This window comes from Pseudoliparis swirei, chromosome 5 (assembly GCF_029220125.1).
Source record: "Pseudoliparis swirei isolate HS2019 ecotype Mariana Trench chromosome 5, NWPU_hadal_v1, whole genome shotgun sequence".
NCBI classification, from domain to species: Eukaryota; Metazoa; Chordata; class Actinopteri; order Perciformes; family Liparidae; genus Pseudoliparis; species Pseudoliparis swirei.
The window spans coordinates 17,995,680-18,139,858 of NC_079392.1; the positions used below are offsets into that span (position 1 = coordinate 17,995,680).

Genomic DNA, 144,179 nt, shown 5'->3' on the forward strand with positions numbered 1-144,179 from the left:
ATAGATAGATATATACTTTATTAATCCCCAAGGGGAAATTAGTTCTCTGCATTTAACCCATCCTTAGTTATTAAGGAGCAGTGGGCTGCAGTGATGCGCCCGGGAAGCAACTGGGGGTTCAGTGCCTTGCTCAAGGACACTTCGACTTGCAACAACTAATGGGGAGAGCCGGGATCGAACCGACAACCTTGGGGTTGCAGGACGACCCCCTTACCCCACTGAGCTACAGCCGCCCCACCTCAGTGGAGCCCCCTGCCTGTGAGGAGAGAATTACCCACAATGCACCGCGTCTGTGTCCTCTTCCTCTATCTCAATCTATACTACTCTGCCTCTTCCACTGCCTTTCCCTGTCTGCTTCTCTCACTCCTGTCTTTTATACTTACGTCTCCTTCTTTGTCCTTGTTACCATGGTTACTTCTTCAAATGAAGTGTGCAGGCAAGAGGACTGATGGAAGATACAGGGACCTATGATACTCCTGCCATTCATCATTGTCATTCTCTCTCTCCTATGAAATCTTTATCTCTTTTAAGTTTTCAATTAATTGCCGCCAGAGGAAAGTCATGCTGAACAAGTGTCAGATCCATGCTTTCTTGCTGCTCTGTTTGTCCAGTAATGGTTTACTTCAAAGATGAGAAAGAGTAATCAATTTGAGACTGGCTTTTAATGAACATTTGAGGGACTATTTCTAAATATATTTTGGGTGAAAGAATATAATAAGCATGATGATACCAGGCGATCTTGGTTGGCTAACGTGGGTATCAGAGATTGTGTTGGTATAGTATGAAGAAACGGAAGGAAGGAAGGAAGCAATGGAAGCAACCCAAAGGAACCGAGGTATACTCACAGGATGGATGAGGAAAGGTGGAGCAAAGGGAGAACAATAAATGTGAACAGGATGTGCAAGTCTGTGATGCAGATCAAAGTCTAGTTGATAGTCAGGTTGGGAGGAAAAGAACCTGGGAAAGAAGGAAAAAACACAGACACGGACAGTGTTTATGTGTGTGTACAGCCACAGAAAGAGTGAGGCTTGTGAAAAGAAAGGGCAGTGATCAAACAAGAGATGAATTGATGGACGAGGCAGGGGGAGACACAGGGAAGAGTGGGAAGTACAGTCGGAGCCACAAGGCCTGTGTTCACAAACTTTATTGTTTTATGGGAATGTTTCTCTCTCATAATCTCTTCCCTCTTTTATCCTGGCAGATGCGTGCACCCACCCACCCACACATAAACAAACTGTCACCACCTTGCATACCAGCTTATCTGCCAGGCAGGGGAAGCTCCACGGCCATAAAAGATGTGGCCACACTTCGCATCACAGCTTTGCCGTGTTATCCTGACTATAGAATAGCCCCAATCAAAGAAATGTCAACTGATGTTGCAGATGTCCATACCACCTTCCTGCATGATCTCATTGGTGGGGCTTGACTAACTAATGAACAGGCACCAGCAGAGACAGAAATAAAGGAACAGCAGGAAAGTGTAAATAGAATACACATGGCAAGGAAGTTATTTACATAATGCCTCCCTGATCACACATCACCCTGCATGCTTTTACTTCTATTTGTTGGTCTAATGGATGAGGTGCGAAAGAAGGAAAAAAGTAACATGGGCTCGATGGCTAGTGATATATTTGTTTAAAACCTTGACTTTTATGGTCTTGATGTGCACAGATCAAAGGGAGAGGATTTCTTATCTTCATGGAAAAGGTTGTACTTTTTGGTGCAAATTTGTTTGCCGAATTGAGGTCCTGGGATGCAGTAGTCAAAGCAAGAGTACGACGAGAAGTAAAGGATTATAATGTATGGTCGTATCTGAGTTAAGCTGTTAACTTTGATATTGTCCAATTATATTTCCATACTTCAATGAAATAACCAGTTTTAAAAACGGGCCCTGTCTACATGCAGTGTCCTGTCACAAGACTAAACTAGTGTGAAAAAGATGAAATATTTCCTACCCCGTTTGACTAAAACGTCTACGCTACTCCTCCTAACTGCTTATCCATATGACAACACACTTCTAATGGTATTTGTACTTTTTCCCCCCCCAACATAAAAACTTAGAGCATTTCCCTGAAGAAGAGGCTGTCAAAGCTTTGCTCAAAATAAAAAGCATGTTGTATTTTGCATCCATGTTACAAGTGCACTTTATATTTGTGAAATGTCTTCAAAACGTACTGTGCTAGCATTGGTGAGTATGTGTCTTGTATCCAAATGTATACAAAAGACTGAGATAATGACCTGAGGCTATACAGGAGTGTTGAAGCAATTAATAATGTATTCATATTTTCAAAGATATATGCATTATACATTTTCACAATAAACATAAAAAAATATAAGCTATAATAGGTCAGTAGCATATTGTGCCACTCAAAGCTGCAAAATGTCACTTTATTAAAGCTTAGCAGATGCAATGTTAAGTTTGAACCAAACAGGCCTTGTTGTTCATGGTGTTTCATGTCAAAGTACTTTCTGCAGAGGTTCCCTCACCAACCTTTATTTTTTGAATATGTGTATGTCCAGTAGCTAAGCACTACTGCTACAGTACCACTGCATCACATGTATACAATGTTTAAAACCATTGATATGTTGACACACCACCCTTTTTGTCCATGAGATCTATTTTCTCCTGCATGTATTAATTTAGTTGGCGTGTGTAGTGTAACTGTATTTTGTTTGACCTGACCCTTTAACCCTTTAACCATGTACCTGATGATTACACCACAGACGTAAGTAATAGGTTGAACATAACCCTCTAGATTACGGATTTAACTGAGTTAAGAAGATAAATTTAATTGGATCTAGATAGAGAAACCGTTAAAATAGACACAATAATTCACATTATCTTCGTCATATGAGCGATCCCATGCCTTAAACCCCGGTTGAACCTGAGTCACTCGATACTTGTCTTAAGACGGCCAAATCCTGTTCACCCAGATGACAGTTCTTCCCCGCAACTGAACACCTTGTCACGTCTACAGACAGGCGGGAGAGAACATTACTCACAAAGGGCACTGGGGGGCTAGCCTTGGCCTGGAGGTTGGATGGCCCCAGAGCTGCTTAGCTTCTCTTTAAACTCCTCATGAATGATGCATGACTGGCTGCAGTTTGGTACAGTGTGAGGAAAGAGAGGGAATGAGAGACAGCAGCCATAGAAGTAAATGAGCATTAATCAATGGTGCTACAATTACACTGACCTCAGCTAGTTTCTTCCAGTAGGTGCCCTAAAGTGTGGAGGAAATGGCATTGATGTGTGTGTGTGTGTGTGTGTGTGTTTGTGCTTGAGTATGTTAAGCAGGGGGAATATTGTAACTAACTTTAGAATTGACTTTTCTATTCTTGTAATTTGTCATTGAATTTGAAGTGCAGAAAAAGATTCAGACCGAGGCAAAAAGGAAAGGGTCATGTCAGGCTTGATGAACTAATTTAGTGCACATGCATGTATTTTGTCCAACAGCCGCAAATTGGTCTGATAATGCTGAAAATGGGACAGTGAGTAGGTGACAGGGATAGAGTAGGATAAGGGAGCGGGTTCTGGGGGTTGGGCTGGGGTGTAGGTGTGAGATAAAAGGGAAAGATTGGAGGAATGCAAGAGTGAGGAGGAAAGGTGATATGGTGGGCTGGGGAGTCGACAGATTGATGGATGGCTTTGCTGCAGATGGATACTGAGCAAAAACAGAGCTGCAAAAACAGACATTAGCACACACACAGACACACACACCCCTACACACCCACACACCCACGCACACAAATACAGATACACCAAAATGCATTAATACACACACACACATTAATTTAACAATATGAAAAAACTCACAAATTGGTGCATACATACACATCTAAAAACAATCAAACTGGCACATCAACAGTCAGACACACTAATCCAAAGGTGCATTCAGGTGCGGACATTTAACCCAGAACACTTCATCTCTTCTTCTCAAACACAAACATTATTAATGTGCATCATGCATCACTGGGTAGTGCGCTGACTAATAACTGTAAACAAGTATCACCATGGGGCCTATCACGCAGCCCCAGTAATGGTTATTACCATCATCCCTCTTCCTATGATTATCTAAGGCCGTCGTTAGCTAGAACATCGTTCCTAGCCAAATGTACCGTAGCATTGCAGAAATTTAGGAGATCTCTTCCCATTTCACTCATTTACATCCTGAGCACATCTGTTCGCAAGGTGTTAGCGCCGCTGCATTTCAGGTTTCAAGCTGATCTTCCATCTAAAAAAAATGATGCTTGGTTTGATGTATCTGTAACAAGCAGCAACTTACTCGACAAGGATGTTATGGTCCCATCTGTTGATGTGTTGTCGCGCACCGTGGTGGCAAACTGTGGAAGCTATGTGTACAATAACCACATGGGGAGCAAGGGCTTGTGGGTTGTAAATGCCAGAGAAGTGTGTATACTAACACAACTAAAGGCAAGTGACAACTCTGCCTGATGTACCTGATTTTAAGACTGAACAAATACCGAAATGTATCCAAATCATTGTGTAACAAATATATGGTTGGTGTTTTTATTTATTTATTTGGATCTGGGTACACATTTGGGATTCAAGCTCTTTTAATTGTTACATGTCTTTATCTGTCTTATACAAAAATAGTCTTTTTTTTTACATCTTCAAAGTATGTGTCACCAGTTGTAGGTCAGAGGGAGGAATAAAACATGATTCATACTTTTTGTTCTTACTTTTTTGTTCTCTAAATATGCCATCCTGGCAATAAGAACATTTTATCAGAGCTTCTTTTTAGTTTATGTCCATGGAATGTATCCCCTTAATAACTCAGTGTAGTAATGTTCCTCCACAACGTGGTCTAATCAATACTCAAGCTGTTTGACGATGTGCTTAGCAGAAGGTGTTTGAGTGCACACGTACAGTATCAAGTTTCTTACCAATTGCATTATGCTATCAAACATGTTCGGCAATTCAAAATGTATCATTAATACACAGTTATATAGCCAAACCAAGATGCTTGTGATGTGCAGGATGTGCTGTAATTATATTAGATATGTATTTGATGACTACCATTACACTCTCTACATGGGTGCAAAAGAGAAGTAAACAGATAAGGTGTCCAGTTTCAATATTCAATTATATTGTCTCTTGTGTTGGTTAAAAACTGTGATGTTGTATTCAAGCTACAGTTTTCAAGTGAAGTTCTTGATATAGCTTATTAAGGGGGTAACATTATATATATGAAATAAATCAAGGTGACTCCGAGAATACCTCTGCCAAGGGGATCCTTGTATATCTTTAATAATTACAAAGCTTCAATCACATATTACCAATAATGTCTTTTGTTGTGCATGCTTGAGGTATAATGTTTGTGAAATATGTGTAATGCACCAAGTCCAGAATGTATGTCTTTGAATGTTGGTTACCTCACTGTTTGTGTATGTGTATCATAAAGGCAGAGAGGTATTCAACCAACTTTTTGTTGTATGGATGAATGCCTTAAGAGATATGTTTTCAATAAAAATAAAATAAAACAGCTAAAAGAAGAGCACACGCAGTGGGCTTAAATGGGAGACAAGTGAAAAGCCTCATCTGGGCACTTTGATATTGGCTCCTCGTGGAATGAAAAGAGGCAACGTTTGCACCTATAGGTCAGGTTTAATGGAACCACAAGTAGTCAGAATTTGTTTTCCTTTAACATTCAATACGAAGCCTGAAGCTGTCGTCATATTTTTCCCTATGGCAGGCGCATTCAAGACTGACCCCGTTTCAAGCTTGCTGAAACACATCCTTTTTTGTAGCAGCTTGGGACCACATTTTCCTGCTTTAATCAGGACATTAATGGCCCTTAGTCAGAGAGGCCCTGGTAATAAACTCATTCACTGTAAATTAATTAACACACCCAACAGTAGACAGTTAGAGGGAATTATGGAAATTGCTGCATGCATACATAATGGTAAGTATATAGAATGCTAATGCTGCATGTATTTAATGTTATCCAATGAGACTAACAACTCTTCAAAACAAAGCAATGCCTTTATGTAATCTGTAAGCATTTGTTTTCTTATAATTTGGTGAACTACAGAAATGTTATTGTGCATGGGAGGATTCTTGTTTATGGACACTCCAATGTCTGGAAACTTTGGGCTTTAATGTGATTCTTCTTCTTCTTAGTGACAAGCAACAATAAATGGTGACAGAGCGATGGGTATAAGCTGACATGATACCACAACAATACAAACCTACGCTAATAACTTCTACTCACTGAACCACTCTCCCCTTCTAAGTCACAAAATTATTACCATGAAATCGCAAGTCATTTATATTTCCCATGGACACGGATGCCTTTTTCGCTCTCTTTCCTAAAGAATAGTGTACAAAGAACCGCCAGTAGTTGATTGTGCTTCAGAAATGTTCCTACCACTGAGTAAACAAGATGAAGGCAAGGGCTTATTTGATATTAAATAATCACTGCACGGAAACCGCCTTCAATTTCTTATATACATTACAGACCCTGCACCACTCACCATCCAGGCAATGGTTACTGTACCTAGAGACATCGTTTAGTAATATCTAAGCTCGAAATATCTGTTGAAATGTTTTTCCCTTCCTCCCTTTTTGCTACTCCTGTGTGTACACAGGCTTTCCCTTGTCTTTGCTTTCATCCTCTCTACAGTCATAGCAGGTTCACTTTTCAATGGATTAAAATGGCAAGGAAACCAGAAGCTACACTTCCTCAAGATGATGAATAACAATACTTTCTACTCGACATAAATACACAAGACAAAACTAATTGCTTAAATGAACAAGCCCCCAAGAGGCAGAGAAACACCAAAAACCCATTACTGGACTACCATGGCAACATGAAACACATGGTTGGTTTGTTTCTGCTTAGTGTACCGAGAGATGTATACGCAGACAGATGCTTATGATTTACATGCATACATAATTGCTGAAGTTACATGCACTAAGCTATGCAAAAGGATACTTAAAGTTTAAATGTGTTAATGTTGGGCTGATTTTGCTAGATGTACCTTTAACCAAAGATCCACACTGTTTATGCACTAATTCTGGGCTGCAACAAGGATTCTGTTACAACAACTAATTTCTTGCCCAACTCATTCATAAACATGAGGGAGGCACGAGAAGAAGGCCACAATCTATAAACTCCAACAGCTGCTGCTGGAGGGATGGGGATCAAACCTGGGCCTATCTTAATGTAAGGCTATGTTGCTAGCCTCTACACAACCCTGCAGCCCAGCATCAGGTATATCTGAACTATTTATTCATTCAAGGAAGAACAAAGAAAGCTTTTATTTGGAAAATATGTTTGTGCTCTCCTCCCAACTGGCTTTGGCATATGTTTGATTGACAGGTGGCTCAGCAAATCACCTTAAATCACTTTAAAAGACCTTCCCTTTTACAAATAGTTTCCAATGACGGCTTCTCAGATGGTTCTGTGTAACAAACTATGTTCTATATTCCAAAGAAATGACTAAACACTTGAATTCAAGACCATAACCATCTGTGGGACTAACCAACACCCTCTCTGGATGCTAAGTAAGAACCGCCAGTCCCTTTAGGTCAACTTAAAGGACACTTCACCTTCTGCCAACTCAAGTTGTACAACCCAGACAGGCAAACCCAAACTACTTCCACCAAAGTATCAATATCTGTTACGTTTGGGACAAACATGAAAGCAAATACATACGATATTTTGCTGCTCTGGTTTCTGCGTTTTCTTCAAACCAAAGCATTCGACCGTTTTGACATACCTAGGCCTACTCTTAATAAAACAGAAGTGTGATAACCCGGGCACCTCTACTATCCACCGCACACAGTTATGTCTTTCCATCATAATCTGCCAACGGGCCTTTGAATGCTCTTTTTAAATACATGATATAATTCTCACTTCTTTTTGCAGCAGAATATATAAACAATCTGCATGGCTTTGGTCACTTCTCAAATTATGTGTACAGATCAGTATATAAATAACTAAATATACTTGCATTTCTCTCACTGTGCAAGTCTTTTGCTATCTTTGAAATTCCCTGTAACTGAAGACCAGAAGTTACCAATATATACCTCGGAGTAGATTTCCATCCTGTTTTCTTCAGTGCTTTATCAGTGATCAAACATAGAGGTGATTTTTTCTAGAAATGTTAGCTTATCAAAACAATTTAACAGGCAATACCTGGCCAAGTTGTATTTGCAGACTTCTACATAACTCAGTTCATTTTCACATCACGTGGAACCATTCAAAAAAAGAAACAAATGAAGCATTTTATCATGGCTGCATAAAGGAAAGGATCACTGGCTGCTTATATGAAAAAGGTGATAGTGAATCTTTGTGGATGTACATTCCATTGTGTGCTATTGGTTTGTGAACACATACGTATGTTCACATTTATGTATCTGTTTGTTTAATTGACTATACAGTAGTCATTTATACTTTCCCTCCTATTAATAATTGTTTTCTTTACACACATACACATGTGGGTAACTAGCCATAGTAGCAGTATAGGAAGCCCAGCTACTGGCCTATTAGCCACCTTTGGGCTAGCCAAGAGCTGTGTTAATACACAGGGGACAGAGGGGATGAGCTGCGGTGCTCTGTTAGCACTAATCTAGGAAGACACCTCATCTCCACAATCCCTTGTGAAGCCTTCTCCGTCACTCCCAGATGCAAGGGAATCATTCCTAAAGAAACAACCTGACAGTAGCACTGCAGATAATCCCAGAAAATAATCTGAGCCTCAAAGGCCAGATCTACAGATTAATATATCATTTGTTTATATTCTTTGGTTAGATGAGGTGTGATGATACTTTTTGAATCACACAACATGTTATTCTGTTCAGGGTGTCATAAGCACTCTGAGACAAATTTGTAATTTGTGAAATTGGGCTATACAAATGAACTGAATTTAATTTAATAAGTGCCAAATAGTTATGTATATTATATGGTGTGTAAAATACAAATGGAAAGTATTCCATTTAGCACTGTTCTCATTTGTAAATATTTTAATTGTAGAGGAGTGAGCATGTATCCCCAAAGATAAAAAATTACATCCTTGGCTCATATCCATTTACTTTAGTATGTAACACCCGGTTCCGTGTCTCCTATGTTCTGTGTCTCCTATGTTCCATGTCTCCTGTGTCTTCTCTCTTAATTGTTTAATTCCCTGCACCTGCCCTCAGCCACTCTTGTCTCGTTACTGTCTGATGTCGTACACCTGTTCCCCCCCCTATATATTGTGTCAGTCTTTCCCTTGTCTGGTGTTGGATTGTCGTCTCTTGTTCCGTGTCCTTTTCCCATCGTCCTGTCTATGTTCCTGATCCTGCCTGCTTCGATTCTGCCTGTTTGCCTGCCCCTTTTGGACCTTGTTTATTTTACAACTGTTTTGCCTCATTAAAGAGTGCTTTTTGTTATATATATTGAATCCAGCCTGTCTTTCTGCGCCTGAGCCTCACCACGTTACACTCTGCGTGACAGAACAATCCAACCATGATTGGCTCAGCAGAGGACAGTGTGCGCTCAGCTCTCCAGACGCAAGAGGAGCGTCTTTTAAGAATTGAGCGGTTAATCTCTGGAAAGTACAAGGAGCTCCACGACCAACAGAGTTGCTTGACCGTACAGCTGAGGGATCTGCAACTCTCAAGCGAGCCGGGTCGGGCCGGCTGCGGTTCCCGGTCGCCTGATGGGTCGGCGCCGCCAGCCCTGTCTGGCTACCAGCCCAAGCCCCAGCAGCCCTCGCCGTGCCAGTCGGAGCCGCGGCCGTTCTCCACTGCCCCCTGGCAGCCGCTGGCGTTCCTGTCCGGCATTCCCCCTGACCAGTCGGAGCCGCGGCCGTTCTCCACTGCCCCCTGGCAGCCGCCGGCGTTCCTGTCCGGCATTCCCCGTAACCAGTCGGAGCCCCGGCCGTTCTCCACTGCCCCTTGGCAGCCGCCGGCATTCCCTGTGTCCCGCCGGCTCCCGCTGTCGCCTCGGTGCCGCAGTCGCCGCCGGCTCCCGCTGCAGCCTCGGTGCCGCAGGCCCTGCCGGTTCCCGCTGCCGCCTCGGTGCCGCAGTCGCCGCCGGCTCCCGCTGCCGCCTCGGTGCCGCAGCCCCCGCCGGTTCCCGCTGCCGCCTCGGTGCCGCAGTCGCCGCCGGCTCCCGCTGCCGCCTCGGTGCCGCAGCCCCCGCCGGTTCCCGCTGCCGCCTCGGTGCCGCAGTCGCCACCGGTTCCCACTGCCGCCTCCGCCGTGCTGCAGTCCCGGCCGATCCGACCTCCCCATGCTCAGTCCCGGTCGGCGCTAGTTCCCCCTCTCCCGTCTCCGTCCCGGCCGGTCCCAGTTCCTCCTGCCCCGTCTCCGTCCCGGCCGGTCCCAGTTCCTCCTGCCCCGTCTCCGTCCCGGCCGGTCCCAGTTCCTCCTGCCCCGTCCCAGCCGGCCCCAGTTCTCCGTGCTCTATCTCTGTCCTGGCCGGCCCCAGTTCCCTGTGCCCCGTCTTTGCCCCGGACGGCCCTGGTCCCTCCTGTTCCTATTCCGTCCCCTTCCCGCCCGGTGGTAGTTCCCCGTGTTCCACTGTCGTCCCAGCCGTTTCCCCTGTCCCACTCTCGTCTGTCCCATCGCCGTCTCCCCCTTGCCCGCTTCCGGTTCCCAGTGTCCCGTCGCCATTTCGTCCGGCTCCAGTTCCCAGTGTCCCGTCGCAGTCATCCCCTTTCCCGATTCTGGTTCTCAGTCTCCCGTCGCCATCTCATCCTGCTCCAGTTCCCAGTGTCCCGTCACCATCCCAGCTACCCATCCCCGCCTTTCGCCTGGTGGTCGCCCGCCGGCCCACCCCCCGGACTGCTTCTGCCATGCCCTTGGTCCCTCCGCCGGCTCCCCTCCACCCACCCTTGTTGATCCTTTGGGATGTCTGGTATCCGTCCCTTAAGAAGGGGGTACTGTAACACCCGGTTCTGTGTCTCCTATGTTCTGTGTCTCCTATGTTCCATGTCTCCTGTGTCTAATCTCTTAATTGTTTAATTCCCTGCACCAGCCCTCAGCCACTCTTGTCTCGTTACTGTCTGATGTTGTACACCTGTTCCCCCCCTATATATTGTGTCAGTCTTTCCCTTGTCTGGTGTTGGATTGTCGTCTCTTGTTCTGTGTCCTTTTCCCGTCGTCCTGTCTATGTTCCTGATCCTGCCTGCTTCGATTCTGCCTGTCTGCCTGCCCCTTTTGGACCTTGTTTATTTTACAACTGTTTTGCCTCATTAAAGTGTGCTTTTTGTTATATATATTGAATCCAGCCTGTCTTTCTGCGCCTGAGCCTCACCACGTTACACTCTGCGTGACACAGTAAGGGTTTGGGTTGGACAACGAGATGGAGTTGGTCCTAGAGAGAATACATTATAAAGTCCTCTAAATCTGATCCTTGTAAACTCACACCTCCAACACTTAGAATCAGATATAGGCCACAAGGACGGGCATTGAATAATTCAATTGGCTGCTCCTAAAGGACTTTTAAACACATCCATCTGGTTTGAGCATTCCGTTGAATTTACTGGCTAAGAACAAGCAAAGGAGCGCTGCTCTTTTACTGGAACAATCGCTTACTGTGAAAGTAGATCTGAGCTGAACCTCAACCCTAATTTGGTTACTCACACCTACATATTACTATTATAGTGCCTGCAATTCAAATATCACTTGAAATGTGATTGGGAGGGAGGAGAAACAACAGGCAATTTCTAATTTTTAAGCAACGTTCTGGCAGGTGGAGTGCTAATGAACAGTTCTTTGATCCATTAATCGGGATCTCGTTTGTACATGGCCGTCATAACAAAGTGGCACTTTAGGCTGCATGATTCAATTAGAAAGGTTAATGGAGACAATTGTACTAATCAGTCCAAGGCAAACAATTCTCCTGTTTAATTTCACCAGTAGCCAATCAATCAGAAAGGAAAGAGCTTATTGGGACGCCTTATGTGCAATAATTAGCATGCACTAAGTATACGTGTATGATGGTCTGCTATACATAACAAATGTTAATAACTTACGAAAAGTAGGGGATAATGTATAGGCTGAGTTTAAAGGAAGTTTTATAACATAGATGTATAATGCAGTTGGGATTAAGTGTGCTTTCTCAGGGATGAATTCCAGATCACCTGAGACCACCATAGAGAAAAAAGTTAACATTTTAGGTTATTTTGGTCTATGTTATCAAAGCAAATCTGTATGTTTACATGGTCACACCCCTGTTAGATCTCAGACCATTTTACATCTCCTGTCCCCATCCATCATAATTTACATAATCTACATGTTAATTGTTTCATAGACATTGCCCTTCTTCTCTCCACATTGACATTTAAACCAAATAATGTTTATTCTCTGCCTCATGTGTAGGGCACATTTTTACCAGTATTGTGAATTAAAATGTCATGAAGGATTACACGAGTTGACATTGGCACCAACAAAGCAGGAGATACAATACCGATGTTAGTGTCTTGTTGCTGAACATAAAAGGAGAGTGTAGAGACATACTGGCCTAGCCTTGACCTTCTGAGTTCACCAATAATCAAGAGCTGTATGACGAGAGGTGAACAAGAAGGTGACTGGTGGAAAGGAGGGTAACCATTGGTGTCTGACAAAAGAAACCGTTGAGAGCTTTTCTGTCTGTGGCAAATCAAATGGGTGAGTGGAGACAGACAAACATTCACGCTCACATTCAGACTATACGGACAATGTAGAGTCTCCAATTAAACTGAGCTGCACGTCTTTGGACTGAGAGAGGAAGCCGAAGAACCTGGAAGGAAACAACGCTGCCGTGGGGAGAATAAACCGTACAAACTCACAGCATCTCCACACATAACGATCAACCGGGATTGAAGATAAAACCCTTTCCATTCTTTCTTGCTGTGAGGTGCAAGTCCCAACCACTGCACCGTGCACCCCCCATGCAGGTTCATATGTTCATATTTTAGGGAAATAAACAATGTCAGGCTGCACGGTGGTGTAGTGGCTAGCACTGTCGCCTCACAGCAAGAGGGTCGTGGGTTCAATTCCCGGTCGAGGCGGTCCTTCTGTGTGGAGTTTGCATGTTCTCCCCGTGGCAGCGTGGGTTCCCTCCGGGTTCTCCGGCTTCCTCCCACTGTCCAAAGACATGCCGTCAGGTTAATTGATCTCTAAATTGCCCATAGGTGTGTGAATGTGAGAGTGAATGGTTGTATGTCTCTATATGTGCCCTGAGATGGACTGGCGGCCTGTCCAGGGTGTCCCCTGCCTTCGCCCTGTGTCAGCTGGGATCGGCTCCAGCGCCCCCGCGACCCTAATGAGGATAAGCGGTATTGATAATGGATGGATGTTTTGAAATGGAAAAGTCAATAGAGATCAATGTTGAAAACCACAAGATAATGAAAACAAAATGACACAAAAAGCCATCAAGCTTCACAATTTAGTTGACAGTGCCAGGTTATTACAGTAATTGCAACTGTCATTGTTCACCGCATGCATTTCCACCTCCTACAGTGCATGCATTTATGTTGGGGCCATAATATAAACACTTGACAGGGGGTAAGCCTTAATGAGTCAACATGGAGAGCTGTTAACTGCAGTACTGAATGATTTATACTCATGGTGAAGACTGTGGCCAGTTAAGTTGAAATATTACTCAATACATTACTCATTATGTTGGTTTGTCCTTTCATGTCTTTTTATCTCATCTGTGACTCAACCGAAATGTATTCTCTTCATGTTTTAATTCCCATAACATACACAGGCAGCGCATCATTACAGTAAACCTATAAACTATACAGAAGTGCAAATATTGAAAAATTCAATGCAATTAGTCAGAAAAAGATCATTGTAAAAGAGAAAATGCAAAGTATAGACAAAGGGGAAATGGCAGGCAATGGGCCCTAATCAAAATTCCCCATTTGGGAATTAAAACAGCACCAATGCCCATTGTAAAGAGACTAGATGTTCTGCTTCACTCCCCCTCTCCCCTCGCTGGTGAATACTTGAATAATGTCCCACTGTTAGGCATGTGTCATCTCCAACCAATGCTTAGTGATATGCAAAATGGCACCGATCTACTCAGGAGACAAAAAAGGAAACAAAGCAAATGTCAAACTGTGTGAGACTGGAGGTGCAGGGGTGGGGGCATGTTGGTGTCATGGGAAGGTTATGCTAAATCTCTCTGTGCATGTGTGTCTGCTCCCTAGCAAGGGCTTAAATGTGCAAGCAGATGTGCTCAAACATGCGTTCTTTACTTATGCTTGTGTGCATGTGCGTATGTGTGTTTGTGTATGCAATTATCAGATTCATCATGAGACATTACCTATCTCCCAACAATCCCAGCACAAAAAAAGCACACACATACACACACACACACACACACAAGTCTCACAAGGCTTGATACTTAATGCATGGGGGAAGGAGGGTGTCTGATGTTACTGTGGGGCCCTAAGCCGGTTAATGACGCCAGGCACCAGAAGCCCCACAGATGGCTAATCTAACCATTGTCTTTCCTACCCGGCCCTTTTGAGCAGAGTCCCATCCCGTTGGCCCCCCATGCAGCATGCTACTGTTTACCCCTATTCTAACCAATTCTAATCCTGTTTAGCAACATTCACAGAACTCTGAATGGCCTTTCCTCCCAACCTTCTCCCCCATCTCCTTTCTCTCGCCCCTCTTCTCTTGTTTTTTCAAATGATAAAACGGGATGGCTCGGTGAAGAAGGGACACGGTTATCCTTACTTGTGTGAAAGGAAAGATAGGGCCACTGGGGAAGGAGGTGGAAGACTGAAAGCATGAGAGAGGGTGGGAAGACCTTGGAATGTTCAGTGTTTCTTTCAAGGCAAGTTCATGCCCCAGCTAATTAACGATTATACTTCATAGTTCTTGCATTCACTAATATGCGGAGATGATGGATTCGGTGCTGACATCTCCAGCTCCCTGATGCTGCTCCCAGAGCCTCCCTCTCTCTCTTTTGCTGGCATAGCCTGTCTGTCTAAATTCACTGTGTCAATCGGAGGCCCCATTCTGGTTGACTGATATTCCCAAAATTCCTTTCTCTCTATCTAGAGGGAAGTGTCTGTGTGTGAGGACAGCATTGTATGTGACATATAAAAAGGCCCCAGCTTTTAATCATATTGCTCCTCAGCACACATGTGCATAACTAAGCAACTACACATACATGTACACACATGTAATTGTCTGTGTTGTCAGTGTCGGCTGTCTGTAACCTCTACCAAAGCAGGAATGTCACAAAGCAGCCTAGAGAGGATCAGTGGATTGGGCCTGTTTGTTCACTTTGCCCTTTCTCCTAGTCTTTTGACTTTTGTTTCCATACATATCAAAGCATTTTTTTACTTATTTTGCTTAGCCAGCTAATATGACACATTGGCATTTATACTGATTTGAATAAGTGGATAAGAGGCACAAAGGCCCACACAGAATAGGGAATGACTTAAAACTCTTTCATCGCCCGCTGAAAAGGACATTGTTACTGTCCGACCTCACCGCCGAGTTCCAGAGGTATTTCAGCAGCGCAGGAAGATTACAGACGATGAAAGAATCCACTTAACACGTTTTGTTTTGTATTTCTATCTTTTCCTCTCCTCCTATTTGTTCAGCGGTGGACTTATGAAAAGGAGGAATTATTCTCAAATGGGATTGCTGTCTATCTGTTGCCGCCAGGTATTGGCACACGAAGACTTCAAAGGCCATCACAGTGCTTTGAAGTGTAGCTTGAAGAGAGACACCTGTTTTTTCCTTGTTTTAATAATTGTTCAACAAACTGATATTCAACACCCACGTCGAATGACAAGCTTGGATTCTGTGAACATGACAATCATTCTGGATCGGAAAATCCTCAGACAATGACGTGGCAGAAGGAAGAGCACCAGGAACTCTAAAGGATACCTTACAGTTTGTAAAGCAAACCCTAAGTACTGGCCAATGTAGATTGTAAAATACTGTAACGGACTGAGGGAAATGTTATGTTATAAATGTTATGTTCAGGATGTAAGTGAACGTCTCACGAGCTGGTAGCTGTGAGGCGTGTCTGTGATTGGAGAGCGAGTGATGTTGTTGTGTTGTGTTACGACTCGTTCGGAGCAGAGCTATGACCCGGAGCAGACGTGAAGCTGGTTGGGAGGCTTTCACTGCGTTTTGCTGTCGTTTTGGCGTAGGCTCCGGCCAACAGTAGCCTGTTCTATGTTCCCTGAATAAACACCCTATAAACCATCTACGCCTCGTAGCGTTCCTGACCCAGGGTCGCTACAATACAAACTGTATTTTTTCTTATATATTAATTGATTTGGTACACTTGCACATAGTTGTTCCAGCTATTTAATGTGTGTATACAGTGTTAGCAGCTGTTACGTCCCGTGACTTAGACAGCCCTCTTTCAGGAAGAGGGTGGAGCAATCTCTTTCAGGCTGGTAAGCCTGGAGCAACGCCACCTGAGAGGGATCAGCTAATCAGTGGGCGGGACATATGTATACCCAGAGTAAGTGTTTCTCTCTCTCTTTCTCGACCTCTGATTTCTTTGGTATGGTGCCGAAGTGTGGGCCACCATTTGTTGCTCTGCGGGTGAAGCTGGGTAGGGGTTCTCTGCCATTTTTGTTGTGTCCATTTTCTCCTGTTTTGTAGTCAGACAGGGAGCTCAGTATTGTCATTTCTTTCAGTCATGGTAGGTCAGTGGGATCTTTTTCTTTCTAGTTAGCATGGCGGTTCTGTTTGTTGTTTTGGCCTTGGAGACCCTGACGCCTTTTTCTTTTTGCTTCTGTATAATTCTACCCGTTGTTAAGCCCTAGCTCTGTCAAATAAATATCCCTTATTGGCTTATGTATTTAACGTTATTGTTTGCCTCCTTTGTTTTCCCTCGTAGCTGTATCCCTTCTTTGTATGTTGCGACCGGTGCACCCTTAGACAACCAAGAGGCCGTAACAGCAGCCAAGAGCTATCAATTTCCCTTTAAAAGCAGTTCATGTAATTTAAAAAATCAGTCCACCAGGATGCTGACTCTGCATTGTATTTTTATTTTGCACTCTTCAATATTCAAGATGTCCTCAGGCAACTTTGTCAGAAAAGGGGGTTTCTATGTGCGGATGACAGGGAAGGTCCAGACTATGGGGAGGACCCAGTCGAGTGGGTCTGCCTCAGTTAATCTAGTCATGCCTGTGACTTCTCAGCCTCGCCTGTGAAGATGAAAATAAAAAGGTATTATTTTCTGACCGAAAGCCAAGCCTCCCTCCATTCTCCCATTCTATCACCTTGTCTCATCTTCTTTTCATATGGTGTATGCTTTTATCCAAAACCTTACAGTACTAAGAGTGCTAAGTGGGACATGTTCAATTTGAAACCTGGAATAAAATCTCTTCTCTTCTTTCCATCTCTCTTCTTTGTGGTTAATGTCAGGGTTATGTTAAACCTTATGTGTCAGTACATTGTGTTAAAAATGTTTAGAAATTTGTCATGGCAACAGTTTTTTTGCTTTTACATCCATCACTCAAAGCAACATTTTAGCATTTAATTGATGTCATGGTCATCTGATGCATTCATTCTGCTACTGAGACTTAAGTAATATGCTGACTTATCATTTAATCAAATGTTATACAAAATCTAATGATTTATGGACACTTAATTTGGACTGATTATTACAAAATTGGCAATATTGGACTGCAATTTAACTGAAATTAAATTGCTGTTGCTCTCAGAAAAAATTATATTATTACAGAACACAATAGTCAACTTCTTTTCTCAATACTATTTCATCATGTTACACAGTGCATGCACAACATTTGTATATTTCCCTATCATGCATTTTTTAAATATTAGCATAATATTATTTTACGACAGTTCATGAGAAGAGGAGCAGTGCTCTGTGCAGGCTTGCATAATATGGAAGAATGTGTGTCAGTGAAAAAATATGCTAATTGTTTTATCTTTGGGTATTTCCCATCTAATTGAAACATTGACTTGGATTCATATTTTATTTACAAAAGATTAAATAATAATGTTATGTGTATTTTATTTTTCTAATGGAAACTGTGCTGTGCATAATCTTAAATGTGTGTAGTTGAGTTGTGGATGAATTTGCACAACCTCACTTCGAATGTTCACATTTTTCTTCACGTCTGATGGTAGTTTTTGTTATGTAGATGTCAAATAAATTTTTCTAAGCCCATGGCACACTATTTACATAAAAAGACATTCTGATATTCAATAAGATAAATTGCACAGGTATCCCATCCTCAGTCTTTAATGGGGAATGGCAAGCCAGCAGCATGCATCTGCAATGTGATTTCCAAGCTGAGCAATAGGAAGGCTCCAGCACAAAGAGAGGCTCTGTTCCTCCACTGATGAGCCAGCACAAACTGCCAGTGCCCTCACTGAATCATTCCCCTAGTAAATGTCCTTCACCATCGGCTTTTATGCAGCACAGCTCCCTCACCCAGACTTCAGGCACTGTAAACGGCAAGCAGGGTCAGAGTAATTTAAATCATTAATCGTGTTTTATTCCACTTTGGGGCAAAGTAAGCTTGAATTGGAAAGAGGTAGGTAATGGCTTTGGATAATTTACCAGTCTTTGAGGGAAGCGAATGAAACAATATTGAGTTGCAGAGAATACTAAGTTTCAAAAGTGAAATGGTTGCAGATCTTCTACTATAATGCTGTCATAATAAAATCATTAATTTATCTTTTAGATGTATCGCTTATTGTATTAATATATTTTATTTTATTTAAACCAAAAAGAACACAAACTACCTCTGGCCTTATCACTTATCGTCAAAGTAAAACTGTAGAGCAAAACTATGTATTGATACGTACGATGAGATGGAAAATAAATGCCAACACGTTTAGAATGTCTTCCCCTTTTAAAATATCAATAGTACATACACCCCAATCAACATTTCAAATAATTAGTAACATAATTACCATGAAAGGTAAAGTGAAATACAGAAGCCATCTTTCTCTGACATTGCAAAAAATAAAAAAAGGATTGTTGTTGGAATGTAACCCTGTCACAGTAACTACTATCATACGTGTCTGAATCAGACAAAGCTTATGTTCAAAGGAGACTGTCTCGTTAATCTCCTTAGAACACAGCACCCTGGGGTGCAAGGGCATGCTGACCTCTGGCGCCATGCTCCCAGTTTGGCTATGACCTTGTCATGTCCCCCCACTGGTTCTGACAGGCCAACACTCTCTGACTGGTTCCACCTTTGCCCTGCTCGAGTTTCTACATTGATAGACACATGGGATGAGGACTCCAAATATGGTGGGATCGTCGTTCTTTCAGAAGCTGCTCACCATGCATAGACAAAGTTTGCTCCATCCCTAACCATAGCAGATGCTCATTATCATCTTTCTCTGCCCTTGCCTGACCTTTTCTACAACAAAAAACAAAGTTCACAGTTTTTTTTAAATTAAAATAAATATATAAACAAAAATCAAAAAGTACTCCCCTTCTGTAGTCCAACAAACATGTCACTGTCTGGGACTATAAAGCCCATTTTATGTGCTCACTTCCTGTTGGTCAGTTTGGACCCATGACCAGAAGGTAATTTTCTCATTTAAACAAAGATTTGGGGGATTGATATTAAATACAAACAAGAAATTAGGTTGCCTTGAATATAGTATTGCTTGAAATGCATATGTTTGTGTGTGTGTGTGTGTGTGTGAGTGAGTGAGTGTCTGGGGGAGGGGGGGGGGGTCTCTGTGTGTGGGTGTTTTACAAACTAATGTTTATACATATTGTTTGCAGGTTAGCATGCTTAACTCCATGTTTCACATGCTACCTTAGCTTCAGGCGGTGCAATTATGGTTGGCCTAACTATACACCTAAAAGACCATATTGTCTGTTGGAAGATACATTTACATAGTTACGCAATTGCAGGTAAGAGTGTTTGTCTAGGGTTAGGGTACAACCCACTCTGAGAGGGCAAGTTAGCACATTAATGGCTCCCACCTCTGGCTCTGCTGCTTCAGTTCTGGTTGGCTTCCCTCCCCAGTGACCTGGAAGAAGTCATCAGCCTCCTTTGCTGCAGCTGTGCACTCTGCTACACTGACTGGCTGTTGCTCGTCAACCTCTTACTGAGCAGGTGTTGGACTCAATTGGTGGGAAATCTGAGTAACCAGAACTAAACAAGTTCATCCACCTTTGTAGAGTTGGTTTAGCTGACTTATTGTACAGCTACAGGTAAACTTCATAGGCCATCCTGATTTGCTCACGTTGAATCAGCACTGACATGAGCAGATGTTTAGATTGTTAAACCTTCAGGCACCAACTCAGAAGTCATTTAAATGGGATGATATTTCTCTTTTCCACTTGTATTTTCCAACCTTTCACCCTTCAGAGTTTTTTCAAAGGCAAAGTCTGTGTGAAATGTGGAGACAGTTATATTGTGTAACCTTCCTTTATGTGATGCCAAGTTACACATGAGACTATATGTCCATACTTGCAGTGCCTCTAACTTTGATTTCAACAGAAATATTACATGATGCTTGATTCTTTAATAGCTTTTTGGCAAGGTTTGGTGTACTTTGAATATTGTTCGGAGGCGCAGATGGGTTTTCTGGCTCTATCTTCCTGTTTCAGGTTGCAGGTGCAGGTTGATTGCCTCGGGACAGGGCCAGGCATACCTGCGCTTCTACGATGTGGCATGCAAAGGCGCGCTTTAAGCGTTCACTGGAGATGGAGAGGGATTGCTTTCCCTCCCATCATGCAAGCTTGCAGACCTGTCCTTATCAGGTTGACTGGCTTGGGACAGGTTAACCTGTGCTCACTCAGTGGCACACAAGGGAGACTAACAGCAAAGGCCAGAAAGAGAGTGACAGCTGCTTCTGGAATGTAGTTTATTTTTGCCAAATAGCCTTGTTAAAATAACAGTAGCTTTGGCATTTTTCCACAAATGTATTGACAATTAATTTTGCCAAATGTACAGTATCTAATACACATGACAATAGCAATCACCAGGGAAACACAAAGCATTCTTGCATATCCAGTTCATGTGACGCCGATTACTATTCCTAGACAGACATTTTCACTTTTCTGTTGATGAGGTTTGTGTTAATGTCGTCCTCAGGCGTTTAAAGGTGCAACCCTCTGATGATGAAAAATGCACAAGGCTGGCATCCTTGCTAAGTAACCTGAATCAGCTATGTCTCTTTAAAAAGAATTACGTATTGACACTTTTCTCACAATTTTCAGCATATTTTTAAAAAATCTACAGTTAGCAGGTTAACAAAGTATAATCTTTGTCTATGACTTCACCCTGAGACATCAAACACATTAAGTTAAACTTTACCTGATCTTTTTCTGAATATAATTATCTTAAACATGTGTTTAAAAAGTAACTCCCTCTTTCACAAGGTTAAATGCTTTTTTTAATGCAAACCACTGATGAGCCTCTTCAGATTGTAATGATTTCTTTCAAAGTAATCCGAATAGCCTTTCTTCGCAACAGCAATTATACGACAAGAGGTGTGTGAACCCATTTTGTGGCCTGATTGAAAGCTATTCATCACAGTTGGCAGCCTCCTCACTTCCACATTGCTTGCGTACGTGTGCTACTTTTCAAGCCTTCTTACGATTCTATTTAGAGCATAATAGCCAATGCTTACAGTTACTGCATGCTCGCGACATGTTAACCCTCCTGTTACCTTTATATTTACTGACATATTTTACCCGTAGGGTCAATTTGACCCAAGCAATTAAAACCTCCAGAAAATTATTAGAATTAATATTGTTTTCCAAGTTTAGGTGTGAGGTACTTTATGTTTGTTTGTTGACTCCCTAAATAGTCCTTTAAAGATATAAAAAAGTTGATATTTCTTGTATGTTTGACACAGTGAAAAACAGCCTGGGGTCAAATTGACCCTAAAGGTAACAGGAGGGTTAAAGGTCTTTTAGCTTTTATATGGTGAATCAGCACTCAGAGAATAAATACTAACTATTTTAATTTGTTTTGAATATGTCAATAGTGACACTTGGCATATTCTTGAGTCCCTCTCTCTTTGGTCAAAGCCTCCCAATGATGATTAATTAACCATTATTAATCTTATGGTCTTGCGGTGGTGTGGTTGAAGTAGTTCCGGAATGTTCAAATAAAAACCCTAGAAAGTTATCTTGTCCTATTTTCAACAAGCCTGCTGAAAAGAAAAACAAGAACATTTTCATATGCACATATAAATAAGCAAAAATGTGACAGAAAATCGAAGTGGCTTTCAGATGAGCATGCTTTCACATTGAATGGAAATGGTGCGTGGGAGAAGAAGAGACAGTATTAGAGAGATGCAGCGTGTGCTTTTTGTTTCCTATCGGCGACATTGAGCACGTACACTTAATTTCCCAAGTCATGAATATGGGTCTACAGGGGAGGACAGCAGAGGAGAAAATAAGAGGAGGCACAAAAACATCATCCAGGGAACCTACACGTCATCATTTTTCACCAGAGCTGATCTCCATTTGGTAAACATGACCACTCATTGACCCTCAGAGCAGGGGGCAGATGGTGTTGATGATTAAAACGAAGGCGAGAGGCAAGGGAGGGGGGCAAAAGCATGGGGGATCAAAGAGAAGGCAACACAAGAGAGAAATAAATGTACGTCCCTTTAAGAGCTAACAAAGATATATCACCATAATCACCGTTAACCACGCACATTAAATCAATTCAACTCCCCTCCCCACTGTTCTTAAAGTCCTCTGGTAGAAACATCAGTACCTTTGTATTCAAGGTGAAACGTGTGCAGGAATGCTTGTTTTGTGCGTGTATGTGAAGGTTACACTTCCGTGAGCCCTGTTTGTGTGTGCATTTAAAGAATGCTACCTGGCAATACAATCTGGCAACAATCACCAGTCAAGTGAGAGGGTGTTTGTCCCGAGGTAAAAATTGTCTCAGCCAGCAACCACGGTCACATTATCTCAACTACACACAGCGGCACGTTAACAGTGAGAGAACTACACCTTTGACCAGAGGGTCGGCAGTTCAAACCCATTTGGAATGTCTAAACAGGAAGGTGAACGAAATGTCTGTTTGCCTCTCAAACGCACCCTGTCATTACTATTGTTCTGCCCTTGAGCAAGGAGACGTGACCCTCTAAGTGCTTTAAGTGGAGCGATTTAGCAAAGGTTTTTTTGTTGCCAGTGGTACAAAAATAATGCAGGTGGGTTAGCTCTTAGTGGTTGGTTGAAGTTTTCTTATAATAACCGAATGTCATAAAAAACTAAAAATTTATGTTTGCAATTCTGGAATCTATGTGCCTTGTTATTTGGTGGTGGGCTTGCAGGGAACTAAAATAATAAATAGTCGAGAGGCTTTTGTGGTAACGTGTGCAACACATACTAAATCGCAAAATGACTTGGACTGAATCAATACCCGAGGCAGAAAGTTGAGGATGGGGGTAACCAATGAAGTAAAATCCATTTAAATTAAACATTAACTTGATCAGTTGCTGCAATAAACACGTTGTGAGAGAGCCCAAAGGTGGATGTTACCTTTAATTGCTATGCAGCTACTGCAAAGTAAAATCCGTATAAATGTTATGGTTGGAACACTGCAGAACATTAAGTCAAAGTAAAATATTAAATGTTGCCACACATTTGTGGTAGGTAATGAAGTGAATTGAATAATGTGCCATTTTAAATTAAACAACCTTTTATGTTGCAGGTGCTTCTTCTTTTGAATCTTGGTAGAACACAGTGTGCCAGGAGAAGCGATAGCTATTGGAATGAGCTGAGACGCTGCATGTTACTGCCTGGCGTGCCTCTCAGCCTCTCGTGTGATGGTTTTTATCACATCACACGGGACCACTGGAACATGTGTGGTGAGAGGTGTGCTTGGATTGTTGTTGTCAAGCATGTCTAGATTTTCTTTTTTTCTTAACCTGCTGCTAATCCTTTTTTTCTGCTACTGTCAGGGAGGGATGGTGTTTATATGTCAACACAGCAAAACCGTCTCCCTCTGAAGACAAGCACAGATTTGCAGCTGAGTATAAAGACATGAACAGCCAAAGGTATGACCACACACAGTCACATACACACACAGCGGTCAGCTGTCCGATGCAGGTGCAACCGTCTGTAAGATGCAAAAATCACAACCGTCAACAAAGATACTTCAGTTGAGAGTATGGCCAAATTCTAAATTACTGAAAGAACTAAAATGATAGTCATTTGGACAATCATAGCATTTTGTCAATCACCGGCTTTGTAATTAAAGTTTACTCTATGAACTCACATATACAGTAGCTTTTAGGTGCAGGATTAAGGGGAGAAGGATTAAGGGTAGACAAGAAGAGCAGAGCAAACAGGACATAACTGCTGTTAAAATGCTCTTACAACCAATTTCCTTGAAAGTCTCCTCTTCTATTACTACTTCCAACATACTACAATACTAATAGACTAATACTGCCTCACAAATTAACACATTCTAATTATATAATAGAAACTGAATTTATGCACTGCTTTAAATGTGTGTGAAGCATCGCTTTTATTTCACATTTTCCATGTGTTTACAATGACGTGGCTCTAACGATGTAGAATGTAATGAGAGGCAATTGCCTGTGCTAACTATGCCTCCATTGAAAAGCCTTTATTGTTCTTCATTGGACACCATTTACACCCTGATAGCGCACTCTGCTAAATTAGGCTTGATGCAAATCTTTGTTAATGAGCGATGTGTGAGCACCGTGTGTTTAGGCTTGTCTCAACACGGCTATTAAACACAACACCCACTGGTGTAGCATGAGAACAACAACTATCCTTAAAGCGGGAGTGTATGATTAGTGTATTTAAATCTGTGTCTAGTTTAACAGAATGATGGCTTCTCTATTTACCAGCTGTCCTACATTTCTGCTTCCACAATCGCCCTCCTCGGAAAAAGAGGACACATTTTACCCAAGATGCAACTCGATCTGGCCTTTGTTTGACCCCATCTGCAGAGATGGGAGTGTCTGGCCGCGGGCGGGGTACCATATCGGTGAATGTTGCCCAATCAGAATCCTCCACTTTGCGTGAGTGACTGTGATTGGTGCTGAGCCAAGTGATGCGATTAGTGTAGCGTCGCAGAGCAAATGTGACACAAATAACAACAAAAGGAGAAAAAAAAGGAAAAAAAGAAGAGAAGCGACACGGCCAGTTTCTTAATCTGGGAAAGCATGCAGATGATGTCCCACTTTTCACGATTCATCTTATTTGATCTGAACGAGAGCGCTTTGGCATTCCCGCTGTGGTCGCCTCACATTCAAGCTGCATTGTGTTTTACCCTGCGCCTTTGTTCCGTGACAACTCTGGGCGACTCGTACTGTTTACAGGTCATTGGCAGTGCAGAGAGGTGAAGCCGAGTTTGTAATGAGTTGACACTCGGTTCCCCATAAAAACACCTCCCTGGTCTGCGAACCCTCACAGCTGCACAGCCCACGAGAATGTTAGCACATTAGCCAACTCGCCCCATTGTGTCACCTTTGTCTGCCTGCCACCTGACATTAGGCTGCTTCACTTTGGCCTTGTCAGAGGTCCTTAGTGAGGTCAAGGGGCAAGACTGGACACCTGATGGGAGATGTAAAAGATTATAGTTTGTGTGTGAACACAAAATGTATGTACCCCCTTGGTCAACCCTGTATCACAAAAATTACGTTCCCCCAGACCTAAAATGCAATTTGCAGTTACGTTTGACTGAAACGTATTTCTCTCCAAATTACGTTTGACTGAAACGTATTTCTCTCCAGATTACGTTTGTATTTGACGTATTATAATAACAAATACGTCTCTGATCAACGTATCTTTGCCGTTTGTTATCTCTCTTTTCTACAATGCTGTTATGAATTGTAAAAAGCGTCCTCTAGTCTTATTTATTATTATGTTATATATGTTGTTTCGCCTCGTATTCTGACACCACTAAGCGTTGTCGGATCATATGAATTGGCGTGAAGACTTGCTGCTGGTGACTCTCCTTTATTTTCTTTTTTAGGTGACAATACATTAATTAAAACTCGTAAACTATCACCACCTCATCACCACCTTAACAGAGTCAGTCCCATACGGGTCAAATCAACTATTAAACTTGTTATAAAATGCGCATCTGTCCGTAATCTATACCATAAAGTTCGCATTTTAACCTAAAAAAAAGTGCGCTTCCTTGTTACCTTTCAAAATAAAAGTCAGATTTGTCTGTTAAGCGGAAGTAGTATAAAACGTCTATATTTATTCAAACAATACAATATACAAGGCATACATCAAAATCAATAAGGAAAATGCTGAACAGTCAAACAACTCAAAACAATAAACCCTTCATGGGGTTATTTACAGGGCGTGTTTACTTCTCATCAAACAAAAGAGCAGGTATCTGGAAAAATCTGGGAAATAATTTGGGAATTGTTAATAAAACATGATTTACCCTTCAACTTCCACTGATATGCATGCAAACTAATACATCGCTTCACACACACACACACACACTGACAGAAACACATAGACACTCACATACGTACACACACACACACAGGCAGAGACACACACATACTCACACACACAGACACACACTCTCATACGCACACACTCTTACACACACACACACACAGACAGACACACACACACACACACACAGAATGACAGACACACACAGACACACACACACACACACACAGAATGACAGACACACACACACACACACAGACACACACTCAGACACACACATACAGACACTCACATACATACAAACACAGGCAGAATCACACACACCCACACACACACAAATACACACGCACACACACACATACTCTGCAGACTGACCTTTGACCTCCCAATTGTCTCTCAGATATAACCCTTCTGCTATATATTAAATATATTATATTTACCTAAATATAAGACTTTGAGGTCGTGGGGAATCCTCAAAAGATTCACAAGAGAAAATTGTCACCGTGCCAATAACCCTTGTACGATCCTTAAAACCAGTCTTTTAGTTAATTTTGCACACTTTCAATCAACTTAAAGATCTGGATTCTTTTCAGATTCAAAGAAGGGCATCTGAATATGATATACCCTACAGTTTTGGACCGATAGCACTGAGCTAAGGGCCCCAAAACAGGTCTAAAGGGTCAAATTGGGCCTTATTCTCTTAAATTTGCATATTTTTGACAAGTGCAAAAATGGCCATAATCTCCTAAATATTAGTCCTGGAAATCCCAAATTGAACACAGACACTCAGGACAGAGCCTACAATGAGGTGATGGGGTGAAATTTCCTCCGAAACACCCACAAGAGTTAATTGGCTGTCTGAAATCCAGGACTTGAAGAGGGTGTGTGGTTTAACAAATCTGAGACCCTGTTGTGAGTTTGGGCTGATTTTAGCTTTTTTTTCTAAACATGTCAGAGCTTAGCTTTCTTTTGCAGGTTGTAGCCCTCCCAAATGGGTCCCAACCATGTAGGCTGGCCACATATAGCACTTAGCATCCCTGCTTGGGAAGGGTTTAAAAACCCGAAAAAAAACAAAATTCCTTCCTTCAAAGGTTAACAACTCCTCAAATGTTTGTACTATATGAACAATTTCAATTGTATTCTACCCCATTTGGGAGTGGCTACAACCTGGAAAAGAAAGCTAAGCTCTGACATGTTTACCCAATTTGACCCTTTGGACCTGTTTTTGGGGCCCTTAGCTCAGAGCTATCGGTCCAAAACTGTAGGGTATTCATATTCAGAGGCCCCTCTTTGAATCTGAAAAGAGTCCAGATCTTTAAGTTGATTGAAAGTGTGCAAAATTAACTAAAAGACTGGTTTTAAGGATCGTACAAGGGTTATTGGCACGGTGACAATTTTCTCTTGTGAATCTTTTGGAGGGGATTCCCCCCACGACCTCAAAGTCTTATATTTAGGTAAATATAATATATTTAATATATAGCAGAAGGGTTATATCTGAGAGACAATTGGGAGGTCAAAGGTCAGTCTGCAGAGTATGTGTGTGTGCGTGTATTTGTGTGTGTGGTGTGTGTGTGTGTGTGTGATTCTGCCTGTGTTTGTATGTATGTGAGTGTCTGTATGTGTGTGTCTGAGTGTGTGTCTGTGTGTGAGTGTGTGTGTGTGTGTCTGTCATTCTGTGTGTGTGTGTGTGTGTGTCTGTGTGTGTCTGTCATTCTGTGTGTGTGTGTGTGAGTGTGTGTCTGTCTGTGTGTGTGTGTGTGTAAGAGTGTGTGCGTATGAGTGTGTGTCTGTGTGTGTGAGTATGTGTGTCTCTGCCTGTGTGTGTGTGTGTACGTATGTGAGTGTCTATGTGTTTCTGTCAGTGTGTGTGTGTGTGTGTGAAGCGATGTATTAGTTTGCATGCATATCAGTGGAAGTTGAAGGGTAAATCATGTTTTATTAACAATTCCCAAATTATTTCCCAGATTTTTCCAGATACCTGCTCTTTTGTTTGATGAGAAGTAAACACGCCTGTAAATAACCCCATGAAGGGTTTATTGTTTTGAGTTGTTTGACTGTTCAGCATTTTCCTTATTGATTTTGATGTATGCCTTTTATATTGTATTGTTTGAATAAATATAGACGTTTTATACTACTTCCGCTTAACAGACAAATCTGACTTTTATTTTGAAAGGTAACAAGGAAGCGCACTTTTTTTTAGGTTAAAATGCGAACTTTATGGTATAGATTACGGACAGATGCGCATTTTATAACAAGTTTAATAGTTGATTTGACCCGTATGGGACTGACTCTGTTAAGGTGGTGATGAGGTGGTGATAGTTTACGAGTTTTAATTAATGTATTGTCACCTAAAAAGAAAATAAAGGAGAGTCACCAGCAGTAAGTCTTCACGCCAATTCATATGATCCGACAACGCTTATTGCTGTCAGAATACGCAGGCGAAACAACATATATAACATAATAATAAATAAGACTAGAGGACGCTTTTTACAATTCATAACAGCATTGTAGAAAAGAGAGATAACAAACGGCAAAGATACGTTGATCAGAGACGTATTTGTTATTATAATACGTCAAATACAAACGTAATCTGGAGAGAAATACGTTTCAGTCAAACGTAATTTGGAGAGAAATACGTTTCAGTCAAACGTAACTGCAAATTGCATTTTAGGTCTGGGGGAACGTAATTTTTGTGATACAGGGTTGCCTTGGTGTGATTTGTCAAAGTAATTTTTTTGTGTTATTAAAAAATATTAAATGTTAATTTTATTGTTTAAATAAAACTATTGTACACATATGAAACAGGTTTTCCAGCTGCTGGAAACTGATTATCATGATATTATCAAACATAATAGTTTATATTATTTTCATTCACGTCTTCTTTGTTGATTCTATGGTTATAAGATGATTTTTTTCCCCTTTCATCCATTTCTAAACCTTCTCGTTTGTTGTGGACGCATAAAAATACCACTCTAGACTGAATTTTGAAGAGAGAAAACAAATAGTCTGTCATTATTGCCAAGCTTGAATGCTAATGGGTTTTTATCTTTTACAGTATGTGTTCAATATGGAGAGATAAGGAATAATCTGGGAATGTGCGCCTTTCAATTCCATAATCTTTTTTTTCCCATCCCTCTCAAACTTTCTCAAACATGCCAAACTGTTTCCATAAATCAAGGACAACGGGGAGGACGAGGTGTGATTGCTTTCACATGAAAGAGGTAATCACACCAGACCTGCCACAGCTCTGATTAAGACTGATAAATATCGACAAGCAGTTAATGAGATGTCAGGCAGGAACAAGGCCCTTCCCTTCATGCCTACCGATGACACCTATGGAGAGGGGAAATGACCTCGACTTGGCAATGTCACGACCGTCTTTCATGTGTGTAAAGCACAAGCCATCAATTACCTTTAGTTGTTGAGCAAGATTATTGATGGTGCAGCTGGATTATTAACAGAAATGAAAAAGAGGCTAGCAGATGCTTCTTCGGACAGTATTCTTCATAATTACGTCAGCTAAGCTAAAAATGATTTTTGTGGATTTTCATTTTGTATAAGCTTTCTTTCAAATTGACAGACTAACAAAAGAATTGGCACACATCCTTGAATTTATAAACTAAACAATATCAATAAAATTAAAATAGGTATTCATATTGGCATATGTAAATCATTTATGTGTGTGGTTTGCGTAATAATACTGTACTGCGAGACATCTGATGAACTGTGATGAGGACACAAGCTCAGCAGGGGGCTGGAAAAAAGCAGGATCATTATCTCGCCAGGCATCATGTATGCATTGCTGTATGTGTGAGCTCTGTTCCCCTGAGTCACAGGTCCACGTCAGTGCGGTTTCACTCATGGGATTTATGCATCATGGTACTGGTATTACGCTCTGTTTAGAGTAAATTAAGGCTCTATCTTGATAACTGCAGTCATGAGGACATCTTATCTCCCGACAGTGGCATTTTGATGTGCTTGTTGAATGGCCTTGCTGAACCTGAAGGATGCCATACCTCTAACATGTGACAGATGCCCACCGACTGTCCAGCTTTGACCATGAACTCAAGGTCACCCCACAATCCCCTACCGCAGTCCTGTCGAATACTGTTTTCCTGGCAGACATACTCAACCCATCAGACAGAAAGAACATGCAGCTGCATCCAAACACCCAACAATAGGATTCTTGTTCTGGTGCAGAAAAGGTCGGACCCCTTTTTTGGGGAAGCGGCCGATGTGAGCGGATGGTCGAATGTTTCAGGGGTTTTGCAAAAAGATAATCCTTTGTGATGTTCCTTTGAATAGAAGTGACCATCAGGAGCAGTATTAATCCAATACCGAAATATTTATTCATTATTACTTCAGAACAAATGTTCAATGCCTAATATAAGATAAGATAATCCTTTATTAGTCCCAGTCGGGAAATTTCAGGATCACAGCAGCGGTGCACGTTATAGCATTAATAAAAATAAAACACAATAACAATACTAAATACTAAATACTAAACTAAAATACTAAATATACAGAGGAAACTAAATATACAAAGGGAAAACAAAGTAAATATATATATATATATTTAAAAAAAATATATATAAAAAAAAATATATATAAATATATATATTAGGCATTGCACATTTGTTCTGTTCAAAACACTTGACCATTTCTAATAATTATCTATATTAGTTACAGTATGTAATAACATTTCGAAATAACTACTAATATTTCAGTTATGTGGGCATGACTCCCTTAAAGGCCAACAATAAAACCAATAAAGTGAAAAACAACCCCATATTGTTGCAACATAATGAATCCATTGTTAAAGTAACAGGAATTAATCAAATGCCAAAAACCCTGGGAAATGATAATCAGTTCAATCAGGTCTGCCAGAGAATGCATGTGTTGGAAAGATGGTGTGGGGGTTTTGAAGACTCGTCTGAAAAAAATGGAAAAAAAACTAGACCATGGTGTGTAGAGAAAGTCTGAAATGAGTGAAGCTATCAAACAGGATATTTAATTAGTGTCGTCATGACAATCAGCAAAATAATACAACAACAACGAATGTCCATGACCATTAGAAACGCAATATAAGGAAATTACCCACACATTTTGTAACTCCTGTTGCTTATTATTGTTGTGGTATTTTTTGTTGTTGATGTTGTTGTTCTTTATAGGACCCTTAACTAAAGGAAATAATCAAAGATGCAAACAAAACACACACATGCACATAGATCCTTTTTTGTTGGAAGTATTTGCCAATTAGCAAGTTGCGGGTTCGAAGTGGTAATTAGGCTTTCCGGTCGGCTGGTTTCTGTGTACAGCTTAGCTGAGACAGGTCTGAAGCTAAATGCCTCGCTATTTGTCCAGCAATTATGTCAGGTCCCCATGTTATAGTAAAGACGTGACCAATTAGCTGTGCCAAGCTAAAGTGAAAGAGAGGAATTAAGGCAGAAGAGATGGGAGAGGATGAAAAAGTAGATGGAGAACTGGTGTGGGGGGGTTAGTGGGGAGCTCGTAAAAAGGGGTGAGTGAGGGATCGTCTGCAGGGAATAAGAAAGAATAAAGGGAGACAGAGTGTGGCTTTGGAAATGAGGGGAAGGAAGGAGGGTTTGAGGGAGTGGATTTCTTTTTTCTTTTTTTCAACGCCTGTGTGATCATGTTTCGCATTGATCCTCGGCCTGACCGACATGTGGCAAAGACATGCTAATGCATTGCAATATTTATGCTAACTGACCAAGAAGGGATAGGGAATTGATCTTAATTGATGTCTCAATATACCCCCTGATATTATATGGCATATTTTGATGAAACAGGTCAGCATACAATCAATATTATCCAGCTTAAAGTAATGTGATCTGTGAATGTAGGAGGTATAGAGTGCTCTAGTTCATCTTGCCATTGGCATATTTTACCTAAACTGACATATTATACAGTGTATCGAGCAGTGGAGAAGCACCCGCTATCTGTTTTTTTCAAAAGCTCTCAACCAATGATGTGGCCCCTAATCTATCGCAGAATACGTGCAGTAATCATAGTTATTGATGTTGCTTTACATGGGTTTTTGAAGTATCCTCTGTTAGAGTGGTGCCAATGAAATGCTGATTATTTGTCCATGAAATGCTGCTGGACCATACAGTAAGGCCATCATCTGACAACAACATTGGAGAAAAAGTTAAAAGATGAAACATATTCTGTCTGCTGCAACCCAAAAAGAACCCACAGAATCTTCTGTTGAAAGTTCTCCGAGTGCATTGGGGGGAGCATTTCAAAAATATCTGCCCTACCCAGACACCGAGACCAACCGTTCCAAGGCTCTGTATTTAATTGGACAGAGTGGGAAACGAGGGGAGCCAGGGGACAAGGTGAGGGGCGGATGAGGTAGAATCTATGATCTGAGCATCTTTCCTTTTCTTGCTGTAAAAATAAGACTGTTGGCTCAGTGCCTGCAGAGATGAGAGGAGCTCATATAAATTAGTGGCCTTGAAAGACAATATGGGAAGCTTTAGTGTTGCATGGCATCGGCATGACTCTATGGATTGCAATTGTGTGGGGCTAAAAGCAAATTGACCCAGTTTGACAGGTTTTACAGGTTTTGTGAAATTGGATCTGATTTGGAATTAGCTTAATGTTTTTAAAATACCTGTGGTAAGATGTGGGCAAAATACATAGGAATAGTCTATTTCTAATAGCATTAGAAATAGACTATGGGCAACTTCCCTCAAGGATCAATATCCATTCATCAGATGCTTGTAGCTATAAATGAAGAAAGACAGCATTACAAAAGAGATTTTTACAGACAGTGTTATTCTAAATACCCTCAGGCTTTTTCTAGGGTAAGTATAATGATGCAGGCTAAACCTTTCTGAGAGAATAACATGAATTCACAGAGATTTTGATGAAAAATGAACAATTCCTTCTAACAGGTAAACTCAGAACATTTATAGTGATATGCAGAGTTACATATGGGAGTGTTGTATGTTTATCTGAAGCAGGTAATCCTTTGGTGCCACTTTATCAACAATAAATGTTATTGTGATAACTAATGAAAAACAACATGCATTCTGGTCATGATTACAGGAGGGAGAGAAGTGAACGTGCTTGTCTTGGGCAATTCCTCGACTGGAGAACATGTTTGCACTTATGTGTTGGCATCGTACCACATGGAGGAATTATCAATTCAAAACACAACATAAAGACTCAGGAGATCGGGTCACATTTCTTAAATAATTTAATTGCAAAAGGGTATTTTAAAAATATTTCTACAAGAATGCATCATCATTATTTTTAGTAATTTGTTGTGTATGTCTGCAGCATTAAATACATCTTAATGCTTTTCAAAGAGGAATCAACAATTGCATTCCTCAGCGCTTTGCTCCGTCCTTCTCGCAGATCACGATACATTTACAGTACTCTCTGAAACATCACACTTCCTTGGATAAAGAGGGGATTTTCAAAAGTGGCTAAAAGACAGATGTAGAGTGAGCTTGTTATAAGACAGAAGAAAAGACAGTACTGTATATACTTTTTTTGAATAGACAACTGAAGAAAATAAGGTTAGAAAGTTGTAACTGATGGAGTTTCGGGAAAGGTGGGGGTGTTTGTCGGTCTTTGGAGGATGTAGAATAGGGAGAGAAAGGTGGAAGGAAGGTTTGAATCCTATTGGCACACAAAGAGACAACCACATCTGACAAAGGCTAACCTCTGGTGATCAAAGTGTCTGTAAAAAATGTCAATCCTTCTATTTCACACACTCTCTCACACACACATAACAGTCCGTCTTCATTTTAGCAATGGGTTCTGTCAGAAATTTCTTTCCTGTCCGTGAATTTGAAATATTAAACACTCGCAGAAATGTGTGAGGAATCCAGTTAAAGAATAATTGTTTGCAGTTGAAGTGGGAGAAGTTTAATCATTTTAAGATGTGCAACAGTGCCGTTTGAGCTCATCACTCACGGCCGGTTGACTTTAGTGAACACAACTCCAGACCCCAGCGCACCATGTGCACCTCATCAATAGTTCATGTCGGCTGCAAAGCGCTGACATTTTTAAGAGTGGGCACGTCTGCCATCTGATTGTATTTATCCCCCATATGCCCCTCCTGCTTTATGGTTATGCTCATCAACTTTTTCTTTTTTGGTGCCACAGGCAACTTTGCAACAGAGGGGCTTAGCTGATTCAATGATTGAGCTGAGGGCAGCAGAGAGTGGTATTGCATACTCCCGGGAGACTTTTGGTGAAAGTGAGCTTCTGACTGCATTAATTCTGCTCTTCTCTTGTCTCAAAAAGTAGACTCTGTCACTTTTTTCAGAACAAAATTACGTTTTGCTTGGGGGAGAAACAAAATAATCTAATCTAACGGATTTCTTTACTTTTCTATTGCGAGACCAACTCTGACGTTACCTGTGCTTCTGATCTGCCATCGTTTGAAAAGTCTGAGCTGACAACAATTTAGGGATATGATATGGTATAGTTTGTGTTCACAACAGTTAAATTACTACTTGATTGTGTACCACAAATGTTACGGGTTAGTAACACGGGTTAGTATGTGGAATAAGATGAAATGATATCAAACTGAAAAACCTTGTTGTTTTACATAATATCCTCCATGGCTTTTGAAGGGACTTGAGAGGCTGACAAAAGTAATATGGGAAGACACACTGCATCTCGCTATTATTACACATCAATGATATTAATAATAATATTCACATATTGCATTGATCAGCTCCAACCCAATCAATGTGGAGACTGTTCCAGTGATGTTGCTCCATCCCTTAATCCAAACACCTTCAAACACCCCTCTGTTAGAAGTGCAAATGGTACGGTGTCCATGATGCAGCTGCTATCATTTAGGATGAAGGGGTCTGCAGATTTTGTCTTTCTGCATGCCAGGGCTGTTGGTCCTGAACTGTACTAATCACGCAGCAGCCTGAGCTGAGACAGGATGATTGCAGGCCAAACAGGAAATGAAGAGAGATAATGATAGGTCAGCCAGCCGTATGTCTGCGCTCACTGCATACTCGTATCCTCGCAATGCCAGATTGGCTGCCGCATTAATCGAGCTGACAGACAGAGACCAATAGGTTTCTCTTGACAGCTCTGGACTCTCTGATGAGGATCCTGTTGCAGGGGGGCAAACAGCGGGTCTAGCTGTGGAGCTCCGCCCTCTATGGCAATTGAAATGATCATCCCTGGACCATCCATCCTCGTCATGAATAGGTGAAATTAAAACCTATGTAACCAACATGTGAGTGATTTAAAGGACGTTTGGATAAAAAAAGAAGGACAATGTGCCGGGAAGAACTGCTCAGTGCTTCACAGATGAATGAGAATAGATTGGGGAAGCTTAATATCCAGTTCATGTTGGACAAACACGCAAATACACTCACACAACAATGGACCAATGGGTGGCATGTTATCTAACCATGGGTGTTGTTCCTCTCTACCTCTTGACTTTACCCATTCTCTACGTTCTGTTAAATTCACTCTGAATTCACACGTCACAACAACAATTCCATTTTGTCAAAACACAATTTTTCTTTTGATATTTATCGTATTTTTGTTACAAAACATGTACAGGCTGTTTAGAACAACAACAAAAATACAATATCCAATTTATATGCAATTTCTTTTGTTTAATAATCAGCAATTCATAAGGTGAATCCTCTTGGAGTTTATCTTCCTTCTGATTGTTTCAAGTCCTTACCAAATACAGTCCATCTGGGTGTTGGTGGGAAGTGGGGGTTGGTGGGCAAGGTACAAATAAATACATAGGGCAGGATGTCAAGAAATTAAACAAAGAAATTTGATTGTTTCTAAATCCAGATTATAATACGTAGAACATAAGGTGTCCCTCGTGGTTTCTCTCAATTTCTGCATATATATATATAATATATACATGTATATATATATACATGTATATATATATAAATGTATATATATATATATATATATATATATACATGTATATATATATATATATATCATTATATAAATATATAGAATTATATATATATTTATATATATATCCTAATTTGTTGGATTCAATAAAAAATAATGTTTAGCAGGTGTCCACAGAATATAGCGTAATTGTTTCAGATATATTTGCTCCTTGTCACGGTTCAGTTCATGCGGTAATTCTCCAAGGTGGCAAATAGCGGAAGCTGTATTGTACAGTATACTTGTGTGCAACTTGACATACCCAAACATCCAAGCACACTAAATCACACATATACGCACACATGCGTACGCACACATACAAAAACACACACAAAAGGCCCAGTGGTCTTTCTTTAGTGTTGCCACAGTCCTTGTCTCCCCTTAATCACATAAAGTGTCCAGTTAGGGTACTTGTGTTTGACCGGCCATTTTGAAACCACAAATCTCCCAAAAATGTGTAAGAAAGCCAAAAAGATTTTAAAAAAAGGTGGTGGACAAACAAAAATTAAAAAAAATGTTTCTGTAAAAACACACTTGATGAGCAGATGATCCCAAGCTCTGGAGCTATCCTGAGTCCCTTCAGGTCAGGGCAAAGAGGACATCTGGTGACCTTTTGAGGATTCAGCAGCCAAAACAAGTGTCCAAAAATGTGACTGCCCTCCTTTGACCTTATTTGACCCTGTCTTCTTGACCTTTGATCTCAGCAATCATACATCCTCTTCCACTACCTCAACCTTCTCCAGCAAGTGCCCTTTAATGTTACACACCTTCAATATGAAGATGGAGAATGACACACACGTGCACAGTAAAACAACTACTATCAGGGAAAAAATTGTCCTCTATCTCCTGTGGGTCCGAAACACCTCTGCTTTTTGTTTTGTGTTTCTTGTTTGTGAACCTTTTGTTCACTTTTTTTTATACCAGGGTGTTCATTCTTGACTATGTGTTCCGTCCATCAAAGCTGGGTTGAGAGGTCACAGGGAGGGGCTCTCGAGTGAGGATCAGAGTGTGACATTTCAGTTACAGGGCTAAGGCCAACCTCACTAAGACACACATGCATGCAAACGTCAACCCACACCAGAGCTGGTGAGGCACGCATGGAATATAAGGGGGGTAACTCTTGCTCCTCTTTCAAAACACACAAATTCTGATTGGATGCAAAAAGAAACAATGAGGAATTTAAAAAAAGCAGGAACAGGAAATGGAAACAGGAAATGGAAGTGGTAGTGAAATAACGAGAATAAAAATGGTCAGAGGCACTGCAAGCCAGTTTCATAGCGTCTAATTGGCAGAGATGGGTCAGGCAGCTAGGGTTTTCCAATGGCTCTCTCTGGCACAGTTCCTCCCCCTTTTCCTGTCTGGCTGTCCTTCGACTGCATCGGTCTGTTTGTCCTGTCGCTCACACCTGGACAGGAAGTGTTTGGTTCATCTGTAGTCTCATGTCCTGAATGCTACCAAGAATCTTTTTCTGATGGCCGGCCAGCGTTACACCTATCCGCAGCAAGTCCCTGTGGAGAGAGAAGAAAAGGAGAAGAAAATAAGAACAGGTGGCTGACGCATAAAGAATCAAACAATAAAAGTAGGCAAACATCACGTGTTCAAGCTGAATTGCAAATTTCCCTTTTCACCCACAAGTAAACACACGCTCAGCCAGGTGTGAACAGGGGCAGCACCTTGGCCATCACCCATAAAATATCATCCAGAGGGTATGTCAACAAAATGGGGACACTCATCCAGCTTTAGTGAATGTTGGTCTTAATGCAACATACTTCCGTTGCCCGGCAGGTGAGCAACAGGAGGAGAATCAAAGAGCCATAATGCTATAGTTAATGATTATAGAGCAAACTTTCCTACTGTTCAGCAGCTGGCGGACTTCACAGAGTACACACCAGCTGGCCACTTAGCTAAAGAAATGGAAGATCTTTTTATGTAAGATACTAAACAGATTACTCAGTTAGGCATGTCATTCATTCTTGGAATGTGTGTGTGTGTGTCAGTAAATCAGCTTTAGCTCAGCCACCATTGCAAACCACTTTCCACAGTGCTCAAAAATATCCAGGAAGAACTACAGCAAATAGGACTGGAAAGTGTAACCTAGTCTTATAGCCGAGGGCTCACAGCAGCTACGGTGTAATCTTTAGAGTAAGCTGAAGGTGCAGTGGGAAAATGTGAAATGTTGACATTACTACACCCTGGGAGAAAAGGCCTGGGAGAGTGCACCTGCTTTGGCCGTCATTAGTCAGTCAGCATAATCTAATCAACATGGCCATGTTGGTTTAACGCTGTACAATTATATCACGAGAACCTCTCTTTACCGCTCGCTTGTTTGATTTCCCCAGTCAATTGATGAGGAGAGAGCGGACGGCGTCTGGGTCAGTGATTAGCTAACTGTTGGGTCTCTGCCACAGTCTGCGTCCTCTCCGTTCAGTCACACACACACACACACGCAAACACACACACTCTGCTACTGGTACTACTGGTTAATTTAATATCACACACAGACACCATATACTCTGCTGTTCTCAATGACTTTGTGGCCCCATCCATTTTAGTATAAAAGTGTGCACTGAAACTCACACATCAGCAAGCAAACACACACACATGCGCACACACACTTACACACATCATGCGCATGTGCTCACAGACACAATTCCACACTGCAAATCTCTCCAGAGCAAAATAAGGGTGCATTACCATACTTTCACACAAATAAATGATGTTTTTGGTTTTTTTTCTCATATTTCGCCACCCCCGTCAGTGCAGCGATGGAGGGTGAAATGATAATAAATGGGAACCATTAGAGGGATTACTGGCCATTAGGGGCAACAGAGAGCCACAGTATACACCACACCTGTCAGCATGGCCAAATTGAAACAGATTACCCTCACCTCCATTGCCTGTTATGCAGCTAATGAGGATAATTTATTTATCATTATAATCCTAATTCATTTATTTGATCATTACTGGCCTCCACTTTCCATGACTTCCATTACATAATTTCCTGTTTGTAAACACAGCAGAAGGTGGATGATCGTCAAGGTCAACTTGAGATCCTAGTTAGGGAAGCAGCAATGAGTCCTTGCTGAACATTTTTTCTACACTGAAACATTGGGTATCTGTCAATTTTGTCGAAGCTTCTGGGCCAGGTGGTTGTTATTAGCCCCCTTTTGATTACATAATCCTTCCCAGTCTTCAGCTAACCTATCCTGATGGATTACCTACCAAATTTTAGGAAACGCATCGAGGATCTTGTGTTTTAATGTTTTATACTGCATGATCTCTCTTTTGTATCTCTTGTCAAGTTATGTTGCCAGTAAATCTCCCGTTATATGTCTACATAAATGCTGGAATACATAACTGTAGATGGCATGATACAGTATGTCCTCAAGGTGTGGCTTATATTCGTGGCACACTGAATACACACTTGATACATTCATCTGAAATATCAGATGAATGTATCAAAAATACATTGTGCTTTGATTTTTATATCTGTTATGATTAAATCAAGCTCTTTTCCACATTGTATCATGTTCAATTTAGCCATGAGACTATTTTTATTTCCTTAAGGTCAATCTGTATAATACTAATTTTGGCTTTCAAACTCCACACAGTCTATCAATGTCGGCCTGAGGAGTTGCATCCACTCCCTCTCCACTCACTCTGCTGTCATCTGGGCCACCAGGTCAAAGGAAGCAAATCCGGCATTGACGAAGTTGTCACGGTAGCGACTCATCTTGATGGCGTCCAGCCAGTCCCCCACAGTGGTAAAAGTGGTATAGTCTGGCACACAGCGGTCAAGCAAGGGCTGGGATACCCTACATTGGGGAGTGGGGGAAGGAGGAGAGAGAAAGAGAAACAGAGAGAGAGGGTTAAGGTCGTCACTCTACTGCCTCTACCGGCCAACCTCACCCCCAAATGCCCCCCACTGAGCGCCACCTCTCCATTTCTCCACCTCTTCTCCTCTCTCCTCCTCTTCTCCACATGTTAGGAGTAGTGTGCAAGGGGGTGAGTGGGGGGTTACTTTTATGACTGTGGAGATTGCTGGCTGGAGGCTTGGGTGGTGGCTGGTGGTGGATGCTTGCGCTGAAGCTGGTGAGGCAAGGTGGTGTGTGTTCATATGGCAAATGTCAAATCTTGCCTTGAATTATGACTACACACATTTAAATATTACAAGGAACCAGATCACATTTCATGTTGGGAAACTATAATCGTGTGGTATATCGCGTGGTATATTTACAACAGGTGTCATAGTAACCGGGTTGACATTTTACTTGATCATGAATGCATTTATCTGGCAGCATCAGTGATGTAAGAATGTGCCACGTTTCCCTAGACATATCTGTATATCTCTCTTCCTGTTTGTTGGCCCTTGTTTGTCTTGTTTCAGTCAGATGTCACTGTGTTACATGGGGACTGACATAACAGAAAAGAATCCCACTTGAAATTTAATCTGAGAGTTTGTACTGAGTTGCATTTTCAAACCACATGCAAGTGTGGTTTGAATCTGATCTGGGAAGTTTGAATTCCATGTGTTTTTTTCTTGGTCAACTCAAACTAGATTTGGTCTCTCTGTATGAACTAGTTTAACTTGTAACTTAAAAGTCGTATGCTTTAATGGTCATTGTCTGAGTGTGTTAGAATGTAGAGGCATATATTCTTACAGTAACTTCATCCGAGGTTGGCCAGACAAAAGTGTTAAACAATTCCACAGAGGTGGAAAGACATTTTGGGAAAATGCTTCATGATATCTGTGGAATGTAAACACAGATGTCGCTTTTGTGTTTGTGTGATTGAATGGGAGGACTGACTCATGTACACTGGCAATGATGGAAGGAGTTACTCACAAACCTTCATGTGTGCATTCCTAAAAATGTGTTGGAGTGTGTTATGCATGTTCCTGCACACCTGTTGACAGCTCTAAAGGGCCTTTTTAAAGAAGAAAGTAACCCTGAGTTGATCAATGCTGTAAATAGAGAGGCCCCCTTGGGAGTTTTAATAAAACTGTGCTACAACTCAGAGAGAAGTGGAGCGGATAAACAAGAGAGGAGAGGAAGGTGGAGGAAGAGACAGGGAGGTGTGGTGAGCAGAGGGTGGAGAAACAGATGAGGGAGCAGGCAAAAAGAAAGAGCCCCTGTCTCCCCTCCTCTCTGCTCTGTTGATCCCTGTCATCCTTTTTGATGGCATTAGAATCATTAACAATTAAAAGAGGAATGGAGAATGAAAGAGGGAGAAAGGAGAAAAGGCATGGAGGGGAAGTTAATAATAGTGATACAGAGGCTCCATTGAGTGGTGTAGATGGAGGGATTTTTAATAAGGCTTGTGCTTCGGAGCCCCTCAGGCTGTTGTTAACGCCAGACCCGGCTTCTCTTAATAGAGTATTGTTAGTCCTCCTTCTCTAAAGTTGGCTTCAAAGGGGTCCAGACCGTTGCTGGCCACATGTGAGCCCCAAGCAGAAACACAGGCACACAGCAGGGACGTTAGGTCATATTGTTCGCTAGGTAGTGAGCCAGTTACTGGCCAAGCCTAAAGTCAAGGTCAATTGTTGGGACTGTAAACACTTGCCCAAAGGATTAGATCCATTCAAGTTGTATGCATTTTTAAGAAGTTTAGAGACTGTGAATGTCTGTAAATACAACATAGACTCAACAGTAGAAAGTACGCACAGATGGTTCAAGAAGCTTAGCGTCACTAAACCTCTGCTGCTCATTCCACTTCACACTTAACTCTACAATGCAATATGCAGCTACTGTTAAGTGCACATAACGCACACGACCTAAGGACTTTTATCCCAGACTGTGTTAGCTAACCTCTAATCCACCCTTCAATGCCGACCAGAACGGCGGCATCATCTCTCACTCCTCCCTTGTTAGCTGTGTCGGCAGGAGGCCACCTCTCCGCTGGCCCGTTTAAAATCTCGTTAGTGGCTAATTAAAAGGAGCACACGTCCTTTTTGCATCGCCTTAATCGAGCTAATTAACCGCAAGCTTAATCTTCTAAGAACGTCACTATGGTGGCCAACCGAGGCCCTGGTGTCTCCCATGAGCCTAAACCAGGATTGTCTGCGGCCTTCCCTCAAGACCTCAAGACCCTAATGCAGGGACGGATAGGTAGGTCAGCCCCCTTTCTGTCACTCCGTCTCCACCACCTTCTTTCCTTCGAATTCTTTCCAGGAAACAGGTTGTGGAGGAAGGTTGTGCAGCTAAATGTAGATGTGACATCATTGATTATGCTCCCAGTTGGCAAAGGAGTTGCTTCAAGGGCTGTATTGAGCAATGTTAATTTGGATTTGCATAATGGACCAGGCTGCATTTGTGAGAATTAAAGAGTTGAATTGGAAGAAATCTGCACTTTATAGGAGTTAAAAGATTGTTACAACTGAGTGAGAGTGACTCACGTACACCATATTAACTTGGATAAGAAATATTTGCACAATGGAAATCATTATCGTGGTGGCTCTGGCTCAGGTGCAAATTAAATGGCTTCTGCCAGTACTCTCACGGCTGAAAAGTCAAGTGACTTCATTCAATAAACTAATGACCTATAACTGTAATCTATCGCAAGAGTCAGCAGGTCCCCTCAAAATATGACCTAAAAAACCATAGAAGACTTTTAGAAAGCAATCAGCACTAATATCTATTATGCGATGACCATAATCGGACATTATTTCCCTTTACGAAGATCACTTATCCACTTACTAAAATTCATCAAGGACCTCTGAGACTAGTCAATTTCTATAATTACCAGCTCCACTGAGCATACACAAGATACGACATTTGCATGAAAGCTTATCTTGACAGGGCTTTACTGATTATGAACCTAATGTGACCCACATACTTGTTTGCATCAGAATCATATTACAACTTACCCAGTGCACTGTGTGCTGTTGGCGAGCACCTTGAGGCTGGCAGCATTACGAATAAGTTTGTCCAGTGTGGCCACAATCTGGGTGAATTTGGGTCGCAGGTTCCTCTCTTTGACCCAGCAGTCCAACATGAGCTGGTGCAGTGCTGTGGGGCAGTCCATGGGTGGGGGCAGTCGATAGTCCTGCTCCACTGCATTTATCACCTGAGGAAGGCCGAAATCTCAATCTCTTCTAATCACAGAGTACGGTAGAGACAGGACGGAACACAATGAGAGAGATGGGTCGATGGAAATAGCAAGTGAGGGAGGACAGAAAAGGATGAATAAGAGAAATGATGCAGTCAGAGTCAGAGATAAACAGGGAAACATGCTTGAGGGAATGCGTATAAATAAGGGACAGAGAATGATTAGTTTTAGGTGGTGGTTGTGGATGGTTATGCAGAGAGAGAATGGCTTTTGGACTGAAATGGTAAACAATATTTTTAACATACATTTAGATTTATTAGAGCTAAAATGCTAATGTTTATGCTGGATATTTTAAACAAATACAATTTGGAAATTGGAAATTATTAATATAAAGTTTCATGTAATGTCATATTATGGACATATCACTTTATGGAAATTATCCTTGTATCAGCTTACATCTTGATTGCTCATGTCCCAGTACGGCCGTTCGCCATACGACATCACTTCCCACATGACGATGCCGTAGCTCCACACATCACTGGCCGAGGTGAACTTCCTGTAGGCAATCGCCTCGGGAGCCGTCCAGCGAATGGGTATCTTCCCTCCCTGTGGATATGCGAATGAGTAGGTGAGCATGAAATACTGGAGGGATGGATCACAAACACGGAATCACACACATACAAGAGGGAGAGAGAGGGTGAGAAAAACACAGTCTAAGGGAAATGTTGATGCACAACACATGGATACATGCTGTACAACCCAAACACCATGTACGTACAAGGTTAACAGACAATGATATGTACAAACATGTGAAGCTAGAATAATATTTCATGTGCTCCAAACTGTATTTTTCAACATTGATATATCACCAGCGTAGAATCCATTCATATATCTCTCCGACTAACTAGCCTTATGTCATGTTCCAAACCCTGCTTTGCCAATTTTACACGTTCTGTCATGTGAGTATAGGAGCAAGAATAATTCAATTCATAGGAGACATGCCAGTAATTTGTCGGTTATGGATTTTTCAAAATGTCAGTAAAGCTGCTGAAGCTTCAGTAGAAACAACACAGCAGCATGTACAAGGGAAAAAAAGAGAAGAAGAAATAAAACCTTCCTTTCAGCCCATAATGGTTAGGTCATGTGGGAACAGATTTGACATATCTATTGTTTTAATACGCTCATACTTGGAAATGCTATAGATAAATGTGTGCTAACATTAACATAATTGGTGATGTATTGATGTTAAAACAGTACATGTAGGACCTTTAAACATTGATTCCAAATATGAACACACAAACTCAAGCACACACAAACACATTCACTCCGACTCACCAGGGAGCTGGTATAGGTGGGGTCTGTAGGGTCATCCTCGAGGAAACGAGATAGGCCGAAGTCAGACACCTTACACACTAGATTACTGTTGACCAAGATGTTACGGGCAGCCAGGTCTCTGTGCACGTAGTTCATGTCTGACAGGTACTTCATGCCTGCTGCAATACCACGCAGCATGCCAACAAGCTGGATCACTGTGAACTGCCCATCATTGAGCTGGAATAAGAAGAGAAGGAACAGCAAGGATAGATTGATTACTAGATCAAGGCATAGATCCTATCTGCCTGATGGATCATCGAGGTCTGGGTCGTGGAATTCCTGCTACCGACTATGCCACTGCCCTGTTGAGACTCCGCCCACTCCTCCTCTCTACCTCCATCTGCCTGATGGATCGTGGAGGTCTCCATCGTGGAATATGCCTACTATGAACTATTCATACACTCTGTAATATTCATTGAATGTATTTACACTCTAAATCTGTCCTTTTGTACACATTAAATCTATTGCACCTGTCCATCCTGGAGAGGGATCCTCCTCTGTTGCTCTCCTGAAGGTTTCTTCCCTTTTTTCCCCCTGAAGGGTTATTTGGGAGTTTTTCCTGATCCGATGTGAGGTTTTGGGGCAGGGATGTCTATGTGTACAGATTGTAAAGCACTCCGAGACAAATTTGTAATTTGTGAAATTGGGCTATACAAATAAACTGAATTGAATTGAATATTCAAAGCAATATATGCTTGCCACACTTTTATCTTTATTGGTCCTATCTTTCTTATTTTTCATTCTCTCTTACAGTACTTTCTTACTATCTCCTATCACTTCACACTGTAACGTCTCTCTCTCTTTGCTTCCTATCCATCCTCAGTTTCTTCCTTACCCTTTCTCTGGCAGACAGTGTATGATGTGACTTTAAGGCAGTGATACATTGGAGACTGAGCTCTTTGTAAATGTCACCTATCGCCTGAAAGCGCAATATGTCAGATAACCATTTCCGGCTCTGTAGCAGTGCATAAAAAGACCTTTCATGTCTCGAAAGAAAGTGAGATAATTAAAAACAGACTTGGACGGCTTATTTGCTGGATATTGTTGCATTATTGAAAATCCCAGACACAATTTATAAGGCAAAGCTATTATTAGAGCTATTCTTGTATGTAAAGTGTTTGCATGTGCCCCTTTTTTTCCTCACCCGTAGAAAAGAATCCAGCGCTCCATTCTCCATGAACTCAGTCACAATCATCACTGGCCGACTCTTGGTGACCACACCTTCCAGACGGATAATGTTGGGATGGTCAAATTGGCCCATGATGGATGCCTCAGACAGAAAGTCTCGCCTTTGGCGGTCAGTGTAACCCACTTTCAGAGTCTTGATGGCTACGATGATCTCCCGGCGCCCAGGCAGCTTTAGGCGACCTCGACACACCTCCCCAAACTCTCCTGTGAGAGCCCATGTGAGCCAGGCAGAGAAACGTCAAAAGAAGGAGAGAGAGAGAGCGAGAAGGAGGGAGGGGAGAGAGGCATGACGGAAGAGTGGAGGAGAGTGGGGGAAAAGAGGGGACAGTTAACTGGTTAGAACCAAGGAGCCAGGGAAGGGTAGCAGGACGGGTGGGACAGAGGGAACTGCAAGATAAGCAAGGACTCTAGGCCAGTGTCAATGCATGGTGGTGATGGGGGAGCATACAATGACGTTGTGCTGTTAAGCTACGGATTAAAAGAAACAGCATGGTGAGTTTTAGGTGTAATGACGAAATGTAAGAAGAAAAACGCATTTGAAATGTAAAAAATGTGAGGGAAAAAAAATTGTCAAAGCAGGGAGATAGCTGAGGGGGATAGAAGAGGAGAGGGGGGGGGGTGGATTTGGTAAGGGGAGGGGGGTGCTATGCTTCAGAGTGACTAGAGAAGCGGGCACAGGAGGAGGAGAGAGGTGGAGACAGAAGCTTGAAGGTTCTTGGGGTTGTGGACGCTTTACGTTTAGAGTCTACACCAAGCGTGTGCAAGAATGCAAGATAAATCAAGCGATGTGGGGGAAGTCAGGGGTGAGTTGGCAAGGGGTGGAGGAGTGGAGGGATGGAGGGATGGATTGAGGAGGGGGGAGAGGGAAGGAGGGGGACAGGGAAGACAGGGGTTGAGGTTCGTCACTTTGAAGGCGAATGCTGGGAAGCGACTGGTTTCAAGTAGTGGCCCCAGAAGTAGAAGAGCTGTAGTAGTAGCAGTAATAATGGTAGTAGCAGAAGCAGTAGTAGGGACTCCCATCACTGCCATCACAACATCGTCCATTTTGGCTCAGATACATTACTAAGAAAACTCAACCTCAATTGGCACAGTCCTGCAGCTTTTGAGCAGACATATTACTATCAAATATATCGTATACAAAAAATACTATCTACAACATCTCATTTTTGGGAGGTATTCTAAAGGAGGGGACACAATCACATAATGCTAGAAACAGGGGTTACATTTAGTTATCCAGAAGAAGCACTCTGTAAAAAAGAGGTTCTCGAGATGCTAATAGGTGTGCAGGGGAAGAGACTACCAGTCCTGGACAAGAAATGTTTTTATATCTTATGCCCCATACAGACATACATCTATAATTCTGGGGGATGCAGAAGACACATATTTGCAGTGCTCCTTGGTAACATAAACACACTCCACAGGGCCTGTAGCGTCAGATTCTCCCCATGGTCTTTCAATAAAAACTGTATGGCAGTAACCAAGTAATAGGGTTTCGTAAAACTATAATTTTCCAATAGCAATAGTTATTTTTTAACTAACAAAGTCTGTATCTGTATAAGAAAAACAATGAGAAAAAGCAGGGCCAACAAGTGGCCCAAAAAACAATAAGGCTGTAATTAATACTGAAAGAGATAAGAGAGCAAACCACACACGTATGCTCGGATAGGATTGCCATATCCCCTAGAGAAACAAATCATGTCTGTATGGGGCTGTAGTCTCGCATTGCGCAACATCTGATTCCATTAGAATTACGTTTTTTATCTTTTGGAAATGACTGAACTCAACTGAAATTATGTCCTCACATAGCATTTTTCACAATCCAGGATTGGGCTCTGTTTAAAGGAAATGGATGAAATTATAATACACCATAAAAAAGGCATTGCAGCTACTCTAAACGCACACGGCATGGTACACAACTTAAGGGTGCTGGAACTGTGAGTGACGCTAACTTAAAGACAACACACTGCAGCTAGTGATGGTTTAAACACAGAGTGCTGGAGACATCTGTCATACTGGAAAAGGGTTCCTAACAGATGACGAGTGTGGGGAGAGAGGAGGGGGAGGGGAAGGGGGAGCAAAGAGGGCTAGCGATGAATTGAGTGAAAGTACCGCTTGGTGTGAAGTCCTCTAACGGTATGGCCTGGAGGTGACTAGCAGTCTTCCCCCTGTAGCTCAGGAGCTTTGGTGGGTTACCTGCGCCGATGACCTCCTCGATCTTCACGCAGGAGACGTCAATCTCCTTGGCAAACTCGCGCACAGCCTCGTTGGGATCCTCATAGGTGAAGGGGTCAATGTAGACTTTCATTCCGGGTGTTACTATAGGGGATTCAGTGGCAAGAACAGGAAAGTGAATCTATGACGTCAAACTAAACTTGAACTCTTTGTAGCGTTCGAAATACATATTCTTTATCAACCAAAGGTCAGATCAATGCTTTATTATTGCACTCAAAGCCAATTCATGTGTGAGCTATTCTTTGATGGTTAAGAATGTTGGGCCTTTCTCAGAAAAGAGACTTACTGTACTGCTGCAGTTTCTCTGTGTACTCTGACTCTGAGCCGTTTCTCTGCTTTCTGTTGAGAAAGATGAAAACACAAACTGAGTCACCTGGGCTCCACACAGCAGGGTGCAAATGCCGGAAGGGAACAAAGACGGGTGGAGAAAATAAATCCCTAATATTGTCTACAGAGATGTAGCCACACTACAATACAGCATTTGAAGCGAGAGATGAACTGTATATAACAAAAGATTGGATCAATGACTCGTGGTAATATGCATACTTGGGGAATAGAACATGAGTCTAAACAAAAAAAGATATTATACTATTGTCTGAAGTAGTAAGAGAAAGCCATTTACTCTTGGTAACCGTAAAAATGAGCAAGCAAGACAAAAGCAGACTCAAACAGCATGCTCAGCTGTCTCGCCTTTCTCGCCCTACAGACATCACACTGAGCAATTCTGTCTCCTCTTTTTTCTCCCTCTTGGACTCTCTCTGTCTTGCTGTCATTCTTCACCATTTCCATTCTCTCTTTTTATTCTTTTAGTTTCTGTATCTTCATCTTCCTTCGTGGAGGTGGGGGGAGTGGCAAAGACGATGACAGCGAGGGAGCCGGGTTGTTGAAAATACATGTTAATGTGCTTCCATTGTTGTCTAACCAGTAACCAGGGCAATAATACCCAATGGTGATTTGCATCTTATTTCCCATTCTAATTTGGTACCGGGAATATGCCAAAGCTCTATGTTTTGTATTAATACTATTTTCTTCTTTTTCTTCAGTGGCAGTCAGAGCAGCAGCTAAGCCAAGACCCTGGTAGAGACACACAATGTGGCGGTGTGAAAATAGAAGGGAGTGAAGAAGCGAGAGGGAGAGGTGGGGTAGCAAGGGAGATTATTATTCAGTCTAGCGTGACCGATGCCCACGCTTGTCAGACACTGCATGAAATGGCTTGCGGAGGGAACTCAGTGGACACAAGTCAGTGGTGGGTGCCAACCTTTCACACTTATACACACACAAGCACTGCATTTGCTGCTTGACAAATGAGTGGTATAAGAATAAAACGAGTGTGGTTAGAAAGAGATGATGAAAGGTGTGAGCGGCCACTCGCATCTTCTCAGTCAATAGGGCCCAGCAGACAGGGCCACATCTGGGTTCTTTGTGTTAGGGCGATTGCACAGTTGATTCTGAGTGCTGGGCCATGAGAAAAGACCTATCCGGATCAACAGCTGCTTCACCATGCTGTGTCCAGTGGGCAAAGCAGCATTTTGGCCAAAGCTGTTTACTATTCACAAATTCAGAAGGCTAATCTGGCATTCAGTGGCCTCACAGGTGGCACAGCAGCCCACTGGGGTTGTTTGGAGGACATGCAAATAAAGTTGACATTTGAAGCTATCTCTAAAAATAAATATACGTCCTGTAAACAAGTCTGCGTAGATATGCTTTGGCACACATGCTCATCTTTGATGTGTTCTGACCTTTTTAAGTGGCTGAGAGAGTTAGAAATATTCTGACCTGAGGCAGACGATAGCGATGACCACAACTGCAATAATGAAGACGAAGGCGGCGGTGGCTGTTCCCACGATGAGTGGCAGTTGCTCCTGCCATGACTTTGGTGGATCGGCTTTAGGGGTCAAAGAGAAAAAGTGGTCACTTGAAGGACTCCTCACAAACATTTACCACAAAATAGACGAAGTCCCTTTATATAGTTAGAGACTGTGCCAATGTGTGCTCTGCCGTAAGTTTAATTATTAACTTTGACATCTTTCTCGACATTCCCACTTCAGATTTATATGCTTACATATGTAACCATGGCTTCTTTAAAACAAAAACAAAGAACAAACTGAGAATAACAAATGCAGACTGCAAAATAGATTATTTAGTTAGTTTTCTTTGTCTGCTTAATTAAGACTGTGATGTAGAGTAAAAGTGAGGCTGACACCAAGACTGATTGCCAAGAGTAGATTTTCACCAAATCACAAGTCAAATTCTCTACAAGAATTTCAGTCTTTTTGCATGAATAGGCAATTGAGTCTATTCAATTTACTTTAATGAAGTAGGTCTGGGAGTAACATACTTTGCAAGTTGGTGCTGAAGTCAGCTGGGCTGCTGTAACGTCCGTAACCGGCCACTGTCCGGGCACGGACCTGTACCACATAGGGTGTACCAGCCTTGAGACCTTCAATGCGGGCGTTGCTCCGTTGTGCAGTCATGGTATGAGCAATGGGCTCATTCTGATCCTGCGGAGACAAAGATAAGCAATCGTGTTCAAAACAATGCCAAACAGTTGCCCCCTGTGTTCTCCCTTCTGTGATGCTCTCCCCTCTCTTAGCCACCAATCTAACCACTTGGAGACAAAAGCAAGAGAGAGCAATAGAGAGAGAGAGAGAGAGAGAGAGAGAGAGAGAGAGAGATTGTAGCTGGTGTGTTAATTCAATGGGAGGAGGACATGACAACACACAGAACAGATATACACAGCGTGCCTCTGTTCTATCACCGAGGCAGATCCAGACTCAACTCTCTGTGCCCCTGAAAAATCCCAAACTTTTGTAATGCGTGGATTGAGAAGGACACAGGGAGGGCAAGAGGGAGAGATGGTATTAGGGTTTCAGAAAAAGGCAGAGCATAAAATAAATATGGAAAAGGATTGGGAGGAGAGAAAGTGATACATAGAAGGAGGGATAGAGTGATAAGAAGAGGGTTATAAATATGGGAGGACGATCACACAAGCTAATACTGGAAATGGCATCACTTGCCTCACTGCAACCATGTGTTTATCATCAGAGGCATTGTTTTCCACATTCACAGAAACACGTAAAACAGAGACCATGCAAGTCAATTAAATTGGATTGAATTAGAGGCATTGACTTACATTGCCGCTTACCTTCTCATGGTACTTAATCTCATAATCTAGAATGATTCCGTTGGGTTTCTCTGGAGGCAGCCAGGACAGGCTCATGGTGCTCGCTGTGGCTGCCATCAGGTGAACTGTGGGCACTGCAGAGGGAGCTACAAAGGACATGAGAAATAAAAGAAAATCCACTTTAGTTTTCATTTTCTATGTTATGTTTTTTTCAAATTCTATGCCCTTTGTATGTCCACAGAAGACCATATACAAAGTCTTAGGATGTGGGCTTTGTGAAAAGCTTTGGCCGATAGTTAGTATGCAGAACCATTCCCCACTATTGCTCAAATTCCCTCTGAGTCCACAGGGAGGGAGAAGGGATGTCTAATTCTCCTGTGACAAGACAATCAAACTGAAAAGGTGATGGATAAGTCTCTGGTACATGAGGTTTCTGAACCGTACACCAACTGTAGGCAAGCTTGGGGGCAAGGACACATACAGATGTAGAGTTTTCACTTTATATTCAACTGCATTCATGCTAAACTTCTGCAGTTTTGCTCCAAACTCTTGAGGATAGACATGCATGCATTTGACTCTCACTCAGAGAGGAGCATAAACCACACTGGCACTCCACCCACCTGAGCTTCTAATGCTTTGTTCACATGTGCTTATTAATGGCCAATTGCTGTCTGCCTCTCTGTCTCTCTGTCTATCTTTCCTCTTCTTTAAGTTCAGGCTTGTTCTGTACATCTGATACATTCCCTTCTCTCAGTCTACCAATTAATCAGCATTTGTTTTATAACTTCAACTGTCAATCTTCACTTTCTTTAATTCTCCTCTTCAGTTCTTCACTTTTCATCTTCCTGCATACAACTGCATACCTCCATCTCCACCCTCAGTCTTAGACCCTCTCCCTTATTTCAAGCATTTTAATCCTCAATATTTAGTTCTTTCATCCTCCTCCTTGCATTTCCTTTCTCCCTCTGCTGCCTGTGTTTGTGGGCAGACATCCCTGTCTCTCTCTCTCCCTCTCTCTCTCTCTCTCTATTTGCGCCCTAAACCTTTCCCTCCCCCATACTATCCACCAAGGCTCACCATGTCTCCCTTTCTCCCCCAGAAGACAATGCTTCCGAGGCAGATCCCCTGGTTTCTCTAGCCAGGGGGATTAGGGGCCCTCCTCCGGGAGAAGACGATGGAGTAACCATGGAGGTGGCCCCCGGGGCTTATCGCCGCCCTAGTATTTATTTTGCTTCTTAAAAGGTGAATGCACATGCAGGGAGGGTATTGGGACTACACCAGGGGATAATCTGATCACAGTTGATGCTCTCTTGCACCCTACTATTCCTTCACCTCTTTTTTTGCACCCAAATGACCCCAAACAACCCCCGATGGACAGTGGTCCCTGTCATGTAAAACAATGAGGCCCGTACGTGGGGCCCTAGGGCCTTTGGGTCTTAGACCCCAAACAGAAGGCCTTCCTGAAAGAAGAAGGACACGGCCGTGAACAGAGGAGAGAGAAGATGTGGGAATGAGATAATCCTTAGCGTTGTCTAAACCTGAAGAAATTGTAAATTTAACATGACTACTAAACACATCCAAGGCACAATGTAAGAGCCCTGGGAGAACCTCAACAAAGAGACCAACACCCTTAAACGAAAGGAAAGGAAAGAGTAAGCTCAACAGCGCTGAGATTTTGTAAGGTATATTTAAGCAACTGAAATTATATTGAGTATTTACAAAAATAATCTACCTTCCATTTTATCAGCCTATCTACCTTTTTATAATGCCAGATAATAGACCCTAACATTTAATTTCGATTGTACATATTGTTGATTTAAGTGACACAAGTAATAGCGTATATATACATATTTTGGCTGCTGTTGCTGTGGGCTGGAGGAGTGGTGGGTCGGAAGCAGTGGGCAGTTAGAACACTGAGGGTTCAACACCTTGAATGCAGACTGCCTCGCTATTTGCAGTGGTGTGAGTATAGAGCATGCTGTGGGCGTGTGAAAAAGGTCCCTTTCTAAACTGATTTAGAAGATTGTCTTCCTTCAAAATATGTAACACACTCCTACATGCATACAATAAATTGATCTCTACTTCTTAAGAACACAACACATACTCTGACATTGTCTTGCATCTTTTTCAAGCCTTTGGCAGTGTCCACAAGTTCAATATTGATCTTTGACAGGTAAGCCAAGCGCTCAGCGGCACCTACCAGCCTGATTTGTGGTGATGTTCACTGCAGAGAACAAAGGTGTGTAAGGGCTTTTGTTGGAAACACCGTTGACCGCCTGGATCTCAAAGCTGTACTGCGTGTGGGCTTGTAGATTACGGATGGCCACGCGGCGCTGGGTCAGGCCCAGGTGTCGGGGCGAGATGTCGACGTTGTCGTCACACCGCGAGCACATTCCCCGTTCAGGCAGGCACTTCTTGCAGATGACGTTGTATAAGATGTCTTCGCGGCCACCCAAGTCACGCGGGTCGCTCCATTCCAGCACAAGTGAGGTTTCGTTCACGCTGGAGATGACACTGCGTGGTGCAGATGGAACAGCTGCGAAAGAGAAATGTGGATGAGATGAGGGCAATAGGTTTGTAATCAGAGTGAATTCAATCTCTATGCACACTAGGCGTTACAAAATGTGTCTTGGTGACAGTACAGAGACATAGGAATATACAGAGATTCATATTACAAAACACAGTTTATGTATCATTATGCACATACAGTATTCCATAGCTGCTATCAACACAATTCATGACCAACGAATGCTCCTTGTGCTGTGGTATTAGTACATTTTTCATGCATTAACGTGTGTCTGTGTGTGAACTGCTGGGGAGAACGAGCGAGACAAACTATTGGCAGAGCCTTGGCAATTCTTATCCAATTACTGGAGCCGTATCGCTCACTGCCCTCAACCCCAGCAACAGAAAAAAGGGTCTTCCTCCCTCTTCACCAGCAGATGAATTAGTTCCTCCATGTTGCTGTAAACGAAGACACTGCTCCAAGAAAAAATCCTGCCCTGTCTGTCCGAAAAGGATGGCAGCATTGTGAACAGATAGACTTCTCTGAGAAGCGGACAGGGCCGGGGTCGGATGATAACCTTTAGGATAACGTTGGGAAATCAACCAGACTTGTTTACAATCAATGTGGTGTGGTAGGAACCTACTCCGAGCTTTTATCAGCCAATGGGAGCATAATTCAGAGAGGGAAGTGTGGGAGAATATTTACGACACTGTCAATAATTTAGGTTTATAGCTATACATTTGATTACTGTCTGAAAATAAAATATAAATCTATTTCTATCTTGTTTTAAAAAGGATTGTAATACTTGCATTGCTATCCGGTAAAAACAGTCTTTACTTACTGGTACAGGGGGAGTCGGGAGAATCGGTGTCTGAGCGGTAGTAACCGTTTCTACAGGAGCAAACACTGGAGGCTCCTGAGCTGGCACGGCTGTTGGCTGGACAGGGCAAGCAGAAGCTGTCTCCTTGTTTGGATTTAAAGGTGCCAGGGCTGCAAGCTGATGTAAAAAAAAAAAGGAAAACAAGTTGATTATGTAAATAAGTGAGAGTGAGGATTGTATATAACAATTTAATGAGTCATATTTTCCAAATGGGCAGTAAGCTCAGATAATACATTTTACTTTCACACATTCTAAGCTTTAGTATGCAAGAATGTACAACATGGTGTCCATCTAAACTACAGTGGAACATTCCACTGTTCCAGCTCACTGGTATAAATGACTAAGCCTGCTTTTTTAATGTGTTTAGTATGTGTTTGTTTATGTACATGTGTGCATATGGACCTGATTTGTTTTTTTCCCCTCAAACCCACATGTTCCTTTTACCCGGCATGGAGAGTGCATCTATGGCTAACTGTAGTGGGGAAAGAGTGGAGAGGGGGTTTTGAGCAGCATGTCGCTGTTTGCTTAAACCCATGCTCACACGATGAGACTGTCATCCGAAATCACACACACAACCAGCTAAAATGCTGGCATGGTGCTTTCATTTGAATCCAGTCAGTTGTGAAATACATATATACACATGCACACAGAGAATCAAAGAGGCACACATGACACATGCTGAGGTGTACACAAACATGGGTCTAGCCTCAACTGTAGAAAGATACATGTCTGTCCAGGCCTCAATTCACTCGTGTGTTAAGAGACTTTTGTCTTTAAAATCTCCCTTCTCAGACCTACACAAAATTAATTTCACCATACTTTTATCTAAACTAATCTGATGAAAACACTGCTAACCTTTGTGAATGCCCTTTCTCCATTTATAGCCGCTATTTGAAAGTTTATAACTCAGGTGATAAGTTGCAGACGTGGAGGGAAACACAGACAGCGGCGACTTTGGCAGGCTCCATATCTTTGATAAACTGTCTCGTTAAAAGATGAATGAGTTTGCTGCAGCGCTTAATAAAAAAAGATGAGAGCAGGTACGACAGGCAAAGTTTACAGAGGCCAGTTTATTAGCTGACCCACTAGTGCGTTAGCTCGTCAATGTCAAGGACACACTGTGATGTTTGTCCCTCTAAATGATAATCATCACCATAGATCCTGCGTTCTTTTTCACGGTCTCTGTTGAAAACAAGCAAGGTCGGAGGTCAAATCTACAGCAGACAACTTCCTGCTATACTTCTGTTTCCACTTTTGCAGTTCTTTTCTTTTTCTTAGTTCAATATTAGCACAACACCACCAGTTAACTTCACCGTGTACATAAACACTGAGTGTATTTGTTCTTCCACCATCAATCAGAGTTATCCACACCGCTAGAAGGAAATACTGCTCGATAAACAGATAAGAAACAACCTCGAGTTTTACCAGGTGGTGGAACAACTTCTCAGATTTCGTATCATCATGACCCATGTAAGTTCATTTAAGTTCACCCAATGTAAACTACCAGCAATTTATCAACTCCCAATGGAAGAGAGTGTGAGAGTTTTGAACATGTTGGCATAATGACATTTTTTAAGGAGCTTTTTTTTTAGGAAGGGCTGAAAGTGCTGATCAATAACTTCCAGTGATGAAAGGGGTCATCCTCTTCCTTTCATCAATTTCCCCCTTCGAAAAACGGCTCAAGAATGAGGAAGAAAGAGAGACAGGGGGCTGGAGGAAAAGAGAAGGAGAGGTGGAAGAGGAGGAGGCATAGAAAATGCTAATTTTGCATCCCCCCTCTTTCCCCATTCCCTTGTGTCTTATCCTAAGCTCTATGTTCATGCAGAACATTGAGCTTAAGGAACTGATTAGAATATGTGCTGAAATGCATGACGAGAAACGTCAAGAATATTGGGGGTGCAGAATGTGCAGCAAACAAGTAGAAAGGCTCATCCATTAATATGAATGCAGACATCCCTACTTTAACTCTTGTGGTGTATTAACGAGAGCAACAGCCTTCAGATTGAGAAGGGACGAGAGAAGGACAGAAAAGACTCGTGCAGAGAGAGTGAAGAAAGTGGAGAAAGCTGCATTTTGGCATGACGACAGAAAAGCCGAGAAAGGAGGAGTCATGGCGAAAGGATGATGAGAAATGGTTTTGGAGAAGAGAGTGGACCTGAGGAGAGGTGAAAGGAGAAGAGAAGAAGAGAGGTAGATTTATCCCTTGTGGTCTCCACTGAAGCTTGATTAGAGTATGTTTTATCAGGACCCAGTCGCCAGGGCTTTAACCTTGAGCTGCCAGGAGCAAACAAATGAGTTTTTAACCACATACACCATGCTTTAGATTTACTACGATCTCTCTTACACATACACACTCTCCTTCTAAAGGTGAGTACACATATTTAGGGTCTGCCAGAAGCTGCCACTGTAAAGTATCTACCCACTCTCTGGATGATCACCAGTATTGGTACTTAACTGAAAGGTCTTCTTAACCTCATATCTCACTGCTACAAGGAGAATAATGAGCCCTCTGAATGCAGGCAGACAAACCACACACAAACGGTACATTTGCAGACATCTCACATTTAACCCTTTGATAAATTACCCTACCAGCTCCCCTCTCTTTCTCTCTCTCTCATTCGGCGGTCTCCATTTGACCTGGGTACCCTAATTCTAATATTACGCCCCCATACGCCTCGACACACACACATTTTCCTTTATTCCTCGCTTTACTCGATGCTGTCACCTGCACTCTATTTCAGTCCAGACCTTGCTGTTTAAATTCACCTTGCTCTCAACCTCTGTGAACCTGTCATGTTTTTCATCAGACCTGAAACCATCACATTTTGCCCTCTTAGAAAAAGACAGCCTCCCCTGCATTTCCATTTATTTAGCGACGAGCTGCCAAGCAAAACTGAGGTCAGAGGAGTGAACAGTTGCCTGCTGACGGTATCATTTAGTGTTTATTATTCTACATTGACATCATTGGATAAATGTGTTAAAGAATATAGGCAAATAAATGGCTCATAATAATGTGGGAGATGGACAATCTAGTGATAGAGGCTGTGACATGTCGCCAAAACAATACCACTTCAATCTCTTCGACAATCAGTGTGTCCACAACATCCATTCGTGCAGATGAAGCGTCCTTCAGCAATACTTTGACCCCTTACTGCTCACTCATTATTATTCACCATGCATGCAACCATCAGATACTATTTGCCTAAAATGCAAATGTGACTTTTCTCAGAAGTTATAATGTGATACATTATTGATCACCATAGGGAACCCCCCCTCCCCCTCAGCAGGAAGGAAAGAAATATGCAAATAATAATACACCATTCTGTAGATTTGTAAAGATTCATTGGTTAGCAGGTACGATTCATTGGTTAGCAGGTAACATGGTAGGTGGACCTTGTGTACTCTGTTGAAGGCTGTCTCTCTAACCTCTAGATTAATCCACCGTAACAAACTAGCTGTTTTGAAAACACTCACCTTGACATTGGGTATCTTTTATTGCTGGTTCGAAGCCAGACGAGCAAGTGCAGGCTCCTACAGGAACCATCCATTCACCATCTCCATTGCAATAGAGCTTCAATGGCACAGACACCTCCAGAGCGTTGGGGACACAAGTTCCTGGCGCAATGACCAAGGAGGTTGCCTCGGCCCCAGTTGCTGTCTCAGGGAAAACGGCAAAGTTGGCAATGGTGGTGGAGCATTTTTTGTAAAGGACCCTCACTGAGATGAGCGACATGCAAGCACCAAGATCCTGGAAGGCCAAGTAGAACCCGGCTTTTGACAATGGCCCAAAACTTCGAATCTTTGTGTTTACCCGCCCAGACTCAAGCATAGAAAAGCTCTCATCTGGGGCAATGGTATCCACCTTTGCATAAGGGTTCTCCATCCAGAAAGGGCTGGTGGCTGTGGCTGAGTCCGAGTCAGATTCATAGTAGAAGAGGTTGAAGGTCTCTTTGCAGGAACCGGGGATGTTTGGAATGCTGTTGCAATCACGTACTGTGAATTTCATCTCCACATATACACGCAGCACATCCTTTCGTGGGATGAAGTCACTGCGTAGCCAGTTATTCTGGTTGACCTCACGTACATTGCAGACTTGATACGTCCGGATGGGGTTCATGGTATCATCGTAGCCACTCACCTCTTCCCACTGAAAATAGAGTAGAAGAGAAACATAAACAGGTCAGTGGCTATAAATATGTATTGATATCTTGGACAGATTTTTAGACAGTATATTTTTTGGGGCATTTTCAACAACATTCCCTTGCCTTTGCCATGCTACACTTTTCATCTCTGGTTAGTGGGGCCAGGGACGAGGATTGCAAATTCATCTCAATTACAGCAACCTGTCACCTCCTCACCACAGTGCCACTGCAGCATGTTTAGCTCATATCTGTTTGGAAGTAGCAGTCACATTGCTTCACAACCAATTACGCTTCAATTACAGAGCAATGATCGCAACGTCCTCTAATGAAGACGGCAGTTAACCTTCATGAATTTTGTTTTTACACTCCTCTATGTCTTTCAATGCTGCTACAGTACCCAGGGGATGAATTACTCAGGATGAAATGGGATAACATTTTCTAAACTTTGATTACTAGCTTCATTAAATAAGCGCAAGCAAACTCAACTTAAAAGCTTTACTTTGAGACACTGTAATCCAAGGGATTTTTCAATCTCGAATGAGGACACCAAGATTAAATAATTCCACTTCAAATAGCGATTCCTGTGAGTATAATATATATTTGCGCGTGTGTGCTGAGGGATCTGCTCTCCTTTCCTATCAGACAAAAAGAGTGCCTTTATTTTTTAACTAAGCCAAGGCCTATTAAGGTTATTTGCATGTGTAGCACCTTTCAAATAAGTGATTTGCAGTAGGCATAACAATGAATTAAATCATTTAAAAACAATGAGGAGGGAAATTCAAATTAACTCAATAAAACTAGATAAATATATAACAGTTTGAGTGCAGGTTCAGCTAATAAGATGTTCTACTTTACATGACTGTCATTGGACTTGCTACCTAAATCCATGAGATTGAACCTGTGACCTTCTGATTACAGGGTGGTCACATTACTCAGCCCCCCTGCCACCCTGAGAGACTACAATACTTAACTAATAAATGCCAAGACACGTCTATAACAAATGATGTGTCTGTGGTTGCACTCTCAGGACTGAAGTTTGCCTCGAACATTTGATTGAAGGCCCCAATGTGTTCGCCAATTGTTTCTATCTGAGCATCTTAATTGAGGCTGTGGTATGGATGTGGTGGAGAGAAGTCTATTCATCCAGGACCCTGGAGGCCGTGAGGGGGAGTGAATGGGTGAAGCTCGACGGTTGTATTAAAATGATGGCTTGGCGAGAGCGAAAAGGAAACGACAAGAGGGAATCGATAATCACTGACCAGGTCAATGGGATGGCTAAAAGGATGAAGTGTCAATGGGTATTTAGTTCAGTGTAATAAATCACCCTCTGCAAAAGAGCAATACAGCCAAGTGTTTGTGGTTGTGTGTATGACTTTGTGCGTGTTTGTTTAAACTTGCCTGTGTGAGTCTGTCTGCCAGAGTGTTTCCTTGCTCTGTGTGTTTGTTTGAGGGTATGTTCGTAAGGCTATGCGTCCTGTATGTGTGTGTTTAAAGAGAGGTCATCCCCCAGAGACACGCAGCAGTGGCCAATCACTCTGAGCGCCTGCTTACAAAGCCTGAATGAATTAAGTAGGTCATGTGAAAAAGGGTCAAGTTTCTTGGCATCAATTTCTAACAAGATTAATCGTAATGTAAGATTTGCGAGTCCACTCAATTTTATTTTTGTCCTTTCCAATCACAGCTTTTTTATTTTACTTTCTGATGACGATGAACAATACCTGTGGAATCCAAAAGCTTAAAGAAATACATGGCGACATTTTGACATTACTACGACTCTTTGGAAAGTGGCCCTCGTAAGTAGAAAGTAGATGCATGTTGTGCTGCAGGACTACCTGCCATTTATCAACCTTAAACAAGTTAATGAGACTTTAACATTTAAGTAACCTTGACAGCAACTATGATAAACTACTGTCCTTAGCTTTAGGCATAAGCTGAACTGTTGTAGCCCCCACAAGCTTTTTGTGCTTAATTCCGTTTGTTGTTAGTATGAATAAGCTCTCTGAGGCTCATTTTGAAGACATTTTCGCTTGCTCAAAACATATTTTAGCATGCTGTGGATCTGTGAAGCAGGCAGCGATACTCAAACAATAGTTATTATCTCCGCAAGCTAACAAACTTGGTATAATGTAGCAGTTTGGTTATGGAGGGGATTTTCCAACTTTATGAACCATCTGCTTTGGAAGACAAATTATATAGTAGATAGACAAACACAGCCAAACACGCACGCACGCACGCCCCCCCCCCCCTTCCCCCTCCGCCTCTCCCACACACACACATAATACAAGGAGACATAGTGACAATTCAAAATGCAAGCAAGAACATGAGTGCAGCTCGAGATGTCTAGGTTGAGGTGTCTACGTCACTGAAACACACAGATATGCATGATGCACAGATTCTGCAGGTTATTACAAGAGACAGATGCAGACAGCGAGATAGAGAAATCCACATCCCAAAGTGCAGACACAGAGGGGAAAGAGTACACACACACACAGACACACACGTATGTGATGGCAGTGCCTTGCACATATTAATAATTAGATGTGTCACAAATATATGCAGTTTATGTTTCCTCTCTGTATCTTTCTGTCAGATGCTTTATCTGTATGCGTTGTGCAATGCTGTGAAAAACACAGAGATGCTGTGACTCACACTAGACTGGACAGCATGCCTGTGAGAGTGTTCGTAGTCTGTGAGTGAGTCTTCTTCAAAGGTTTTTTCTAAGAATCCTTTTCTTCTCTTAAATGCTGTTTCCTTTTCTCTTCTTGGACACTTCTGTGGATTTTATTTAATCTTAGTCTTAATGTTCTCCACCTCCCTTCCAGCTATCACAGTTTTATTATTGTGTTGTCCTTCTCAGAAACAGGACGGTCCCATAGTAAGACCCCAAAAGCATACAAGTAAACTCATGCACAATATATTGTGCATTAAGACATAAAAAATACACCACGGAGGATTGTTTTTTTTTAAAGAGAAATATTTAAAAGGAGGATGAAAGAGAACTTGGGAAAAATCACCATCTGTGGAACATTCTGCTACAAAAAAAAGGCAGGAGAGAAACTCTTCTCCAGTCTTTTGGATGATAATGGGAAATCTGGAGCGCAAGAGGCTCCCCACTGTATGTATCTTTTAAAAAGGAGCATCTGTTTCGGGTTTGCTTGGGAAAGAAACGGGAGGCGTTGTGCATGAGACCGGTGGGAGCATCACTACTGCATTGTAGCCTAACGAGGAGGAGGGGGGGGGGGGGGGGGCAGCGGAAGGCAAAGGAAGATGAACGGATAGGAAGGGAGAGGGATGAAGGGGAAGGAGGGCACGAAAGGCTGTGAGGGCATTTGTCCTACTGATTGTTGCAGCTGAGTTGGCTTGTGTGTCTGGCTTCATTAGTGCTTAGTTACTTGGAAGTAAAAGAAGGGGAGAATAAGGAGGGTGGTCGAACAGCTGGGGTGGAATGTTCCTGCAACTACAGGGTAAAAACTAAATATAAAAAATGGGGGCCCACCTTTTAAAACACAAGGTCCAAGTCAGAGGGCCACACACAGGCAAGGGGAGGAGCGCTGGGGGTCTTTGAAGTATAGCTGAGGAGGGGTCAAGACTCCTCTTTAGGCTATTGTCGAGACTACATGGGAAAGCAATATGGGGCTGTCACTGGCACATTTTGTGTGCTAGATTTGGATGCAGAGGTGTGCAATGGGTCAACGTCAAGAAATATCGTAGATTAAAAGGAGAGTTAATGAGGAAACTGGTGTTTTTTTAATGTTATCAGTGCAATGGGTCAAAGGGAAGGGAACATCTGTGAATGAAATTGAATTGCAGTGTATCTTTGTCTGCTTGTTAAAGAAACGCATCCTGATGAATCCCAAAACATATTCTGTTGAGGGATTTGGCAAGGTCTGTGTGAATTTAAAGAGGCATGCAGACACACTGTGTGTAGAAACACAAGCACACACAAACACACTGAATGTACCCCTTAAATAAGTATTGAGGTGAAGTTACTGTCTACACCTGAACAACAAGGGTTATTTGGGAGTTTTTCCTGATCCGATGCGAGGTTTTGGGGCAGGGATGTCTATGTGTACAGATTGTAAAGCACTCCGAGACAAATTTGTAATTTGTGAAATTGGGCAATACAAATAAACTGAATTGAATTGAATTGAATTGAACATATATGTGAATTTAAATTATAAATCTAAAACAGTGTTTATGTTGCCCACACAATCCTCCCTTCTCTTCCACCATCTGTTTCTCTATTACTGAACCAGTCTTACTCTTCATGAACACACTGGACAGTGAACTCACCCCGGTCTCAGGGTGTGCAGTCCAGGCTAATTCTGTCGTGGCCCACTTTGTGTCCATCAGCGTCTCTGTGAACAGGAGCAGAAAGAAAACAACCAGGTCAGACAAAGAGGAACAGGGAGACATGCAAGGTCAATAGAACTTTCAATAGTTTTACAACAATGTCATAAAACTTGTAAAATGAGCCGCGGAGGAGATAAGAGGCTTTGACCAAAGTTGTTCTCAGATAACTGGGTGAATAAATGAACGATAGGAAGCGCAGACTTAGAACGATAATAGATTAAATTTGACAAAGAAGTCCTGTATGTCTGTGTGTGACAGGAAGACCGACAGACAGTGGGCGAGTGAGGCAGGGATCTAGGTGGGTGATCTCTAAAGTATTGTGTGACATTTTACTGCGGCTCCTTGTGTCTGGATAATTTGTTTCAATTAGAGGTTTGCTTTTTTAAAGGGGGAAGGAAACAACAGCGAGTCTCGCTGAGACACGGTTCCGCTTCCCACAGGGCACCGCAACACACACACTTGATAACACCCACATTTACAGTGGGTAACAGGTTGTAAAACTCTCCAAGATATACAACCCAACAGAAGACTTCAGTGAAGAGGGGGGCTATAAAGTTAGGTGTCACAAAAGAGGAGCTTTTGAGCGGAACAGAGGTCGAAACACTCCAATTGGATTCACTTTCGGACAATACTTGAGCACATATGCACATCAAGTCGACCGTACATTTGCGCTTGTTGTACTGGCACACACTAAGAAACACACACACATACACACATGTTTAAAATACACACAAAATGATGGACAGGATTCTTTCCTGTATATCCCTTCTTTCCTCTCCCCTTTTCACCTTCTTGTTTCTGGCAAAGACCATGTGTGAGGGCAGCAAAGGAACACGGTGAACGTTGACTCTTTTACTACCTGTTGCTCAAGGTGCAGCAGCCACCGTTATTATCTCAACCGCTGTGCTGTTCTACAAGATAATAAAAGATGATGAAACAGCCAGTGAGCTTGAACCGTCCCTCTTGGTGGAAGAGATGTTCCAACGCTCTTGACTCAGTTCACAGGATGAACCTGAGCTCACTTTGCTACTCAACCAACAACTCTGAGTTTTTCTCTGCCTTTATCTGCCTCCTTTTTCTTTGCATTTTCTTTGGTTCTGGTACACTGACGGGAAAAAGAACTTGGAAGCAAAATAAAAGAGTATTTTCTCTCTGTGCTGATAGTGGAGATGCTTTCAAACTAATCATGAATTCAGTCTGCTTTTGCGGAGAGCTCTATTTGCAATCAGATGCAACGAGCCACAGTTGTCTGTTGCGCAAATAAGGGTCTACTTGTGTTTTCATCTCACAAACTGTGTCAGTGCAAATTAGCTGTGGGACTTCCGCTGACTCATACCATGACAGGGTGTGATTTAAGACCATTTACTGACAGCTACGCAGGTAGGTAAGCCACTGAGGTGGAAATTATACACCTCCGCCGCCTGTTGTTTAGTATTATGACTGGCCCGTGTGTACGGTGTATTGGCTTGTCATTAGAGCTGACTTTGATGAAAATAACAACACGGTGAAACACTGATAGGCGGAGTCAAAGACAGGGGAGAAAAGGGGAGATAGATACAAGAGAGAAAGAACAAGAGCAGAAGGAGATATATGGAAAACACGAGCACACAGGTGTGCGGTCTGACTCAATTGTGTAGACAGTGGATCATTTGGAAGTGCAGGTGCAGCAGTTATACTTCTCTTCTCGATGCATCTGCATTGTTTAGCCCTACCAGGGCTGTGCTTGTGTGTGTATGAATGTGTGTCTATGTGGTGGTCTAATTGTGTGTGTTTGTGCATTAGAGCTTTGTATTGTGCCCAAAGTGGCTCACCAATCCAGAGTCAATGGGCCAAAGCAAAAGCACTGAATGACCCCGACCTCACTGCTGAGGTCGCTGCACCCTCTATGTCAGTGTGTATGTATGTATGTGTGTGTGTGTGTGTGTGTGTTTGTATACCACATGATATGTAATAGAAGTGCACTGCAATATTCATGACCGTGCAGCAAATTTAGACACCTGCACAGTGATTGAGAATACAGACAGAGACAAACGCAAACTATAAAGGAAACAAAACACACTAGAAAACAAAGTGCTATGCTCGAACCAACCGTTTCTTTGTGCCAAACTGACAAACCCTGTGCTATATAGATGATCAAGGATGAGACAAAGCCAAAGATTTAAGAGCGAAAGGTATTTTTTTAAGCAAATAACCTCTGAAAGCTTTTAAGACCATGCTGGCGGCTTGCCTAATAGGCTCGGCCAAGTGAGAGAGAAGAAAAATAGATAGAAAGAAAACCAGTCGGACGAGTTGGGGCAGAAACAGCCATTGTGTGACGAAAAGATCCTCCCTATTACACAGGCAGTGCTCTCATTTGCCTTTCAGCTCGATATGTTTTACGTCACCCTCCAAATCCTGGAAATGTAAAATGAGAGAGGGGAGGATTGGAGGTTGGAGGGAGGGGAAAAAGCAAACTGAGTGAATCAAGCAAATGAACATGCAAATGTTTTGCTATGAGACAAACAGAGTGAAGCCAACAGATGTGGGAGGTAGCACTGGATCAGGATACACAGATGCATGAGGCTTCTTAATCCATCTTCCTTGCACGCGCTCTCACTTCTTTCTTATTTGTTTATTAATCTCTCCTCATCATCCATTTGAAACGATGGATCTAATTCCTCATCTGTCTTTTCATCTATCCCCCTGTTGTGACTCACTTTCACTGACTACTTTATCTTTCTTCCTTCCACTCGGAAGTTATAGGTCTGACTTATTTTCACTTGTCTTTTCCTCTTCCTCTTAATTTTCATCTTCCTTCCTTTGCCGATCTCTATATCCGCGCTTGTGTTTTCACGCTGTGCGTTGATCGATGTGACTTATGGGGTACAGGGGAATTTTTTTAAACCTCCCACCGCTTACAAAGACTATTCAATTAGAGAGTTACTGTTTGAGTAACCTGGGGATTGCTGCAGTAAAGTGGTATTTATGATTTAGGTCACATGCACCTGGGATTAGCATAACAAACATGTGGAGGAATGGCAATTGCGTTTTCTTTGCTAGCTCTGATTGTGTGAGAAAAATTGCAGGAATACAAACAGGCTTGTGGAGATCATATGCAGGCAAATACATGCAATCACGCACACACGCGAACCAACACTCTAATCCAGTAATGACAGGGCAGGCCTAATAACAGGGGAGGGCACTGGAGCATTAGTCCCTGTGGCCGAATCCAACTCACACACATAAACACACACAAACACACACACGGGTACACACCCCCACCCCCACACACAAACACCTACACACACAAATACACACACACAGCCCCCACAGTTACAGCCTCCTCAAATATGTCTTTGTTCAAACAAGAAGACTTCTTAAAGAAGAGAAAAAGGCCCAAAGAAGAAAAGGGGAAGAAAGGCTATTATTGAGAGAGAGAGGAATGTGCAGTGGTTTCACAGGGCCCGAGTGGCAAGGAGCAGACAGGTGAGCGATTTAGCTTGGATCATCACGCAACTAGCTTTAGCTTTTTAACATGCTCGTCTTTGTTAACGTGACCCCGTCAGATGACAACAGAAAGATAACTGAACCAAACACAAAGATATGTCTCGACAACCGTGGGGATACAATTGTTCCGGACACGCAAACAGCTGACTTAATCGCTCCCTGTTGGCTTGGTTTCCTGCTATAAGCACAAAACAAAATGGCTTCCTCTCATTCCAGCTTTAACTGCTGTATTAATGACACATAATGATAGCGAGATTTTGTTTTCTGGCAGAAAGAAAGTAATGAAAAGAGCAAAAACTTCAAAATCTCCCCGATGACTCTTTCCCGAAACCCTTCCCTTAGGCTACTCCACCAGTTAATTATCTGCTCCCCACCTCTTCCCAGAGTTGCTTGTGTTGTATTCTCCTGCAGTCAAACAGACCAAGCACATGGCAACCTGGCATGGGGTAGCCACTCCATTAAAATACTATGCCGTCTGGTTGCCAAACACTTGAGTCTCTGTTTAGCCAGAGAAACAGTGAAATGTGTCAACACTGAGAGCGAGGACCCCACGCTCAACTTATTAGCGCTATTAGCCTGATTGCTTTCTGTGCTATCTTTGTTGGCTCCACTTTTGTCAACCAGCATGGTGCAGAGGAGGGGGAAAAAGAGAGCAGGAGGTGCTAGATGCTATTCAAATTCAAATTGTCCAAGTAGCCTTTTTGCCTTTGTGCAGGGCCAGAGTGCGATGATTAGGAGAAGTCCCCTCCATTTTATGGCGAGGCCTCCGCTTCAGCACCCACACAACACACACACACACACACACACACACAGTCACGGTAATTGGTTGCTGCGACATGGACAGGCCAAGGAGGTGATTCCTCTGTGGAATTCCTGAACGGACTCGCCTCTCATGACAACCCCCACCCCCTTTCAATCTGCACACACACACACACACATACACTCAAACATACTTCACCCCACTTCCACTCACTGTCAGTCATCCCACAAAGGCTGTCACACTATAGGTTTGTCCTGTGTGTGTGCGCTAACAGGGTTACGCCGTTGATGCCTAGGACATAAGCTCAATTTCCACCATTGTGTCTCTTATTTTTAACTCAAGACTCTTTCCTATCTCACTCAGTGTAACTCTTATGTCATCTCTCCCCATGGGGAGGTCTAATGAACGCAGGTCTTTGACCTTTGCATTTGTCGCTGGGCCCCTGCCCCTCAATTATTTCCCCCTTCTCAAAAGATACCTCGGGGCCTGGTCCTATTTGGGTTTTCTGGTCTGTCTGCTTGGCTTATCATGTCTGCAGAGGCAATTTCTGACAAGCAGCTCTTACCAGATAACTCTAGGACGTGTGATGAATAAACAAAAAGAAATACAACTATGTTCTTTTCTGTCAGAGACTTTATGGGAGCAGATCAGAGAAGTTGAAATGGAAAATAGCTGTGATCACAGTAAGGAGGACATTGTGAGCTTGCACAGCCGCTTCTTGAAATTACATATCTGTGTGAGCGTGTGTAACTGTGTGTGTTTGCTGCAACCAAGGAGTGTATTGCCGTTTCAGGGGCTCATGAAGTCTAGTCCAGTTCCTGTGCCGATGTACTGGGCCTCTTTGTCTTTACCCACAGTTCTTTCTTTTTTTTTCTTTCTCCCTCTCTCCCTATCCCCTTCTCTCACTGACTCTCCTAATTACAAAGCTCAGAGGATCTGACGAACAGGTAGCCCTAAGGGCAGCTGTCTACAGAACCAGGTGTGCCTTCGTGTGTGTATGTTTTAATACACGTGTGTCAGCAAGTGTGTGTTTGAATGACTCGGTGCATATATGTGTACAAGTTTTTCTCAGTCGCTGACTTGCTGTGATGGGTATGAATGATTGTACATGGGGCTTTTTTAATCACCAATGTGGGCGCAAATGTAAGTGTTTGAAATTGGAGCTTCTGCTTTGTTTATTACATTGTCACCGTGGCTTTCACCTTTGCACCTCTTAAGATTAGACGCTCAAATGTTTTCCACTCAGGAATTCAAGCTTCTTTCACTGTTTCACTCTGCGTAAGTCAATATAGAGACATTTTTACTGAAAGTGCTCAAATTGCAAACTTCCTTTTGTGTGTGCATATGTTCGTGTGTGAATGTGTGAATGTGCGCATTCTCTCCCTTCTATTCCCCAACTTCCTAGTTAACCACCCAACCCCTCACCCTGTCCGAGACCCGGAATTCACAGCTGTCTGCATTGTCCCGTGGGCTCATTGAATGGCTCTGTGTTCAGTCGCTATTGAATAAGTCACAGCCCCTTCATCAACAGTACTGACAAAATAACACATACACACACACATTAGCGGTTCGGGGGAAGCCTTTAGCACTTGTTTTATTGGCTACTTCCTCTGACACAAGCAATTTAAAAAAAACTCTCAAAAAATCCAATTCTGGAAAAGGTTCGATGGGAGTCCTCGAGAGTGTCTGCATTTCGTCGGGAGTGCTTCATTTGCTTCTTTTTGTGTACCTGGTTTTAATCATCACATTTTTTGTTGTTGTCTTTTTAATGGAAGTACCAGTGTTCTAACAGCAAAGCAGATAGCTTGAGACATGCAGTTTAACTTAACTCTGACTGATGTGTTGTTTTCAGGGAATACTTGAGCTAGCTTGAACCTGCAACCTTTTAGTTAGCGCTTCATGTCCCATACTGTGAGAGCTGTACTTAACATTTTGCTCTCCAAGGGGAATGTATAAGCTTTTGTTCACTGTCCATAATGTTCCACATCTTTAAGTCTTTAAGTCTTCTCTGCTCCTGTACTCAGCATTTACACAGACGTTTTCACGTGTGTTTGCTGTTTCTACAAACCTGCTGATACAGACTATGGCGACTTAATAACAGAGTTCTGTGACATTGTTTAACCAACTTTTGTTTTTGAAGCCTTGCCTTACTGTGTGACGTCCAGTTTACTGGGTTTCATTCCTCACCAAAATATTCCTCTGAAGTCATCTCTGACCATGCCTGTTTACTGCACTGACATGGTTGGCCTCGTCTAATTATGGTGTTGCCGGTGCTCTCACCCGCCTCTCACTGCAAACCAAGCTTAGGGCCATTTATTTGATAGTGACATCATGAAATGGAAATACAACTCTCACAATTACAGAAAACAGGGGCATTGTCACCGTAAAATACCTCTTCCCCTTTCATATTTTTCTATAAATTGAAAAAGGCCCTAAAATAAGATTTGAGTAATAATCTACCACAGATTGTTTCATTGTCACATTGATTTTTATAAGATTTGATGTCACATTTACCACATACATTTTATTTTGGAAAGGCATGTTCCTAATTTGTAGGTAATTACGTTAAGGGCATCACGTCTGCCTATGTTTGACCACCAACAGGAAATAGGCGCAGAACCATGCTTCTGCATGGACACAGGATGTTTACATCACCTAACATGGAAACTATTTCCTCAACCTTTCCTAGAAATGAAGCGATTTTTCAATGACAACCTCTCCTGGAGATACACCAAACCCCTCTCTCTCTTTCTTTTCCAGCATTTCATAATTAAGTCTGGGTTCATTTCTTTCCCCATCCAATTAAAATCAACATTGAATTCTTACAGTAAACACTGTTTAAGCATAACACGCTAGTTATGATTTGGATTGTTGAATCCAAGCGCTGACTTTTGCACGGCATGTTCTGCGTGACATCCCTAAATGCCATCATCTGATTTCCTGGTTAATGCAAATGCAAACAAGCATGGCGAGAGGCAAGTTTGTTTTTGCCTCACGGATCTGCATATGGAAATATGGATCTCCTAGGTTCTGTGGGTATTTGCGTGTGTGTGCATGGGTGCATTAGCCAGAGAGGAAGGAAGGAAGCGAGACAAGAGTCATTTGGCTGTCTGTGTGTCTGCGTGTCTGTGCGTGTGTGTGTGTGTGTGTCTGTGTGTGTGTGTCTGTGTGTGTGTGATTGTATGCGTGTGTCACTACAGCTGTTGAATTCATTCCATCTCACCTCACTCTCCCTGAGGGGGTGCAGCAATACCTTGAATACAATTTGTATTGAAAACACAACAGTTTAAGTGTAACCTCAGCCACGTCTTATTGATTTACAAGTCTGTCATGCAGATGAAAGGCAAAGAAGAAAATCACACACAAACAGATGAATACAAGTATGGGCACATTTAAAATGTCTATAAAAAGACTTAAAACATACCAAGATAGCAAGCAGAACATGCCTTCTGACATCAGTTCTGTCATAATCTCACTTTTAGCCACACCTATGCATAACGTATTGTTGTTGAGTTTAGCAACAACACAGCCAGCATGACAGATAATATTCTTTGAAATCTTCTAAAACAGACACATTTCTTTTTTATCTGTTTATCTCATGTTCCATGTAATCTGGCATATACTTAAAGCATGTTACTGATGTTCAACAATTGCCTCATTATATGTTTATCTTCAAAGAGAGAGACATAAAAGGGAGGCGGTGAAGTAATTGAGTCAATAAGATAAAGAGGTGCCGATATTCTTTGAAAACATGCGGACTGCTCTGATGACTCCTCAGTGGATATGGCTAATGAGCAAACACACAAGCCTGATATGAATCATGTGAGGTGGTGCAAACGGCAATAAATATGAAGCGCCTCGAAGGTCAAACGAGAAGCGGGAAAGATAGATTATGATTAAATTAGTCTTGTAATAAGCTTCATTCTTACTTAACAGTCTCTTTTAAATTTGAAATCCTTTAAAAAAAATGTTCTCAATGAAAGAGAGCCTTGCAGGTATGAGAGGCAGACAACGATGCTTCCGATAAAAAATGTGTGTCTGCACAATCAAACATCAATCTATCGATGCATCCTATTTTTCACTGTCTTTATTCAAAGAGGGCAGCATCCCAGTTTTGTGTTTGGCTGAGCTTGTATGTCACCTGGCGCTATTGCCTCTCTCAGGGATTTGGGGTATTAGTGCTACCAGCTAATATTGTGACAGCTGAGTGTCAGGACTCACTAACCCTAAAGTCACATTTAGCACATTAAGTCTGCCAATGAGTTTATGGCAGCCAACAACCTGCCCGTATACTTCGCCATCCTCAACCCCGAGCAAAGACTTCTTGGGAGAGTGGCCATGTGGTTACGAAGACTAGGACTGCTGACCACACTGGAACTAACGCATCACAGGTTTGATTGCCACGGTCAGTGTGTGTCTATTATTAGACTGTTGAATGCCCTTGAGATAGAAAATTAAATTGCATTTGCTCAGTGATTATAAGTTACTCTGGAGCAGTGAAATTAAAAAATCCATGTCAGATACAAAAAGCAATGAATGTTGAACCATGTGAAACTAATAATAGGGTATGTGCCAACAGTCATTTTAAATGCATTACTCCCCTGCTTAATACAGCCGCAGCACAAAGGAAATAGCTATTGAATATGGCTTTATTTGTCGAGATAAGCAAGGGAGCGAGACAGAGAGAGAGAGAGAGATTCCCAGCTTTGGGTGTGGTTGCTTGTGGAAAAAAGTCATGCAGTGAACACTCATTTATACGAGCATTGCTTGTAAGTCTCCCTAGATTTCAGCAAAAGCAAAAAAGGAAGAGAGAAAATGGAGTCATGGCTCAAACAGGGGAATGAAAAGGGAGAAAGAGACGAGAGTCCAAAAGAAAAGAAGAGATATTTTCCTTTTGAGAGGGAGGGAAAAAACGTGGAGAAAGAAATGGGACTGAAAGGCAGGAGGGCCAGTAAGGAAACAAAGGGTGGGTGAGGAGGGAGAGAACACAGAGGAGAGAGAAGGAGGGAGAGGAGAGGATGGAGAGCTGGTACATGCTCTCTTGTATTCCCCACAGCCTCTGTGCTTCTTCCATTGTCACATTTTTTTTGGCATGCTGACATGCAGCGGCCTTAAGAGACTGTGTGTCTGCATGTGAATGTGTGTGTGTGTAGATGTCTTCCATGCCCTGTCTATGTGTGTGTGTGTGTCTTCCAGAACTGTCTGTGTTTAACATGCGGCCTGATGGGAACTGTTTTTGCTCATTGCCTTACCCCAGGGAGCCATCGACTACTTCACTGCTGTATTTTCTTCTGCTCTTCTCCTGTCTAGTCATTTTCTCCTCTGCTCTCCTCTCCTCTCCTCTCCTCTCCTCTGAACCTGTACCAACCAGAGGGCATCCATTTCTAACTGCTCGGTCGCTCTAACTGTGTAGAAGATAACGGCACAGATTCCTAGACCAAACATATGAAAAGATGATAGCAGCTAAAACTTGGAACATTTCATTGGTGCCGAGGATGGTGTTTGTATGCACTCACACACTTACCTGTGTGAATGAATGAGTTGTTGTTTGTTTAGGTGGAAGCTGGTGATTATCTGAGTGTCTCATAGGCACTAGAAGCATAAACAAGCTCAAATACATGCACACACCGAGACACCGACACGCTTTTGTTCAATAGAGGTGGGCTATTGTGCTGCTTGTGCAGTTGGATTGTGGGTGAGCTCACAGCTCTAAGAGGAGGTTTCAAGCAATTCTGAATGTGGACGGCAATGGCTGACTCAACAAACAGAACTCGATCACATGGGAACACAAACCCATATTGTACACTTACATAATGCTAATACATACACATTATAAATAATAAGTTATGAAGCAATGATAACATCAACACACTGACAAATAGAAAATGAGACATGTTATTAAGACTCTCTTTCACAAACACACACACACACACACACCCTTTTTGTTCACTGGGGGTGTAGCCTCGAAAGAGCTGGAACCGGGCATTGAATAAAAGCCGTGGCTGTTTGAATGGCTGAGCACCACAAGTAAAGGGCTTAGCACCCAGCTTTGCCATTCTGTTTCAATAGCCACTGAGTCTCTCTAACCAACACAGGCCCTTTCCCTCTCCCTCTCCCTGTCCTTCTCCCTCTCGCTCTACCTCTCCCATTGTTTCTCTTAATACAGCCTCTCCTAATGCAGTCATCTGCCAACATATCAGATCACCTTCCAATGCAGCATGTAATGATCGTGTTTAATTAAAGGTGTCTACTTCCTGTTACACCCGGAACAGCTGCCTTTGTGTCTGCCGCTAGGGGCAAAGCCCCGATGCGGTCCACATTTTGAGCGTGCCAGTGGCTTCCAATTACTTTAAAACACTTTTAAAAATACCGTGGCGGTAGAGACCAAAAGTCTTTGAGGTTTGCTCGTTTCTTTTCTGCTTCTCCTCGGAAACGTACACAGACAGGATTAACAAACAAAAAATCAGAACCAAAATAGGAGCTAGGGACTACCCTATTAGCGTAGACTCAGCTAGACATACTAAAGGCTCATTGAGCAACCGCTTATGATTTATGAAGATGTTGCAGGGTAATTATCAAGTCAATTATCACCGACAGTCATGTTAATTTCCCAGGTATGCCTTCATTTACCTGTGAGGAAGAAAAGAAGGAGGTTGGGAAAAAAAGAAAGAGGGATAGAAAATGGCATATGGGGAATTTAAGCTGATGAGTAATTATACTCTGCCCTACTACTACTATCACACATACACATCATCGCACCCCCTCTCCCCTGTCCTTTCTTTTCAAACGGAAGGATAAGGAGAACCAGGTGGCGAGCAAATCCTGCGGGCAGACTGATTCTTCACACATCAGCTTGTTAAGAAGACAGAGGGCGTGTTACAGTTTACCTGCTTGCCCAGTCATTAGCCATTCAGGTCAAAGACACCAAGAACAAAAGGGAGGTTAGGGCAGTTAAAGTCAGGAATGCAACCCGCCAGGTTAGGGCTCTGGTGGCCCTTGTGACTGACTCACTGTCACACGCACACATACTTTCTTTTATAGCCACGGAAATCCAGACACACAAAGAAAACATAAAAGCACAGATATGTATTTCTCTGCGCTACCCTCACATACAAAGAAGTGTGGGAGTGGCACTTTATGTAAAACAATTAAAGTCCTATTGTAGCATGCGACATTACAGATACAAACCGGAAGAGGAACAATAACCCAGATGCACTCACACACCAGATGCCGTTTTCTCGTCTCTAAAACACTGGGCAGGTCGTTCGATTTCCTTTCTTTTTTTCTCAGTAATCCTTTCTTTCTTTCTCTTTCTTTTGTTTCTCTTTTGTCTATACCTTTCTCTTTTGTCTCTACCTTTATGACATAGACTCTCCTTCATACATTTACTGAGCAGTCTTCTCTATTTTTTTCTCCCACCTAGGTGTGTGTTCGCTGGCTAACAAACCAGCTAAGTGAAGTAGTTCAAGTTTCACTGCCTCTAAAACCGCAGCATTGCTCTCTTGCATGAGATAGCTGGATAAAACGGCATTTCTGTCCGCCTTTTTTCTTCATTCGTCGCACTGTGGGCAACGATTAATGGTCTATGATGGCAAACAGCTGCCTAATGATTGCTGGAAAGGGTTTGTAGATTTATTTTAGGGACCAGGCTTTTTATTTCAATTCTGCAGCGGGTTGAGGCAGATATATGTTTATTTGTTATGTGGCATCATTAACTTAAAGTAAGAAGTGCAAGCAAGATTATTATTATTTATGGCTACTTTGTTTTGCAATGCCACATACCACACATGGCTGGGTGATGGAGTTGAAGCTCTTGCTCTCACACTATCTGTGTATCTGTGTATGTCTCTCTCTCTCGCGCTTCTCTCGCTACCAAGATTTTTGTCGGACCCGCATTCTTAATCACCAGTGAGTTAATGAATCTCACACTTGGCGGCTGTAATAACTTGACTTGTTAGACCTCCTCTGTGCAAATGGACTTCGCCTCGTCAGCAGCTAAAAGCACCAATAATGAACCAGTCAGGAGAAAAGGCATAGTCAGGCCAATCCATAAAAAGTCTTAAATATGGTCCTGTCAATGCTAATTTCTGCTCGACCTTAGACTTACATTGCATTTTCAATTCATCCATTTCAGAACTTCAAAGTGGCTTCTTGTAAATGTGGCGGTAATATGCAATACGCTTGAGAATCTAGATTGCAAGATGACATAAGAAAATGCAACACCTTCATGTGCCTCTCGAAGTATGATGCAATTTGAAGGTAACAAATAACAGCTGAGGAGAAAGAGAAAAGGTGATGGTCCTAGTTGTTGTATTTGCTTAATATATTAGAACAAGGTTTATTTAATGCTGTGTTATAATATAATAATATATTTAACTCTGCCATAAAGATTGGTAGCCTCTAACCACCAAAATACACTGTACCACACAGATTCCCAGAACCTGGCTATGACTTTCCAGTAAACAGGGGAAAAGAATAACTACATACAGTATATATTGCAAATAATACAAGTACAACACTTAATTGTATTGCCACAATTTCAACAAGACGATGTCAATAATTTGAACGGTTGATTTAAAATATAGAATATTTAGAATGTAAACTAAATGTAAAGAGCAGGGAAAGTAACAGCCAGAAATGAGCCTGTAGCATCCACACACTTCATGCTCTGAGCCTCGCTCTGATCATCTGGTCTATACCATGGTCAGGGATTGGTGAGGTCCCAAACCTTATTACTTATTAATGTATTTAACCTATAGAGAAACCACTCGATAGATAGGCAAGGCACAGATTCTTGTCTCCGGGCAATTAAAAGAAATTGACGGATGGACGGATAGACCCACAACTCTCCTAGAGTCCATATGGCAGGTGGCTTTCAGAGGCCCACTTCAATTACATAAAGACCTCTGCGCATTGGCATGACACACAGAGGGCCCCAGATAGCAACACTAGAGAAAGAAAGAATGAATCATTCAGCAGTTAGTAACGCCACACATGGACACACATGTATGAACATACACATGTACAGACACAGACAGACTGGCCAAAATGCAGAGGCTCGCACACACAGCACGGGCCGGCATAAACACTTTCTCAAACACACAAACAGAAACTCATATTATCCTCGTCCAAGTCAGATGGATGTCTAAATATTCGCATCATGATTACAGAACCACTTGCATCACCGATTCATGCTCAAGGACCAGAGCACACTCCAGCAAGTCGACTAAACCAACAGGGCAGCTGTGGCTACTGATGTAGCTTACCACCACCGGGACGACTGTGTGTGTGTATGACTACTGGACTCTGGACTGTAAAGCGACTTCGAGTGTCTTGAGAAGCGCTATATAAAATAAATGATTATTATTATTATTATTATTACCAGCTGACTGGCCAAGAGTCAATGCCTCAACTCTGTTTCATCTGAAGGTGTCCTGTTGTCCATAAAGCACCTAAACAGCGGCATTAGTCTAAGAGACAGGCTAGTTGTAAATCAGGACAAGGGAGGCAGAGAGAGACACTGTCAATGCAGGAAGTGAGGTAGGTTGAAGTTTCATAGTTTGATTTAATGATGAGAATGAGATGAGTGAGAACATCTGGGAGCTTTGGTTAACATACGATATATCTATAGATATGTTAGCTTCTTTTTCTCTTAGGAAGATGTAAAGTCTAGGTATTTCTAATTTTTTCATCTTTCTACCTCTCCATTCCTGTCTTTCTCTTGGGATATGTAGTAGGAATATGCGATATAGATAATGTATTATTCACCCTTTATTGATGTGTAACTAAAGCTGGCAATTAGGAAGGAGTGAGGTGTCACCAATAAGCCCCACATAGCCACAACCTGCACATACACACACAGTAGTTCTAGCCACAAGGCCGCCAGGCAGCTATTGATTTATTTGCTGACACACATTTTCAAGCACATTCATACGCACACATTTTCATGTATCTAAAACTTGATTGTGTGTGTGTGTATGTGAAATTGTAAGGATACAGAAGGTCATCTGGGAATTTCAAAAGGACCACAGAAGTATAATGGAGGTGCCACATTATAACTGGCGGACAGCAGCAGCTGTGTGTGTGTGTGTGTGTGTGTGTGTGTGTCTGCGTGCATGCGTGCGTGTATACACAAGTACTGTGATGTGCCAAACATCCTAGAAAACCAAATGTGGGGTCTGGTGGCTTGGGAGACAAAAGAAAATAAATTAAAAATGCTATTCAAATAAACAGACGGCGAAGATGGTAAGTAGATCAAAAGGACAGGGATTTGGTTTATACATTTGCAAGGGGTAATTGACTGGAAAGGTTGGGTTATATGGACTATCAATAGTCAGTGTATACATTAACCTTTGCTGTTTTGACAGCCCACTCAGTTTAAAAATAATATTATCTAAATAATTTGACTACCAGTGTGGTTGATGGGACACATTTTCCCAAGTGAAAATACCCCTACTTTGAACGTGCATGTACAACTGGACATAAATATGAACATTTAGGTGAACACAAATAAGACTCATCTTGTTTGGCACACGGCTGGACAGGATAAGCAATAGTTAACTTTTTTATAACTCGCTCAAATGTTTCCTCACCTCCCCACCTGCCTCATTGTGATCCTTATAACACAGCCTCTGGCGAACTTAGCTAGTTAAAAAATAACAACCCCAATGTTTATGCCTAAACTCACCCATTAGCACAAGTGTTCAGCTGGGTTCACTTCTATGCAATCTGAAAGGAATACACAACAACGAGGTGCAAGTCTTTTTTTTCTCTCCCCACTGGCAAGACACGAGATGAGATGCACCAAAATTATCAGTATGTTTCCATGCAGCTCATGTGTTCCATCTACCTTCGACACACAAGAACACAAGCCAGACCTCCTGGTAGCCCAAGTTAGCAGGGTGTGGATCAGCACTGACCTGATTCGTCATCCTCCTGACCCTGAACCAGCCAAAGTGGGTAGAATACAAATGAATCCCTACGGGCCGCTGGCCAGTAAATCTGAGTGAGTCAGGACCAGTGTTTATGGGATTCAAACTGTGCCACACAAGGCCACAGCAAATGGACTTACTGACCCTGAACAGTGACTTCATTGAAAGGAAGGAAAAAAGGCTTTTGGGCAGGGTGTTTGTAGAACTGATTGTTAGTTACAGTCATTATAAATTGGGGTGATAGTAATGATGTCATGCTACTGGCATACTTCATTAAAAAAGTTGTTATGAAGTTAACAATATACATCTGTTATTTTTTCCTTTCAACATGACCCGGTTTAACAGATGATCCACATCTCAATAAATCATGGCAGAGTTAAAACTGCAAAGCCCAGGCTGTTCTGGGAAAACTTTAATATTTCACCAACATGAAACGTGTCCTTCATGACCCTTCTCTATCTAATGACTGTCAAGGCACAACACATCTGGGCAGCTCTATTCTTGGGTTAATGAACAGGTGAGAAATTATGGAGACAGACGGAGATTGAAATTGATTTTTGTCAGTGTTGCCTCATTATCCCATGTGGAGCACTTGATCCAGTACCAAAGAAACACAACACCATGCAGACAACATGGGTTGTATAACGTCAAGGTCATATGTGCGTTATGGTTCTATGTGTGCATTGACAGAATGGGGGTCGGTGGTCTAGATTGAGATTGTATGGATCGTCTGGAAGCAGGGCCATTAGTGAAGGACTAATTAGGGTAAACCAAGTGGTCTCCATTCCAGTCGAAGCCAAGAATCATAAATAAGTAAGTGCAGGGGCAGCTTGGTCGCTTAATTAACAAAGCGTGAAAAAAAGGCGTGACTCCCAAGAGGCACAAACCCAATCTGGTTGCAAGGGTGGGCTATCGGCAGCGGTCCTGTCGATCTTCGTGGCATTGATTGATGGCAAGCCAAATTGAATCTCTAATCATCACCACCGTTTTAGGCCCTAGACCCATGGGGATTTCCAGAGGCCAAAAGTGGCAGAGGGGCTCAATGCGTTTGTATCGCTTTCCTAACACTCGTGGCATAAACACCGCAACCCCCCACAACCTTTCTTCCCTGCTCACTTGATCATCCCCATCTGCCAAGGGTTATCTGACCCCTGTGTGTGTTCTCGCTCACACTTTCATGTCTCTGCCGATTGTTTTCACACTCTAAGCTGTTTGGCTGAGGTATTTAAAACCCAGACACCTCACACGACTTCCATTTAGACACCCTCTAGTCATCCACCAAAGCAACATATTGCATTACAGCCCACTGAGGCACTCCATTCCTTCTGTGCTAATCTTTTTTATTGTCCAAGCTGACAGGCAAGGAACATGTTTTGTGGAAAAAGCCAAGGGCGACATGTTGAAAGAAAAGTGCATGTCAGACCTGTCATGTCAGGAAACATTTTTAGTCAGTGGAGGGGAGATGACGTGCATTTGCAATACCTTTCAACTGCAGACTTTCCTCTCTCCCTACACAATAGGATGTCCTCTTGACATTCAAGACCTTATCCAGTAGTCAATAAGAAAGGGTCTCAAGTATTAAAAAACATATGGCTCCTAGCTGATTACCGTCACTGTTGTGAAGTTTGATATCACAATGGGCGTGAGATAACAGGGAAAGGAAAATAATACTGCAATTAGGACCTACTGTAACAGTGATAACCTGCGGTCATAGAATAGGCAATTGAAGAGGGCCGAATGATGGACAAAAAGGATGGGATGAAAGAACAAAGGAAGAGAATGACAGTTAAAGAAAGACAACAGAAAGATTAGAGACTGTGAGCAAAGCTTGGAAAGAGACAAGGGCAAAGAGAGTGACAGGGAGGTGAAGAAAGGGAAGGTAAATAGCATTCAAAAGGAGGCTTTGTCTGTCGAGGATTTTGCTTAATGGCAACTTTGTTGGTAGAAAGCGTTGAAACGTTGAAACTTTGGCAGACAAGAGCGCCAAGCTGTCTGGTTGACACAATACATAAGAGGACCGTCAAGTTGATGGTACCTGATAAACCACCACTGCAGTTATAAAAGCTCAGACGCCCTCTAATCACAAAACAATAAACTATATTGGTCCATATAAATCAATGACCATGTGAATCAAAGAAAAAACATTGTCACTATGAAAATAAACCAAATGTTGACACTATAATGTTTGTTCCTGTTGATTATCTAGTTTAACGAGGCTTTGAAATTCTAAGACATTTAGCTGTGAGCTGGTAAAATAACCACTACGTTTGACTTTTGGTAAGCTTGTAATCAAAGTTCATATTAGATGTGTGTTCACTCAATCGCCCACAAAGCCTTATGTTCAACTCTAATTATTTGTGTTACATCTGCCATTTACTCAACCATTGTGACACAATCCGAGATTGCATCTTGAAATCGTCACACAATGTTTCAATTGATCTGCACTGGCTTGTTTGTCAGATTCATTAACAAATGCAGTCAGATTCCTTCCAGACTGCATTAAAGCCTAGACCTCTCATCTGGAACTGATGTGAGTGTGAGCAAGATACAGAGAAAGAGGGAAAAGGATAGTGAAAAGTACTGGTGGAAAGCAACGTTTTTTTTCTTGCTAAGAGGAAGCTGCGTGGTGTGAAAGTGGAGGCTTGGTTGGTGGCAAGCGTCCAAATCAGGAGATTATTACAGTTTCTCTGCTGAGATGGATCTCACAATCTCCAAACCTACTGCTGCTATGTTCCTCCACTCTTCACACACCTTCCTCCTCCTCTTCTGCCTCCTACCTGCCCTTCTCCTCCACTCCTTTTACACCAACCTAAACATAATTGACCTTGGCTCCCTGCAACCTCTGGCCTGCATTGATGTGTCTCTCAACAGCTTTTGAAATGAACTGGCTGACCAATAAACAGAACTGAGTGGCTTTTGAAAAGGAAAACCCCTCTCTTGTCTCCCTTTCTCTCACACACCATGGCCTCTCACTCACACATACACATACACACACATGCACACAGCTCCAACTTTGAGGGGCGTTGATAACTGATAACCTTTCTGACTTTGACTCGGTAGGTAGAGGAGTGGAGCATGGCGAGAGTTGGACCCACCATACACATCGCTCACCTAGCCAAGCGAGAGGCTTAAATGCCAGAATGGTGGTGGTGGGGGGGGGGGGGGGTTATGCCTCATGGACAAGAAGGGGCATCCCTGGAAGCGAATGAGCTTGCACCTGGCTGAAATCCGCCTCCTGCTATGTCCATCCACAGTGCTTACACACTTGTCTTGCAAAGGTAAAAGAAAGGTCAGATAACATCTGTAAACTCGAGGAGAAGACGTCATGCCTTCTTGATCTTTTTTTAATCCCTTCTCTCTCTTTCATTTCACACACATAAATGCACACTGCTACACACCATCAAAACACCATATTTCTGGGGAACCAAAGTTGATAAGAAATGAGGAGTCTTTGAACTGCCAGGATGTTTCAAGCCCCTTCTTCTCCTCTCAGTCTCTGAGCTCCCCTGCTGCTCTGTTGGGACGGGGAGAAAAGGGGCTGATCGATGGAGACTGACAGCAATGAAATGAATGGAACCAGCTGATTGATTCATTAGCAGAAGAGTGAGTGGATGTGGGCTCTGACCCTAAGAAATGTGTGTGTGTGTGTGTATGTGTATCAGTTTTGAGAGCTTGTGTGCGTGTGTATTGGGTGGAGGTAATGTGTGCATGTGTGTGTACGGCCGTGAGATTAAGCAACTGTCACCGTTCATGTGTGTTAAGTGTGTGTCAGAAAGTGGGGGTCAGAAAGGATTTCCATAGGGTGTTAGAGGGGGAAGAGAAGCTGTTTATGGCCTGACTTAGCACAGGAGGAGGGGGTCAGCCTATATTGTCCGGCGCTTTCATCTGGTTCATTGCAATTAGTCTTTCACAGCCCTGGTTGTCAAATTCCTGTTAAAATCACAGCTAAGAACCACCTTGTCAAATAGACATGTGCACACTAAATATGTATAACGTATTTGAAATCGCAGGAATTTCAGTTTGTTCCCACAGTTCAGTTTGCAGTGAAATAAACTTACAATATTAAAGGAAGAGATGTTTTGGAGACATAATAGAAAATAATCTGTAAAATATAACTTAATAAATTAATATACTCAACCAGTTGCAGTTGATTGCATCTTCCTATCAAAAGGAAGACATTCTGCTGGGGAAAAGATTTTCTCTCAACAGCTCTGTGAACTGACTGAAGCTGATGGCAAACCCGCAGGGTGGCCTACCTTCCCTTCCTCCGTCTGCTGCTGAAAACACACATGATGAGTGTGTGTCTTTGTCACACACACCGCTTTATAGCCCTCTGCCATCTACCACTCTACCAAATGGACAGGTGTTAAGACCATCTGAGTAACAAAAGCCCAAAAGCAACACCTCCACATTTGCTAGATGGCTCTGTTGAAATGCTTGCCTTAGCCAGTAGGGCGTTTTAACCTCCCTTTCATTCCCCTCTAAATATTGCACTCACTTAAACATGAAGTCACTGTGCCACCGAAACTCCATTCCAACTTGAGCTGAAGTTAAATAAAGGCTCCTCACAGCTGGCAGTGCCTCCAGGAGGCTGCATTATGGAACCATGGGGATTATTTAAATATCTTAACAAAAGGTCATGTGTGATTGGTGCAAATACCACTGAAATGTGTTGGATTCACCATGTGTAAAAGAGAGTGTGTTGAAGATGTTCAGGGTAAATTTGGTGCACTGTTGATAAGCGAGCAGCAGACTGTTTCAACCTGCTGCTGTTCTCAAGAAGACAAAAAGGGAACGGTAGAAGATGTAATAGAAGTAGGGAGCCCTACTCTTGCCTTTTGAAGTTTAGGCGAGTGTTTTTGAAACCAAGGATGAGAAGTGGGACAGAATAAGGTGTAATAACAGCCATCTGCAAAACTGTGAATAGGAACACTCATACACCCGTTACAAGCCATAAGTATGATATATACAGATTTTTCCTTGAAAATGTTCCTACATCAAACATAGCGGTTCGTAAAAGAATTAGGAAAAAATATGTGTTCTTGCTCTTGAAGGGAACAAGGCCCGGAGCTAGTCCCTACTAAAATCCATAGTTAAACTCAACAAAGGAATTTTCCAAATCTTTCTTTTCTTCTTATACTTAACAAGACTGTCAAAAGCTGAAACCAGGTTATGCGGTCTTTTTTCCCCCTCCAGGTACACTGTTTTACAGCTGTGTCCAGTCTCCAGACAGATGTAACTGGCTATTATTTAAAGACAAATATCAAAGATCTCTTTTTGCTCCATCACCAGAAATGCATTACAAAAGTGTGTAGCTCCTAAAGAAACGGTGGGAAGAGGTCCTGAAGTCTACTCCACCAATGGCTGTTGTATGGCCATTCAGGCTCCGGGTAGTCTCTCAGTCATAACTGCTCCAGGTCCTACATACAAAGAGTACATCTGCCCCGATCTGTAGGCTGACCATGCTGTCAAGAACAAGCCAAGCGAACACTTCTGACCCAGTCTCCAACTGTGTGTCAATGAGCCGTGGAAAGTTGCATTGTCGATCCCTCTAAATATACACATCCTCTTTCTGTGTATTTTTACTCACCACTGGAATATGATAACCCCTGGAGCTTGATTGTGTTAGAACTACTATTGTTGAGATGGAACAAGACTAGCCCTGAGGAGTAAGCCCCTTCCGAATTCATCTGAATCCCCGCCCCATGACCTCTGGATAGGGGTCACGGGACATGGGTGGAAAGCACAGCAGGTCCTAACTCACTTTATAATCTGGACATTTTGACATGTGGACATTTCAGCTGCACTTTATGGACATCCGGTGCAGACAGTGCCTATAAAATGCCAACTCTGCTGGCGAATAATATTGTCAAACATTTCATCAGTATTTTGAAAGCCATTAATATTGTTCAGCAAGGGTCAGCTGAGCAATTTGAAACAACTAAATCTTTAAGAGAAAGATTTTAATTAAAAGGATTGAGCTGAACCTTTGTTCTTATTAATGACAAAGATTAACACAGAGGATGGTGTTGCCACCTTTCTATGTTGCCATCACATGAATTAGTTCTGCTAGGATCCAGAGGGTGTAAGTGTATAGGCTCTGTGCCTGCATCCACGTATACCTCTGGCAACAAGGGCATCAACTGGACAATGAATGTGTGTGCAACATATCCTCCAAGAGGACGCCAGCAAGTGGTATAAACAGAACTACTACATGTCCATGGTGTCCGCAGCTGTCCGTGTACGCGTCCGCTTGGGAGTATATCAGGGGCTTCAGTTCGAGGAGTAGGCATGCCATGACATACTGTACCTCCAGCAATACACAGATAAACAATCGCCAACTCCTGTAGCCTCCAGTACACACATATAGACACTCCTACCCTCTAGACGTACCACCCATCTTGCTCTCTGTGAGTGCAAAATCTCTCTTTCTCTGCCTTAGTCTATGTGTGTGTGTGTGTGTGTGTGTGTGTGTGTGTGACTCTCTCCCCCTTGTTCTGCTCGGCTGACTCCAGACACCAGCACTGTGTCTGTGCAGTGAGCAGGCCCAGACACATTTGCCCTCCTCGCTTGCTCTCGACAGTGGGTGTCAAAGACCTGCCATCCCACAAGGCCCCTCGGTCGGATGCCAGGTCGGCCGACACACACAAATGCCATATCCAAAAACAGCAAAGCACGCATGCGCACATACTGATTTGGAAAGTGTAGGGATGAAAATTAATACATGGTCATTGTAAACGAACACTAACCAACTACTATCATAATAATAATGAACTTCTATTTCTCTCATGTTTTATTGTTCGGCTGGTTTTATATTCGACTTCTATTTAACAACGTCCAAAAGCGAAGCAAGAAGGGACCGTATGTCGTTAGCCCGGACAGTAAAACGGAGATTCGTCTCATGCTCAGTAAAGAATCCACAGTACAGTATACTGAAGCTCGGTTCACTACTTTGCTATTTACTCCGGTCATCCTGCTTTGTCCACTGTTTGGTGTGAAGGCCCCAGCAGGCCTAACACGGCTGTTGCTTTCCTACATGTGAAAATTCCATCTCTTTTCCTCGCCGCCATATGAGCCGTGAACCATCAGTCGGTGCACATGAGCGCTCCCGCAGGCCTGTTGCATCTGTAAAGTCTGTCAGCTCTGCTGCTCTCATGGGTCTCTTATCCAAATCTGCCCTATATTCCAACTACCATCTCACAGCCCCCCCCCCCATACCATCCAACCCCAACTCCCAACATGTCGTCATCCACTCCCCCTTCTTCCTGAACGCCTTACGCCAATCTGAACCTAAGTCACTGTACATCTGTTCAACATGGCTGCTGCCTATGACCTATACCGACTGTTTGTGTTCCCTGCCGAGGTCAATGCTCCAGGATACTGCTGAGGGGGATTCGACTATCATTTATTCTTTATTAATTTAGTCTTTTCAATAAGTGCATATCTGTGAATGTTAAAATGGAACTGCATTGCTGTGACAATTTCTTAACCTAAAGCATTGAAATACACTATACTAACTAGGACAGTTTAAAAATGTTAACAATGTTATAGGCATGAAATCATGTATTGACTTGATTTAAAAATGTGTTTACACTTTATAGAAATGTTAGCATGAATAATAAAAAATATATATATTTCATATTCATATGTTTTCGAATGAATTACATTTTCCTTTCATTTTTTTATTTTATTGTCTGTATGTCTAGATTCATACTTACACGAAATATCTGTATTATACAGAATTGTTGTTGTTGCTTGTTGTTGGACACCGTTTGTGTCAAATGCGCAACACAGCAGCTAAGCTATGCAGTCTTTCGCGTCAAACCTGATTCTGCGTCTTAAAAGGCTGAGCAGCGCTGATTCGCTCGATCAATGAGTGCGCATTAAATGACACTTGAAATACAATTCGTGTGTTGTGTGTGTGTGCGTGTCTCTGTTCTCTATCAGCAGTATCTTATTACTGAACATGAAAACATGTCCACTTGATAAGCCACTTTTTATAGAAATAAATACATCTTTAAGATAGATAGATAGATAGATAGATAGATACACTGATGTAAATCATTTACCATAGCGCTGACATCCACAATGCTCTCGGTAATGATTCATCAGTAGAATTGCCAGAATGACTTGGCTTTTATTTTGCAAATACACGTTCACGTCTCTTTAGCACATCTCCACTCGGCCCTTAAACGGGCCGTGTTAAAGCCCGCAGAGCCTTTAACAGTTCCCTTTGTCCATTTAATTATGACCCTAAATACATTTGTTCAGTCGTTTGCTTTTGAATGTTATGTAGATCAGCTCCTGGAGTAAAGTTGAACACGGCAGCTTCTCCGTGAGTTCTGCTGAGGGCAGCCACACATAACGGATGCTGCGCTCTTCAGCCTTCATGGTGTAAGAAGGCCTTCGGACAGCAAGCGTGCGGGACAAAATGCAACCCTTACAACGTTCCGCACTCATGTTAATGGAGATTAGTAATATACAGCCGTCCAAAACCTCTAAAAAAGCCCAAGTTTATTTTTTGTAATTGGGTATTAGTATTCCCCTAAAAATAACATTAAATGCATGCAGTTAACTATTTACGCACCTTTTGTGTAAAGGTTTGTTTTTCTTGTTTAAAAAAAATAGTTTGCATGTGTAACTGGAAATAATATTGTAAAAGGCCCTAGCCGTCAAATTATTAGATGTGCGACTGCGTCACAGACAGGTCTGATACTATTAACGATACAATAATGACAGTGGCGAGGGAACCTCCTCAGCTAAAGAAAGAGAGAGCAAGGGAGAATACATAATGGCAGAGAGAGATGAGAAATGTGCCAACTGCAAACAAGCACAGGAAAGCTCCTGTGGAGGTGTGATCTCACCCACATAAAAACATAAACATGTGCGCTTCAAAGGTCCAGCTTGTGCGTAATCGCTCCAAGAAATGCGCTGCCATCGATAGAAAAAAGAAAAAAAAGCATGGAGAGTGAAGGGGAACGCTGAGCGGAACGGCGGCCATAAAAGCCCATTTGTCTATACTTCAGACGTAAAATGATTCCAGGTGAGTGCTGTTCGACTGGAAGTAGAGATTTGTGTTTTTGAGTTAAGTGCACGCAAAACGGGGTTTGTGCTTTTGTCATAATAAATATCCTCAAACTTCTTTTAATGAACACAACTCTATTCAGTTGTGGCACATGAACTGGGACCCGGAGTAAGTTTGTTCACCTGCAACTGAACAAGCTGAACTCTGTCAACAGAAGCCGCATAAAGACAATAAACTCTGATTAATAGCGTGTCCGCTTTGCCCGACCGGAATATCGTTATAGTGCCTATTTCATGCCCGTTTTATGTGCTTCCTCCCTCCATCACAAGTCATTTACACCGAGGAGTAACCACACCGCCTGTGCTCTACAGAGGCCTGTCATCGACGCAATTTGTCTCCCTAGCACACTGACAGCAGCAGATCAACAACCAAGGCCTTACTGAGGTCCCCTGAATAATCTGTCCTCACCAGCATTGCAACTAACTACTTTCCCTTTTGTCAAAAACATAATGAATTTCAGTTTCTAATGATGTGGAATTAGAGGTCGTGATCCTCAGACAATTAACACATTAAACACATGTGAATATACAAACTCCAAAATCAAATGGCATACGATGTGACCTGGATATTTAATTACAGCATATCTACAAAAACATTAACATTAATGAGAAGATACTCACTCTCTCCTACACAAAATAACATGGCTATTATAGGTTTTATTTAAAATTATAAACGCACCCAAAAAGTAAAATGGCATAAAGTGTATGAACAGATTCACAATTGTTGTTTAGTGCTGCCACTAAGAGCTCAGAAACGGCCGAAGTGCTGCGGCCCATAATTAAATCATTAAAAGTAAACTAAATTTAAAAGATTGAAAGCGTTTACTTTCCCATTACATGGCAATTTATGGGGTGGATGCGGAGAAAACAAAAAATAACAAAAAGAAAAAGGAGGGAGAAAAAAGAAAAGAAAACATGAATGCATTAAGAGCATTTCCGCGGGCAGCGTGACCCCGGGAGCGGGAGAGACGCACGACGGGGCTGGCGGAAACTTCACCACCAGGCCGCTTGTTTCTCCCTAAATCGCAATGAACCCAACGAAGTCCCTGCAGCGGCCATAAATCACATAGCTGTATTAAAAGCTTTCGTAAACCCCCAGCCAGGTCAGTCTGGTACAATTTATGGCATCACTTATGTACGGAATAGATTGTCCTAACGAAATACATCAACGTCAAGCCTGTGCGCATGAAGCCAACTCGCTATTGTAAAAAAAAATCACCTCTCTCTCTCACTCTCGTACTCTCTCTCTCTCTCTCCCTCTCTCTCTCTCTCTTTTCCGAATCTACCTCTCTCGCTTTCCAAATTCTGCACAACAAGAATCCACTCATCTATTCAAGCCATGTGTTTTAAGTCAGAGATTCACAACTGGGGTCCGTGACCTATTGGGGTCAATGAGAAGGGACCAGGGGGGTCCCTCGCAAACTAAATAACTACAATTTAATTCCATCAATCTACGGGCAGTAATTAATGCAGTGCTTCATTCACATTATACCTGCCTCTAAGTTTTTGATTGGTGTCTCAAATACGTCACTTCTGCTTCGAGCCCCGATCACCTCGGTTATTTAGTGGATGCCTACCAAGAAAACCAAACTTATTTCCACCTTTGGGTACATATATGTTTTCTTTACGTCAGAGGAAGCAGAACACTGTGAAAGGCAATTCAGTTCAGTTTAAGAAGTGTCAAAGTAAGGCAAGGACACTTAAAAGTAAGATGAATATTAGACTGTAATCAAATGCCAACATATTAACATTTTAATTATGAAGTGTCGTTTGATGTTGAATAAGTAACACGGGCTTCGGGTGAAAACCATTAACGTCCACTCTACATATCGTCGTTTCAGCCGAACTGCAGACTATGTTTACATTTTATTTGAAAGCACTGACGTTACCTAAACAATTGTTGGGAAAAGTCAAACTTGACTTGAAAGATAAACGGTCATTTTAACATCATGACAGACGTCTTTCGCCACGATTTAAGAACGTTCGACTGGTAGGACGTAATGCGGACAGGTCGAGAAAGAGAGAAAGGCGTTTTCTGAGCCAGTGGCCCACTGTCCTACTTTCCTCCTGGCATTCATAGTTCAATCTGTAGGCCGCTTCCAACCTTATTTCCTTTGTTCCTTATCCTCATTTGCCCAAACACAGCAAAGTGAGGCATTCCATAATGTAGGAAAGGAATAATAGAGGAGTGGAACACCTCGCTGGTGGGAGCAAAAAAAAACACAGCTAGAATTTCCCATCGATTTTACGGACGGCAAACACCAACACTCAGCGAAAACAGATGGCTTCGTTTTTGGAAGCCAACTTTTTTTAAATGCAACTGTAAATAATCAATCAATGCCACTTTACGAAAAAACATTACCAAACGAAAAATATAATCAACACAGAGATACATGAATGCCAGTTAATTTGACTTAATCTACTTTATTTAAATAACATGTTTGCATTTCACAGCATTTTTTTTTATTGGAAAAAAATCCTATATCAGCATTTTCAATGAATTGGGTATTGACATTATTATTAACCCGTTTCTTTAGTGCATACTTTGACCTCAAACTGCAGTAAACATGTCAAAAGGCCACACTGATACATCCCTAAAATACACGCAGCCGACCTGAGGGAAAGTGTCTTGTGGGTGACATGGAGCCACGACTCCCTGGTGAGATACAGTGTGGAGCTAATTTTCTTTAGGTGATCAAGAAAGCTTTAGCAGTCGGCAATAGCTGATGTAAGGAAACAACAATATACAACTCCCATTGAAATGGATGAGCTCTCGTTAATGCGCATTACGGTTGTGTATTGAAACCTGTACCGGCCACAGCGCTTGGCTGCGTAAAGCCAATAATGCCATGAGGGATCCTTTCAAACAAGCCAGATGGACACTTTGAAAATGAAACGTTTAGTTTAAATTCGGGGATGGTAGCAAATGAAGAATGTGGGTGTGATACAGGAGCCTCGCCCGCTGCGGTGCCGAGTCTATGAGAGAGGTACGGGTGCTGGCTCACTTGGTATGTGGGAGAAAGAAATACGCTTTTAGGCATCCTGATATGCGACACCAACTAAAGATGGAATTTCTTACCTTCTACGGCGGACACCACTGGCAGCAAGAGGCTGCATAAAAGCAGAAAGTAATCCATTGTCATAAAGCAGTCAGGTCGGACATGTAAACAGACCCACGAGAGAGGGGAGGGAAACACAATCCTGGGTGATCCCACGCTCCACGCACCCAGTGCGGTCCCAGTCCCAGCGTTGTCAAGCCTCCAGGACCAGAGTTACCCCCATTCACCAAAACACGTAAAGGTGAGTGTTCGGAGGAAATAACACCCTCGGTGTAAAACGTGTGAATATAGCAGCCCGTCTCGATTTTCAGTGATCTCCAACGCGCCTTCTAAAAACCAGAGAAAAGGCAACGGGCGCAAATCTCCCAGTCCTTTCCCCGCGTAGTGAGCTACTCGGCTGAGAACAGGTAGTCCATTCCGCGGCCACCATCCGGAGAATATGTCCAACAATATTTCGTTGTTAGTCAGTGGGTGAAAAAAGAAACAACCGCCTTCGCGAGGAGATCCAGAGACTTTCTCTGTGGTCAGAGGAGCAGAGGCAGAGAGAGCCGCACTTGTGTCAGAGCCATGGTGTACAGTCCCAGTCAGGCATGTGCACTCCTCTCACATGCGTCCGCGATCAAGTGGTATTCCTGTAAAGACACCGCCGCGCCGTTCAAAATATGTATTCCCTGAGCGAATTTATCAGTGTTGGCTGCTGCGTGAGGATCGTCTGCTTCGCTCGGTTTGTGCACTGGAATGAAGCTCACCGCCGTGAAGGAATAACGGCAGAGTGAGGGGAGAGAGAGAGAGAGAAAGAGAGACCAGGGATGTGGGGGGGGGGGGGGGGTACACTAGGAGGAGGGGTTACCGTTGAAGCAGCTGCATTGAAAAGAATGTCTACCTTGACAATCATTCAGTTTCACCTGTATTGTCAAAATAAAAGTCTAAAATAAAACAAGGGTGCCTACTGAGCACTTCGTTCTCCTTCCCGGAGTAGTCTTGGTGTTTCCGCACATTTAAGGACAGCATACCAGGCGATGTTCTCTTCCAGACACTTCAGTTAAGACGTTTCTATGACATTAATAGAAGTATTGGATATTCGTGGATATATTTTTCGAAGTATTTTTTCAAATTATGCGTTCAGTCGAATTCGTTGAAGGATAACGCAAGTCGTAAATGAATGGCTTAGTTGTCAAGTTGGTCTTTGTCTGTTCATGTGTGTGTGTTCTTTGCAGCGTGTCTTTCCCTTCCTGCGAGTCCCGGCGCATGTGTAGAAGTGGACACACAGCGCCTCCCTGCGGGCCGCTCCGTTCCAGTGCAAAAGAGAAAGACGATTTCTGCTGACTTTTTGCTTTGATTAAAACATTGTTTTCCTTAAACTGCGTGAATTAAAAAATACCAAATAATAAATAAAAGAACTCCGGTGGTCACTCTGGATTTTAAAATGCACCTTTTCTATTTCGAGATTTAGGCTACTGTGGGTCCTATATGGATTTCATAACAAACCAATGTATTTATTATTCTAGACTTCAATTAAAACACGAATATGAATGGAAAAATATTAATTTCAAGAAAAATATCAATGACATTATAATGGTAAATTCCAATGCAAGTGTCTGTGGAAAGGAAGCTTTTATGACAAAGTTGATCAAACTTTCCCGGAACTTTACTTTACTTGAGTAAGAGTTGCAGTTATTTAAATCGCAGGTTTGTGTTTATAACACACTTAAACATTTAACTCAATTGGTCTGGAAAAACGGAGCAGGCAGTGTTTTTTCCTGCGGGATTTTAGACCAGCGATTTGTTTTTCCTTCCTTGGACCTGTTGGAGAAAGAAGGGTTATTTGTCACGACTCACGTCCGAGCTCTTACAACCTTTCTCCTCAATCTCTCTTTCACAGTCGTTTTATTATTGTATTATATCAGTCGGTCTATTCTCACAGCAGCAGTAAAAATGAGTCGAGAAATATGTCAAGAATTTTACATTTCAGTCCAAACGGCACCTCTTTATATAACTTTTTATTTAACTCAATGTGCATTTTTCTGTTTCAGGGGTCATTATGGTGTTTTAAATGGAGGGAAATATAATAATAACAAGCCTAATCTGTAGGGGAATCACAGCGCTGCTGACAAAACAGGGCCCACAGCACACAGGTAAGGTTATGGAATATTTCAATGCCATCGATTCCTACTTTATTGCTGATTAGTATAGTGTCCAATTTCTTTAGTTTAATTTAGAAATAAGCAAAGCCAGAGATGACAGTCTCAGTTCTGCAAGAGGCTATACTTGGCCGACTCAGCATTAATACTGGGCAGGAGCTGAGTACATTATTAATAATGTTGAATATTGATGTGTTCTGTATTTGGAGATAAGAAAAGAAGTGGAGAGCTCTGCATAAAGTCATTAGTACTGGAGTTCATTTCAGGGATTTGCAGTATATTGCCATGGCTGCTTCAACTTTAATCTGTGTGCAAAGAATAACAATCATGTTGATACAATGGAATGTGTTGCTTGCTCTGCACATATACGAAAAAATGTGTTTGGTGTGTGAGGAGGAAGCTCGACCTGTGAAATGTCCAAGTGAAGCCAAATGACTTGTCTGTTAGTGTAACGTTGAAAGGTGATTGGATGCCATTTCCTGAGAGGTGCAAGCAGACAGATGCCACCATGCACTCTGCGGTGTTACTCTGGGTTGTATGTGTCTGTGTTGCCACCATCACAGAGTTGGATCGTAACACATTATGTAATATATATAATCTTGTGGCCATTTGGCTAATTTGTGTAACTTATTGCAAGTATCAGTGGAATCAGCAACATTGTTGCTCTTGCCATCCCCAAATCTTCCACTGCATTTCATTAATTCAAGTTATATTTCACTTATTTCAATTATAATCTTTTTCTTTTTACCATTTAATATAGTGTATATTTGAAAGGGCAGAGGTGTTGACTTGCACTAGGAAATAAAAACTCCCAGTATGTTGATCAAGAATAGACATCTTTCAAAGTGAGAATGCATCCCATTCATTAAAGATGATTTTTACTCATAAAAAGTTGTTATTATTTTGTAATTCTGCTTTCAGAGTGTTAGGGTTCAGTTGGCCAAAATGCTCCAACCCTTTGAGAACGGTTCCACATGCCCGCCCTTCCCAAACTATTTTTTATTACTATTTTGGTGCGACCACAGAATGAAAATATGAAGAAAAGTTTGGACTCCTGATATGAATGAGAACAGACAGGGAAACTCTTCAAAGTGTTCCAGCTCTTTGTTTCAGAGTCTCGTCAAAGGGATGTATTCACTTTGTGTGCTCTTGTGTCGGAAAATTTCTTTAATGTTTGCAGAATATTTTATATGGAATATAAAGATGAAAGGAGTAACATTTTAGGATTCAATCTATTAATCCTTATGGTTCTTATTGTGAATAGAAATTAGCTTTAAGAGGCCAACATAAATCAATATACTTAATGAAAAGAAATATAATATAATTATAACCGTTGCTGGGAGTATATACAGTGCATTTTCAACATTTCTTTGAAACAATTGTTAGTCTGTTTTGCTCTTGTGAATATAAATTATGTTATTTCATGACATAGCAGTCCAACATGTAGGATACTTAAGTCATTTTAACAATAATATTAATGTAGTATCATAATTTCACGTTGGTCAAATACAAATAATATTTGTGTACAAATTAATGTACTTCATTGTACAGTAGCATGATTTTAACAGTGCTTGGCTGCTGTTATTTCACACTGTTACTGTAAATATATACAGTATACTTTAGAAGTTAAAAAACAATGTATATACAAAGGACTTAGGACAAATATTAGTTTTGTACAAAACGTTAAATTATACATATATAAAAAGTAAAAACTATTACTACATTGTTTTTGGAGTATTGTATTATAATATAAGTATATTATTAAGTAATGTTCCAAAAATATGTGTTTTTGTATGTTCTGATGCATTTTGGTCCTGACTCAAATGCAGCAGTGATTTTTTATTATTATTAAAAGCTCCCTCAAGCTAGTCAACATCTTTTGGGGGGTAGGTCTGGCTGACAAAATTTGTCAGTTTCCCATAAGACTTCCTGTATAACTCACAACGACACAGTCTGTTTGAAAGGAAAATCATTTCGTAAGTGAAGCGACGTGGGTAAGAGAATCTGTGGCGTCTTCAAAGAAGACTGCTTCGTTTGTTGCCAAAACCACCGCAGCCCCAGCTCTCCTGCCTGGTCGCCATTAAAGGGCAACCAGAAGCACACTGAGTTCATGACAGCCACCTCTGTTACTTCTAGACGCGTATGACTGCTCTTAAAAGGAAATGAGGTATAAAGACTTTATAGCAACTTTGAGGGGGAAAAAAGAAAGATTTTACAGATTTTTTGTCTGGGGTCTGCTCCACCTTTAAAGTTTTCTTCGAGAAGATCAGAAACCAACATATTAAACTTAATCTATGATAAACAAAAGATCACCAGGGGTAAGTCTCAGAGAGCTGCTGAACCCTCAACCATTTCCCAATGTAAAAGATAAGTGTGTCAAACCAAAAATACAGGCTTGGTATAAACCAGGGGGAACTTTTCCCAAAGACTGGAACGTCCACATTAATAAATCAACGTCTGTGTGCTTACATGGTTGGGTTTTTACATAACTTTCAGAGAGAGGAGGAATATTTTTCTACATGTATGTGACATCTGGGTCCGGTTTAACAGTCTATGAATGGCAGTAGTGAAACTGTACATACAGCCGTGTTTTTATATATAATGTTGTAATATAGTGTTGTTATACTGTAACTTGACTTCAGCCGGTCAAGATTAGTGCTAAGAACACACCCACCAACACACACATAGATATCCTAATTCTGGAGACGATGTATTGACACTCTTTTCCTGCAGCCTTACAGTAAATATTACTCATAACCATAACATACCTGAACCTAACCATTGGCCTTACCTTTTCCATATAATCTCTGGGACAAAAGGTTGTTCCTAAATGCAACTGCTTTCCAACCCAATTGTGGACACCAATGTATTCCCGAAGCAGTGGCTGATCTGGTTTGGAGTTTGTAATTTGGTCAAAATGTGATTGAAAACCAATATGTGTACACATATACAGTGCACAGACATCAATACATGTTCCTCAAAGTGTTTGTGAGAAGCAACTGGCACACATTAGAAACTTCATAAGTAAAGTGGAAGATATTTTACTGCCATATGGACATTTCTCAAGCTTACACCGAAGCACCCTCGTCAGAACCTTGCAAGCCTCATCCATCCTTCCTCCCCTCATCCCATGCCAGGATCTCACTGTCTCTACCCCCCCCCCACACACCCACACACACACACACAAATACACCAAGATAGACCGAAGACCTTTTCTCACACACACTTAACTTTTCTTTCTCTTCCTCCCTCACAAATCACATGCCTGGACGCAAACACAAACACGCACACAGTCACCCCCTCTAGCATGCATAAAACTCTGGCAGACTTCACAGACACACACCCTGTAGCCCTTATGTCTGGGTATGGTCTAATAGCAGCACTAATGTGTTGTGAGTGTGAGGGGATCGCTTTACCCTGGCAATATTAAGGGAATGGTGAGCCGTTGGTTATGTTGAGAGTGTCTCTTGACATGTGTGTGTGTCAGTGTGTATGTGTGTGTGTGTGTGTGTGTGTGTTTGTGCGAGTGTGAACAGGCAAAGAGTTCTGGTAGTATTGGTTGAGGAGGAGTTGGTGGGAGGCTCTGGAGAATCTCACAACGGCTCAAAGCTGGAATCCAAGAGAGAAGTGGGCTGTTTACAAGAGCTTTATTTTTTAAGGGGTGGGGGTCGAATCCTAATGGCCTTCACCACTGACCGAGCACTAAACACAGGATCACAAGCGCAGCCCCAACTGAACCAGTTCAAGACCAGCTTGACACACACCAGCACAAAGACACACAGCCAACACCAAATCCACTGTGTGGCCTCCAGGCTGTAAATCAGCACCTCCTTGCCGAGCACCCCCAACTATCCTCTTCGCCCACCACCACCAGCACTCCAACTTCTGCCAAAACAAGCTACTGTGTGTCTCCGGTGAATATCTGCCACCTTTCAGCACTTTCTCTACCCAGCAGTCACCTGAGACAGTGAAGTATGACTCAACCTACCATCACCACGACCCCGCTGTCTTTGTGCCGAAAGACAGACAGACAGGCATTTAGGTAGACAGGGAGTCATAGGCAGATGCAGTCATACACGTATGAGGATCACGGTATGACAGAGGCACACACATGCTGATAAATGCTGATTGCAAGATGTGTTTCAGTTCAGATTATAATTTGACAGGTTTAAATGCACAACCTTTTTTATATGTGCACATAAATCAATATAAATCCTCTACGCTGTGTATTCAGTTTATAGCCTGTTGTCCTGGTTTTCCATTTATTTTATGTGCACACATATTTGTCAAATAATGGTGATTCTGACAAGTATCGCGATGTTGTCATGACATACTTTTCTTTTCCAAAACCTTCTCTGTGTCTATAACACATCACTTGTGTGTCAGAAATGTTTTTCTCACATTTACAAAGGATGTATTTGTTATATGGTGTATCTTAATTATAACCTATAGGGTTAGGGGACTTTTTTATTATTATATTTAACCAACATGTTTCCAAAATGGATATATAGTGCTTAAAAAAAGCACTTGCAACAAGTTCTAAAGCAAATATACAACTTTCTCTCAGCGCTCAAATGTTCTAACATGTTTTCTCTCCCTGCTCTTTCAGCACTATGCCTCGGCTCTCTGTATTACAGTATCCAGTCTGATCTGAGTATGTGGGGGAAGGTCAAAGCAGCTACACAGGCCAGCAGAAGCACTACTGTATGCTTCAGGGCTTTTCCCATGAGCACATAGCAAAAACCCTGTGTGTTGCTATTATCATTGCCATTGTGAAGGCATGGCCTTCCAAACTCTGCTCCCGAGGTACGCCTGCCTTACGTTCCAGATGTAAATCCTGTCTCCTCACAAACATGGCTGAGCTTGAAATATCTTGAATTTAACTTAACAAAATCGCTTAATATTTCGGACCATTCCATCACGACAGCGGATTATTTTCACGTTGGACTGAAAAAAGAACACTCAATTTACTTCAATAACTCGATGTTATGAGGAAAAAAAACCGTCCTGGACAAAATCCCAAGGACAAAGTCCAGACGGAGAGGGAAGGAGGAGGCTCATGCAGGAATAATTTTACGTCAGCCAATATCAAAGGTCTAGGATGAATTATCACCGGTGCTGGTCCAATAACAGAATGATTAATTAGCCCAGAGCCCCACGTTGTCTGAGATAACATTGTTCAAAGTGTCCAAACACAATGTAAACACACTGCCTCCCTCGTGGGCAACGCTCTTCCTCCGTACCCAGAAAACCTCTGTTGACCCTTGATCTTTCAGCATGTCCAGCTGCAAAATGTAATCTTCCGTGCAGTATATGACCCAGAGGGCTGCCAACAGTGGCAAATGCTGGCATATGCTTTCTGTAGGTTATTGGAGGTCACTATGAACATCACTCAAAAAAACAAGCCGGGAAAATAAATTATTAGACAGGCCTGAAGGAATTTTCTGCCATTTGAAAGAACATACAAATTTGGAATAGTGTTGTTTCCTCTAGACTCATATCTCATACAGAAGACTCACTTGAGGCCATTGACTGAAGCAGAGGTCAATAGCTTCAGTGTATACTTCTTATGAGCATCAAATCACAACAAATCGTCTCTGTCTAGTTACTGTCAGTCAGAGAAAAGGGATTTTCTTCCCCCTCAGTGTCCAGATCGACTCTGGCTCTCCCAAAGGTAGTTAGTCATGACAAAGTTTCTAACCTCAAAAGCACATGGTTTTAGTTTAGCTCTCGCTACCATTCAACATGGCTCTCATCCGGTCGCCCTCTCCGCATGATCACACCAGTCATACACGACACACCATGACCCAAAAACAGCGTAATGGGAAGCAGAGAGCTGTAACCACCACCACCACCACCACTCTCAAATCTGGACAACCAATAGGAAATGGCATCCATATATTTGGATACATGCTTATAATGTTCCCAATTGCTGTGCCTTTATGAGTAAGAGGACCCGGCTGAATCACCTGAAAGAGAGTACATTACATTACATTACATGTCATTTAGCAGACGCTTTTATCGAAAGCGACTTACATTCAATCAAGAGTACAAACTAAGAACAACAAGAATACAGAATAAGAGTAATAGGTGGTAGTAGTACAGGGTGTCAGCTGGTTAATTAGTTAGCTGCTCTTTTGCATAGCCCGCTGACTATTGGGCATGTTGTGAGGGAGCACAGGCACCTGGCAAGATAATGCAAGACTGTAGTCATTCCTGTGTATGTGTCGTTATGTGCAAGCCAAGCCCTTATTACCTCAGTGTGAGTGGGTGTGAGGTGGTCTGTTTATGTGTGTGTGTGTGTGTGCGTGATATGTCCTTATTACCTTAGCATATGCGTAATGTAACCAAGGTACTTATTACTCTGGCATGGCATTGCGTGTCCCTTCTTCCTCAATACCAGATGAGACTCCCTGAGAACTACTCAGCATGTTTAGCAAAACATGGTGGGGCCATGCAAGGACTGCCACGCACATAAAGAAATACACCCTATAACGTGTTGGGAATTGTTGCAGAGCTCTCACAGAAGTGTTTGGATTTAATATAAGTGAAAAATGACATTGCTCAGGTTGCTTACTTTGCACCAAGAAACATCCAATCTAGAACTAAAGGGTAAGTTCTCCTAAATAATGCACACACAAATGAAAACATTTCATCATTATGGTATTGGTTCTATTTGTCCAGATGTTTTTTATGTGTCCCAATACAATAGAGGTATATAGTGGGTCTGTATTAGTATCATAGTATTACAAAGATATATATTTCCAAAATTCCCTCTCATTTGGGGTTGAGTAATGCTCAAGAGGTAGGAGTTTGTACATAGTGTTGTTCAATCTCAAATCAAAAGTGTTAAAAGCTGAACGTCCACCCTGGAATGTGAAAAACACACCATCTTAGAAAGGAAGAGACGTTGTATTGGTCTAAATATGTGTATGACGGCAGACGTTTTCAGACTGGAAGACATATATAGGGTTCCCTTGGTTGTTCACATGAAACGTGAGAGAAATAGTTCTATTAGGGATGAAAGAAGATATCTTGTGAGAAGTTCAAACCTTGTCTCCTTTCTCACCTCTGACCAGCCGGCCATGCATGACATAAATTGGGTACGAATGTCGGAATGTAGGTTTTGGAAAGGTAAAGAAATCGTCCGACACAGACCCCAGATCCGACAACCAGTTCTAATGAGGCATATTGGCAGCTTTCCTCATGATCCATAGACTTCACAGTGAACAGTTTCCAATGTAATTACTTTCTGAAAAGGAAAAAGTCCCTGAAGAAATGTAAAACGATTATAACCTGATTCTGTGAATTGTCCAGAGAAACCAGGACATCGTTCCAGAAAAATTCTATTGCTGTATATTTTTTTATGTCATAATTAATTAATTAATAGATACTAGGAATCCCATGAAAAAAAAAATCGGCAAACCTAGACAATAAAAGAAACTTAAACATGGCTCAATGTTAGTCGAGGTGCGTAAGGTAATCTGATTTTTTGGGAGTAAAATAAATCTTTAATAGAGCTCTTGCGATGTAATGGGATTATAACGATCCAAACTTTCTCCACCTCTGCTATTGAGATGATGCAATATAACTCACTATTAAAGTCTTTATGACATAGTAAAACAATGTAATTGTAATAGTAAGCAGACAAAAAGAAAGAATTGACATGACTGATTGAAAATACAAAATACTCTTTCACTACAATCTCTTCAATCTAGAAACTATTTGAACATTCTTGGGTCCATTTGCAAACATTTGCAGCAGTTAAAATGCCATCTTTCATTTCTGTGCAAACGCAACACAGTTCAATGTTTATATGACTGAACTTCCATTTTTCTGCTTTAGCATAAATATTGCCTTGATAAGTAACACAAAAAGTCATAACACAAACAATCACCCTGCAGTTTCAAAGTTGTTTCGCAGGCAGACAAAACAGAGTTATATCATTGTTTTGCCTAAGGGTTCGAGACTTGTCCGTGCACCTACACATGATTACATCATCAATATTTAAGGCAACATTTGAAACCTGTGCTGCTAGGCTGCAAATCATAATATGTCACCTGCTTATGAGTCACAACGAGTTACGCTGCCATAGGTAGAGGGTGCCTGTTTTACACGTAATTATTCTCGTATTTCGTCTGGTATCGGAGGAAGCAGCCACTACGACCAATAATTAGGAACTGACTGCAGATTACTTTCAGTAAATGTGTGTTGTTACTTATGTTGACTCAACTTTTAGTCAACTTGAATTATTTTAAAGTTTCCTTCTCAACCCTCTTGGCAGTTTGTGCGTATTAGTTTATTGATTGTTTCGTCTGTGTAACTGTGAATAGTTTTAAGATTTGTTTTGTTTTGTTTCACTTTATTACTCTGAAATATCCTACAGTGTCTAAGCTCCAGGCCCATGGTCATAAGGTCATAAGGGTTACAATATGAGGGCTGAAATAATGGTCTGGCATGCGGCGCTCTTACTTTCTCTACTCATGCGTGCTGTGACAGCCGACTGGCAGACCAAGAGGAAGGCAGATCCTTGGCAGGGAAGGTTATTCGGTGTGTAATTCCAGAATATGTGCCCGTGCACAGACAGGCCTGCACAGTATGCGCATGGCGGAAGGGATGAATGCATGCAGTTGTGCAGGCGCACACAAACACATGACTGTACCCAACAAGCATTTGATAGACAGCAACACGCTGGAGGTGGCCAAGTTAAACCACTTTCCAATCCAATGACATTTACATGACACACAGTTTGACTTATGTGGTCACAAAGCAAGCAGGCAGCACAAATAGAGAAAGAAAGAAACACCACAATAACTTTAGTGCTATATTTACATGGGCACAGTCCCTCACATGAAGGCATATTCAATGTTAACATGTCTGCCAAGTCTGCATGCTTACATGCTCACATTTACGGAGACAAGTTATGAATGTGTAGACTCCCCCCCCTCCCGCGCTCCACCCTCTTGAGGAGCCCCGCCCATGTTTATGGCACAGATATACACAGGAAACAGTCGCGCTGCTAGCACCTACCCGCACACCAACCCATAACCACCAGTCAGCTGCCTTGTGCCTGCCACTGATACAAACAGACAACACGAAACGCTCTGCCAAGAAGCAATCAGTCAGAAAAAGTGCCTCAGTGATTTGTTATGAGCAGGTGCTGTGAGGAAAATTGACAGGCAATGTTTTATAAGGAGAGAGTGGATTTACTGTCGCTAAATTGATAGACATAATGAAACAATAAAAACGTCTGCAGGCCCAGTCTCGACAACGTGCTCCGTGGTTGAATGTTAAGTGTGTGTTTGTCTGTCAGAAGAGATGCATTGCAATTCACCAAACCCCCACATTACACACTCTCATTCAGGCCTCATTGTTTTCTTAACTGATAAGGAAGTACTTGAGCTGTTTGCAAACAGTGTGTCAACAAAGGGAGGGGACAATAGAGCTATTTAAAAGCCAAAGAGAAGGAGATTGGATAATAAGAAGGAAAGAGAAACAGTGCGAAGAGCATGAGCGCGCGCATGTGTGTGTGTGTGTGTGTGTGTCTTTCTGTCTGTCTGTCTGTTGTGTGAATATGCGGTTTGAGGGGACAGGAATGGGGGCCGTTCAAACCAACAAACTTCACCTAATTTTCAGCATTGTTGCATTGTATCAAGTCTCCCTGCTGCAAGTCATCATTGGGTGTTTAGTGACTTTGCCCAGTGCTCCGTCTGTGCCGCTACCCCTCCCACGACCCAATCCCCCACACACACACAGGTCTGTCACCCATGGCGATTTGAGTGATCTCTGTATCGACGCTGCTGAGCAGCTCAAGGGGGCATCTGGTCTTTTTCCCTTCTCAGTCGCTGAAATGTAAACACCCCAGTTGCCTGGATTTGCCAAATGAGCACCTGGTATTTCAAAGTGGCCTCCTGGCTGTGTGACTTTTTTCTTTCTTTTTTTTAAAAAGTTGGGCTGGGAGGCAAGGCTGGTCTGCATTACGCAGATATACACACAAGCATGCTTGCACGCACACTCGCTGTTGTTCACCGCAAATGTATAGCGGGAGTGGAGACACGAGGTGAGATGGGTCAGCAGGCCCACACACGCACAAGTACACACTTTGACAAAACTACTTTAAGTGAAAGAGAATTGCATGAACACCGCACACTCATACACACACATACTCGTCAGTCTCCGTCATTCCCTCACCTGGCCTTGTGTTTAGTCTATACAAAGTGTAATGGTATACGGTAGGATTACTGCGACCCTCTGAGGTGCTGCAGTACAGCGGTGTGGTGTGTGTCAAGTCTGTCTGTCCTTGTCCCCGCGGGCTGCTGTGACTTGTCATCGGAGCAGCAGTTAGCCACACAGAGCAAAGCCAGACCACAAACCTCCGCTGTTAATCTGAGAAAAAACATGGGGTCATCACACAGAATAGCCATTGTAAATATATGATTGCAATTATCCCTGTGGCAAAGTATGAATACACTTGCAAATGCATTGGTTGTGCGGGGTGAGGGTCAATCTGAGCCGGAGGTGAGGGGCTTGCCAGAGAGTCACTTCCATCCAAACCTCCTGAAGACAATTAAGAGAGAGAAGAGGGACACATGTAAGCCCAGGACTTGGGAAAGGATAGAGAGGGGAGAAATCGTTGGTTTATTCATTTTTATAATACAATACAATACATTATAAATGCAATCCTTCTGGGAATCCTGCCCTGAATGTTAGCAGTATAAAATCTAACTCAATAGTTCAGATTTTTTTCTGTTATCAAATACATTTCGGCACTTACATTTTCATCTTGTAGTTCTGGTATCCGTGTTGCCACAGATAATAGAACTACAGAGGATTAGAAAGTTAAACACAACTGATTTCCTCATAATCTTGAAGGATTCACATAATTAAGCAATACACGTTAATACAAAATACACAGTAATCCTAAAAATTGAAATTTGACAAATAATTAATTTGTCCACACTTTCTTAAAAGTCATCATTCCTTGTTTAATTGTATGAGAGAATCAGTCTGTTTTTTATGCTTAATGTGGTGGTTCACATATATTTTTCATTATTGATGAAACAGCATATTTACTGCACAGTTATGACCCTCCTGCTGTTCTTGTATTTTTTAACAAGCATATTGTTCCACTCTTACTTCCTCTGCTGCCGTTTTATACTGTCTACTGAAAATGACAAAAGGGAGAGAAGAAAAGATAAATATGTCCAGGCGCTTTATCATTTTATGGGGGCTTGGCTCCCTGTACCAAGAAGCAGGATGTGTCCCTCTGTGGTGTAATTGCTCATTGTGTTGTTTATGGTTACACTTGCCAATTTAACTCTTAGCCAGATAGCATTTTGAAATATACAGTATATCATGTCATGTTATTCTTGTTCTTTTCCCAAAACCAAAAGAAAATATTGCAAATGAGAGTGACTAGAACAACCCAATAATAACATAAGGAGGTGAGCAGCTATGCTATCATCTTGCACACCCACACTGCCTCACGCAGTGTATTTATTGTTATGACAAAACTCTAGCCTTCCACAGTTCATACTGCTACAGAGACAACATATCCATTTGGTCCGGGAAGCCTTTTACTCATCCCCCCAGCTTCTTCCTAAAATGGAAATATTGTCTTGTTGCTTGATGTGATTTGTGGCCTGTTGTTTTTGGGGCTAATTCACAGTCATGTAATAACAGACTATGTCATATCACTGCATGCCTCAACACTGACAGTGTAGGCCCGACGTTGGCTGTCTGTCATCGGTGCACAATGACACATCCTGGCCCCCACCCAATCACACCTGAATGACGCACCGTGGGTAGAAAGTCAGGTGTCTCCTTTTAGACTCCTAAACACATTCCACGGCACTTAATCACCAAAATCACCAGGTTGGACTATATGAGTGAGAGTCTGAGTTGTGTTTGTTATGTATGTGTGTGTGCCTATGTGGTGAAAGCGGTTTGGGTTTACTTGGCTGGATGAATGAGAACAGAATTCATGCTTGATGGCGGCTGTGTTGCGAGCTCCCGGATTTTGTAGTAGTTTTTTGTTATTTATTCTTCTTATTGCGACTATTTTTGCACCAGTTAACGTATCGACACATTCTTGGTTAGGCTGAGACGTCGAGCCAATCGACACTACCCACCATTTTACTGGCAAATGTACAGTCTTTGGACAATAAGCTGATACAGGCTCGTATTCAATTCCACCATAAACTAAGGACAACTGCATCATCTGCCTTACGGAGACATGGATGTCGGGAGGTTTACGACTCAGCCCATCGGCGGCGGGATTTTCAGTCCATCGCGGAGGACAGAACAGACTCTCTTCTCATGATAAACAGATCTTGGTGCAACCAAAGTCATGTACATACTCTCAAGTCGTTCTGTTCCCCGGACCTGGAGTACCTAATGCTCATGTGTCGACCATTCTGGCTACCGCGTTTACAACAGTCACCGTAACTGCTGTGTACATTCCGCTCAAGCTGACAAAGCAACCTGAAGAAAGTTCTCCAAAAGCAACACGAGGGGAGCGGATCAGGGCTACACTCCCTTCCGGATGGATGATACACTCCTCCTCCTCCTCCGTCCGCAACTACTCCCGCCTACAGGCAGAGGCATGCAGCAACCAATCGCTGTGAAGGAAGTGCATCTCTGGTCGGACCAATCAGTCTATGCTGGGACTGTTTTGAGCGTGCGGACTGGGATATGTTCATCAGTCATGCATAGATTGTTCCTCAAGCTTTTTTCCCAACCAGAAACCGTGGATAATGGGCGATGTTAGCGCTGCACTCCATACATACACAACACCGACTGGAATATGGGAATATAAGAGCCGCTAAAACCTCCGTAAACCGGCTCTGGAGACCATCGGCTCAGGAACAAGGTGGGGAAAAAGGTGTGAGCCATGGACAGAGAGTGTGTGGTGAGAGGTGTGTGGAAGGGGCTACAACAGTCACGACCTTCAGAGAGAAGAGAACCAAGACCTCCCTCTCTGTTCCCCTCTGCACAGCTCTTTGATTCAAACTCGCCCGGGCGTGACCGCGGGGCACAGCAGCCGCCGAGAGAGAACCAGCCTGCTGATCATCCAGAGGCTGACCAGCGCAGAGCCTGAACCGGGGGCGGCGGGGACATCCCGGGCGGCGGGACGTGGACATGCCCCGCGCCAATGCAGACCAGTTGGCAAGTCTTAGCAACATCTTCAAACTCTTCCTGTCCCAGGCTGTTGTTCCTGAGACCTTGATGTCCACCATTGTGCCTCCCAAACAACCCAAGGTAACCTGCCTGAATGACTAGACCCGTAGCCCTCACCTCGATTGTCAGTAAATGCTTCTGGTCCTTCATTTGTTCCATGTTGCCTGCCACGCTGGACCCATGGCAATTTTATCATCAAAACAGATCCACCGGGGAGCTGCAGCACTTTACACCGCCCTTTCCCACCTGGAGGAACTGGTGCTCCAGATTGTGGACTACAGCTCAGCGTTCAACACTTGATCCCGCCAAGCCGAAACAAACAGATTTGCATGTGTCTATCCGCCTGAGACGGGGTGGCCAGCTCCAGGCAAAGAAATGTCCCACCTCTGAACAGTGGAACGCGCTCAACTAATTAACGGGCTGTTATTGGAGAAATGTGTCATAGAGTTGGAGGTGAGGCGATATAGGGCAATGTGACCCCAGTCCAATAAAGATCGAGGTCCTTGCTAATAAGATGGAAACAGGCTGGTTTTTAACCTAATGAAAGTTTCCAACCTAAGTTCGTTGTTCTCCTTGTTTCCCTTTGTATCAATCTACCTCAATAAAATCTCAGAAAGCAAAGACTGATTCTAGCTCTGTTGGCTTACATTTATATTTCTTTGTATCATGGTGGCAATATGTAAAGTATTCAGGCAGCTTTGGAGCCATATTGCGGTGACAGCTGTGCATTGGAGTTGACAGCTGAGTCCATTATCCCCTTCCTTTTTCATCAAAGGATGTGTTTCTTCACATTACATCAACTGAGAATTACAGCAATATGCTGAGGCGAGAACGGTGTTAGAATTCTGTAAGTTCCTCGGTTCATTTATTCAATGCATTTTCTTCATTTGTTGCCTTTGGTCCCAATGGGTGGTGTTATTTTATGATGTACCAACGCTATTTCTGTAATGGCTCAGGCCACACACCGCGACAACTAGGCCTCTTCAGCTACTGCTTTGTTAGCCTTCATGGCCGCCTCCCTGCTGGTTGCAAACAGAGGTCAGTGGGGAGATCGGTTGGGCATCGGCGACCACAAATAAACCCTCCTCTCTCCCTGGGTATGGCTCAAGGAGACAGTGTGGGCAGACACGCTGACTTGTTTCCTCCAGCTTTGTGTCCCTTCAGAGGTCCCATCCAAGGAGGAATTTCACACCCTATTGACAATGTGGCGTCTGTCAGCTGCCGCTCCAGCACCTATAACCAGGGGCTCATCCTTCCTTCTAGTCGCTTCCTTTTTTCCCTCTCTGTCTCTCCCTGCCTTATTATAATCATTCACGGGGGTTATGCCCTGTAGTTTGTGAAAAGAAAAGACAGGTATTAGACTTTAAAATCAAGGATCAAGGCTTGTTTGGGGATGTGTATCTCAGGATTGCCTTTGTTTTTAAGGCGTTCTATTGGTTTAGCTGGGGGAGTTGGTTGTTGACGGTCAGTGTTGAAAACAAGACAAAATGATGAGTCACATGGCCTTGCAGAAAGGAAACAAATGATTGTGACTAACGTCATAGACAACATTTGGACAGCTTGGTTGTCTCCTACTCGTGAAAGGGTTTTTATTTCTAACACGCACGTTCCAATCTGGGGTCAGACAGGAATTTAGTCAGGAAGGTTATTCACAGCTACCGGTTATTCACCATTCTCATGAAGGTGTTAAACACTTAGTTTCACCTACCTCGTTAAAGGAGTGTTTGAGCTTCTGAAATTGCCTGACATGAACCAACATGCAAACAGAAAAGGTTAATAATGTCAAAGAATACCTTAACACCATCCCGAAAAGCATTGTTTTGCTGAAATCTCTGTTTGAAAGTTGCACAGATTGGTGTTGATGGATGTAATAACCACAAACTGATGTTACATGGTTCTGGAGTCCACCTGTATATTACAGCAGCCAGGTGAAAAGTTATAAGACCGATAGTCAGCATAGATATGATTTTCAGAGGGTGCCAAGTTATTCTTATAGAATACTTGCGTTCAGACAGATTTCCCAGACTGGAGATTTAAAGTTGTCAATCATTCTGTCAGATCCACTCAATCCAAACGGTAATATTTAAGGAAAGAAATATTCAGAGAACCAATGCAGAGAGAGATTCCCTGTCTCTGTACTGCTGGGGGTGCAGTCTGAGTTGCATATGTGAAATTAGAATTGCAGAAATGAAAATATTACAATAATGAGGTGAGCTTTATGATAAGTGCCGCTGCCATATGATGAGCTAAATCACTCCGATAAGTCCCCCATAAAGAGTCTATTATTCTTCATACCGTTCCATCCCGTAGAAAGGTCTGGTGGGGTGGAGTACATGGGTGGGTGGGGCAACGAGGAGGAGGAAAACCGGTCAAAACCTTTGTGAGAGGGACTTTCAACAGCCATAGTTCAATTCAGTTTATTTGTATAGCCCAATTTCACAAATTACAAATTTGTCTCGGAGTGCTTTACAATCTGTACACATAGACATCCCTGCCCCAAAACCTCACATCGGACCAGGAAAAACTCCCAAATAACCCTTCAGGGGAAAAAGGGAAGAAACCTTCAGGAGAGCAACAGAGGAGGATCCCTCTCCAGGATGGACAGATGCAATAGATGTAATGTGTACAGAAGGACAGATTTAGAGTTAAAATACATTCAATGAATATGACAGAGTGTATGAATAGTTCATAGTAGGCATATTCCACGATGGAGACCTCCAAGATTCATCACGCAGATGGCGGTGGGGAGGAGGAGTGGGCGGAGTCTCAACAGTGGGCGGAGTCTCAACAGGACAGTGGCGTAGTCAGGAGCAGGAATTCCACGACCCAGACCTCGATGATCCATCAGGCAGATAGGATCTATGCCGTCTCATAGGGTCCGATGACCCCATGAGACGTGAAGTCAAAAGGACTCCGGGGAGAAAGCAGAGTTAGTAACGTGTGATTGAGAGATGAAAATTCATCCTTAAGGAGAGAAAAAAGAGTAGATAGGTACTCAGTGCATCCTAAAACGTCCCCCGGCAGCTATAAGCCTATAGCAGCATATCAAGGGGCTGGACCAGGCCTAACCTGATTCACCCCTAACTATAAGCTCTGTCAAAGAGGAAAGTCTTAAGTCTGCTCTGAAATGAGGTGACTGTGTCTGCCTCCCGGACTGAAATTGGAAGCTGGTTCCATAAAAGAGGAGCTTGATAACTAAAGGCTCTGGCTCCCATTCTACTTTTTAAGACTCTAGGAACTACAAGTAGTCCCGCATTTAGTGAGCGTAGCTCTCTAGTCGGGCAATATGGTACTACAAGCTCCTTAAGATATGATGGTGCATCACCAATCAAGGCTTTGTACGTTAGGAGAAGAATTTTAAAAGTGATTCTTGATTTTACTGGGAGCCAGTGCAGAGCAGCTAGTGCAGGAGTGATGTGATCTCTTTTCTTAGTTTTAGTGAGAACACGAGCTGCAGCATTCTGGATCAACTGGAGGGACCTAAGAGATTTATTAGAGCAGCCTGATAATAAGGAGTTGCAGTAATCCAGTCTCGAAGTAACGAACGCGTGAACCAATTTTTCTGCATCTTTTTGAGACAAGATGTGCCTGATTTTTGAAATATTACGTAGATGAAAGAATGCAGTCCTTGAGATTTGCTTTACGTGGGAGTTAAAGGACAAGTCCCGATCAAAGATAACGCCAATATTCTTTACAGTGGTGTTGGATGCTAGGGCAATGTCGTCTACAGTAACCACATCACCAGATAATTGATCTCTGAGCTGCTCAGGGCCGATTAAAATTACTTCGGTTTTGTCTGAGTTTAACATCAAGAAGTTGCAGGTCATCCATGTTTTTATGTCTTTAAGACATGCTTGAATTTTACCGAGTTGGTTGCTCTCCTCTGGTTTTATCGATAAATATAGTTGAGTATCATCTGCATAACAATGAAAGTTTATGGAGTGTTTCCTGATAATATTGCCCAAAGGAAGCATGTATAAGGTAAATAAAATTGGTCCAAGCACAGAACCTTGTGGAACTCCGTGATTAACGTTAGTGGTTATCGAGGCGTCATCGTTTACAAATACAAATTGAGATCGATCTGATAAATAGGATTTAAACCAAATTAGTGCCGTGCCTGAAATGCCAATCGACTGCTCCAGTCTCTGTAACAGGATGTCATGGTCAATGGTGTCGAATGCAGCACTAAGGTCTAACAAGACCAGTACAGAGAGGAGTCCTTTATCTGCTGCCATTAAGAGGTCATTTGTAATTTTCACCAGTGCTGTCTCGGTGCTGTGGTGTTTTCTAAATCCTGATTGAAATTTCTCAAATAAACTATTATGATGTAGAAAGTCACACAACTGATTTGCGACCACTTTCTCAAGGATCTTGGAGAGGAAGGGGAGGTTAGAGATCGGTCTGTAGTTAGCCAACACCTCTGGATCCAGAGTGGGCTTCTTCAGGAGAGGTTTAATAACAGCCACTTTGAAGGAGTGTGGTACGTGGCCTGTTAGCAGAGACACATTGATAATATCTAATAGAGAGCCGCCAATTAAAGGCAAAACGTCTTTAAGCAGCCTCGTCGGGATGGGGTCCAAGAGACAGGTAGACGTGTTCGAAGTAGAAACCGTTGAAGATAATTGGTCACGGTTGATGGGAGAAAAGCCCTCCAAATATACACCAGGGCATACAGCGGTTTCCAAGGCCATTCCACTTGAGGACAGATTGGCACTGGTTATGGGCAAGAGAATATTAATCTTGTCCCTAATAGTTAAAATCTTTTCATTAAAGAAGTTCATAAAGTCATTACCACTGAGGTTTATAGGAATGCTCGGCCCACAGAGCTGTGACTCTCTGTCAGCCTGGCTACAGTGCTGAAGAGAAACCTGGGGTTGTTCTTATTTTTTTCTATTACTGATGAGTAATAGGCTGCTCTGGCATTACGGAGGGCCTTCTTATAAGTTTTAAGACTATCTCGCCAAACTAAGCGGGATTCTTCGAGATTAGTTGAACGCCATATGCTCAAGCTTTCGTGACGCTTGCTTCAGTTTGCGGGTCTGAGGGTTATACCAGGAGCAAACCTCCTCTTCCTCACTGTCTTCTTCTTCAGAGGCGCTATCGAGTCCAGTGTCATTCTCAGAGAGCCTGTGGCACTGTCAACAAGATGATCAATCTGGGACGGACTAAAGTTAGACCAGGAGTCCTCTGTTATATTGAGACGTGGTATTGAATCAAATACAGAAGGAATCGCTTCTTTAAATTTAGCTACAGCACTTTCAGTTAGACATCTGGTGTAGAAACTTTTGACTAACGGAGTACACTCCGGTAGTATAAATTCTAAAGTTATGAGGTTGTGGTCTGACAGAAGAGGATTCTGTGGGAAGACGTTCAAATGCTCAATGTCAACACCATAAGTAAGAACAAGATCAAGCGTGTGGCCAAAGCTGTGAGTGGGTTTCTGTACTCTCTGACAGAAGCCAATCGAGTCCAACAAGGAGATGAATGCAGCACTAAGGCAATCATTATCAACATCCACATGGATATTAAAATCTCCAACAATAATAACTTTATCAGTTTTAAGAACCAAACTTGATATAAATTCTGAGAATTCAGATATAAACTCTGAATATGGACCTGGTGGCCGGTACAGAATCACAAATAGAATTGGCTGTAGTGTTTTCCAGGTTGGATGTGAAAGACTAAGAACAAGGCTTTCAAATGAGGTGTAGTGTAATTTTGGTTTAGGATTAATTAATAGGCTCGATTCAAAGATGGCTGCTACTCCACCTCCTCGACCGGTGCCTCGAGGAATGTGAGTATTAATATGACTTGGAGGAGTCGATTCATTTAGGCAGACATATTCTTCATGGCTCAGCCAGGTTTCAGTTAGGCAACATAAATCAATGTGATTATCTGATATTAAATCATTTAGTAACACAGCTTTAGATGACAGAGATCGAATATTTAGCAGACCACATTTAATAGACCTGTTTTGTTGCACTGCTGAAATAATGGTGTTAACTTGTATAAGGTTATTGTGTACGACTCCTCTTCTGCTTACTTTTGATTTATTTAATTGAAGTGGCCGTGGGACAGACACAGTCTCTACTCTAGAGTCATGGGTGGGTAACTGCTCGAATGGAAGAGCAGAGAAGGGTGTTAAACTACAACTCTGCTCCCGGTTCCTGATCTGAACCCTGGGTTGTCATGGATTAAGTCCGGTGATCTTCATCTTCAAATGGAGTCGACTCAGGTGTCCTAAAACTAAGCATTGCTCATTAAACTTAAGGAATGGGTAGGTTGAATGCTATCGGGTGCATTCTGTATTTTGTAGTCTGAGGTGTTTTTCAGCCGCAAATGTCTGCAGATAGATTAGGTGCTGTGGTATACTCATTTCCAAATCAAATCTGGCATTTTATCAAAGGCTGATGAATACCCCGCTCAGAATAAATACTAGTACATTCAATGTGACAGGTGGTTATTCATCCTATACAAGAAAACGGAGTGCAGGTCATGGTGAGGGAGTAGACACTCGAATAGTCCTGAAGATATAATCCAAACCGAAACAACAAAATGTAGCTGCAGTTACAGTTAGTATTTACGGTGGAATATGGTTATGTCGATTGGGATTCATTAAACATTACAAATGTAAATGTTCAGTAGGCCTGTCCCCTTCCAACACTGTTTTCTGTGGATTTTATTAACAGGAAGCTGGTTGTATCTGTTTATGAAGGTAATGTAATGCATGCCATATCTAAATAATCTTACCTACACGATTGTTATTCTAAAGGAGGGCATCCTCGATTGCCTTGACTAAGGCTGTCATAAAATGTCTCTCATCACAAATAAGTGTTCCTTACTGAAAGGAAAAGGTCACATCCTCTCCTGCAAGGAGACATGTGCTCTGGGGAAGGGGAATGTTGCTCTCTCTTCCCTGTGTGTTTATGTTGTTGGTGTAAACCATCAGACAGAAAAGATTAAAAGTAGACCGCATATGTTTATTTTACATTTCACCTGGCAATCCATGGTATGTGGCGTGATCGATAGACATGTCAAGGGAAGCTCAATTCAAGGTGTGGTTGTTTGGTTTGAGATGGAAATATAAAAAAGTTTCCAACGGCAAAGCAGATGTGTAGAGATTTTCTGGCTTCTATAAAATATACAGAGAACTTTTTACCGCTGCACACTTTTTCATGCTGTCACCTCACTTGGCTCATAAGAGACATTTGTGTGTTTCTGATAAGTATACTCATACAGATATTAACATCTGATAGTGAGCAACGATTTGATTATTTTATTTAGAATAATATAAAATAAACTTGCTACCTCTAGGTCAAAGTTAATACCATTTGAATTTCCACTGTAAACGTTGTGTAATTGAAATATTGAAGGTTGAATCTCTACCACATCCTTCCTAATAGTAACATTTGTGTCTGCAGGTTAGCAATAATACACATTGCATTATTTTACTCACATTTTTTTTAGAATTGTTTTTTGTCGCTTATAATAGCAATTGCAGGAAAACATTCCTGGGCAGTAGTGAGCAGTTTACAATACATTTGATACAACAACAAAATATCGACAAAAAAGTTTGTGTATCGTCAGAATATGTTCAGCCAGTTGTATCGTTTTCTGGTTCCTTGCTTGAGAAAAAGTAAAATCTAAAGCACTCGTATGGTATGCTACTTGAAGCTTGACTAAGACCATATTGCAATGGAAACAGAATATCTTTTGGTTTTATAGAGGCACTTTTTTCCATTTTCAGGGGGGAGAGTTTGAACGAACACACTCATAACGAGCTCATCTCAGTTGCTCACCGCTGACATGATGCACGAGAGGAAGGGTTCTGTGAGAGGTGCATTACATTTACCTTAAACCTGATTAAAGAAGGGTCTGGGATGGCAGCAGCAACTAGATGAGATGGAATGAAATTGTTGGAGTTAATTAGCTTAATAAGATTGGGGAGACGGGGAGTGGTCGGAGCAAAGGAGGTGAGGAGTGGGGGACTGCGCTGGCGTTTAAAGGTGGTCTCTGTGCCGTTGCGTGTCTCTAGAACATGTCAGAGAAACAATAGGAGTGCTAATCTGGCAAATGGAAAGGTGCTCGCAGGGATGGGTGTGGGTGCGGGAGTGGCACTTGGGCTCCCATCCCTGGAATGAGAAAAACAAATTAAAATATTGTAGCCTGAGAATAGTCCCCCCCTTGCAACCAATACTCATTACCCTGATTGAATTGTTGCCTTGCATACAAGCCTGGGTGTCATTTTATGAGGGAGTGAGGGCGGTAAAAGGTAAAATGATGTCTGACATTTGCTAAGACTTGTTTATACATACCTCAGCCTTTGTGGATTTATTTAAACAATACTGTGGTCTTTGTTTATCCCTGCTGAACAAATATTAAATAAGGCTATGCAATAATAAGTGTTCCATTGCAATGACTCGGAATTTGGAGCCTTATACAGAACTGCTGTCACTGAAAGTAATGCTTTGTTTCTTCTTTTTGAAGTGGGGAATATCTATTCCGACATACTGTTCAAGGTCTGCTACTTGTTATTATCAAAGGCACACATATAGTTATGTTTGGGAGTCATGCAGGGAGAGATCTTCTTGTACATGAAACTTAAACAATCAAAAAACACAAACTCTAGAAGGGTCCTGATTTTGAAATTCAGCATCTTCTCTGTACAAGATGAGAGTACAAGCCAGTTATTCCCAAGTCTGTGTAATATACTGCAATATGCAGTTATACCCTCAATTCAGTTTGTAGAGTTTCTTATCAAAGTAAGATTACTTAATGAATATGTTGAAAAACAACATAGGCGTAATGGTAGTTTATCGAGTGGTGAAATTAGTTGCTTTTCTAACAGAAAAAAACATGTTCCATTACATGAAGATTTTGCCTTTTCGTCATCCTCATGGGGTTTGATAAAGTAAATTAAGTTGATTGTTGAAGTGCCCCATAAAAACCCAATCTGCAAGGCTGAGCATCCACACTCGGCCATTTAGCATTACAGTTTTTTTCAATCGCTAACAAGCGCTTACCCATACTTCAGATACTTTTTCTAAACTCTTAACACAGACTCACACCTACAAAGCACAATTGGCCAAATGGATAATTTTCTTGTCAAAAGCACATTTTGTTAAATATACACTAACTTCATTTCAAAATAGACCACATCTCTTTCTACCAAAACACTGGAAATCTGACTCAAAATGAAATTATTCTGTCAAAGAATAACTCTTGTTTTCACTTCACAAGCTCCTTCCAGTCAATCAAAGCCCACCAGGTTGCAAAACACTGGCTATTGCTGACATTACAAAAACTGCATAGACTTTTATGTTTCAGCTTTACAGGTATTTGCATGCAAAACATGCAATCCACTGTTTTTACACTACATTTCTTGGTTGGGAACTGTATGTCCACATGTAATGTTCACATTCAAAAGCATTCTAGTAAAACACTAATCAGTTTTTTTCTCTTTACTGTTTAAATACTGTTTACAGTCTGATGGAACAGAACAAGTTTTACAGTATTGCTTACAGTGAACAAAATATCCATGAAACACACAAGAGCATTCTGAACAAAAACACAACGGCAACAAGCCCAGATAAAAAGGGGGGAACTATTGTTCCTTTAAAAAAGTTCAATCCAAACTGTTTAGTTGTTTTTTTATTATTTATTTTTTACAAATAAACTATGTTTTGGGGCAACGGCTGCAATCGATGATTGAACAACATTCGGTTAGTCAATGTAGGCGGTGTCTGAGTGATCAACATCTCAACCGGTCATAATCAAAATTTAAATTCTAATCCAAAACTTGCTAAAACATATTTCTCAAAAACATTCCAAACTTACCTACCATCAGGAGGAGATGGGGAATCAATTGTTTGTTTATTATCAGCTGAGATATATTGTTTTAGAACTGATATCATTGCAGAAGAGGTTTTTAGACTGTATCTAAGGTTTGGAATATTGTGTTTGCCATTGTGGGATGTTGTGTGTTAACATTCGTAAATAATACAAAAACAATCCATAGTTTTGTTGGGAGGTATAGCTTGTCTGTTAAGAAAATGTAAGCATTGTGGAAATGTGTTCACTGACTGCATATTGTTTGAAAACGACATGAAATGTGTGAATGGTGCGGCCACAAAAGACCGTTGCGGTGCTAATTGTGTTTAGAGTTTTGAAAATGTGACCACTGTTTGGACAAACGCTTGGTAGCGCCTGAAAAAAACTGTAATCAATACTTATCATGCTGCTGCAACCCTCATCTGTTAACATGGCTTTCCAATTGTTCAAAGGCCAGATCAGCTCTTTTATGAAGCACCTGTTTCATAAAATCACTATTCCCTCAGAGAGGTGTGTACACTATGACAGCTTGAAAAAAACAACAGAGCCAGCCTCATCTTTACATGTAGCCAGTGTCAAATTAGTTACAATCATCCTCTTGTTGTCAGAATGATACATATTTTGTCTTTCACCTCATTGGCAATAAAATGAAAGGGGTGAATGACAAATTGAATCCACAGGCTTAATTGCGGGGTCCTTGATGGATGAGGGTCCATTCAAATGTGGAGATAATGAATGAGAAAGGAGATAGGAGAGCTGTTGCTGAGCAGAGAGGAGGACAGATTACTGCTGTGCCCCGAAGAAAGCTTTGATTGTTGGGATTTTTTTATCAGTTTGACTGCTAGGCGGAGATGAGTTTTTTTTGTGTCATTTGGCAGTGACGTAACATCTGAACGTAACTGATCTTAAACTTCTTAAAAGAAACATCCAAACAGCAGAAACAAGTCATAAAGATGTCCTAGGGTTAAACAACATGTTTGCTCTTTGTCGGCTATATCTTATGTACAGCATTGTTTCAGCAAGATTCATCACTGAATAGAATATGATAGTCTTCCATATTTTTGTCCTGAAACTGCAAATATATTGGAAAAAATACTATAGGTAGATGTCATATTAAAGCGAGATGTAGGAGAGGCATGCATTGTTCCTCTCTTGTGCAGAAAACAGGCCTTGCTGTGTTTTTGAAAAGACATTGACAAAGAATGGGAATAAATTTAATGACATGTGAGATTGTACAGTTTCATGAGCAGTTCCAGTTTAAACATGTAAGGCCCCAAACCAGAAGGTTTTTCTCCAGTCAGCACTCCTGCACTTGCTCATTTAACGGTACCCCATAAGTCACAGCAAAACCCACCTACTAAAGTATTTTACACAATTAAATGGATATTTCATGGTTTGAATTGGTTTGTTTTTTCAGGTCAGAGAGAGACGTCGGATGCGAATGTGGTTTGTATCTAACTGGATTATGATGTAATTTACCTTTTACAAAAGCACGATGTGGAGTTGCCAGTGGCTACCTCACAAACAAGGAGAATGGATCTCATGCCAAAACCTTATAGCAGACATCAGCAATTCCTTCCCCTCTGAATACATTGGTACTAGCTTCACTCCATCTTTCTGTCACACATTCTCTATCCACTTCTCTTTCCAGTGACTCTGTAGTAACTTGCCCCCCATAAAAAAGCAAATAAATAATGCATAGTATGATTAAATTACAATTTCCATTGTAAATGCATGATGTAAATGTGAAAAGTAACTTGCTGGCAAGGAATTAAAAACAAGTTTTCATTTCATTATGTTAAGAAGTGCACTCAGGAGTCAAGAAAAATAAGTTGGCAATGATATTGGAAGGGTCGTCCTGGCTCATCATGCTGTGTGTGTTGTGGTGCCTAAACTCACAACATGTTGATGGAGCCGTTCTGGAAAAGGCTGTATGACATACAAGATGGGTTATCTTCCACATTTTCTTTACATATTAGTTAAAGTTATAACAGACATGTAATCGCCGGGTTTGATCTCTCTCTAATGTGTTTTTATTGTAACCATCATTTGGCTCAACTCCGCATTTTACTTGTGACCCTTCAGCCTCTTTGTACTGTTATGTGGGCTGGTTTGCATCTCAGCACAATTTATGATACAGGTTTTTTCCTGGAATTGGAATCTTTTTACTGCTATACCATGATGAAAATGAAAAGCAGTCGTGCCCATTATGTAGTTGTCCTTTAAATGCACATTCATCCCAACAAGTAGACCACAGACAATACGAGTGGATGTCAATCAGATGGAAAATAAGATGCCAACAACGTAGAGGAGATTAAGGAAATCTGAATAGAAAATTCTCCAATTGAAATTCCAATTTTGGATTTAAATGTCTTAGTGGAGGCTCAGTCTGGATTTATCATTGAAATGCAAACCGTTTTGCATGCAGTTCTGTATACTAAGGGATATAAATTAACATACATTTAGTTTTTTAACACATACAAACTGGCACTTTTTCAGCCAGGTTTGGAATGCATTTATTCAGCATGCAGTCATTCATTATTTATGTTTATACGCGTGCACCTCATAATTGCTTTATTCAAAGTCAGGTCTTTCTTTGGCATGGGGCCTTTTGATGGTTTACAGATTAACCCCTTGAAATGTGAATGCTTTAGATGTAATGAGTGTCTAATGGACACCTGCACTCAGTCTGCTGGAAAGACCAGTCATCAAAAAACTACTTGGCCACCGTCCCTTTGAAAATTAGTCACACAGGACGTCCTGGTGGCTCACACCTCCTGCCTCATCTGTCACCTCCGGCTTTAGGGACCGCTCTTAAGTACAGTCTGGTTCACAGCACAAAGCTGGCTGGTATTGTAAAACCTCTAACCCCTGACCATTTGTGCCTATGTGTCACCAGAAGGCCGGACATACCAGACACAGTTTGTATGTAGAATCTTTGTAACACGAGGTAAGGCATTTCCTCCGTTGGCTGCTGCCATCCTTCCTATCACCTCATTGTCAAAAGTGACCTGATTCCTACGAGGACAAATGGTCCAAGCTTGAGTGGATGATTCCCCTCGATCCCCCTGAGTTCTTTTATTCATTCTATTTTTCTGGATGACTACATTCTTCTAATATGATGAATGAGAATGCAACAGCCCAGTCATTTCATTCTCCAGCTATGGCCATTTTTATTATTTCTCGGGGCTTAAAGAAATGCTGCTGAATTTTTTCATATCAAAACCACTTCAAAGGTACAATAACCTCAGTGCTATCGAGTCTAAGAACAAACACTCCCCAGAAAAGAGTTTATACATAGCGAGCAATGGATTTAATCCATGACAAAATTCAGACCAACATTCCCATGGAGAAAAGAACCAAAAAAAGGTTATTACCTCCCATTTATGTTCACTTTGCATTTCAAAGGCACAGGCTCTCCAACTCACTCACACCCTAGTTAAAATTTTTAATCCTGACACGGATGAAGGACACGGCCCTTCTTTGTGAGTCGTCTGCTGAATGTCCAATCGTTGGAGGGTAGGGAAGTGATGAAATCAGCAGGAAAGGATGGGGAAGGAAGGCAGCGAGGGGGAGATGATCTGAAGGCTACTTTATCTGTCAGAAGTCACACCGAGTGATTGCCACCAATGAGGGAAGGAGATTAGCGAGTGGGTGTTTAGGTGGGTGGACAGGGGAAGATAAAGTAAAGCGTCCGCGACTGCTGGAAGCCGGGAGGTGAGAAATGAGTGTATGTGAGAATGTGTGTGTGTGGGTTTGTCTTCACTGAAGGGTGGCAGTTACAACCGATGAGTCTGATCCCACTATACTTAACCTCAATGCATTTTTCATGAACTAACCTCATTATTATAAATCCACCATCACCTCTCCAACCCACAGGATTCTGAAAGTGAAAATGTTCCTTTTATCTAAGCAACATGAATGTTAACCATTGATAAAGTATGAGATGCACCAGGAAAAAGTTATTTGTAAAATAGTGCCTGAGCTGTACCTTGAGCAATAACCTAAACAAGTGGATATCATCAGCTTATCTGATTCCAATGATGTTACTCTGTACCCGCCCATGGAAAAGATATCTCTTAAGGTATCTCACAGGCATGGAAATGTATCCAGACAATACCTTATACAGTAACTCCCTGATTATGGGAAAAGGCAAATACATGGTAGCCATATCCACAAGGGTGGTGCACGTGATGAAACTGTCTTCATTTTTAAAGTCTACAAACTTGGTTTCAAGTCTTGACTAAATAATATTCACAGTCAAAAATAATTTGTTGAGTTGGTGTGAATTCATATAACATATAATTCCCCACCCCCTCGACTGTCCTCACATGAACATCAAATACTGATTGATGCATCAAAGTGTTACATCAACTTATTTTAAACTGAGCACCACCCACTGCAAACCAATGAGAAAAGCAAGGACAAAAACACAACTACAGAATCTCTCAGGCAACTGATCCCAAACTGTTTTGACAGAAAACAGTAGATTTTTATAGGACCCCATCGCTCATGCAAGAATGGGGGAATAGGTTTCTAGGGCTTTCAACATATAATATAATAGAAATTGGTACAAAAGTCTTCAGTAGCGGGTACTTCTTAAATTTGTACAAATATTTACCTCCATGCCAAAGAAGTAAATTCTCATTTGTTTCTTAGAGGTAGAGTGGGTCGTCTTTTAATCAGAAGATCAGTGGTTCGATTCTTGTCCTTCGACAAGACTCTTAACCCTGAATTTCTCTTTTAACTGTTAGCCCTGCCAGTAGTGTGGCCCTTACCATTAGTGTGGCCCCTGCCATTAGTGTGGCATGAATCAGTGTGAATGAGTGAACAACATGTTGTGTTAAAGGAAGACTAGAAAGGTGGTTATATAAGTGCAAGTTCATTCACCATTTACCATTTTAATAATGCTCAATTTGAATTGTCTTTAGCTTCTGAATTGGTAATTTGCAATAAATATTTTTAATAAATAACATTGAACTGCACTCAAAGTATGATGAATGTGTCTCTCCAAACCTAATGCATTTCCATGGGAGACTGAAAAGGGTCCCTTCTGACCACTGACCCATGAAACAATTTGCTCTGCCTGTCAAACCCCAAATCCCAGCAATGATGTCAGAGCAGGTGGGGTCACTAAAAGGAACACATGTTCATATACAAATGTTAATAGCTCGAATCATTTTAAACAGACTTCTACACATTTCTTTTAATGGAGGTTTGGTTATGTGTGCTAAAATAAGATGTAGGAACAACTTGGATCTCAGTGCTACCAGTATATTTGTTCCTTGGTTGAATATTACATCAGAGTCAAAATGGAAAGTATCAAGTTTTGAAGGCAAAACCTGCATCTTTGTTGGTAAACACTAAACAGTATACTGTGCAGATGTTATAACACATTTTCATCATCTCATTCCATATGCTTTTTAATGTCTGCAAAGTGTCTGAGAAGCCTGAATAAATGAGCAGGAAAGATATTATTATTTCAAAAGGAGATCAAACCATGTGGCAGGTTGTGTGAGTGAAGAGAGGAAGTGAGAGTGACGTTGTGCGAATGGATTGTTTTTCCACCTTGTACGTTCACACAAACGTATAACTGTACGCATATGTGAATATGTGCATATGTGTGCAGGTGTGGGTCTTGTGAGTCCTGTGTGTACATGGGTGACTATAGAAGACGGGGGAAGGAAAGAGTTGATGTACAAAAAACAGAAGATTGGAAAGCTGATCAAAGAAGAAAAGTTAAAGAAATTCATGTATGCATACTGACACAATTGCGAGAGTCCATGTGTGAGTGTAGGTGTGTGTGTGCATGTGTGTGTGTGTGTGTGTGTTTGTGTGTGTGCCCGCGTGTGCCAGCTGATTATCTTTGAAGTCAGAAGAAAAGAGACTTATATTTCTGTGCCTATGCTTTATTCAGCAGGACACAAACATTCGCGGGCCTAAATGTATACATAATACACTGACTACATTCTTTTGGGCAGTGTGAGGAACGCATTTTCATTATTATTTTCAAAGCACATGCACAGAAAAGCAGAAACCGAAGGCCATTGTTTTTGGAGAGACGCAGCATCTTGGCATAGCCTTGTAACTGAATTCACCATGCTGGTGCCCACAACTCCGGCCTCCCTGGAAGTGGACATGATCTTTTAACCTCTCCCCTGTGACCTCTCCCAGTCACATGGTTAGCTAAGCTGTGACCCTTTGCGACCCCATTGGTTAAAGGGGAGGCAGCTGTGTTGGGGAGGTCAGGATTTGCTACTGCAAATAACACTTTACACATATTTAACACTGGTAGCTGGGTGAAGCAAAGCATGCTTAATCACTCCTGATGTGGATAAACCCTCCAGAACTATTTTTAGACCATGACAGAGTTTGTGTGGATGTCTGTGAAAAAGATGCAATTTGTAACTTTCAATTTCTATTTTTAATTTTGATGACACATTTTATTGAAACCACAATTAAAATGTTTCACTTGGACTAATAATTACTTGTGGATTACTGCACTTTTTTAAAATAAATAATATTGCCACATCTTAGCCCTGCCAAACAAGTAACATCGTCAGCAGTTAAATGTGCAACATGTGTGCTCTTGGCGTTGCACTTTTTTTTCCTTAACCTTACTGTACCGGTGTGATGGACACATTATCTGCCTTTACGGGCTGACTTGTCGAAGAGATTTGAAAGTCCTGAGTTTAAATTGGATTACTTTGACAGCAAGGATGAGCATGGTGATCCTTATATTTATTAGATGTGTAGGCTTTTCTCACACCCTCCTGTGAGACGACTGGAACGCCTTTGTTTAATTTCTGTCCCAAGCGTGTGACCTTATCACGTTCATAACAGTATTTTCTGTTTCTCTATCTTTGTGTCAGCAGTTTTGCAGGGTGAGCAGTCTAACATGGCCAATGTCAAGAAAGATATTTCAGTGGGAACTAATGGGGTCTCTTGGCGGCAATGGTGGACCACACAGATCACAGTGTGAACAAGCAGTCCGTATGAACACATTTACTGTGCATGTTTATGCACACATGGCATATATAGTCATTATTTGTGAATGGGGTTTCGGCTGTACTCACATATAGACATGTTGAGACACAATCAGATGTATCACTGCTCTTGAGTTCTGCCAATTTTGGATTGAGGAGCGAACCCAAACAAATCCAGTGCACGGACTGTTTCAAGAAGTGAAGCTGACTTTTATTGAATCAAATTGAAATCAAAATTGTGAAATACATGCCAAACTTCTGTAACCTTCTCTTGGCCTTCTCACAAAGATCTGAGCTGTTAGAGTTTCGTTTTTCACAGACATCTCTCCACCTCCACATACACACACACACACATACACACACACACACACACACACATTACACATAGACACACACACACACACACAGCCCTACCACAAAGTGCTGCTCTCTACAAATTGTTACATATTGCGGCAGTTACTAGATACAGCAGAAAAATGATTTCACAGAGCACTTATAGAACATCCTTACTTATTCCCCATAATCCACGATAGACCTGATGTTAAAAGGTCTTTGTGGTATTTTCCCTCTGGGCAAGTTCACTTTACACCTAGATTATGTTCAGGCTAGGATTTTAATCTACTTTATGGAGGTTTTTCTCTTAGGGTCTGTCCAATCTATTCTTTTAAGAGTAACGGAATGTTTGTTTCAACCCATTAGTTTGATTTGGCACAACTTAAAAACAGTATGATCCCACAATGCAGACAAGCCCAAGTGGCACTAACTCAGCACTGTGGCACTGCTTTCTTTGAGAAGAATAATACAGTGTGAGATTGGGGTCAGTGCCACCGGCCGTCTGCTTCAGCCATACATTCATAAAAACACGAGTGTTTTCATTTCCCTGTGCACGTTTTCTGAGCTATGTAATTACCCCTGTCATCTCTATCGCAGCCACCGCAGCCGAGCCAACAGAAATGTCCAACAGCAACCTGGAATTGGGTTAAAAAAAGATATCTTGGCTCATAAAATCCTGCAGGGAGGAGTTTCAGTCTGCTCTCTTTGTTCAAAGTGTGTGCTGCAGAAAAACTGTGGATTGCCCCAAGGGCTTAATTCTCTCTGTGTTCTGTCAGAGGAAGGGATGGGATTGGTGGGTGGCCCGGGGAATGCCGCACAAAACACATGCTTGTTTATGCTGCCTGAATGCAAATGATAGACTGAGGTCACAAAGTTGGAGAGTTGGTGAGACAAAAGGCGTCTTATACATGCACCATACTTTGTGGATGAGATTGGTGGTTTGGCTCCGAGGTTCATCATCACTCTCTAAAGGGTGTGTTTGATCTGTCCCCTCCTCGCCATGGTCGGATGTGCACAGCTCTGTTATGGCTGCTTCTTCTTTGCCTTGCTGCGTATCGTTAAAAATTCTGATTCTGAAAAGTTCAAACAAGAAGTCCCAGAGGAAGACGGCTGATTCTACAACAAAGCAGAGCGAGGGGTGGGGGAGAGCGAGAAAGAGAGAGAGAGCACCCCGCTGAGACTTCTCCTGCTTCTCTGAAAACTAGGGAAGGCGAGGGTGGAGTGTGTGTGTGTGTGTGTGTGTGGGGGGGGGGGGGGTAGAGATGGAGGGAAGAGAGGGATGTTTGAGTAGTTGATCATCCTCCCATCTCCTCAACAGCTGGGCAGCAGGTCGAGCCGGAGTTCTGAAAAGTGTGATCAAGTGTATATCTGTGTCGTTCATCTAATGTCAAACATGGAGAATTAAGTTCTGAGGAAGAATGTGGATTCATCTCAAAGCACACAAATTGAAAGCTAAGCGAATTTGTGTGTATTTGTTTTCTATTGCAAACACAATTGCTTACTTACGAACAAATAGGATGCCACTCTGTTTTATATTGTGTAAGAAAAATTCGTAGCAATGGTGGCAGGCGAAAAAGGAGTCTGAGCACCTCAGTCTTCCATCACTGCTCAGCTAAGACTTAATGGGCCACATTGCAGACGGACAGAGGAGAGAGAGAGGCAGAGCTGACCTCTCGGTTAAGCACATCAATTGTAGGATGTGGCGAAATGAAAAGAGACAGCCAGAGTGAGGGATGGATGGAGAAAAAGACCGAGGACAGGCAGAGGAAATACGAGAGATAAAAGGATAGGAAGAAAGTCCTGGAGAGGGAACACTCCTCCGTGTCAAGAGTGTCAAGCGCAGGAAGTGACGTTTTGATGACAGGAAGAAAAAAGGAGCAAATGTGGATAACATGTGAGGATGTCAATCCCTGAAAGGTTATTGCCTATTTCGGCACTTACTTTCAGCTCTGTTATTTCAGGAAAAAAAAATCTGGAGAGGAGAGTAGATTGATTTCACCTGCAGAAATATCTGTATGCATGCCTCCAAGATACATTCCTGTCTTTTAAACGATTAAAGTGAATGCTTTAAAAAGCCAGTTGAATGTGTTGGTGCTCCATCATGTCAACCTGAGAGATATAAAGCCATTGAGGGAGGGATAATGAGCACATCAATGCTACATTGTCCTCAGAGCACTTTGTCGTCCCTCGAGAGAATAGCAAAATACCAACCATGTATCAGTAAAGTGAGACTTAGCTAAATGAATGTGTGTATGGCATTCAGAGTGATACTGTTACTGAATCTTTTGCTTGCATGGGACACCCCATTGTTGGTTGTGAGCGGATGATGAGAGGGGAGGAGGATAAGGGGTGAAATAAATGGGTAAGGAAGAGAGTAATAGAGGGGGGTCCCAGTCCCCTGGAGAGCCTGGTCCAGCATTAATCTTCTCCCTTTGACAGCTCCCTGAAAGTTTCTCAAGAAGGGCCATTTCCTTGAGCTATTATAATGCTTCACTCAAGCACAGCCCCTATGCTGAGTGTTTGGGGGAGGGAGGGAGGACCGGATAGATAGAAGGAAAAAAAAAGTGAAGAGGTTTGTGGGACCTCAGCAGCAGAATATAAGGGACCATTTAGTGGATCTAGAGCAATATGTCACATGGAACACATAATGGAAGGTAGGTCTCTTATTTGGGATTTGCAATGCTGTGATATTTCATATCAAATGCCTGAAACCCTTGACCAAAGTGTACTATGCCCTAATCAAATATAATGTAAGCTACAATCAATTTAGACAAACAGATTTTTAACAACAACAGATTTCTTCCTTTCTTCCACAGCACCCAAACAAATAAACTTCATAATTCTCAAAATTCTGACCCTTTGTTTTTTTTATTACCAGCATTTACTTTTACTTTTACTTTCAATACTTAAGTACATTTAATATCAGAAAATTACTTTTGATACTTAAGTACAAAAAAAATCAGATACTTTAATACTTTTACTCAAGTAGTATTCTCATAGGTGACTTTTACTTTTACTTGAGTAATTTTCCAGTCAAGTATCTTTACTTTTACTCAAGTATGACTTTTGGGTACTTTATACACCACTGCATTTGATGCACATGATTTTGTTTGACAATTTAGGGAATACGTCGTTTTTTAACAAACTCCTGTTTTCAAGGTTAAGGAAATTACTTTGCTCAATTAATAAATCATATTTGTCATTTCACAAATTAAAAGCCACATCTACCGCACCCCTATATACCGTATCCCTTGTTTGTATAGTGCTGTTTTAGAATATGTATGTCAGTATATAGTAATATTTAGTACGGAGCACTGCATCAAGAGACATACAGGAGTCACACCATGTGGGTTATGACTTTAATCACTACTCTATATCTAAATATTGTGTGATATGTTTTGGTATTATCCAGGCAGCAGGTATATTCCCAACATGAACAATGTCACGCTTGTTTGAATCAGCTGTTTCTCTGAGCCGTGACTCTTTCAGAAGATGATTGTATTGGTTTTCAAGCCGGTGTGTGCTCGATGGGGTTCCAGCAACCATTTTCAACGTGCGTTCAGCGGGCCATCCTGCAGTCAGTGTTCAGATGCCGCTGTGCTGTCACTCATTCAGCCTTTTGTGAATATCTTTTGTGGTCCTCAGTCTACAAAAGATGCACACAAGAACATGTCCTGGGAGAGTGGGCAGAGAAATTGTTTCCTTTTTTATTGCCTTTAATTATCTCCAAACTGGGGTGCATGCAAGGGATTGCTACTCCTCTTTTGCTGGGGGCCCCATCACCTCTCAAAGAACTGTGTACTGGGGAAACAAATACTCATATTTATGCTTGCAGCCATTCCTTATATGTTTAGACACAATCTCACACATTTACATTTGTGCATATGCGTACCCACTATATAATATACACATTGTATAGTGAAGACTTAGAGTCTTAGACCAACCAACATGTCAAATCCCTAGTGAGGCCTAATTGTGATACAGTGAGGCCCAATCAAGCAGACACAAGTAAACTGTGATGCAGCACATTGACAATGGACAGTACATTTGACTGAGCGTTTAGTAATTCAGCTGAGAGGTGGGAACTCATAAATCTAATGGTGGCTGACATCAAAAGTCTAGCCGGCAATGTCATTTCAGTGTGCTTAATGACTCGTTGTGAGTTGTTAAGAAAATAATGACGCCTGTAAAGTTGAACCGTTTTTGATAAACAAGCAGAAGCAACTCAGTTCCCCAAATAAAACACAAAATGAAAAACTAAATTTCACAAACAGCTGGCCTGGGATATATAAGTGCCTAGAGTAGATCAACCCTCAAAAGAATAACAGAGAAGACAGATAACCTGTAGGTGATATGTGACCGTCTGAGAAATTGATATTTAAGTATCAGGCCTCACTCTCCATGTTCCATACCATCATTCAACAAGGGGAATCAGAAAAAAAAGAGGACAGATTGCAGCCTGAAGATCATAGACACATTTTCACCGTCATGGTGGTGGGGCAAAGAAGGTATCTTCTCTGACCCTGGAGTGCTCTGCTCATCAATCTTCAGCAGGTCATCAAATGGGCAGGGACAGAGGAGGCCAAGGCAATTGGATTCGCCAATCGTGATGGATCCACTGCTTGTTGCTGGGTGGGTTTTATTTTTGGGAAAACAATGGGACAGAGGATAGGGTTTTTAGGTTTTAGAGTCTGTTGTGTGTGAGAACATATTTTGACTTTCTCTTGGGTCTGTAGTAAAAAAGTGTGTTTCTATTTTATGACAAACACACGCACACACACACACACACCTACACCCCCCCCCCCCCCTCCCAACACACACTCACACACACACACACACACACTCACTCACTTGGCCTTTAAACAAGGTCAAGCCTGTAACCGGGTAGCAATCACAACTCATTAACATCCATTGCTCTGGATATTGGCTTGGACAGACCCTCTGAAGCCGATTGTCTTTAGACGTTTCAAGCCTGTCAGTTCCATCCCAAACAGCCTGTACAGCTGAGAGACATCTGCTGCCCAGAAAGACAACTCTATCTGCTCCTCCTATTCCCACATCTGCCTTCAATGATCTACCACGCTCAGAACAAAGGCTGAATTATACTTCTGGATCAAGAAATTGCTATAACTTTTCACTTCCAGTTCCTCAGTCAAAAAGTCTCTGGCTTGTTTGGTTAAATGCCTGAAGTAAGGTCTGTGGATAACACAGCCAACAGATATTTTAACAATACGTCAATGGATACCCCTCTCATGAATTTTTTTACTTTAAAGGCGAAAAAATAAGGTAAAACTAAAAGGTGGCCAAACTAATCTAGAAAACAACATCACACTTTCACTGACTCGTTATGTATACTTGTGTTTATGCTAACTTGTTTTAGTGGTGTTGAACAAAACGTGCAAGTATCATAAACTTGTTTCCAAAATCCCAAATCTAATGTAAAAATCCGATTGCCATTTTAATAATAATAATAATACAAACGCTTTTTTAGACACTCAAAGACGCTTTACATAGGGCATAGACAAACAGAACAAAACTCCTGGCCAAAAGTCTTTATCTCTGAAGATGGTTGTGTGGTGCATTTTACATGCTTAGCAACTGCCTTTATATTTTCTCACATTGGCTTAATGTTACAGAGCTGCAACAATGGCGCTCAGGAGAAAGCTTGGAATGGAAATTGCATTGTGAAAGGGGAGAGAAAGAAAAGAGAAAGAAAGACACAACTTAATGAGCGCAGTGTGATCGATTTCATGAATTGTTTGAATCTATTCATAAAGTCTCTTCGGATTACACTAGGGGTGACCCTCCATATTTTAAAGTTTATCAATTCCATCTAAGACACTTGTTTTGTCACAATGACGGAAAAATGTGTCAATGAAACAACTATCAACTATCATTTATCACTCATAAATAAAAATATAGATATTTAAAAATCAAAGAATAGGTCGTTATTTATCAGTGCACTCACATAAGAGCAAAGCATTATTTTATCTATGTAGATGTATTTTGAATTTACGAATGATGCTCCAAAAAATCAACGAGTGAAGGCGCAAAAATGTCTGTTTCCTTTTGACTGTCCATCGCTCCCTCGTTGTTTCCGCTGTGTCTGTGGATTGCAACAATGTGGAAAAGGTAATTATGACCTGAAGTTTTATTACAGCCAATCAAGCAGCATAAGAAACCTTGCAAATTGTTCGCGCCAGTCGATCCCATGCAAAGTCAACGTACAGACGCGAGTGTTTGTGGTAGACGGGCGGCGCGTTTGATGGAAAATTTAAATATTTCAATTTTGGGGAAAGATTTGCCCGACACAGAGTTGAGAAAGCCAATCAGCGTTGAGACGCTCCACCGTTGGTGAATGTAACTGGCTGCTGCTGCTCTAATGGCGCTGGATGCAGCAGTTATTCAGACACAGGCTGTGTGAGCCTACGGGTGATGTTATGAACCCGAACACAAGGACGTTAGATGTTTTCCGACTATTGTGGGATGTCCACAACAAGTATAAAGCAGAACTAGTGATTGGTTCTTCCATGGTGGATGGCGGAAATGATAAGCCCCGGCCATTCTAAGGCGTAAATGGAGCGAGTGAAATAGAAATAAGTAGAAAAGTCTGACAGAACATTTATCCGAATACATTCAACACGACCATCGTTCCAGGTCACTATAAAAACACCAAATTATTTTACTATTATTTTACTTGCACACATTCTGTAAGGATGGGGGCATGTATACGCCTGGGAGTTTTTTGGCCATTTGGGCCACTTTGGAGTTTTACACGTCTTGAGATGTTACCGTTGACATCCACACCCTTGTTTTTTTCCACATTTCTATTGCATCCTTAGTCATATCTAAACTGTGAGCAGGTTGAAACATTCTGGTGGGACCTACCTCGTCACTAAGGGCAAGCAGCATCTCACAGTCAAGATTGAATTGACTATACGATTGATCTACTAAGATGAGGAATTGAGAAGAAACAAGAACAATTTAATTAAAGTAGTCACAGACAATGCCTCATGGTAAAATAGTGTTTGAGTGGCAGGCAGAGCTAAAGGCGTATCATTATTCTCCTCTTAGGTAGCTGCCAGTGAGCAAGTATAGCGGAAGCACAGTTAAAATTTATTAGATATTTGTGATTTAAAGTCATATTTTTTTTTTTTTAAATATAAAATAAATTAGGAAATAATGATGTGCCAATATGGTACATTTTTCATAACTCACAGAATGGATGTATTTAGTGAGCAGCCTGAGTAGATGGGATAACCCAATTCTTCTGGACATACTCCATAGCTTAGCTGGAATCCAGAAACTCCTCGTCTTTGTAGTGTGAAATCCGGAGTCTGGCTGGGTACAGGAGAGATACCGCAGGGCCTTCCTTCCCACTGCAGTCAAACATTACAACTACAGTAACTGTCTGAGGCACTGCAACTCATCTTCTAGACGAGACTTCTGTGAATCCAGTTTCCCTGTTTCTGTACTAACTAATACACATTTGATCTAACCTTTGTTTTTTTTGGTATCCCATATTTTTTATGATTTGATCTTCTGATCACTATCATATGATATGTTGTCCAGTAGAGTTTTCATAGCTTCACAGCTTCCATTAAAAACTTACAAGTCCAGCTGCTGTCTTTCACTTTTATTGGAAGTGTGTTTAGCTCACTGCATAGCTGAGCTCCCACAGTGAGGGCAGGAGACAGAAAGATACACAGAGCGAAATACGGACTTTAGTGTAAAATAAACCCACTTTATTAATCTCATAGTTCCAATTTATCTCAAAAAGTATGATGATGTTTTGGTTCTTTGAAGGATTAAAACATTGATATGTGATTAGTGTGCTCTGGTGCTTGTTTGCAGTTTAATATGGGCACATTACCTATTCATTCTCAAGCTTCTTCATTCAACAGGTATGCTGTTCCCCTGGCCATGACCACCACACTTGAGTGCATTCACATAAATCAGAACTAACCAAGCAACAATCATCATTTGAGTGAGATGATACAGTGCATTCGTTTAAGCAGGAATCATGTCCTCATGCCGAGTGCCTGTTTATGCAGATTCAGAGAAAGGAAAGACTAAATTGTAGCCAAGCAGAATACAAGGAGGGTTAAAGGGGGTCATAACACATGAACATAGTGAAATGGTGTAGACAGGCACTGTCACAGCGAGACATGAGAAGGGGAGGTGTGTGTCTGTGTGCTGGTGGTGGGTCTGACTGCTGTGAGTAATGGCTCCTCTCTGACAGGGCCTTGGGAAATGGAGTCGAAGAGATCGATACGTTATAATGTTAACAACGATCCTTCCTCCCATTGTGCTGCCCGAGACAAAACTATTAAAGATCCATCCCGTCGTCACCATCCACTGCCAACAGCATACAGAGAGACAAAGGGCATGAGAGAAAAGGCAAATAGAGGAAATGAGAGGAGTTGAGATTTGGAGTCTGCTGGAGTCCTCCAAAGCTGCTCTGTAAAAAAAGGGTTTGCATTGTGTCACAAGATGTTCACTCCCATTCAATGACGAGCCCGTTTGTTTGTCATGCACTTGTTGGTTATTTGCTTTGATCGATTTGGAGCTCGATGCAATGTGTCTGGCTCTGGATCCTCTCTACCCTACATTGATTACCCATTAACGAAGCAATATCGGCAAACGTTTTTTAACGTTTCTGAAAACCTGGATGATGCTTCTCTCAAACACCAGGTTGGTAGTGTATTTAAAAGTAAATATTTTGACGAGGATTTTGTTTAGAATCACATTGTACATCTTTGGGAAAATAGCTTGAAACATATTTGGATAAGTTTGGTTGAGGAAGAGAAGTGCCGTGGAACGTTGCATCGTCTCAGAGAGGTTTAAAAGTGCTGCCTTAAACAGTTCAGCCTGTCACTATCTCCCAAGGGAAAGTCAAGTGGAGAAACATTTGTCGTTTTTCACCAGGGGCCTTGTGTATGTATGTGTGTGTTTGTGTGTGAGAATGTGCAATCTGAGTGGCCCCTCAGACCAGGATGAGCAGTGAGTAGTGACGACAGCTAACGTCAACCATGTCTGATGGGCCACATGTGGAATTTTCATTACAGAGGAAAGTCAAACAGTCACACATGCGTGCAACACCATCTGCATGACGAGGATGAATGGGGGAGATATGGTCAGCTGAAGTTGGGCAAAGTCTCAGCTGCCCCAGGACCTCCTGCTTTTCACCACCACCCACACATATTAATGTTTATGTATTTTTACCGGAGTGCACAGGGAGGATAGAGGTTGCATTCTCAGCGACTCACTTCAAAAAACCTGGCTCATATCCTCTCAATCCCTGCTCTTTTACTATCGAGCAAGCAGTGACACTCAAAGTAAAAGCATGCACACAAATATCCAAACATGTTGATGCACCAATGGATACAAATAGGTTTCCCCTCCCCCTCCCCCTAGCCCCTGTCTATGCAATCAGGGGCATTGCAGGACCCCTGCAACCCCAGCAACTGTACATTCTGAGGTTTTACGATCTTGACCTCATATGTAAGTGTCACAGAGTTGCATTGAAGGGGTCAGCTTAAGTGAAAGGGCCCCCGCTTGTCCTTCCTGCTACGACCCCCCAAGCTGTGGACACAGATCAAGTTGCACCCCCCCCCCCCCCCCCACCCTCCTCCCTCCCTCCAGATGTGAGTCAGGGGGAAATCCTGAGGCTCTAGTAATGTGTGTGGGTTGTAGGGCACACTCCTGTGTCGGCAATGTCACACCCCCTGGCACTTGACGCCACCGACCTGTCAATGAGATGGATAGGCCTGCGATGCCGATATAATGTTAGGGTGGGGGTGAGGGTGACACCGAGCACCTCTTTAGTAGCTTGCCCTGAAGCACCCAGTCACACCAACGTCCCTGAAGACCGCACAGACCCTCGACTCCAACTCCACCTCAGAGGTCCCTCAACGCAGAGGTCTTTATTAGCTGCTTTATTTCAAACCCTGCGTCCAGACAGAGCTGTTTTTGTCAGCATCCCTCCACAAGCACAAGTCTTACCACATACAGACGGCCAAGCCCCCCCCCCCCCCCACCCTCATTTCCCCAATGGTCAGACACTGCGTTCGGTTCAGATCAAAAGAGGTCTAGATGTTACGATGGTATGGCTGTGTACAGTCAGGAAGCCCATGCTGTTTATAATTTAATTCCCTGTCTGTTTACCTTATTGATTTTTATTGGCAGGCTGAATGTAGTGAGGATTGTATTTCTTGTTCTGAGTGGCCAGCTTATCAGATTTTCCCTTCACACTGACGTTGTCAAACACTGAGCACAGGTTGAACATGAAGCAGGCAATAAGTCAATACAAAGACCAAAGTGGTAACACTTAGAAACCTTTCAAACCATCTCCCCTCCCATTGCCGCTTGAATATTTAATATGTCAGTGTCTGGTGCTCTAAATCTCAAGATGGCTGCAGAGCATCTGTCATTACTAAGCATGTGCCAAGTCCGTTCTAATGCAGGATTGAGTTTGCACGTCAGCGGGTGTAGATTTATGTTCAAGGCACAGAGTTGTGGTTAAATTCCAATCAATAAAGTATGATAAGGAGGTTAAAGGATTGACCTGTTACAGGAATCAATGTCCTCATCTATAACCAGTTAGAGAGATTTAAACTGTCTTCGAAGTAAAGTTGGTATTTATTTCTTAGAAATGTTGAAGAGTAGCATTTCATTTTGCATTATAATCTAACCGGCTCTCTGATATTATGATTTGCAATCATTCTATACATCCTTGTAGCATTTCAGGGAGCTTTAATGAAATCGGAGTGTGTGCTGTGGTCTAGAGATTTGGTACGGGAGAATTGGTAAAGGCTTTTGCTGATAATTTTTCCATGAAACAAATTAGTCAGGGGACTTTCAGAGTGGATTTCACTCTGCAAGTGAGGCGAAACCCTCCCCACGACAGGAAGACGAGACACGCCACAAGTTGCTTCATCTCACACAGACACACTAACGCATGTTCACACACACGCAAGAAGATATTCAGACAGACAAATGCTCTCAGACTGATAGCTTGGAACACACAGAGCCAACAACATTCCTAGCAAACCCCAACACACAAACCGTCACACTCGCACAGCCTCTTAGAGGATATAACCTAACCCCGACCCAGTCACATTGCTCCCACATAGCAGAGCAAACCTAATGAGTGTATGCTGTGTTTGAATTAATGCCCATGTGTGGCTGGGGTTTATGGGAAGCATTATAAAGCATGTAAATATCTGCAAATACACACACACTGACACAAAACACACACTCCAACCAGAAGATATTCCCGCAAACAGACAAATGTGGTTGTGGACAGACTAATGTACCCACACATTACACATTCCTATAAATATACACGCATTCTCAGGGGATATACTTTCTCCGGGGGTGAATCTGCTGAGTGAGAAACACATATATCAACGTAAGCTCTCTGGGTGTCACAGATAGAAGTCACAGGACGATATTGGCATATGTTTGAGCAACAAGGCATGCTGACAAATGTAGTTGTGTTGTTTCCTTACAAGACAGGTGTGGCTGTCTACTGCTGTACTTTTCAGTGTGCCACACACACAGATGTATAATGTTTCGCTGTGAGGAATAGAAACTAAGATTTAAAATAAAGAAATACTGTAGTTTATGATCAACCAGTAATTAGCTGTTTGGGTTGTGCCTGTTTCTCAAGAGGCCGTGGCAGGATAGGTGGACGCTCTATTAAGAATAGAACAGAGACATGAAATATTACCAGGTTCTGAGTACCCAGATGTTCATGAATCCCACATGTAATAACATCAACACACATACACATGCCTGGGTCTTTAAAATACATATTTGGACCAATGGTAAACGGGGCCGTATGGACTCAGAAGATAATGTTACACTTGTATCTGAATTAAATTATCCAATGCTATCTCAGTTCTCACAAAAGCAGCAGGGCCCATCTGCAGAAATCAGACAGTCTCTCTACAAAGACCTGTCAGTTTTCATTGTTTAAAGCCAGCCCCACCATCCAAGCTTCAATTCAATAAGCACTTGTGTACACAATGCAGTTTCATTAACTGTCACACATTTTATTGAAATCAATAAAGCTAATTTCATTGAAGACATTATTTGACTGGTCTGAGATTGGCATTAGTTACAATGCACAAGGCAGTGAAATTAAAGTTAGAAATTATGGTTGTTATTTGCCCCTTGTTTTTCTCTGTCAAGCTGATGGAAATTAGAGATACAGGAATCTCAATGATGGCTCGGAGCTGTTGACATTCTCTGAAGACTTGATTCCATCCCACTTTCTTTTTTTTAATCTCTCATCTTCCAAAAATTAAGATATTAATAACCCCCCTCCCCCACTGAATTGAACCATACTTTCCATAAATACAAAACACATTTGGTGGGTGCTCTTCTAGAACAGTAACATCAGACTGCAGGCAAGTCTGCTTTGTTTCTGCAATCAGATCTTTAAAAGAGATTATCAACCCAGGTATCATATTGTGTGTGTGTGTGTGTCCATCACCACCCTATTTTCAGGGGTTGCTGTAATAAAGATTGAGGCTTCAGTAACTACATTGCTACACTGATGACGCTGTTTTCCAATGAGGAAGCAGTCAAAATACAATCTGAGCGTCAATACTGAAACACAGCTGTAGAGTTGGAATCTCATTTCAAATTATTCCTAAAAATGTGGTTCGGATTGCATTTGGAAAAATGTATTTCTTTTTAGATTTTTGCAATCCAGACTTTCTAAAATCAATCTGGTTAGGCCAAAAAAACCTGATTTGAACTTGCAGTCGGAACAAGGTTGCAAAGTTGCAACAGGAAACTCAAGTGGGTATCTTGGTGGTAACGGTATCTAACCTATTTTAAAACAATCCTCCCTTTGTTTGACTTGGAAATAATATGGAACAGTGTGATGCATTTTCATTGGCGAAATTCCTATGGCTGCTTTGTAAAATTGTAAAACTCTCCCAACTGGCTTCTTATCCAGTCCTCTACTTTGATCTATCAGCTGTTTCAAGGCCTTAATTGCCACTTAATTTGTGTGACCAGCAGAGCCTGAGGTTGGAGGCCAATCAAGAAGCAAAGCTCAGTTGGGTAAAAACAGTGACCCACTATGTGACATAGTTGGTATGCATGCCCTATTGCCCCACAGAGTTCTTCAGTTCAGTGGCCCCCTGATGCCCACTAAGCATGGGGTCCCTGTGGAAGAATGGAGCAGCACAAGCATTGGAACCGGGGACCAAAGGGCCTTAATTAGCAGCGTTGGTTGGGCAACAAAAAGTTGGAGGAGCTCTATAGAACAGAAAAACCCTGTGGTGAGTTCTGCTTAACTACTCATATTGTAAAAGCGCTCTTTCTGGGGTCAGCAAGCCAATAACAAACTTCATTATTTCTCTGACTCTTAACAAAAGCATGTTCACTACAAAGAAATGCATATATTTACATAGCGGGACTCATACCAGGATGGTCTGACAATGCTGTAGAAAAAAACTGCTTTGTTTTAATCAATGCCTCCACTTGCTTTGCATATAAACAATGCATACATTATTGGGACACATCTGCTAACTGGTAATGCAGCTGTCCAAATAAAAAATTATGCATTGAATTTGGGGCCATGTTTACAGTGAGTAAAGCATGGAGCTCTCACAAGCATGTTTATATGGAAATTAATTAACAGGAAGAGAGGGTTTATGAAATCTTGTCCCCAGACATTTGTTGAAATGATATAACTGTGTGTGGTAGTTTTGTGTAATGGAAGCCCAGTCTGAATATCTTGACAGGATACGTGACCCAAACCTCAACAATCAATGTCAAAGTGTCCTTGGGCAAAGCAGTCAACACAATTGCTCCTATGACTTAGCTCTGTGAACAGTAAAACACGGCAACACCGACAGGCAAAAAATCGTATCGTGAATATTCGCTTTTGAATATGAGGTAAGGGTTCGACACAGGAATAATTCAATGTTAAATTATAAATAGTGTTTAATATAGCGGGCACTGTGAAAGAGAAAGCATATACAACAAAAGTTAATAATTCAATTGCTTATGTTTTTGTTTATCATAATGATAAACAACACTGGACATTTTAGAAATGTTGTAGTAAAATGCCTAACAGGATTATGTATTGTTTATTTATTGTTAGTCAAATTATGAGACTTTCATATTGTCATTTAAAAACGTTTTTAGTTGAAGATGGATGTATATCTTGACAACTTTGACTGCACACTTAAACTAATCATGCAGAGAATATACTGAGAATATATGTATTTTGTTTACCAATCCAAATGTCTTGAATTCAAAATGATCTGAACTATTTTAATTGATCTATATTCAATGTTTGCATTGTATATAATTTTAATATGAATGTAAAAAATAAAAATACTAGATACTTAATAGCCCTCAAAAATCAAGGCTGTGACAATCACAACACATTTTGACATTTAACAATTCCCAGCAACCAACTATTCTTTGTTATTATGATCAAAGGATTTGAGATGCACGTGTGACTGTGCTAAAAAGCTTAATTCCCACTTTTTCCCTGACTTTTACTTTTGCACCAGATACAGCTGTAAACCAGATCTCACGCTTGTTTTGTTTCTAAATATTTTCAATGGAACCTGTTATCTCCACTGAAGCAAGGATAAAACTGTGGAAGTGAAAACCAGGTTTTTAAGATGCTGACAGTTGCTGTTGAGACATCATGCCATTGAAATGGAAAATAATATGCCTTCCCATTCAAAAAGTGAAACAGAAACTGAGAGCTAATGGGGTATGGTAGAGAGGTACAGTATTTTTGGATTGGAAACAATTCAACCTGGTGAGGACTGTAGACATAGCTAAATTCACAACATTTTATTTTACTTTGAGGTTGAGGAGTATAAAAAAAGATGTGAACTGCTGACATTAAATTATTGGATTGTTCCAAGCAGTAGTCAGGCATTTTTGTCTCTGACCTTGGACTGGACCCCAAGGCACAATCTCTGCAACTGGCTTAAGGTGCGTTCACACCAAAAGCGGAATTTTTTTTTCGCATGACCGAATCCCATGAAAAGTCAACGTCCAGACGCGTGTGGCTGCGATAGACGCGATATTTTCCCGGGCGGCGCATTTGGGGCGACGCGATGTGGGCGACGCGTTTACAGCGAGTTGAAATATTTCAACTTTGAGGCGGTCATCTCGTAACTCGGGCCAATCAGCTCTTGAGTTCCGCTCTCGTAGCGCTGGAAGCGGAAATCTTTCAGACGTAACAGTAACTTCATCGGTGAAAGTGACCGAGCTGTGTGAGCCTACGGGTGATGTCATGAACCCAAACACGAGGGCGTTAGTGTGTGGGATGTCCACAACAAATATAAAGCAGAACTAGTGGTTAGTTCTACATGGTGGAAGAAGGAAATGATAACGGTCTTTACGGAGACGAGACACAGAGATAAGCCCCGCCCCTCACGGAGCGTCTCGACGCTCATGGTGAGAACACGGTGAATGGTCGAGCGAGTAAACTTACGCGTTTTGGGCGAAGAAGAGATGAGCTTTTTCTGAAGAACCCATATTATTTTTGACCGTACTGTTTAGGATCATCTTGCTAGAAGGGTCATCATAGAGTGCCTCGACGATGACGTAATGGGTGGTAAGTTGTCCGCTAGCCACATCATTGTTTGGTCCCCCAGCTTGCTAAGCCCCGTGCAGAATCTGAGCCGGAGTAAATCCCTTACTAAGAACTGTTTATGAGTCACATTTATAAATGCTTACTTCTGACCAATAGGAAGCGACAGCCCAAAAAGTGTAAACATATATAGCACCACCTGTTCGCTTTAGAATGTGTGGGCCAAGAAGTCTGGCCCTTGTCCTTATCTCCTGTGTCCTGGGCCAGGTGTAGCTGAGAAAGACACCGGGCCAAAATTGACGACGCGGTTCTTCCAAATCCTCAAAACAACAATGCTGGTTCCCGAAGAGGTTAGCGTAAATGCTGAAATAGCATCAGTCATATCTTAACTCCAGACTATGTCTTCTCCCGACTGGCTTTGCTAAGGGTTTGATTGACCGATGATTAATCCAAGAGATCCTGGCCTTACCCAAACGTTTCCAATGACAGCTTCTCGGTTCATTCTGTGTAACAAACCAGCTAGCATGTCAGGTTAGCTCTGGCGTTGTTGGGTAAAATTTCAAGAGGCATCATTGTTCATACTAAATATGAATGATCTTGATTTATTCCGCATTAACGGTTGAACAGGAAACTGATACCTGCCGGCTTGTCTGTGGCTGGATAAAAATAACTATTATGCAGCAAAGAATGTTTACAATCTCTCCACAGCATCCCTTTGAGTCTTATTGACCCTTCAACCTCATGCCCACTTTCACCATTATCTGCTCGCAAACCTATAAATGCCAATTGCAATGTCTTTTTTACCATTTCTCCTCTGAATGCAAGATGTCAAAGCTGTTGTCTCCCTTTCTCTCAATAAATGATTTTTAATACAACATCATTAACTTTAATTGGAGCAATGCTTATTATTACCCCACACTTGTGCACAGGAGTGTTTTTTTTATTTTTTTATCTCTGCTATAATTTTATCAGCTAAGCTAGCCAGGATCCATTCCCATCCCATGCTCCATCAGCCATCTCCGAATCAGCACGCCACTTGAATCGGATACACCTCATATATGTCAGTGCCAAGGGCCATTACCCTGACATAGAAATACAGGTACTTAAATGTAACTCGGCTATAGAATGTACATAATATCTTCTCATAGAGCATCAGAGTGGCATTTATTGGTGTGTAGAGGAGGAGAGGGGAGCAGAGGAAGTGAAACATCTCATATGATTCTTGGTGTGTCTCACCAAAGCAATTACATTCAAATCAGACTGTTTCCCCTTTGCTGGTGCTTGTGAACTGGGGGTAGTTCTCCTGCAAACCATTGAGCTTGATTTAATGCAAAGCATTTGCAGTACTTGGGTCACTTTGTTGCTAGTAAGAGAACAAAAGAAAAAGTTCAAATAGATGCACCGCAAAGGAGCATTCCTGCTGTTCTAGAATAATCATTTCCTAGATTACTTCATGGTGGCACGCGTCAGGTGCGCAAATTACTCTGCTGCCATCAGCATCTCCATATTCTTATGCTCATTGTCTGTGGAGCTTTCACAATAGAAAAATGGCAAGGCAAAATGAACACATCTTCCGGCAGCACATGAATGAGAAGCAAAAAAACTCAATAGCATGCCTCATGTGATTCATGATCAATGCCACAGAGAAATCTAATAAAGGGCAGGATTTTGCTCAATGTCAACCTAGGTCAAAGTAAATAACGTGAATAGTATTGTCTTTTTTCCAGGGTGGAATAGTCCAGTCTAGACATTATTCCTTGTATCGAATTTCATAACCAAGAGGGAAGCTCAGACTTTTCTGGACCAGAATGAATACAACAATTTGGACGTCTTTCCTCTCTGTCACTGCTGACCAGGAAGGATGACTTGAGTTAGGACATTGAAATCGTCTGCTTGAGACTCATTACGAGTTTTAATGACTCTACACTGGAAACAATTGCCCTAAGTTTCTCTGTTGCCGGTTCCAGATCGCCTTTTTTAATAGGCAGGATATGAGAGCTTATCCAGGGGTACGTTTTTAATAAAACATGAAGAACAGAACAGGAACATGCTGGTTTTCTTCTTGTTTCTTTTCTTGACAATTTCCTTTCAACAGCTGCACTTTAATACTTGGGATGACCTTGCTTTCTTGAAACACACTTTTGCTTTCCTAGGACAAAAAAAAAAAAGAGAACACATCATTAGCCTAAAAACACCATATTTAACTACTTCATTGACTAGATGAAAAAATAAAGAGCTGGAATCCAAAAACAAACATTTTTATGTCAGTGACATACTGTCGCCTCTACAAATCAAGGGTTTCAGTTTAGGATATCATCAGAATATCTGCTATACTAAACATGGGGATTTACTTCATTTTAATATCGAAACATCCACTTATTGACATTGGAATGTTTGCCATGTGGCTGCAAATTTTATGTTGTTTTCATTTGCATTAAGAAAATCGACCACGACCTTGAACGAATTTCCCCCGTACCTTGTTCTATTATTTCATTTATATCAAATACAAAATGACTCAGGAGCATGGGAGAAGGCAGACCACACAAACTAAATCCCCCCTTCCCAGTTCCTGTTCCACACTGGGAAAGCAATTGCAAACATTCAATGTAAACAGATAGGGCTGATAGTAATTGAATTGAGTTGAACTGACACAGACCGTGACAGGACGTGTTTCCGAGTAGAGGCGCTGCGCCTGATGTTCCCTCTCCACTTCCACTTGCATCCCTGGATCTGCTGGTATACACAAAGAGGAGTAGCAGGAAATCCCAAACTGTGAGATGAAGAGAGCAGGGAGTCAAGAAGAAAGAAACGGTTGTACTTTGTTCAAGGTAGTTTGTGGTGTTACTTTTATAATAAGCAGTCGTTGGTGAGATGTGATGAGATGAGGCACATGGAGGACGAAGGAGGGAAAAGGGATTGCAAGGAGAAAAAGATGTTTGAAACGAAGCAACGGTGAGGCAGAGAAGGAGGATGAGGAAGAGTAACCAAGGCGAAAGAGAGCCATACATGGCTCATTTCAATACATTTTTTGCATACATACTGCAAAAATTTAGCCTCCAAAAACAAGAAACAAATAAAATAAAACGAGGTAATATTACTTGAAATAAGCAAAATTATCTGCCAACAGAACATGACAATTTGACTTGCCAAGATTTCTTAAAACAAGTAAAAGTATCGTCTTGAAGAACCCACAAATATCTTAAAACTAGTGTAGCCAGATGAAAAACAAGTACATTTTAGAGATGCTCCGATCATCATTTTTGGGGCCGATCACCGATTACCAAAATCATGATCGGCCGATTGCCGATCACAGAATGGCAGGGGAATAGTAATCTTTCATCTATAATCTAGCAGAGTTCACTTTGTTTAAAAGGCTGCCGCTATCAAACAGCGGTTAGTCTGTTTCATGTCAACACTCAACCCTTTGGGATTCATTCAGCGCAATGCCCCCCTATTTTATGTGCACAATTTGTAGAAATTAAACTAACTATGAATAAACTGTATTGAAGAAGAAGAAAAAAAACATGGCAGTGCTCACTCACAGCGAGTGATGGGAGACATGGCATCGAGTGCAGGTGCTTTTGCTGGCCGTCCACGGCTTTTTGGAAGTACACTGCAAAAACTCGGCCTCAAAAAACAAGAAAAAAAAGTAATAAAATGAGGGAATATTACTTGAAATAAGCCAAATTATCTGCCAACAGAACAGGAAAATTTGACTTGCCAAGATTTCTTAAAACAAGTAAAAGTATCTAGCCTTGAAGAACCCACAAATATCTTAAAACTAGTGTAGCCAGATGAAAAACAAGTAAATTTGTCTTGATACAATGAAACAATTTAAGAATTATTTTCTTAATATGTAGGAAAATGTGCTTAAATTCAGCAAATACAAGTACCATCATCTTGCAATAAGGATATATGTTAGGCATTATATCTTAAAATAAGTAATGTTACACTAAAAACAAGTACATTCGTCTTGATACAATGAAAAATGTAAGAATTATTTTCTCAATATGTAGGCAAATGTGCTTAAAATCTGGAAATGAAAGTACCATCATCTTGCAATAAGGCTATATGTTAGGCAATACATCTTAAAATAAGTAATTTTACACTAAAAACAAGTACATTCATCTTGATACAGTGACAAATTTAAGAATTGTTTTCTCAATATGTAGGAAAGTTTCCTTAAATTTAGCATCCAATGCTCATGCAATATTCTTGGAATATCATGAAATTTACAGAGAAAAATACCATAATATGCTTAAAATCAGTAATTTGACAATGTATATCATACTAGAAATGTGTAGTTCTTCTGTAAACCCAATGAAAAACACAGTACAACTGTATAATATATTATGGTACTTTATTGAAAAGTTCCAATTAACGGTGAACATACAAGACATGACAGTAAGTTTTGTAAAAACAACAGTTATGCTGTAAACTTTATTACAGTTACGGTATTTTATTACAAAGTTCAAAGGAAGTTGCTGGCAACTAAAGTCACCAGAATTCCTTTGCAAAAACATGGTACAGTGTATAACAATAGGTTGGCATTGATTTTACAGTCAACATTTGATTATTGTAAATTACAAATGGAAATATCTTAATAACACCTTTTGGAAAACAAGATACAAACCATCGTTGATGAAAACCTTAAGAAACTAACATTCTGTGAAAAACAGGTTGAACTGATCCACTCACATGTGTTGTATACTCACAAAGCATTGTTGAGATCTTGAAGAAACAGGATGTGGACATGAAGGATATCCCATGAATAAGCAAAAGATTAGCCACTTGCCCAGAGTTGATGAAGAGCAATGAGTCTCTGTGTCCAGACTTGACTGAAGAGGGCACCCAGCATGGTAGAGTCTCACACAGACTCAAAGTTCAGGAAGTTCTTCTTGAAAACTCGTATGTTGACATCAGGTGATCCTCTCTGCAGCCAAAAAAACAAAGCAAAGGCAAAGTTAGATTGATGCAGTGCTTGAGCATGATGCTGAAACAGATACACATTCACTGCCTTCTGGTAAACTGAGCTCCAATGATAAAGTCACCTTTATAGTTAAACAATATTAATAAGTCAGGTTCAATGTTGAATAAGGACATATTTTAGCATAAAGGCATCATTACAATGTGTTACATGTCTGTAATCTTGCAGCCTACAGATGAGTCCACTCAGGCAATCAAGACCATCATCACGTTTCACGTGGTTCGGGTTTCCAACCAGGGTAACAGCCCATCCAATTAATTCCATCATTTAAAAACATGTTTGTATTTTTTTAAGATACACTAACATAAAACCTTTTGATGTACCCCTATAAGCAATAACACAATTTTTATTGCAAAAAAAGGATAAACTAGATTAGTCGAGCCTGTTGTGGATTTGTATAACTGAAATACTCAGTGTACAATAGCTGATATATCTTCCTCCGCCTTACATTTAAATTGTTTTAATGAGACCCAGTCCAATTGCAAACAATGCCCTCCTGCATTTATCATTACATTTATAGTACATGTCACCTGTGTGCAAAGACAGAGTTGCAAACCTATTTAGGGTGGATTTGGGAAAGATAGTACACATGACGATATGCCATAGAATTAATTAAACGTTTCTGCTATACGTTGGAACTAAATTTAAGGGGGATATCAGTTCAAACCACAATAAAATTAATTGAG

At 41.8% G+C, this 144,179-nt stretch overlaps 1 protein-coding gene and 1 long non-coding RNA gene across 7 annotated transcripts in view; both read right to left on the reverse strand.

Moving 5' to 3' along the window:
* Nucleotides 1-33,558: 33,558 nt before the first annotated feature.
* On the reverse strand, nt 33,559-91,207 carry LOC130193448 (ephrin type-B receptor 3-like). Of its 6 annotated transcripts, none has more exons than XM_056413893.1 (16): nt 90,471-91,207; nt 63,071-63,135; nt 58,110-58,782; nt 54,597-54,752; nt 53,450-53,785; nt 51,271-51,395; nt 50,464-50,626; nt 49,902-50,010; nt 48,412-48,464; nt 48,087-48,209; nt 45,850-46,097; nt 44,667-44,882; nt 43,788-43,937; nt 43,150-43,349; nt 39,944-40,099; nt 33,559-37,792 (listed from the first exon to the last, which is right to left on the reverse strand). In XM_056413893.1, the coding sequence occupies exons 1-16, from the start codon at nt 90,532-90,534 to the stop codon at nt 37,684-37,686; spliced, it is 2,946 nt and encodes a 981-aa protein (XP_056269868.1). In that variant the 5' UTR covers nt 90,535-91,207; the 3' UTR covers nt 33,559-37,683. The 6 variants fall into 6 exon arrangements, with proteins under 6 accessions (XP_056269868.1, XP_056269866.1, XP_056269867.1 ...); XM_056413891.1 differs by having other exon boundaries at nt 48,003-48,209; XM_056413892.1 differs by having other exon boundaries at nt 48,087-48,221.
* Nucleotides 91,208-142,842: 51,635 nt separating this feature from the next.
* Nucleotides 142,843-144,179, reverse strand: part of LOC130193450 (uncharacterized) — a 1,570-nt gene continuing 233 nt past the window's right edge. Inside the window, exon 2 of the long non-coding RNA XR_008831652.1 lies at nt 142,843-143,439. This is a non-coding gene — a long non-coding RNA (uncharacterized LOC130193450). The remainder of the gene's footprint in view (nt 143,440-144,179) is intronic.

Coding starts and splice junctions, on each gene's coding strand:
- LOC130193448 (XM_056413890.1), bottom strand. CDS start 90,534: ATGACAATGGATTACTTTCTGCTTTTATGCAGCCTCTTGCTGCCAGTG. Junction 43,938..44,666: donor CCACCTATACCAGCTCCCTG/GTGAGTCGGAGT, acceptor GCATATCCACAG/GGAGGGAAGATACCCATTCG. Junction 37,793..39,943: donor GTGGCCCAGATGACAGCAGA/GTGAGTGGAGAG, acceptor CTCTCTCCACAG/GGACTTGCTGCGGATAGGTG.